The 140,422-nt window shown below is 29.4% G+C and overlaps 30 protein-coding genes and 1 non-coding gene across 47 annotated transcripts in view; 16 read left to right on the top strand and 15 right to left on the bottom strand.

Moving 5' to 3' along the window:
* Nucleotides 1–244, bottom strand: part of LOC124491327 (small subunit ribosomal RNA) — a 1,818-nt gene extending 1,574 nt beyond the window's left edge. Inside the window, exon 1 of the ribosomal RNA XR_006958943.2 lies at nt 1–244. This exon is cut by the window's left edge and continues 1,574 nt beyond it. This is a non-coding gene — a ribosomal RNA (small subunit ribosomal RNA).
* Nucleotides 245–1,861: 1,617 nt separating this feature from the next.
* Nucleotides 1,862–2,951, bottom strand: LOC124500343 (uncharacterized). Its single transcript, XM_047064403.2, is given in 4 exon segments — nt 1,862–2,109; nt 2,111–2,503; nt 2,594–2,834; nt 2,906–2,951. Coding segments are annotated over 4 exon segments (867 nt in total). The 3' UTR covers nt 1,862–1,922.
* Nucleotides 2,952–3,281: 330 nt separating this feature from the next.
* LOC124500335 (MAM and LDL-receptor class A domain-containing protein 2) lies at nt 3,282–13,751 on the bottom strand. The gene is given in 7 exon segments (XM_075730436.1): nt 3,282–3,538; nt 3,607–4,097; nt 4,177–4,991; nt 4,993–5,996; nt 5,999–10,361; nt 10,429–13,385; nt 13,448–13,751. Coding segments are annotated over 7 exon segments (10,026 nt in total). The 5' UTR covers nt 13,683–13,751; the 3' UTR covers nt 3,282–3,377.
* Nucleotides 13,752–15,340: 1,589 nt separating this feature from the next.
* LOC124500564 (uncharacterized) lies at nt 15,341–16,909 on the bottom strand. Of its 2 annotated transcripts, none has more exons than XM_075730435.1 (4): nt 16,831–16,909; nt 16,674–16,769; nt 16,364–16,599; nt 15,341–16,294 (listed from the first exon to the last, which is right to left on the bottom strand). In XM_075730435.1, the coding sequence occupies exons 2-4, from the start codon at nt 16,680–16,682 to the stop codon at nt 15,427–15,429; spliced, it is 1,113 nt and encodes a 370-aa protein (XP_075586550.1). In that variant the 5' UTR covers nt 16,683–16,769; nt 16,831–16,909; the 3' UTR covers nt 15,341–15,426. The 2 variants fall into 2 exon arrangements, with proteins under 2 accessions (XP_075586550.1, XP_046920604.2); XM_047064648.2 differs by having other exon boundaries at nt 16,674–16,746; nt 16,831–16,887.
* A 2,579-nt stretch (nt 16,910–19,488) lies between these two features.
* On the bottom strand, nt 19,489–26,541 carry LOC124489762 (potassium voltage-gated channel subfamily KQT member 1). Of its 5 annotated transcripts, XM_075730430.1 has the most exons (5): nt 26,341–26,541; nt 25,572–26,217; nt 22,827–23,571; nt 20,811–22,400; nt 19,489–20,746 (listed from the first exon to the last, which is right to left on the bottom strand). In XM_075730430.1, the coding sequence occupies exons 3-5, from the start codon at nt 23,499–23,501 to the stop codon at nt 19,739–19,741; spliced, it is 3,273 nt and encodes a 1,090-aa protein (XP_075586545.1). In that variant the 5' UTR covers nt 23,502–23,571; nt 25,572–26,217; nt 26,341–26,541; the 3' UTR covers nt 19,489–19,738. The 5 variants fall into 5 exon arrangements, with proteins under 5 accessions (XP_075586545.1, XP_075586548.1, XP_075586549.1 ...); XM_075730433.1 differs by lacking the exon at nt 22,827–23,571 and having other exon boundaries at nt 26,341–26,481; XM_075730434.1 differs by lacking the exon at nt 22,827–23,571 and having other exon boundaries at nt 20,811–22,397; nt 26,341–26,481.
* Nucleotides 26,542–26,710: 169 nt separating this feature from the next.
* Nucleotides 26,711–31,219, top strand: LOC124500662 (uncharacterized). Of its 6 annotated transcripts, XM_075730425.1 has the most exons (9): nt 26,711–26,887; nt 26,951–27,112; nt 27,326–27,470; nt 28,273–28,361; nt 28,416–28,565; nt 29,498–29,719; nt 29,807–29,995; nt 30,223–30,525; nt 30,935–31,219. In XM_075730425.1, the coding sequence occupies exons 6-9, from the start codon at nt 29,505–29,507 to the stop codon at nt 31,146–31,148; spliced, it is 921 nt and encodes a 306-aa protein (XP_075586540.1). In that variant the 5' UTR covers nt 26,711–26,887; nt 26,951–27,112; nt 27,326–27,470; nt 28,273–28,361; nt 28,416–28,565; nt 29,498–29,504; the 3' UTR covers nt 31,149–31,219. The 6 variants fall into 6 exon arrangements, with proteins under 6 accessions (XP_075586540.1, XP_075586541.1, XP_075586542.1 ...); XM_075730426.1 differs by lacking the exons at nt 28,273–28,361; nt 28,416–28,565 and having other exon boundaries at nt 26,753–26,887; XM_047052145.2 differs by lacking the exons at nt 26,711–26,887; nt 26,951–27,112; nt 27,326–27,470 and adding an exon at nt 27,521–27,611 and having other exon boundaries at nt 28,444–28,565.
* Nucleotides 31,220–33,906: 2,687 nt separating this feature from the next.
* Nup107 (nuclear pore complex protein Nup107) lies at nt 33,907–37,750 on the top strand. The gene is made up of 3 exons (XM_047053308.2): nt 33,907–34,171; nt 34,240–36,781; nt 36,855–37,750. The coding sequence occupies exons 1-3, from the start codon at nt 34,054–34,056 to the stop codon at nt 37,636–37,638; spliced, it is 3,444 nt and encodes a 1,147-aa protein (XP_046909264.1). The 5' UTR covers nt 33,907–34,053; the 3' UTR covers nt 37,639–37,750.
* Nucleotides 37,751–37,787: 37 nt separating this feature from the next.
* LOC124490372 (serpin B8) lies at nt 37,788–38,762 on the top strand. Its single transcript, XM_047052849.2, has one exon. The coding sequence runs from the start codon at nt 37,791–37,793 to the stop codon at nt 38,742–38,744; it is 954 nt and encodes a 317-aa protein (XP_046908805.2). The 5' UTR covers nt 37,788–37,790; the 3' UTR covers nt 38,745–38,762.
* LOC142597476 (intracellular coagulation inhibitor 1-like) lies at nt 38,762–39,377 on the top strand. Its single transcript, XM_075730424.1, has one exon. It carries the CDS (start codon nt 38,782–38,784, stop codon nt 39,139–39,141), a length of 360 nt encoding a protein of 119 aa, XP_075586539.1. The 5' UTR covers nt 38,762–38,781; the 3' UTR covers nt 39,142–39,377.
* A 1,518-nt stretch (nt 39,378–40,895) lies between these two features.
* LOC124500327 (iripin-1) lies at nt 40,896–42,416 on the top strand. The gene has a single exon (XM_047064388.2). It carries the CDS (start codon nt 41,000–41,002, stop codon nt 42,281–42,283), a length of 1,284 nt encoding a protein of 427 aa, XP_046920344.2. The 5' UTR covers nt 40,896–40,999; the 3' UTR covers nt 42,284–42,416.
* A 235-nt stretch (nt 42,417–42,651) lies between these two features.
* On the top strand, nt 42,652–44,267 carry LOC142597475 (leukocyte elastase inhibitor C-like). Its single transcript, XM_075730423.1, has one exon. The coding sequence runs from the start codon at nt 42,887–42,889 to the stop codon at nt 44,120–44,122; it is 1,236 nt and encodes a 411-aa protein (XP_075586538.1). The 5' UTR covers nt 42,652–42,886; the 3' UTR covers nt 44,123–44,267.
* A 550-nt stretch (nt 44,268–44,817) lies between these two features.
* On the top strand, nt 44,818–48,122 carry LOC124490370 (intracellular coagulation inhibitor 1). 2 transcript variants are annotated; one of them, XM_075730422.1, is made up of 2 exons: nt 44,818–45,008; nt 45,514–48,122. In XM_075730422.1, exon 2 carries the CDS (start codon nt 46,719–46,721, stop codon nt 47,940–47,942), a length of 1,224 nt encoding a protein of 407 aa, XP_075586537.1. In that variant the 5' UTR covers nt 44,818–45,008; nt 45,514–46,718; the 3' UTR covers nt 47,943–48,122. The 2 variants fall into 2 exon arrangements, with proteins under 2 accessions (XP_075586537.1, XP_075586536.1); XM_075730421.1 differs by having other exon boundaries at nt 44,972–45,411.
* Nucleotides 48,123–48,320: 198 nt separating this feature from the next.
* On the bottom strand, nt 48,321–52,271 carry ric8a (ric8 guanine nucleotide exchange factor A). Of its 2 annotated transcripts, XM_075730419.1 has the most exons (10): nt 52,003–52,271; nt 51,837–51,923; nt 51,663–51,784; nt 50,781–51,500; nt 50,302–50,703; nt 49,823–50,245; nt 49,500–49,760; nt 49,028–49,422; nt 48,847–48,969; nt 48,321–48,766 (listed from the first exon to the last, which is right to left on the bottom strand). In XM_075730419.1, exons 4-10 carry the CDS (start codon nt 50,856–50,858, stop codon nt 48,619–48,621), a joined length of 1,830 nt encoding a protein of 609 aa, XP_075586534.1. In that variant the 5' UTR covers nt 50,859–51,500; nt 51,663–51,784; nt 51,837–51,923; nt 52,003–52,271; the 3' UTR covers nt 48,321–48,618. The 2 variants fall into 2 exon arrangements, with proteins under 2 accessions (XP_075586534.1, XP_075586533.1); XM_075730418.1 differs by having other exon boundaries at nt 50,781–51,784; nt 51,837–52,271.
* Nucleotides 52,272–52,334: 63 nt separating this feature from the next.
* LOC124500326 (carboxypeptidase D) lies at nt 52,335–55,366 on the bottom strand. The gene is made up of 4 exons (XM_047064387.2): nt 55,017–55,366; nt 53,795–54,926; nt 53,142–53,737; nt 52,335–53,069 (listed from the first exon to the last, which is right to left on the bottom strand). The coding sequence occupies exons 2-4, from the start codon at nt 54,376–54,378 to the stop codon at nt 52,426–52,428; spliced, it is 1,824 nt and encodes a 607-aa protein (XP_046920343.2). The 5' UTR covers nt 54,379–54,926; nt 55,017–55,366; the 3' UTR covers nt 52,335–52,425.
* A 460-nt stretch (nt 55,367–55,826) lies between these two features.
* Nucleotides 55,827–57,992, bottom strand: LOC142597474 (uncharacterized). The gene is made up of 2 exons (XM_075730417.1): nt 56,473–57,992; nt 55,827–56,385 (listed from the first exon to the last, which is right to left on the bottom strand). The coding sequence occupies exons 1-2, from the start codon at nt 57,295–57,297 to the stop codon at nt 55,864–55,866; spliced, it is 1,347 nt and encodes a 448-aa protein (XP_075586532.1). The 5' UTR covers nt 57,298–57,992; the 3' UTR covers nt 55,827–55,863.
* A 1,706-nt stretch (nt 57,993–59,698) lies between these two features.
* AsnS (asparagine synthetase) lies at nt 59,699–62,237 on the top strand. Its single transcript, XM_047053803.2, has 4 exons — nt 59,699–60,126; nt 60,240–61,090; nt 61,156–61,630; nt 61,696–62,237. The coding sequence occupies exons 1-4, from the start codon at nt 60,047–60,049 to the stop codon at nt 62,138–62,140; spliced, it is 1,851 nt and encodes a 616-aa protein (XP_046909759.2). The 5' UTR covers nt 59,699–60,046; the 3' UTR covers nt 62,141–62,237.
* A 114-nt stretch (nt 62,238–62,351) lies between these two features.
* On the bottom strand, nt 62,352–74,177 carry Rab3-GEF (Rab3 GDP-GTP exchange factor). Its single transcript, XM_075730416.1, is given in 13 exon segments — nt 62,352–63,331; nt 63,414–63,486; nt 67,118–67,224; nt 67,294–67,707; nt 67,775–68,189; nt 68,354–69,080; nt 69,150–69,199; nt 69,201–70,273; nt 70,336–70,696; nt 70,753–71,292; nt 71,351–72,495; nt 72,573–73,435; nt 73,537–74,177. Coding segments are annotated over 11 exon segments (5,139 nt in total). The 5' UTR covers nt 72,374–72,495; nt 72,573–73,435; nt 73,537–74,177; the 3' UTR covers nt 62,352–62,975.
* A 685-nt stretch (nt 74,178–74,862) lies between these two features.
* LOC124500320 (uncharacterized) lies at nt 74,863–75,843 on the bottom strand. Its single transcript, XM_047064378.2, has 2 exons — nt 75,449–75,843; nt 74,863–75,362 (listed from the first exon to the last, which is right to left on the bottom strand). The coding sequence occupies exons 1-2, from the start codon at nt 75,666–75,668 to the stop codon at nt 74,863–74,865; spliced, it is 720 nt and encodes a 239-aa protein (XP_046920334.1). The 5' UTR covers nt 75,669–75,843.
* A 3,281-nt stretch (nt 75,844–79,124) lies between these two features.
* Nucleotides 79,125–82,162, top strand: LOC124500318 (uncharacterized). The gene has a single exon (XM_075730415.1). The coding sequence runs from the start codon at nt 79,309–79,311 to the stop codon at nt 80,449–80,451; it is 1,143 nt and encodes a 380-aa protein (XP_075586530.1). The 5' UTR covers nt 79,125–79,308; the 3' UTR covers nt 80,452–82,162.
* A 1,622-nt stretch (nt 82,163–83,784) lies between these two features.
* On the top strand, nt 83,785–85,492 carry LOC124500464 (4-formylbenzenesulfonate dehydrogenase TsaC1/TsaC2). Of its 2 annotated transcripts, XM_075730414.1 has the most exons (4): nt 83,785–84,138; nt 84,308–84,450; nt 84,537–84,961; nt 85,037–85,492. In XM_075730414.1, exons 2-4 carry the CDS (start codon nt 84,405–84,407, stop codon nt 85,388–85,390), a joined length of 825 nt encoding a protein of 274 aa, XP_075586529.1. In that variant the 5' UTR covers nt 83,785–84,138; nt 84,308–84,404; the 3' UTR covers nt 85,391–85,492. The 2 variants fall into 2 exon arrangements, with proteins under 2 accessions (XP_075586529.1, XP_046920494.1); XM_047064538.2 differs by lacking the exon at nt 83,785–84,138 and having other exon boundaries at nt 84,183–84,450.
* A 1,430-nt stretch (nt 85,493–86,922) lies between these two features.
* On the top strand, nt 86,923–91,047 carry LOC124500316 (uncharacterized). The gene is made up of 5 exons (XM_047064375.2): nt 86,923–87,031; nt 87,203–87,793; nt 87,884–88,053; nt 89,929–89,995; nt 90,989–91,047. Exons 1-5 carry the CDS (start codon nt 86,923–86,925, stop codon nt 91,045–91,047), a joined length of 996 nt encoding a protein of 331 aa, XP_046920331.2.
* Nucleotides 91,048–101,123: 10,076 nt separating this feature from the next.
* LOC124490868 (uncharacterized) lies at nt 101,124–105,651 on the bottom strand. The gene is made up of 6 exons (XM_075729953.1): nt 105,492–105,651; nt 105,302–105,430; nt 105,091–105,214; nt 104,582–105,052; nt 103,727–104,508; nt 101,124–101,250 (listed from the first exon to the last, which is right to left on the bottom strand). The coding sequence occupies exons 1-5, from the start codon at nt 105,649–105,651 to the stop codon at nt 104,124–104,126; spliced, it is 1,269 nt and encodes a 422-aa protein (XP_075586068.1). The 3' UTR covers nt 101,124–101,250; nt 103,727–104,123.
* A 1,392-nt stretch (nt 105,652–107,043) lies between these two features.
* dbe (KRR1 small subunit processome component homolog dbe) lies at nt 107,044–108,381 on the bottom strand. Its single transcript, XM_047053434.2, has 2 exons — nt 108,197–108,381; nt 107,044–108,112 (listed from the first exon to the last, which is right to left on the bottom strand). The coding sequence occupies exons 1-2, from the start codon at nt 108,219–108,221 to the stop codon at nt 107,232–107,234; spliced, it is 906 nt and encodes a 301-aa protein (XP_046909390.1). The 5' UTR covers nt 108,222–108,381; the 3' UTR covers nt 107,044–107,231.
* A 43-nt stretch (nt 108,382–108,424) lies between these two features.
* Zyx (lipoma-preferred partner zyxin) lies at nt 108,425–114,815 on the top strand. The gene is made up of 9 exons (XM_075730413.1): nt 108,425–108,878; nt 108,940–109,616; nt 111,510–111,786; nt 111,861–112,037; nt 113,707–113,808; nt 113,876–113,943; nt 114,007–114,185; nt 114,262–114,382; nt 114,444–114,815. The coding sequence occupies exons 1-9, from the start codon at nt 108,734–108,736 to the stop codon at nt 114,555–114,557; spliced, it is 1,860 nt and encodes a 619-aa protein (XP_075586528.1). The 5' UTR covers nt 108,425–108,733; the 3' UTR covers nt 114,558–114,815.
* Nucleotides 114,776–116,505, bottom strand: LOC124489812 (uncharacterized). The gene has a single exon (XM_047052204.2). The coding sequence runs from the start codon at nt 116,376–116,378 to the stop codon at nt 114,918–114,920; it is 1,461 nt and encodes a 486-aa protein (XP_046908160.1). The 5' UTR covers nt 116,379–116,505; the 3' UTR covers nt 114,776–114,917.
* Nucleotides 116,506–116,676: 171 nt separating this feature from the next.
* Nucleotides 116,677–118,078, top strand: LOC124489813 (progestin and adipoQ receptor-like protein 1). The gene is made up of 2 exons (XM_047052205.2): nt 116,677–117,417; nt 117,486–118,078. Exons 1-2 carry the CDS (start codon nt 117,111–117,113, stop codon nt 118,076–118,078), a joined length of 900 nt encoding a protein of 299 aa, XP_046908161.2. The 5' UTR covers nt 116,677–117,110.
* A 126-nt stretch (nt 118,079–118,204) lies between these two features.
* LOC124489834 (uncharacterized) lies at nt 118,205–119,428 on the top strand. Its single transcript, XM_047052229.2, has 2 exons — nt 118,205–119,238; nt 119,327–119,428. Exon 1 carries the CDS (start codon nt 118,277–118,279, stop codon nt 119,234–119,236), a length of 960 nt encoding a protein of 319 aa, XP_046908185.2. The 5' UTR covers nt 118,205–118,276; the 3' UTR covers nt 119,237–119,238; nt 119,327–119,428.
* Mocs2B (Molybdenum cofactor synthesis 2B) lies at nt 119,170–119,955 on the bottom strand. The gene is made up of 2 exons (XM_047064369.2): nt 119,742–119,955; nt 119,170–119,666 (listed from the first exon to the last, which is right to left on the bottom strand). The coding sequence occupies exons 1-2, from the start codon at nt 119,876–119,878 to the stop codon at nt 119,315–119,317; spliced, it is 489 nt and encodes a 162-aa protein (XP_046920325.2). The 5' UTR covers nt 119,879–119,955; the 3' UTR covers nt 119,170–119,314.
* Nucleotides 119,956–119,980: 25 nt separating this feature from the next.
* On the top strand, nt 119,981–122,045 carry Miga (mitoguardin). 2 transcript variants are annotated; one of them, XM_047052230.2, is made up of 2 exons: nt 119,981–121,202; nt 121,338–122,045. In XM_047052230.2, exons 1-2 carry the CDS (start codon nt 120,189–120,191, stop codon nt 121,896–121,898), a joined length of 1,575 nt encoding a protein of 524 aa, XP_046908186.2. In that variant the 5' UTR covers nt 119,981–120,188; the 3' UTR covers nt 121,899–122,045. The 2 variants fall into 2 exon arrangements, with proteins under 2 accessions (XP_046908186.2, XP_075586527.1); XM_075730412.1 differs by having other exon boundaries at nt 119,981–121,214.
* A 2,370-nt stretch (nt 122,046–124,415) lies between these two features.
* Nucleotides 124,416–136,143, top strand: LOC124491269 (uncharacterized). Its single transcript, XM_075730411.1, has 6 exons — nt 124,416–126,138; nt 132,825–133,572; nt 133,644–134,360; nt 134,502–135,068; nt 135,135–135,330; nt 135,402–136,143. The coding sequence occupies exons 2-6, from the start codon at nt 132,912–132,914 to the stop codon at nt 135,583–135,585; spliced, it is 2,325 nt and encodes a 774-aa protein (XP_075586526.1). The 5' UTR covers nt 124,416–126,138; nt 132,825–132,911; the 3' UTR covers nt 135,586–136,143.
* A 267-nt stretch (nt 136,144–136,410) lies between these two features.
* LOC124500307 (uncharacterized) lies at nt 136,411–140,399 on the bottom strand. 3 transcript variants are annotated; one of them, XM_075730407.1, is made up of 7 exons: nt 140,222–140,399; nt 139,502–140,152; nt 138,455–139,297; nt 137,763–138,365; nt 137,490–137,691; nt 137,220–137,422; nt 136,411–137,137 (listed from the first exon to the last, which is right to left on the bottom strand). In XM_075730407.1, exons 4-7 carry the CDS (start codon nt 138,108–138,110, stop codon nt 136,502–136,504), a joined length of 1,389 nt encoding a protein of 462 aa, XP_075586522.1. In that variant the 5' UTR covers nt 138,111–138,365; nt 138,455–139,297; nt 139,502–140,152; nt 140,222–140,399; the 3' UTR covers nt 136,411–136,501. The 3 variants fall into 3 exon arrangements, with proteins under 3 accessions (XP_075586522.1, XP_075586520.1, XP_075586521.1); XM_075730405.1 differs by having other exon boundaries at nt 137,763–139,297; XM_075730406.1 differs by having other exon boundaries at nt 137,763–138,530; nt 139,829–140,152.
* Between the last annotated feature and the right edge of the window lie 23 nt (nt 140,400–140,422).

Here is a 140,422-nt window from a genome sequence, read left to right as displayed (position 1 = left end):
CCACCGTAAGGTGTTGCCACCTTTGGTCTTGGTCTAATAAATGCACTCCACCACGAGGATGAAGCTTTTCGGCATGTATTAGCTCTAGAATTACCACAGTTATCCATGTAATTGGTCAACATCCAATGAATCATAACTGATTTAATGAGCCATTCGCGGTTTCACCTTAATACGGTATGTACTTAGACATGCATGGCTTAATCTTTGAGACAAGCATATGACTACTGGCAGGATCAACCAGGTAGCAGCAAATGTTATAGACTTGCTTCATACTCATGTAATTGTTGGTGACAATTAACCAGAATATTCAGCTGTCAAACATTGCTTGTGTTGTTGCAATAACAACACGACATGACGATTGCTTCGCACATCACTGTTTAGGTGGAAAGCTTAGCATACATCGATCATGCCACAAATCGTACAAAGTACGATCAAAACCCGTAATCTTTCGATTTCAGGCATTTTCATCAATCTTCTTCAGCTTGTTGCAATGAACGACTGGCTGTTCCACTATTTAATCCGTACATTTAAGCACGAAAAGCGAAAACAAGCCAAGTTCTGGATCCATCCAAAACGACCACGTAACCACGAATCCAATATGCGACCATCGAGCAGCTCCAAGTTGACGGGTATCTTCAGCAGTTGAGCATTTCAGTCCATACCTTAAAAATTAAGGGGAGACCCAGAAATGCACGGCGCTGATTTGAGATCTAATACCATATTAATGCCATTAGAATATGGGATCAGAACCTCAAACGCCAAGACTCAAGCGAAAAACCGAAGCTTCTCGCTCAAGCCCTACGCATTGAAGCGCGTTAACCATTTGAATGTGAGAGACACCACGATTTCTCCGGTTAAGGGTACTACTGTGATAAGGCAAGCGTCAAAATGGAGAAAGCGCTTCGCCAAGCCGAAAACTCAAATTGCAACTGCAGCACTGACACAGCGCTAACAAGTTACAATCCTCGCTTGTATCAACTTTGTCAAATCGTCGATTTCTTTCGAACGATCGTCTCGCCACAAATATATCAAACCTTGACCACGATTCATAGTATAAGTAAAATGAGCATTGCATCAACTACGAAACACGGGATATTTAGTAGCAGTATATATTTATTCGTAAAAAAGTTGAGAGAAGTAGCAAAATCCAATGATACGAGAAAGATACACACATATAAAAGTAAAAAAAGGCAGGTTACAGTGCCATTCGCGTAAGGATACATGAGTATTATTACATTGTAGACATGCGCGTTCGTTTTCAAGTCAGGAAAATTCTTGTACAGTTTTACGTTCTTTTAACATGAATAAATTGCAGCAAAACTTTTCGGACGCTTGAAGAACTTTGCCATTTTTCGAAATCCATCCATAGTAATCCATAGTAATCATTTTATCATTTCATTTTATTGTATTCAATGGTATTCTCAAACACTTTTCTGCATATTGAATTAGCTTTGAAATTTTTTAGTTTTCCAAACCAAGTTGTTCATGATTTAACCACCATTTACGAAACTTTATTAAATTATTATTCACGTCAACACTACCAATTCAAAGTGAATTAATTCAAAGTACAAAAATCAAAGATTGAAAACCAGGACCATTTGCTACTTGGTTGACAAATTTAATTTAGAAATTCAAAACAATGATGACCAAATTCACAATTTCTTAGCTCAATTTTTATTAATAAAATGAAACAAGCGTCATAATGAATTAGATTGTTTGCCATTTATTGACATGTATCGTGATGGCAATGTGTAGCATTTCAACATTTCATCAATTATTTCGAATCAATGATAGCGCCATCTAAAAACGATTGTATGCAATTATATTTCATATGTTCTCATTGAATCATATGAGAATCAAATTCGAGTTTTCAAAAAATCAATTTTATTAATCAATTAAATTTGAAAAAAGAAATCAATTGTTTAAATTGTTGGTGTATTGACAGAGATATCTTCATTAATCGTTTCAACATATTCATTTGGATTGGGAAATGAATCCATCGAAATATTCAATTCCAATTGACGTTTTTTCGTATGCGGCAGCTTAAAATGTCGAATACGTATGTGTGTGATCAGATTGGATTTCTGTTCGCAAGCATAACTACAATCGGAAACGTTTAAAATTTAAATGTACACGAACATGATTCTTCAAGGAACTATTATCGACAAATGTTTTTCCGCAATCTGGCCACGAACATTGATAGGAACGAATGTTTTGATGTAAACGCAAATGTATTGGGTAATAAGTGAACGATACATAACGATCACAGCCAGTGAATTGACATTTTTTACGCTTATGTTTCGATTGTCTATGTGTGAATAATTCATGGCGATATGTAGTGGAAAAATCACATCCTTCATGATCGCAACGATAATCACCAGTATCATGTAATAGATAGTTGTGTTTCCTTATGGCTTCAGCGTTTCGAAATTTTTTATTGCATGATTTGCATGTCAGATATTCATCTACATGTTCCATCCTCATATGTCGATTCAGTTTATTCCTGTGTGTGTGTGAATGAATGGATGAATAAAAATGAATAAAAATGAAAAAAAAAATGAAAAAAATGTAAAAACAGTCATAATACACATACTCGTCTTGGAATAATAATGCACATTTTTCATTTGAACATTGGAAAATTTTATGAAATTGTTTCAAATGTTTTTGCAAATCAAAGATGAATTGAAATTGTTCAGTACAATTTTTCTGCAAACATTTATGTTGTTTACCATTATGTACAATTTGTTCATGTTTGTTAACTTTATCCTTTGATGTACTACGATATCGACATCCATACGAACAGATGTATTTTAGTGATAAACCGAAATCCACTTCTGAATCATCGGAAAAATAGCAAATTATCGGATATCTTGTAGTAGTTGATCGTAAAGTGAGAAAAAATTACGAAGATAAGTGGGATAAAACAAATTGCAATCCATAGTAACAATCATTTAGTTGCTACATAGTGAAATCTGGATGGCTACAATCGTGTTTAACTTCGAAATATAATATTGCCGCGATACACACACACACATACTTTCCTAACAGACGATATAAGATTTATAAAAGAAATAATACATGTGTAATATATTCATTACAATTCTGTTTGCGTTTTATCGTCAGAAAATTATCAACACATTTTAGCCACAGATAATATGATCAAACCATGTACAAGATTTTCCGAACGATAAAAAAACTTTATCATAAATACGAAAAAAAAAATTCATTCATTCATATTCAATTACTTCTGTACATTTTGAATAAAATGATCATTCAATAAATTTGAAATAAAAACTTGAAAAATATTTAATTTTTAATAATGATGATGATTATAATAATATAATAAAGAGGCAAATCAAAAAAAAAAAAAAAAGAAATTATTCGACCAATTGAACCGAATCTTTTGAGCTTATAAACATTGTGACAAACGTTCGATTTGATTGATCATGTCGATATGAACTTCGATATCTATAATATCCAAACATTATTCCAATCAATAAAAATATCGGTATCATAATGCCTGCCACTATTGAACCAACTATTAAATAAAAAGATTATGAAAAAAAAATTCTAATGATGATGAATGTTTCATGTTTTATTACTTACCACCATGATGATGAGAATTATGAATATATGGTGGATTTTCTGTTGTAATTGGACCCATTGTTGGTGGTGGTCTTGTCGGCATTCTCTGATGAATACATTCAATACCATAGCTTAGGTCATCAATTGCTGTACGTGTTTTTACATAATTCAATATACCACGTATGATAAATTGAAATGGCCGTTTAGATTTATGCAATACAACTTGTTTGTTCCAACGTTGTTGCCGATCATAACGACCACGTATGAATAATTTCGATATTAATGGAGAGGTAACATTTTTCATATTATCATCTAATTCCTGTACATATACTTCTAAACGTTCCATAGAAATGTTATCAATATCAGAGTGCATATACCAAAAGAAACGAAAATGACAATTGGAATTCAAATTTTTGGTTCGAAATATGGGTGTATAAAAATCGGCATGAATCAATGGTTGATCCCAAGCAGGTTTCGGTACTAATAGAAAATAATTTCCATATGCAGTTCGTCTACACATAAGTAAACCAAAAATAATTAATCAGAACATCATCATCATCATTAACATTAATTCAATTTATTTATACTTACACAGTATTATCAATCAATGGTTCATAGCCAATTTGTCGATCAGATCGATGTTCGATTCCATTTGATAATTTCCAGAAAACACGTGTTTGATTATTGTTAGTTGTAGTGAGATCACATTCGATAAATGAATCAAATGAACATAAATGATAACGATAACAATTTCGTTCATCATCCATATCGCCACAATCATTAACATTATCACAGATATCATCCATTGTAATACATATTCGTGTTCGATTACAAAGTATTCCTTGATTAGGACATATATGATTTGCTGGTAATGGTTTTGGCCTTGAACAATTTACAAATTTTATATTATCCAAAGCAAACACAGTGGTCGATGGATTGATTCGTTGTTGATAGGCATCAAATTCAATGAAAAATGGCGTTAAAACTTGACCAACCATCGCTATTGCTCGACGCCAACCACCTTGAGCTTCATTTGTCAATGTATAGAATGTAGCCAATTCGGATGGTTCATGGCTAAAACTTATTTTCAGATAATAATCTGCCAGCGTATGTAGATAAAAATCAAAATGAAGTTCACATGTTTTAAATGATTCTCTCATATATAATCGTGGTGTTTGATAATTGCTGGCCATTTCGGAATGACCTTCCGGTGATTCTAACGGTCCATGTGGTCGCATTATAACAAAATGGCCATCCGTTTTAGCTGAACCATCCATTTTTGGCGCCTGAGAATTAATCAATTGTAATTCATTCACTTTTACACGTTGCCATGGTAGATTTATTCCTTCGATTTTTGCCGTATTCATCCATCCACACATATCGAATTCGAAATTACAATCACCACAATTCCAATTCATCCAAACCGCTTGGACAATCATTGATGAAATTACAGATTCGATCAGCATCGATTGTTATACCATTTTCACAAAGTAATCCTTTGTTATCGCATTGACCTTCACTAATCATAATGTCATCGATAGCAACAGATGACATTTGATTTGAACCTAATGTTCCTTCGATCAATATCTGAATTTCATGTGTGCCGACAAGAATCGATTCATTCAGTGTATATAATATTCGTGTCCAATCAAGTTGTTGAACATTTTTCATTTCAAATGCCAAAATTGTTCGATTTGAATCCATCCATTTTGGTCCATAACGTATGATTGATATAGCAAGTCGAGCATCATAACTATTGATTACTGTCCATATTTGCAAACACCATGGAACATTTTCATGTAGAATTTTTCTTGCACCAGAAACAATTTTTGCATGTAATTGGTCACTATGTTTACCAGCACGATAATCAGTCAGAAATAGATAACCACCACCATTACCTTGAATAGTATGATCATATGTTGGTCCTGGCCATTCAAGATCGATTGCAGGTGTTTGAAATACTTCAAAATGATAATTGACATCTGAATCAGGATATGTTGTATATGTACAATAACGGCCCGAATTAAAATCACAATCAATAGGTGCAGTACATGGATTCGATAGTATGGTAATATCATCCAATGCAATGAAACCATCCTGATGAGATTCTTTAGACATATAGAATATCAATTTCGAAACAAAATCTACACCGACATTAAATTCTTCAATAGTCCAGAATGATTTTGGATATTGTTGATGCCAAATTGGTGGTGAGAATCGCCAATCACCACGTAATGGCATATTATTTGGTAAAAGATAGATTAGAAAATATGGTTCACCACGAGATTGATAAGCAAAACGAACACAAAATTTGTAGCCACCATATTGTTGTGGTAATTGACGCATTTGTAATGTATCAACATAATATTCAGCTGTATTGATATCATTATTTGATGGAGAATTTTTAAAAGAAAATAATAACCATTCGATGTGTATGTTGTATGATCGATAGCAGGTACATCGGTAAAATGGTCCTTTTCATTTGGATAAATACGGCAAGCCATTTTAGTTGAATTCAATGGTTGTAATTGTTCAATTTCTAAATCTTCAATTCCTTTGGTGAATGTATAGACATAATCATGATAATGGCCACAATATTTTGGTCGTACTGTAATATCATCGATAGCAAATATTGAGAAAAATTTCTTTGATGATGGTCGATAAGTAATTTGAATATTCATATTCAATACATGATTTTTCGGAATATATGGTAAATCAATTTTAATCAATTGCCAACGACGTGTTTCCATTGTCGAACCATATCTGCCGGCAAGTTTAAAATGTGTAATTTGACCTAAATTTACCAATTGATAAAAATCAAGATAAAATGGATCTTCACCATCATTGTAATACCATAGTAATAGACAACGATATTTGTCATTTGGGAATGAAGGCGAACGTAATACATATTCCTTATCATTAGTGGCCGATGGATCGATGAAAAAAAGATAATGACCATAGCTTGATGTATAGGTATGATCTTTTTGTGGGGCGTAAACATTACGCATCATTTCATAACGGAATGATGTTATATTCCAAGCATCGGATGAATAGGTCCAACTACAATTACGTTCGAAATTACAATCGGCAATTTTGTCACTATCAGGAATCTGTGTTGTTGGATTTGAAACCGTTGTTATTGTTGATGATGTTGGATTTGGACATGATCCTTGTTGAATGCTAATATCATCGATACCAATATCACTATAAATACGTAGAACATTCGATACGACAATATGGAATGAATAAACATTTGGTACATTATTGAATGTTTGTTCAAATAAAGTCCATTCCAAAGTATATGTTGCATTCAATGGATATTCTGCAATTACTTCACCATTTTCAAGATTCCACATTTGAATTTTTATAGCAATGATACCGAATTTTGCCGATAAACTTGTTGCAAAATAATACAATTGTAAACAAATTGTTGATGATTGTTTTCTTTGCATATATGGACTAATCAATGTGACGGTTTTGTTTATTCGGGAATGCATTTGAACAGGTAATGCAAGATAATTACCAAGACGAGATTGTAATGTATGATCAAAAGACATTCCATCTTTTCGTGCAAAACGATTCGTTGGTTGAATTCGAACCCAGAAAATTGAACTTGTATCATATAATGCCAATTGATTATGCCATCCACACATGTTGTATTCAAAATCACATGAACCTTGTTCCGTGCATCGATCTGGTCTTAGAATGAAATCATCCAAAAGAATTTCCGTTTGTTGATCACCACGTTCAACACGAACAATTAATGAATCTGTTTTAGTGGCCAGAAAATCTATGCTCATCAATGACCATATATTTAATGATTTTTGATTCCAAGCTTCAGTGATTGTTATATTCTTTAATTTTTGAATAAAATTTCCACGAAAAACTTCTACTGAAATTGTACTTTTTTGATCAATTGGTGGTGGAGAGACATGGAAATAATAATAAAGATTGAAACAAAATTCTCTCACATCTTGATTGTTGGTAATGAAAAATGGAACATTTGCCATTCGTTTATAAAGTGAAACTTTTGATCCAACATTTTGTGTTTTATCCGTAAGATAATGTCCATACAATGTTTCGGTGGTATGATCACGTATTATGCTGCCACCAGTACGTTTTAGTTGATCTTTTGGGCTTACATCCCAATCACAATCATTTGTTTCAAAATCACAATATTCATAATTTAAAATTGGACATTCTTTATCCAACAATTGTATATCATCAATACCGACAATTGTTGTCAATGATACATCGGCTTCTAAAAATATTAGAAATTCTGAATCTATTTCAAATTCAACATTTGCCTGTTGCCAGTATCGAATTTTAGGTAATGTTCGCTTCCAAATTGTTAGATTCCAACGTTCTTGAATATTGTGAATAAATATACGAAATGTTGATTGTTGTATGCCAAAAAAATAATACCAAAATATCAGACAAAATTTTTCTTTACCATTCGTTTTAATTGGTCCTGAACTACGTATTTGATTTTTAGATATTTTTTCACTTGTTGAATGTGTACTAAGCCAATTACCATAATTATGTGGTCGTGGTACAATCAATTCTGTATGATCATTACCAGGTTCATTTAATGGAGAATTGGTTCGTATCCATGTATCATGAGCATTCGATCCAGGAACAATCCAACCACACCAATCATTTTCAAAATCACAATCTAAATCTTCAACGTGTATAGGTTTGGTATCGTTATTATTATCATGATGACAATCAATCATTCGTATATTATCGATGAGCATATAATAATCACCAATAGTAAATAAATGATTGGACAGAATGTTTTCTGATGAATAGAATGTTTTCGTATTGATAAAAATATTAATTGGTGGTGGTAATTGTCCAATGTCTGTATGGAATGTCACCCAATCGTTGTGTGTACCTGTTATTGAACGTAATAAACGATTATTAGCAGAAATAACTATCGTTGTACACATATTGGATCGATATGAAAATTCTATAGAACATCTGGCCGATGTTTGGCCATTAATTTGTGGACTTGTTATGCTTGATTGAATTGAAAATCTTGATGTCATTACTGCACGTCTCATTGCGCCCACATATCCACCATCGGCAGTATTGTTGGCATCTTTTTTTGGCATATTTCCAGGTGAATTTTTGGCCATAAATAATTTATATGGAAAATTATCACCAGCCATATTACCAACTTTCCATCCACACATTGTTTGATTATTAAAATCACAATCACCACATTGTTGTTCATCTTCACCATTTTTACATTGTTCAATATAATCACAAATATTATGTTCAGGTAAACATATTTTTTGGCCATGTTTATCGATACAAAGCAATCCAATGCACGGTTTTTCCGTTGTTACATTGTTGAATGAATGGTCTATTAATGTACAGCCTTCATGGAATATAATATCATCAATGGCGATGTATGGATCAACAAAATTATCATCAGTACGATTTAATGATGCTTCAATCAATAATTTATATGTTGAATTTGAAGATTCAGAACGTAAGATAACCCATTGTGACCAAAATGCAAGATCTCGATAATTAACATATTCACTCAATGTTTTTATCTGACCAGTTTGCATATTCCATGATTTAAACCAAATGGTAGAATTACGTGAATTTTTCATAATAAAAATTCGTAACACACAACCACCATAACCATGAGTCACTTGAAATGCTGGACTATCGATTATTGCATGAGAAACTGGTATATATTTTGTAGATTGTGTGAACAGATAAGAACCACCAACAAAACCGGTAGTATGATCGAATGTAGGACCATTACGTAAATCACCCAAATTATCTGCTTTTTGTAATGTCCAATTATTTGTATGTGGTAGATATAATTCGGCCCAATTTTGATAACCATTTTCAAAACTGAAACGTAAATTTGGATCACACATATTTTCATCCGAATTATCACCACAATCATCTTCAAAATCACAAATAAATTGTTTGTATATACAGACACCATTTTGACAACGAAATCGATCTTCACATTCTTCGTCATCTTCAGCTGGTCTTGGTGGTCCACAATAATCATTGCGAATATCACTTAATGAATGATAACCATATGTTGCCATTGGATGTGCTTGAAATTCCAAATAAAATGGGTGTCTAATTCGATTCAATTGTATAACGATTCCATTCCATTCATTTTCCGACAATGATTCTATGGCTGAACTTTGCCATATTTTAGTACGTATACCTGTTTCATCTAGATAGATGTAAATATTGAACACGGATGGTTGATGATGACCTCGGTTGAAATTTGTAAGATTCGAAAAAAATCGATAATAGAATTGTAATTCACAAGCAGTATATGCTTGATGAATAAGTGGTGAAATGATTTTTGTTTCTTGATAGTTATTCTGAGCAATACCACTTGCTGTTATCGATGATCTGAAATAATCATCATTTGGACCATAAGGTGCTTGATCAGTGAAACGAAATCGAAACAAACGATTATCATCATTTTTCGGTATAATCGAATATCGACATTGATCATGCATTTCAAACGTACATGCACCACAATATTTTTCATCCATATTATTCGGACAATCTTGATGATAATCACAAACTTTTTTCATTGGTATCAATGATTGCTCTCCATCGGTTTGACAATCAAAATAACCATCTGGTATAGGTGTCGATAATGATGATGGATTTGAATTGGTTGTACTTGTGACAATATTCGATGGATTTGTACAATGATTTTTAATTTCAAAATCATCGATTGCAATATAAGTTTCAGCAATAATTGTTCCAGTTGCAACCTGTAGTTTGAATTATAGATGAAGATGAAATTAATGATTGAAAAAAAATTAATTTTCAAAAACTTACAAAATAAAAGAATATGTCTTCGGTTGTTTCATTCAAAGCGTTGACAACAATTTCGAATTCTTCCCATCCATCAGTATTATAAGCGATATCCCATAGTTTCATTCCTTTATCTGGAATAGATGAATCACCTTGATAGATTTCAAGAATTGCCGAATCGATTGAATAAATAGCCATTGTTAAACATAATGATCGTTGTCTGCTGGATAATGAATAACGTTCAGTGACAATAATACCACGCCAACCACGTTCTAAAAAGATGACTAGATATTTTCCATAACGATCACCTTTAGTATGATCAAATGATACTAAATTTGATTTTCTTTGTAATGGTGAATATACATGCCACAATCGATCGACAAATCCATTCAAATAATTGGCATCAAGCAATGAATAATTGGCTCTTTTTGCCAATTCCAATGATTGATCTGGATTAATTTTATCATCAGTAGGTAATATTGCTTCTAATGTACAAGTATCACCATTTTCAAAATCACAACGAATTGATGGAATACATTTACCCGGATAAATGGTAACATCATCTATGAATGCCATACCTGTTTTGTTTATTCCATTATCGTTATTTTTGATTCTAAATTTTAGATAATAATCAGCATTAAACACTGATTCAGGATCCAAATTATGTTGATGTGTAAACCAATTACCATTGGTTGTACCGGATACATGCCAAATGGCAACATCAAAAAATGATGATGTTTGATAATATAATGTCATATTATCGGTAAGATAATATGAAAAACGTATACAATATGGATAATGATGATTTAAATTTTTCGTTCGAACAGATATAGAATGTGATGGCAATGATTTATCATCAGTATGATTATTATAGGTAATAAAACCAAAAAAATGTCCATTCAATGTATGTGTCGTATGATCAATCATTGTTCGTCGTATTGATGATGCTTTAATTATTCGCCAATATTCACCAAATTCATTATAAACCGTTTCAAACATACACATGCTATCCATTTCAAAATCACAAAAATCATGATTATGTGTAAGATAATCACAGCTTGATTCAATGACGGTAATATCATCGATTGCAATAATGCCATATCGAACTTTGCCACTAAATATGAATGAATCATAATCGTCATCTAGTTGATATTCAATCATAATACGACGCCATTTCAATGCATTTGTATCATATCCACGAAATAATGTGTGATTTTTCGAATCATTTTGCAATATTAATTCTAATTGTGATTGAGCACTTGCATCGGCATAGAGATAAAATTGAAAACAAAATTTGTCACCTTTTTCAAATGGATTTTTTACTTTCATCAATGGTATCGGTTCTGATTGATATTGTTGGATCATGTTCAAAGCAGCAAAATGTCCATCAAAATTTTTTGTTGTGTGATCAGCAAAAATTGCGTATTTAGTATCATTAGCTATCGATATACGAAAATATGTTGATACTTGATGCCATAAGCAAAAATTTCCATTTTCAAAATTACAATTTAATGATTCTTTTGGTGGTAGAGTTGGAATCGGTGTTGTCGTCGACGATGTACTAGATGATGTAGGTTCAGTTTTTGTACCACATTGGAAAAATTTTGTTTCGTAATGAATATCATCAACGGTAATATATGTTGATGAATGTGACGATTTTGCTTCTAAAATCAAACGAAATATTTCACCATTGCTGTATGGTATATAAATTTCTACATAATCATTGCCACGATTTTTTGAATTAAATTTCCAAATTTGTTTTGTGCTAGTTGCAGATCTTCCCCAGAATGTTTGATAATAAATGGCAAATATATCTGTATCACTATCAAATGACCATACTTCATAATTCATTCGTATACAAGCACCAGATTTTGGTACACCATTTTCAACAATTTCACTGATTAATTGCATTCGGCCAACTTTACCATTTGATAATGTTGTAAAATCTGTATATAATAATGGCAAATAATGATAGAAGAAATTTTTCGTTGAATTCAAAAATGTTAATTTTGTTACATCATGTACACGTCCCATTCCGTTACTCCACATGAATCGATCATCATCATTTAAATAATTTTTCCAACCACATGTATCCATTATGAAATTACAGGAAATTTCCGGCAAACACCGATATGGTGTCCAACGGAAATCATCAAATTTCAATGAACCATGACCACTATATTTTAAACGAAATTCAATAGTTGAAGATATTGCTTGTGTTAAATCTAATTCAACTTGAAAACGATTCCATTCATAAGCCATTTGTTGTGTAGCATGTAATTTCCAAACTTGTTTTGCCTGATTATTGTATTTAGATTGTTGATATAATGATAAATCTGATACATGATCAACAGCACCATATATCAAAAGCCAAAATTGAAAACATTGTCGTCCCAATGATTTATCTAAAGTTGGACTAGTTATATTGGCTATTGGATCGGATCTAGGATTCGAATTTGCAAATAAAACATAGCCATTAGGTGATAATGTTGTATGATCAATATTTTTTGGTGATTCAGTATTCTTGGCCATTGTTCGTTTGAGTGTAATACCGCCACCACTTGATAATTGCCAATCACAATTATTGGTTTCAAAATCACAAATATTACCACTTTGTGGACATTGTTCATGTGTAAGATGAAAATTTTTTAGGGCAACTAAACCACCATCACTGTATGCAATAAATTTCAATCGAAATGATGATGATGATGATGATGATAGTTGGAAATTAACATAAGAATGATGCCAAAAATCACCATAAAGCATCGATGTTGTCCATATTGGATAACTTGTAGCCAAACTACCCATATCTTCACTAAGATGTAAAACAAAACTATTTTTATCAACATTACGACCATCGTCCATAAAATAATAATCAAAATCAAAACAAAATTGATTTGTCGATGATGATTTATAACTAAAGTCCGGTGAACGTATAAATTCATTTTTGGTTAGATGATTTTCTATTTCATAACCACTATCTTTAATTAAAAAAAAATCATAAATCAATTTACAGTGATTTAAAAATTTCATACAATTTTACCTTGTGAATATGGTGTTGAATTTAATTGTAATGATCGATAATCATGTTGAACAAGTTGCCATTGCCAACCATTTGATAATGTCCAATTACAATCACGTGTTTTAAAATTACATTCACTTAGATCAGAATAATAATAATCACAATTGATTTGTGTTGCATGCAATAACAACAACAACAACAATTGAATGGATAATAAATAAACGAATCGAATGATGATTCGTTGATGTTGATCCATTTTTTTGTGTAGTTGAATCACTTGTTGAAAATTTGATTTTTTTTAATTCAAATTAAACAAAATTAAACAAAATTTTAAATTGATGTGAGCGAGAGAGAGAGAGAAAGAGTGAAAAAACGCCAATAGCTTTTGATTGATCAGTGACGATTTTTTTTGCCATTTAAATAGTATTCATCTGATTATCCAAGTCATGTGTCATCATCGTGTGTGTGTGTGTCAATTATTTGTGGTAATTTTTTTTTTTTTTTTGAACGAAAATAAACACCCATTGATTGACAAATGATTTTGCCAAAAAAAAAACAAAAAAAAAATTTGATTTAAATTTATTCCATGATTTCATGGCCATTGTTTAATTGAAAATAATTATCCCATTATTCTATTCTCATATTTATTGGCTGATAATTTGTTTTTAAAAAACAAACGACAAAAACTCATCATGTGATGTGACGTTTTTTTTTTGTACCCGAAATTTCTTTTTTTTTCTCTCTCATTCCATATATCGAATGAAATTTTTTTTTTCAAACTAAATCTATATACAAGGCATTTTTGACTTCCGACGTTTCACATATATCATCATTGTGGTTATATTATTATTGCCATTCGTCTTTTTCTCACTCTCAGGGTATATGCGGTGTGTGTGGGCGGTTTCTTTCAGGGATTTTTTTGTTTTGTTTATTTGCTTGTTTATAATGTGGTGGATAATAAGATATGGGGTTAATAAATTTCACTGAAAAAAAAGGGTTGTGGGTGAGTTTATAAATAATCCTTGAACTCCATTTTTCGCCCTTGAATTTTTTTTTATTTATTTATTTACAGACGCTTCCTTCGTGGCTGACTAATTGACGGTCATCTATTTGATGTAAAAGCTGCATCAACGCGCGAAGCTAAACAATTTAAATGTTGGATGTATACATACAGACAAAATTTCCTAATAATATGATGATGAGAAAAAGAAATGCAATTTTGTTAAAAATTGAAATAAAAAAAATTCCAGGTTATTATAGTATAAAGGGGGAATGAATGTGTCGGCGTTTATTTAAGAGTTAAAGAGTGAGGATTTGAAACAATGGGTTGATACGTTTTTTCAACCGAATGTTAATCATCTCTACTCTTTAAGATCGTATATAATTTGATATTCTATATGTTAAGAATATACAAATAATTACATACAAAGATCTTCATAAAATCGAATTCATTTACTGCAGCAATGACTTCGATTGTAACTAATGGTCATTAAAACCCAATTTAAACAAAGGATTCGAAGAGAATCGAACCTACATACTGTAAATGGAGATGGGTTTCCATGAAACATCATTATTATCTAAATAAAGCTCGATACTTCAACATCCGTTCGAACTATAATAACCATATAACCTAGAGTAATTTGTTATTTCAATCTTCAACAAAATTGCATTTTATTTTTCTCATCATTATCATATCATATCACCAGCCTGGTAGAGACGCTTCGCGCCTGTCCAGACTGGCCCTGCGGGGCTGAATAATTGACCGTCATCTATTTGATGCAAAAACTGTATCAACGCGCGAAACTAAACAATTAAAAAAAACTACATTCCCTACTGTTGGATATATGAATATATATGATATGATTTGATTTTCATCATTGCAAAAATAATTTATATAATATCGCAACTTGTGAATAAAGTGTTAAAATAGGTTTTTTTTGATAAAAAAAAAGTGAATCGAATCAAATTAAATCAGCATTTAGGTTCAATCATCAGAATCATTAGAATGCATATGAATATTGAAATGCAGCTGGTCCATATTGTTTGAAATTAACCTGTGCACGTGCTTGACCTGTACCAGGAATACTATAACGTGATGAACGTTGTTGTTGTGGTTGTTGTTGTCGATATCCACCTTTAATGGGTGATCCATCTGTATATGCTGCGGACGATGATGATGATGATGCAGAAGCAGAAGAGCCTGATGATGATGCTGATTTATATGCAGATGTTAATGATTTAAATGGTGTTATTATTGTTGGTTGTTGTTGCTCATGTTGAATTTCCGTATAACGAGCTGCTGGACTTTTCAATGCACCAGAATATTGTTGTTGGTTATATGATTTAGTTTGATAATATCTAGCTGCTGCTGTTGGTATGAATGGTGTTGGCTGTATAGCACCAGGTACTTGATGTACTGTCGTGTGTGTATATTGTCGAACTACTGGTAATTGATATTGATTATTAGTTAACACTTGTCGTTGATTATATTGATTGGATAGATAATTCAATGTTTTAACCGGTGAAGGAATCGGTGCAGCTACAATACGTTCACTGTAGATATTTCGGCTTTTAGAATTACCACCTTTAATATTGTATTGTTGATTAATGGAATTATCGGTAACTGTTGTCCAATCTGGTTTTGTGCCACCATAATAACCACCACCGGCTGCTGATGAAGAAGCGGAAGCAGCAGCTGAAGCGGCTGATGATGAGGATGAACCTTGGCCAGCTTGTTGCCATGTTTGTTGTGTTCGTGTGGCTGGATCATTTCCATATAATAACCGTTGTTGTCGAAGTGCTTCTTGATCAACACCTACATCACCTTCAGCATAATAACCATCGGATCCGGCACGATATTTAACGATTCTATTATCATTTTTTTTTACAAATGAATTATTCATCTATAGATCATCATAGATATCTTACTAAACCAACCTTAATTGTCCATATGGATCAACGTAACCATATTTACCATGAACATTACCATATTCATCACGACTTTCTTCTCGAAATGATTGTGCCAAATCAGGTTCATTATGTGTACCGGTTTGATAAGAAAATTGATAGGCACCATTACCGTATTGTTGTTGTGGTTCAGTGTAATAATATGCAGAACAAAATTCAATAGCCAATAATGTCCATATTAATATACAAATGATGGTTGATCGATGCTTGAAATTGAATGGAAAAAAAATGAAAATGAAAATAAATTCAGAATGACTTGATTGAACAAAAAAAAGCTTACCATTTTCATTTGATGATCAAATCGACAAACACACAATTGATGCGAATACTTTTGATTTGATCAAACTTTTTTTCTAAAAAAAATAAAAAAAAATCACTAAAAATAAAAAAAAATATCAAAAAACAGAATTAATCATCATCATCATCATTAAACATACAAAGTTTTTGTGTATTTGCAACAGAGAGATCCGTGTGTGTATTCGATTGAATATTCAATCAAATAACAAAAAAAAAAATGAAAACATTTATAACTTTAGCGCGATTCTTCGATGATCATGAAAAAAAAGAATGGAGGTGGTCATGGATAAATATGATTAAAACTAGACGAATTGTTTGTGTACGAGTGTCCATCCCAATTGAATCCAATTCAACAGGTGATGATAATGATGATGATGATGATGATAGCCATGTTCCAAGATCAGCTATATTTCTATATATATGTGACATTGTAATGGGACGCCTATATAGTTGTCGTCGTCGTTGATGATGGCAGTGAGATGGTAGTGTTAAAAATTGATAATAAGAATGTGGGTGTTATGTTTGTGTGTATGTGAAAAACAGAAATAGCTGATACAGGTGATTTACGATTTGGGAAAAAATAAATTATGATTGAAATTTGAGAATATATGATAAGGTGTGTGTGTGTGTGTGTATTTTGAAGAATAAATGCAAATAACATATTGAGGGAAAAAAATTCAAATTGTTCATCATAAATGAATGAATGATATAATTCGATGATGGTCGATTTTGTTCAAATTTTTCGAATCCTTCACTTACTTTTTCATATATCATGAATAATTTTTTTTTGTTCTTCGTTAATGAAAATTTCCAATTCGAGATATATTTTTTCAGCAATCAGTTTTATTTTTATTTTTATCATTAGAATCGAAAACAAAACAAAACAAACAGCAGCAGCAGCAACACCCGCGCCTTTTTTCCCGTTTATTCATCATGTAAATGAAAATTCATATTTTTTTTTTTGAAAACCTTGAAGGGTTAATTTTTTGTGTTTCGACCATTATCCATGTATTTATGTGTGTGTGTGTGTGTACGTGTGTACATATTTGCCAAAAATGTCTGACGACAAACGACAACGCGATCCATGTTTGTAAATTATGAATTCAAATCGAATCAGTAAAGTAGATTTATTGAGTTATCGTGGCTTCTTAAAAGGATGATGATGATCAGCATTCGTTTGATATAATTGAATTGAAAAACAACAAATCTATGGTTTCAATAACCCTTTTGATCACGTGACAATTGAATCGGATTTTTTGTTCTGTTTTTCTTGTTGTTGACTAAATTTGGTCGGAATAATTGTTGCTTATCAATGAATCTTTTAAAGAAAAAAAAAATTTCAAAGATTTTCTTTTCTCACAATGAAGGCTTCAAATGATTTCTTCATTTTTAATTATTCATTAACCATTTTGGGTTGAATTTAAAATTCATCACATATAATGGAGGGTGTTATGTTTTGAACCAAATATGGGAATACACAATTTTTGTTTCTGTTTTACCAAAAACAAAATCAAATTAAACATTGAAACAACCGAGATGGCTATCATCATTCATCATCGTAAACCAGTCATAATCATAATCGAATGACAATGAAAACAAAATGTTTTCGATTCGAATACTATGATTATCATTCAACGAATTAATTATGGCCAGACGTAGTTTTTCTTCATTAATTATTGTTGAACATCCAATTTTTATGAAATGTTTCAACAAAAATGAATTCACGGAACCTTTAGGATTAATTGATGGATGATTTTAATTATTATGACGATGATGATGATGACTATGTCATCAGTTGCTATTTTTGATTTCAAAGTTATATCATAATTTGACCACATTTGAAAAATGAATGAAAAATAAGCCATGTTGTAGGCGAAATTTTGAAATCATAACGTTCGAAAAAAAGAATGCAGATGTTTGAATTTGTTTCATATTTCATTATTTTTTTGTTGTCTTTCAGATTTCAATGTCATGATTTGGTCATAAGACACAATCCATGTTGGTGATTTGATGATGAAATTCACAAGTTTCATGGAATATCAATTCTTACTAATATACTACACAGGAATGAGAACAGAAAATGAATTTTTTTTATTCGTTTGTTTGACAAGTAAATTTACTTACTATTAAGATCGTTGCATTGTTTTTTTTTGTTTTGTTTTGTTTTCATAAAAAAAAACAAACAAACAAACAAAATAAAAACGATAATGATCAAAACAATGATATCCTTCATGGAACAATATCAGGACACAATTTTTTTTTCACTGTTTACTTGCCATTATCATTACATGTTGAATCTCGTTTTCTTTTTCTTGACGATGAATAGAAATTGATGAAAACCAAAAGAACAAAAAAATTAGTGATGATGATGATGATGATGTTCAAGGTTAGATTTCTACCATACGAATCAAATTGAATAATCGATACTATCGCGATAATGGAACAAAAAAAAGAACTTTATATCAATATCAAATACACCTATATATAATTTAATATTCAAATGCGTTTCCTTTTTCCCAAATAGTATATTTGTCTGTTTCAAATATTAAGCACGTGCACGAGTTTTTCGTTTGTTCCAACAACGCAACACGGCTATAAAGTGAAAAAATCCTGATTTTTTTTAATCAATCAAATCCAAAATCATTTACGCATTGAAAAACATGTTGTTTCGTATTCCAATGGTGGTGGTCATTGTTGTTGGCCAGAAACGATTAATTGATTTCATTGATAAATAATTTAATTTTAATTATAATTATAAATTGAATAAATGATTAAAAATTAAAAATTTTCAATAATAATTTATGGTGAAAAAAAACAAATATTTTTTTTCTTTCATTTTTTTTCTGTTGTTGGTCTATTTATACAAACGTTGAATATGGTGAAAATATTTTTTTTTCACATATGTTCAGTTCCAATTTTTTTTTCAAGGAATAAATAGAAAAAAATCACAAGAATAAATATCGACATTTTTTTTTGTTGATCACATTGATTGGTTTTCTGTTGAAAAACATCATAATCTCTTTTTTTTTATCTTATTCGGTAAAACGACTATTGTTTTTTGGCTTCTCTTGTTGTTTGATCATCATCATTTGATTGACATTGACTTTTGATTGTTGTTGATGAAGATTGTATTGCTTCCGGTGATGATGATGACGATGATGTGGATGGTGATAAGGATCTCATCGATAATAATGATGAGTCATCGGACGATAAACTATCGTTTACAGATAGAAATTTATTTGTTTGTGATGCTGCTGTTGTTGTTGGTGTTTTCATATCCGAGTGATTATCAACCAACAATAATTTCTGATTCAATTCCTGTATAATTCGTTCTAATCGATCCATTTGATGATATTGAATATAGGATAAATCTTGACAAATTTTCGTTACATTTCCCAACGTATTCTGTATGTTATTAATTCGTGAATGCATATTCTTAACACGTGCCACAACATCAGCATGTCCAGCCGCATATTGTTCAATAACATCATTAATATCATATGGACGGAATGCATTTTTGAAATTTTTCTTTGCCACTTCAAATTTAACCAATCGTATGAAACGTATCATTGCTTTTTCGGCTGGATTAAAATATTCACAATAATAATCATAATATTCATCATCATCATTCAATATGATGGGTATTGTTGTTCGTTCTAATAGTCGATGTTTACAATGATTTCTTGGCACCATTAAACTAAGTGATTGTGATGATCGATTCGATAAACTATTATCAATTGTATTGGATCTTGCATAATCAACCAATGATGCCTGTGATTCACTACCAAATCGTTTATGAATTTTATTTCGTAAACATTTTAAATCAACAACACTGCCCAACGTACTACTGGTTTCGATTTGATGTTCCGATAGTTTATCATTTGAATTGGATGCTGATATGTTTTTTAATTTATTACGTTGTTTCATACACGCTTTCCATGTGGCAATGGATCGTGAATTTTTCGATGATGCATAACAACGCCATGCACATTGTATTAAGCGTGCGGCTGGATCACGTCGTTTATTGAAATGTTTTTGCCGTTGTTGTTCTTGTACCTAGTGAATAATTTAGTGAGAAAATTATCAATTCAATTTATTAATTAAATTATTTCATTCATACCTTTAATGCTAGACCAGTTCCAAGAATACCGGCCGGTAATGCGAATGATGAGAAACAAATCAACAATAGTGTACTGGCAACAATTTTACCTGCTGTCGTACTGGGTACCATATCACCATAACCAATGGTTAATAATGAAACAATACCCCACCAAAGTGTTCTAGGTATAGATGTAAAATCAGTATCTGGTTGATTATGTTCAATGAAATATACAGTAAATGTAATGAATATTAATGATAATGTACACATATAGATAGCAACAGCAAGATGATCACGTTGATTCCATATAACCGATGCCATTATACGCCATGGCTTAAAACGATGACTAATACGAAGAATTTGAAATGCTTGAGCAAAACGTAACCAATTAATACGATTAGCAATGGAAGGATCAACTTGATGTACCCAAAGTACGGCAGCAGTAGACATTATAATAAATATATCGATAAGACGAAATGCTGATGTACAGAATCTAAATAAACCAAACCATCCTTGATATTGACTAATACATGATGATGACCAAGCACGTGCCAAGAATTCTAGAACCAATAATGCAAGGATAAATGTGTCGAATATTCGCAAAAATTGAATAGATTGTTCATAATATTGTTCCACTGTGGACATTGCAAACAATATTAAACCAATAACAATGATTGATATGACAAATTGATGATAACAGCTAGCCCAGAATCCTTTTGGCCGTTGTAAAATATTGTAAATAAAAAATCTTTGACGATAATATGATACTTCTTTTCGTGATGGTAACGGTTTACCAAGTATACTGATACGTGTACATATTGGTGATTTTTTAGTCATACTATCCTCCAATGATGATTGCCGTTGATGATTCGTTCCTGTAAACGACCATGGTTGTTGTTGTTGTTGTGAATGTTGATAATCATTTTTTACATTCAATGAGTCGTTATTCAATTGAAATTTATACGACAAATGTAACGTTGGTGTTGATGGTGCTGTTATAAGTGCATTGGATTGTTGATTTTCTTGATGATTCTTGTTGATATTAATTTCAGATTGAGCTGCATCAAAATCGATTGGACTATGATTGATATTCATCGGTGATTGATTTGTTTTGGATGGTACCATAATCGGTGCAATTTTATCATTAGGTGAATCAAAAATATCAAATACTGATTTATCATTTCTTGGCATTTTTTTGCAAATCATTTTGGTTGTTTTAGGTGTCAAAAGCATCGTTTTTGTATCAATCATATTATTCTCATTCAAACTTGAATCAAATATTGGTGATGTTTGTGAATGAGAATGATGATCATTTATTTCAATACATATTGAATCATCATGTTCATCATTGTCGTTTGTTATTAATTTTTTTCGTTTTTGTAATTTTGAAACATTGATCGGAGAACTATTATATGGTTGTTGTTGTTGTTGTTTACGATTTAATTGACCCAATGAATTTTTACCCATTTCTATTGGTTGTTTTAGTGATGATGATAATGAATCAAGCTGAATGAATTGATTATTATTACTGGATAGTTTATGTTTTGAATGTTGATTTTGATTTGGTTGTCCTCGTCGCCGTTGTTGTTTTTGTTGTTGTTGCTGCTGCTGCTATATCATAAAATAGAAAACAAAAACATTGAAAAAATGAAATAAAAATTCCGTAAAAAAAGCTGTTATAGACACATACACACACACATACAAAAATATCGGATTTGATTTGACTGATCAAATCAAATCGATGACGTCATTCGAAGATTTGAAGAGGGGAGGAAAGGAGATGATGATAATAATAATTATTATAAATCAACTAAAAATAAATAGAAAAATTTGAATTTTGTTAAACAAATATTTTTTTCAATTTGACTTTGACTTTGACGAATAGACAATATGTCAAGATGGTGATCATCATCATCATCATCATCATTATTTGACATACGAATCATATGACCATTGACTGGCTTGATCTGATTTTTTTTTATTCATTGTTTGTTTGTGTGTGTGTAAATTTATCTGTGTGTTTGATCATGAACTAACCTGATGATGATAATGATGATGACGATGGTGATGATGTTCATGATGATGTCGTTGTTGTTGTCGATTATCATAATCAACATGATCATCATCATCATCATCACTTGTTGATGTTGTTATTATTTCAATTTTTGTTGTTTTCTTTGTTAAATCATCATCAGTTGTTTTATTTGATTCTTTCTCATGATAATCAGAACCAATGTTTACGATTGTTGCAGATGTTGTTGAATTTTGCATAATCATTGATTCTGTTTCAATTCGATCAAATTTTGTCATCGATGAGGATGTTTGAACATTTGTTGATTCATCATCATTATCATCATCATCATCATCATTGATCGATATGCTTGGAAGGGATTCCATACCTTCCTCTTCTTCTTCTTCTTCTTCACCATCTTCATTAGTTGTTGTTGCTATTTCATCGGCGGAAGTATCATCATCATCTTCTTCATCATTATTATTCAAATCTTCATTATCATCTTCATTACAATCTTCTTCTTCTTCTTCACCAAGATTATCAAATTCATTATCATTACATAATTTCTTTGTCTTTACCAAATCATTTTTGATAATCACCGTTTCATCATCATTATTAATTGATTCAACTACTAATGATTTTCGACGATTTAATCGATTGTTAACGATATAAATATTCTTTTTAATAAAATGTTCGAGCATTTTGTATACATTCAATTAATTGATTGATTGATTGGTAGTTTATTATTGTTCACAATATACGTAAAAACATCTGTTGAATGGGGAAAAAAATTTTTATGCAATGTTTTTTATATGCAAAAAAAAAATACCTATGGGATTTAGACAAACAAAAAAAAAAATAACATGCATCCATCAAATTTAGATGATCATTACGTGTTTGATGAATTAATTTGATTCGATTTACATGAAAAATGATACGGTTGTTGTCATCATCATCATTGTTATCGTTGAATGTGAATGAATTATGGCTTGATCAACTTGGTGATTATAATTAGAATGAAAAAAAAAACAAATTGACTACACTTGACACTTGACAATCCATCACAACAACAACAACAACACAAAAGATCAACAGGTATATCAACTTAAATCATCAAAAAAAAAAAAAAATGATGGGATAAATTTTGTTTTCTCTCCCAAAGTTCAATCTATTTTTAATCACGTACATTAGAGATTAAATTTTTCTAAATTTATCAAAATTCGAGAATAATCTCTAATTAAATGAATGAATGAAGATTATTCACTTGATAAACATGACAATTATTATAGATGACAATGATGACGACGATAATTATAATCATTTAAAACACACAAAGAATAGTTTTAATCAATTGACATACCGTTACGTTGTTGTTGGTGGTGGAAAGAGGGGGAACAATTAAAAATTTTTTCAATGTCAACACCAAAAAAAAACAAAACAAAACAAAACAAACAAACACACAATATTTTTTTGTGATTTTCTAAATATTTCCAATTTGGAAATTCCAACATTTGAAAACGTTGAATTTTTCTGTGTGTTTTTTTTTTATACACTTTCAGGTAGTCTCTTTCTGAACAAAAATAGATTTTTTTTTTAAAAAATTTGACCAAAAAAAAAATGATTGCGGAAAAAAAGAGTTGAGGTAAAAAAAAAATTAAATGACACAAATTCCTTAAATTTTTTCGAAAATTTCAATCTGATCGATCCTAATATCGCTTTTTTCTCTGGATTATGATTCATCATCATCATCAGGGTCATAATGTGATGATGATGGTGAAGATGATGGTTTACTTGGTGGTGGTGGTTGTCATCAACAAATAAAAAAAAAATGATGATTGGAATGTATAACCATAACCGATAACGATGTTTGATATTGAAGGTGTGTGTCTGTTGGTAAATCAGTAAGCCAATAATCATAGAGAAAAATTTTTTCTTCTTTTTTTCGATTGAATAATAATTAAGGTGTTGAACGGGTTATGTTGATAAAAAAATACATTATCTTTGTACAAGATAAAATTATTCATTCATCTGATCATCGTGGATTTGATGAATGAGAAAAAAAATTGAAGAATTTGTTCCATAAATGATGATCAAATCAAGTAATGAATCAAAAAGAAAAACGGAAAAAATCGATGATGATGATGAGATGAACAAATGATGATTGATTGATTGTTATTGATGATGATTAGAATTTTCTCGAATTTCATACACCTGTAAGTGCTTGAATGTCTGTACTGTGTGTTTATATCTTCATTGATGAGGATGATGATAACATCGTTATCAATTTACATAATCTTAATGATTGAAAACTTTTTTTTCTTTTAAATTAAATTGAATTTTTTTTTTGTTCTCTTCACAGGATGGATTATGAAAAGTTGTCATCATCATCATCATCATTATTATCGATGCAATGGTAACAAAGATTGTCTACAAACACACACACACAGACACAAATGAAAATTTGTTTTGTAAATATTGTACATGTGTTTTGAGAAAAAAAAATTGATTGATTCAATGGACACGTATCCACATATGATAATAATAATAATAATAATGATTGATTCGGATTCGAATCAATTAAACATATGTACTCGATTATAAATGTTCATCATTATCATCATCATCATAAAATGAAAGACAAAGAATGAAAAATCGGAAAAAAATAATGTACATAATGATTACGATAATTTCAATCGATGATGATGATGATGATGATGATCAGAAAAAAAACCAGAATAATTAAGAAATATAAACAATGAAAAAACAATTACCTTTTTTTCTATGGTGAAATTCAATTCAAAGGTAACCAATAGAAAAAAAACCCAGTTGACATAAATATTCACATTCAACAGGTTGAACACATTCGGTTTTTTTTTTGTTTTCGGTATTCTTGATTTTTCGTATCGAATTTTCGAAATGGTCATTCCATCCAGGATGATTGATCAATGATGTTTTTACAAATGATGACTGAATAATAAACACATGAAGAATGTCGAACATTCCATTTGAATGGATTTGTTTATTTTTTTGTCTGTTTGTTGTCGCCTCTAAACATTATTATTATTATCATCATCATCATTATTATCTTTGAAATTTGATCTTGATCTTGATTTTTTGGAAATGTTCCCTCTCATTATTGTGACAATGATGGTGATTTACTGCCAGTGAAATTGATGCGCGTACTAAATACACACACATACACACACACACTCACAGACGAAGGGGAATCAGCCACAAAAAAAAAACAAGAAAATTCCATCAAACAAATTCTTCGATCAAAAAGATTGGTTGATTGTCCATGTTTACATCATTAAGATTAATTTAGTTTCTTTATTTCGTAATATATGAAGATTAATAAATTGAGAGATAAAAAGAACTGGTAAGAAAGACAGGAGATTTGATGTGAGTTTCTAATTTCTAAAAAAGCAAAATAAAAAAAAAAAACAAAAAATTAAAAACTTAATTCAAGAGAAGATAAGTAAATGGTTGATTGTTGGTCGTCATGGGCCATTTATTTGTACATCTTCCCCTTTTTTTTACCAGACAGATTCATATGGTTATCAACTATTTTTTTTTCACGTCTCCAAGAATTCAATCAGTCGGTCAGAAATCATCATCATCATTGAAATTAATTATTTTCATCATCGTTTGGAGGACAATTTTTTTTTCTTCTGGCCAATCATCATCATTCATGTTTTAAAAGATTAGTTGATTGACCTTTAATCTTTTCATTTCGATTATGATGATGATGTCCTTCGAATGATGAAAATCAAATGATCGTTTTTTTTATGTTGACGAATATTCAACAAACAGACTCATAGATAGCGCTACTATACGTTTCAAAACGTGGTAAATCAGATTTATTCGAATCCAATCGAATCATTTAGAAATTCACGTGTTTCACGTGATCAATATTTATTCATTTTTTTTCTATTTTAAACTTTGTGATTCATTTTTTTTTTTGGTTTTACCACAAATTTACATTTGTCAAAAAGATTGAAATTAATGAGAAGAGAAAGCCATAAGCATTGAGACAAGAAATTTGAAAATATTTATTCGCGATTTTAATTCCAATGAATTTCCAAAGGTAAAATAAAATTGAATTGAATGAAAATTATTCATTAAAATTTTTGTTTTTTTACAACAAAAGAATTTCCACAGAATATTCATCATTTTGATTTCATCATAAAAGTTACCAATTCTCATCATTATATAATAATGGCTATAATACGTTTTCGAACTCGTTGCTTTATAATAAAAAAATAACAAATGAAAAAAACTTTTCAATTCTATAATCATCATCATTATTCAGGTTCGTTCCAGTTGGCGATTTCAATTTTCATTTTCATAATATAATACCATGTTTTATCTCCGCCTTCAAATATCGATGATGATGATGATGATGGTAAAAAATGACATTTTTTTTATTGATCCCAAATAACAACAACAACAACAACAACCAATATCATTATCAATATCGTTGGATGATCCATATTATAATTGAATTTATTGGGTCAATTTTCAGCAATTTTTTCCTATCTCCACATCTGAATTTTTATTTTCATGCAATAATCAAGATTATCAATCGCACTTGGCTCAATTTCATTTCATCATCATCATCATCATCATCATCATCTTGATTGATGATAATGAAATGAAATTTGTTATAGGTAATAAAAATTTTATCCATAAGTAAACTTTGTGTATATGGTGTGTTGCCGAATAAACAAACACACCACCATGGGATGAAAACATCACCGAAGAAAAAAATTCTTCAATTTCATCATCATCATCATCATCATTCTTGAATGGTATGTGTGTTTGTGTGTGTGTGAGACGTGTTTCTCTTGATTACATCCTGATTCTTTCTATTCTTTTCTTTACTATGAAAAATCAATTCCTCTTTTTATTTTCATTTTCAGTGTTTGTCGTCATCATCATAGAATTCATCAATTGCCATCGTGATTGAATTGCCATCAAATTTGAAATCTGTCCTTATTTTTTTTTATTTATATCGTTGTATATACAGAAGAAACTAACCAAGAAAGAGAGAGAGAGATGAAGCCATAAAACAAAAAAAAAATTTTTGTTCGCACCAAAAAAATGGTTCAATTTCATCTGCACCCGTAAATAATATATATCATAATGATAATTATAGTGTAATAATAACAAGAATAACTTAAATCGAATCGATTGAAATCAATCAATCAAACACACACACACACACACACACACACAGAGAGATTGAATTTAGGCCAAACGATTATTGATAGGTTTTCTTTATTTCAACCATTCACTGGTGTTTCAGATTAATAATTTTTTACAATGGGAATTTTTTTTTTAGAAAAGATTCTTTCAGAATTTGAATTTGAAAAATTCCTTTTTATGCTAACTATTGCACCTTTTTTTTCTTTTTTTTATGATTCTTTTTCTATTTGAAATTTTTTTTAAAATCTAAATTTATTCCAATAGATCGATGATTGAAAAGTTTTAATTTAACGTTTCCAAATGACGATGATGATGATGGCTATGATGACGACAATAAATGAATCAGATCAAGAGTAAGAAAAAAAAATTTTTCAATTTTGTCAAATTGACAAATTTTTTTCTCAAAGATTTTCTCCATTCTTTTCAATTCAACAGATCAACTTTTCTTCCATATACATCGAAGCATATTGCTATTGCAGAATTTCAATCACAAATCGGTTACCGAAATGAAAAAAAACGTCAATAACAGAGCCTAAAATATGGAATAGCACAGCATGGTATTTATTTAACAATTCTGAAATTCTTCGATTTGAATCTCATCATCATCATCATCATCATCATGATCAACAATTCCCAACATAACATGAGCAGATGGTTGTTATTCAGATCATTTATTGATTCAATTTTTAGTTCAAGTTTGATTCATAATTTTGTTGTTATATCGTTATTGTGTGTTTATATCGAAAATGGGTTGCCATAATCAACGCCTCGAACCAACCATTGACGTTATTGGTGATGATGATGATGATGATTATTATTAATTGAATCCACTATTATCATTGTGTATCGTTCAAGATTCTTGACATTGATTATATATTTTATATTGTTAGTGATTGTCGTCGATCATCACTGTTATTCGTCATTATTATTATTATTATTATATTATCACAATCATAATAGTTCATCAATATATTGAAGCAACTTGATTGATTGATTTTCCATCAATATAATATATCACAAGTTTTTTTTTATCATTGTTGTCACGAACGCACACACACACACACACACCGTTCGTCCGGTTATATAACCAGCACCATATAATCATAAAAAATAAGCTAGAAAATTTGCGCATACTCTTGATAATTTTACATCTTTTGATGAATTCTTGTTGAATGATTGGTTAAAGAATATTTCATATGAATTTTGTTTCATTCCTCCTCCTTTCCATCGCTATAATCGTCGTCAATATAAAAACATCAAATTCATTGCCCGATTATTTTCATTAAGAATATTCTTCAAGTGATACAAACATACACACACACAAACAAATCCAAGATTCAAAACAAAACAAAAAAAAATCCCTCATATTGCACCTGGATTTTTTGTTTTGTTTTTTTTTATATAACGATTATTAATTCTCCGGTCATCATCTATCATTATCTTTTTTTAATTATCATCACCTATTTTTTTTGTTTGCAAATCCGATTAGAACAAAAATGTCTATTTATAAATCAAACGGCCGGAAATCTGGTTACCATATGACATTTATATGGACATCTAACGGGATTATTATGGCTATTATGATTGGAACGATTTCCGCTTCATTGTCATCAACATCACAATTATCATCACCATCACCATCGTTATCATCGTTACAATCACCATCATCAGATATGGATGAATTACCACGATCTTTGTATCGTAATTCCAAGTACGTTATTATTATTTGAATTTTTTGTTTTGTTTGGGAATGAAATTTTTATCATTTCGTTTTGGTTTTTTTTTTCGTTCGATATAGCTATCGTTTAAGATTGTTACCATCAACAACAAATTCATTATTTAACATACCAAATCGACAGCAACAATCATCATTATTTGATGATCAATTTTTCTATAAAATCAGAGATCGTTTGTTTATGTTACAACCGATTATGTTGTTCCATAATGGTGTTATGGATGATAGTAATGGCAATGGATATGTTAGCCGGTAAGTTCTTTTCTCTCTATCCTTTTTCTTCTCTTCAATGACCTTTATACAAGGCTTTTTTTTATTATTTTTATTATTTGAAAAATTTATTCATCTATTTTTGTTTTTGGTCCATTTTTATGGACATTTTGTGTTGTATACCACCTTTGTTGTTGTCATTTGTGTTTTATCGACAACAATTGTTGACAATTAATACATCATCGATATGAACATATGATGATGGATAGAAAACGTTCATGTCTGATCAATGCTGGCCTATCAAATAATTGCGATTTTCGGGATTTTATATCAGCATCAAATGCCCGTCGTATTTGGGAATCCCAAGCATCCCCAGGAAAACGTAGTAGTAATAGTTTATCAACGTATCATTCATATCAAGTACCACCAATCAATCGATTGTCTTATTATTCTTCTTCTTATCCATCTTCTTATGATTCATCATCATATAAATCATGGTTATTGGAACAACAACAACAACAACAGCAGAAGCCATCAATTATCGATGATGAATCGATGATTAAAAATATCGAGTAAATATAGGCATGATTTTATTTTTATTGTTGTTTATGATGATGATGATGATGATCGAAATCCAATCACAAATTATAGATGAATGCAACCATAAGCACTAATAAATTTTATCGTAATTTTCGTATGCAATAATTTCACAATGTGATCAGATCATCATGAGAAAAAAAAATTTCAAATTTGATTTATTTTTTATTTTCATAAGGCCTGTGTTTTTTTATGTTTATGTGTCTGCCTATTTTGTCATTTGATTAATTGATTTTTTTTTCTGCTCGTTAATCGATTTTTATATTTGTTGCACATACACACACACACACTACTTGATGATGCATGAATTATTTTTTTGAATTTATCGTTTATTGAAATTTTGATAATTTATTAATCACAATTTTTTCTTTATTTCATCAATAGCATTCCGCATCAAATTACATCATCATCGATAAATGATAATAATGGAAATCGAGCAAAGCAACCAATGGCATTAGCTGCTTACCAACGTTTACTTATTAAACGTATGGAATGTTTAAGTGGTTTACCCGGTGGTGATTGTGAAAATTCATTTCTTGGCGGTGAAAGCTTGGGACAAGATTTTTTACGGCCAGGTGGACGTAATCCAGGACGTTGATAATTATCATTAATCATTTTGTTGATCCATCAATTGGATTCATGAATCTAATCAATGAAACAAAAAAGAAACCTGAACAAATTGAAATCATTATCACACACACACACACACACACACACACATGAGAACCAGAATCAGAAATACAAGAATAAAAAAAAACCAAAATCATCACCATCATTCATCATGGCCGTCGTAGTCGTCGTCATCATTGTTGATAACAACAACAACAACAAAAAAAAATCGAAAAATTTGTTATTGTTACTGTCGTTGTTTGTTTTTCATCATTATTATTCAACTTTGATTTTATTTTATTTTTCTCTTAATTCATTATCTAGTTTCTTTCTTTATTTCTCTCTCTCTCTCTCTATTTTTCTTTGATTTATTGACATTTTATTTTCCATAATAATATTAGTAATTGATGATTATCATTCCATAAAATATGAACGAAAAAAAAATTATCATCATAAAAATGTCAAATTATATATATATAGTGTGTGTCTAGTGTAATTGTCATTTGGATATTTTAACCTAGAATTTTCTCTTTGTGTGTTAGTGGTGTGTGTGTGTGTGTGTGTGTGTTTAGAGAGAATGAAAAAAATATATAAGAAAAGAATACAATAATAATAACCATATAATTCATTTGCAAATTAATTTTTTTTTTCTTCACTATTTGATTCATTTAATATTCTGTTTTCAATCGTTTATCCCTTTCGGGCTTTAGAAGAAATGATGATGAAAAAATGGATCATTTTTCACAGGATGATTTTGAAATTATCATTATTTTTTTTCATATGAAATGATATTTTTTTTTTGTATTGAAAACAAAATTCTTTTATCAGGGAAAATTTTCCAAAACCTGCCTCCATTGGTTGTTGCATTACCACCACCTCCTTAAGGTTTTTATATTATTTTGAATGTTATGAATTTTAAAATTCATCATCATCATCATCATTTTTTCTTTGTGTATTCGTCCATCGTTTATTCGAATGAAAAAATGAATGAATGAACGAACTATAGAAAAAAAAATTCAATTACAATTATGGATCAAACAAATTAATGAAACGGATCAGTGATTTGTTATTGTCTGTTGTCATCGTCATCATACCTTTCGGGCAAACCATAAATTCCATGTAAAGGTATAATTTTTTTGTTTTGTTTTGTTTTCATCTGAATCGATCATTATTCATCATTAACAACAATAACAATTTAACAAGATACACAAACAATATATATATTCAAATTCAAATTATAATTTTTTTTTGTTCTGCTAAAAGTTAACGATGAAAAAAATTGCCTTTTGAAATACATATTTTTGGTATTATATACATGTTTGAAATTCGAACGATACAATTTTTGGTGCTGCTCATCCTTATCTCTCAGTTCATATATATAACATGATTACTAAAGTTCATTTTGACTTTTAAATTCTTCTTTTGGTATTTTTGTTTGTTTGTTTAGAAAATTCAAATTTCACATTTGAAATACACTTATCTGAATATAAATAATATATATGGGTAAACATTACATTTCTGGTTTTTTACATTTTTTCTGTTTTCCTGTTTGGCGACACCACACACACACACACACACACATGTTAGTGGTTTTATGTTTCTTTCGTCAAATATAATCATTTCAAACAAACAAATATGAAGTGGAATAAAAAATTTTTTAACATTGAAATCTGATTCCAATGTTCATTGCTGAAAGAAAAAGAGAATGCAAAGTTCTGGGCTCAAAAAAAAAACACTATGATCATACGATCCCGTATTAAGAGAAAAAAATTCGAAACATTTGACTTATATCATGTGTATCGGGATCTAATTGTTATTACCGAAAAAAAAATTATTCAAAATTGTTTTTTTTTCAATCAGATAAACTTCTTGATTCATCCATTGTTTTTATTTTCGATTTTTTTTTTGTTAATCATTATTCCACGATGAATCAATAATTAATCGATGCACATAATTGATTTATGATGATGATAATGAATTTAAATTCAAATGAATTGGTTGGTTGGTTGATTGTTGGAATAAGCAAACGATTCTTTGCAAAAAAGCAAAATTTTTTTTTTATTAATTCATTCGATGAACTTCAAAATTCAATGATAATGATGATGATGATGAACCACACACAAATAATTCATGTTTCGAATGAATGAAAATGAAATATATTTGAATTATGAATATAAAAAAAATTGAGGCGTAATAATGGAATTTTCTTCCCACTTTTTTTTTTGTTAAGAACATTATTTTCATCGGAATCCTTTTTTTTTGGCCAACAATACAATTCCGCCAATTAGCTTCATCATTGAGTTAATAGTTTTTTTTTACGTTGATTAATTCGTTCCGAAGAATTTATAGTTCGTGCATCATTTAGATTTCTTTTGTAATTTCTTGAGAAATAATCAGGATTATTTATCATTTTTTTTCTTTGATGTTAATGATCATTATTATTGCTCTTCGTTGATGAAAATGGAATAGTAACGTTCGTGCAACGGTTGAGAAGAAGAACTTTATTAGTCAACTAATCAAAGGTTAAACAACAAGTGTGTGTCCAGTGTTTGTGTCATGACTTATATACATGTCGTGTCCTTTGTGTGTGTGTGACATTAGTGGTAGTGGTGGTGTTGTGTAGTGTGAGTGGTATGTGTGTGTGTGGAGGCCGCATACTGAATCGAATTATTTTTCAGAAGAAAAAAAATTCCAAAATTTCGCTATCAGATGGCGTTAATCATCGTCGTTAGCTCATTATCCCGCTCAATTGTGATCATCATCCGAATTGATTGATCACATGTGTTCGTCAGAGACGGTATTTTTTTTTTTTTTTTGGTCTCATTTTCAATTATTTGAATTTTGTCAATTCTTTGTGTCGATAATCAATCATTAGTGACGGAGTAGGAAAAAAAATGTCACAATCATCAAGTTTTAATAGTTCCCAATTAATGGGCGGTTATGATTCATCATTTGCCATGGATTCACCCGTTGCATATCAACGGAATTTTTCAAAATTTTCAAAGCTTGCCGGTAAATTTAATTTAATCTAAATTTTAAAAAATGATCATTATTCTATTTATTCGATTCATATTCTATAGATCGATCTCGTACTTTGTTCAATGATGATAATTTTTCATCATCATTGGCTGCTATCAATGAAACACCAACATTAAATCAATCAAATAAATCGACCGATTTTCATCATCAATCTATGAATATAACATCACAATCACCAATATCTACAAATAAATTGATGAATATATCGACAACAAATGCAACTATACAATATTCAAGGAATAATTTAGATGATCAACATATTACTGAAGATGAAATGGCTCGTTTAGCAATATTTGAATCATTTTTTGAATTGAATCAAAAATTTCTACCACCATTAGATTTACAACATTCACCAACACAACATTCTTCGATCACTAATGTATTTTCAATGATGGATCAATTTCAACAAACATGTGAAGATAATCTATTAGTTACACAACGATTGTTGGAAAATAAGAATCAACATTCAGAATATCAACTAAATTATCTAAATAAATTCTGCCAATTAATACGATTAGAACGTAATATTTGGTGCCTTTTAAAAGTATTACTTGGTGATCGTTTCACGGCTACAATGGTAATAAATGGTGATCATCAACGAAATCTTTTGGCTGCTGCTGCTGGTGGTGGTGGTGGTGGTGAACAGAATAATCAATCAATAATGGATATGGAAATTGAAGAAGATATGCGTCTCCGTTTAAATGATTCAGAATTAGTTGAACGTGCTATGGAAAAGAATTCAATGTTACGTGAAATGCAAATCATAATCGATTGGCTTGAATCAATGTATGAAGATGAAGATGGAAAATCATTGGAAAAAATGGATTTCTATTCCGATGGTCCTGGATATTGGGAGAATACATTACATCAATTGAAAATGTCTAAACAGCGTAGTATGTCTATGTCAACTGGAAAAAATGCCCGAATTTTGTGCACAGAAATGGATCCAGATGCACCGATTCGAAACGGCCAGCCATTACATGATCTAGATAAAGAGGATGAAAATCGTCTTTTTCATCATCTTTTCAAATTAATTCGATCAGGGCGGCTACCCGAAGCAAAAGAAATTGCCGAACGTTTTGGTTATTTTTGGCTATCAGCTGCATTGGAAGGTTGGATTTTTCATAATGATCCAAATTATAATGAAAAAAATGATCAATCAGATGAACAACAAGAACAATCAATGATAATGTCATCATTATCACCGAATAGTCGAATATCGATGGCTACACAATTTTCATCCACCGTAAAACAATTGTCACCAATTGAAGGTAATCCATATCGTGATCTATGGAAACATTCATCATGGAAATGTTCAAAAATGGATGGCACTAATCTTTATGAACGAGCAATATTTGCCATATTCAGTGGAAATCGTTCTGTATTGATGCCATTATGTAATAAATGGATGGATAAATTATGGGCATATTTTAAATGTTCACTTGATGTACATTTTGAAAATTTATTGATTGATACAAATATTTCCAAACCAGATATGCAACCAAGAAGTAATATTGAATTACCCGATTCTTATTGGGATAATCGTCTTACACCGGAAGAAATTTTTCGTGAATTAGAAACACAATTTAGTTTACAAACATCATCATTTATTACAAGATTAGAAGAAGAATGTTATCGTGCCGTTGTTAAAGATGTTATAATGGCCAATATTGATTCACTTGTTGATCATCTGTATGAATGGTCTAAAACAATACAAACAAATCGAGAATCACGAACAAAAATGATTGCCGATCAAATATCACGATCATCATGGAATAAACTGCGAGATATGGAAGAAGAATTAATGGTTAAAATTATTGAACCAAATCTATTACGATTGTTTGCACATATTGTCATCTGTTTGAAAGAATTGAACCTTATCAATGTTGAACGTCATTCAACATTATGTGTAGAAATTCTAGAGATTTATATTGGATTTTTAATCGAATATAAACTAGTAGAATTGATTGCATTCTATACAAGCTTTTTACCTGAAACTAAACAGGTTCGAACATTTGCAACATTATTGGAAACAATTGATGATGAATCTGATCGTCGTTTATGTTTGATAATTGCTAAAAATGCTAAATTGAATATATCGGCTATTCTTACATTGGTTATAGAAAATATTCGATTGAATCGAACGGGATATCAATTGATGAATGCAAGATTAATACCATTCGCTAATTTTGGCCATCTTGCAGCTGATAATAATATGAGAAACAATAATGGTAGTGTGGATGGTACAAAATCAAAAATGGCAACATTATTATCGAACACGGTTACTGAAAATGATATTCGAAAAATTTATGCATTAGATTGGCTATTATTGGATGGTGATAGTCCACAATATCTAGAATTATTATGGCAAGCAAATGCATTGATCAGAAATTTTTTATTGGAACAAAAAATTGATTTAGCATGTGAAACATATAATAAATTACCATCGAATATTGTAAACGAATCATATCAAGAATGGAAATCATCCAATAATTTTGATTGTGGTTTTGATATTGAAAATGTTATACGTGAATATCTTTGTCATTCATCTTATTTTGATGCTAGTGAAGCATTTAAAAAATGGTAAGTTGATTTGTGATTTGTTCATTATATTTTTTTTTTTTTTTTACTAAAATTGATTTTCACCTAAAAAAAGGCATCATTTTCTCTATACAACAAAACCACGTGAACCAACTAAACCGAAAACACCAATTAATCGTATTGCCGATCGTGTACTTTATGAGCAACGGAAAAAACAATATGAACAGGAAATTGAAATATGGCGTAATCAACTTGTGGTTCAAGCTTCAAATACAACGAAAAAATTACTTGCTTTTCTTTGCTTTCCCAATGGTATATGGTTGGATGTTGTTGATTCGAATCTAATGCAAGAGATTGATATGAATCATGATCATTTAGCAATGGGTACAAATGATCGTCATCCAATTTCGATTGCTGAAGCAACTGTTGATGAAGAAGCACCATCAGTTTTATCCACAGAATTTGTTATCGCTGAAAATGATCAACAACAAATGCAACCAGATGCCGATCATGATGACGATGATGTAGATTTATTGATGACACTCAATAGTCATCTTGGTATGGGTATGGATAAAGAACATGAATTAGTCATTCGACAACAATTGGAACGTAAACGAAATGAATGGCAAAATTGTCGACCAGGACAAATGGATGGTATACGACGAATCTATTTACCACAATTCTGTTTTCTATTACATTCAGTATACCGTGATTCAGGTGATCATCAACAATGTTTACGTGTAGCAGATTTAGTTGCTGATGAAAATCAACGTTTACATACGACATTTACACAGGAACAATTATCCGATTTTCTTGCATTGATACGTGAATCAGCCATAAAAATTCTTGATCATAAATCCGATCCATTTGGTTGTGATTCTGATCATCATCATCATTGATTAATTGATTATCGATATTTTTATTAATTGTCAAACAAATTGCTGTTTGATTGAATAATAATTTTGTTTTTCATTTTCAAATATAATCATAAAAATGCGTATCATTTTCAAATAATCACGCGTTAATTTTTTTTTCTTTTTGTTTTTTAATAATGCAACAATTTATTTATTTCCATTGTTCATTTGATATCCAACCATTGATTAGTGAAATGATGAAATACAAAACGACAATAATCTTGACGATAATTTTTATCGGACAATTATGGACGGCCATTGCCATCAATCATGAAGCAATTGCATTAGCATTTACAATTGCATCAAATCAATTTGGTCTTGATCTTTTACAAAGATTATCAATGAAAAATGATGTACAGAATATTTATTTTTCACCATTCATATTGGAAAAATCATTGTCAATGATTTATGCTGCAACTGATGGCAATACAAAATATCAATTAGAAAATGTATTACATTTATATGAATTACCATATATTGATGATGTTGATGGTATTATTGATGCTATTCGAACCATATGTTCCCGTATGAATGAAACAAATGTTTTGTGGAATTTTCTCAATTTAATGGTCATAAATTCTAATACCGATTTCAATCCGAATTACACGACATTGGTTGAAGAAAACTTTCAAGGAAAAATTGTCAAAATTAATGATATGAAAGATTTTACGAATCAATTTGTTGAACAATTTATCCATGATAAGTTATTGCCACAAACATTCAATCTTACGGCTATCAATGATGATGATGATGATGGTGGTGGTGGTGGTAGACAAGCTATTGCTTTGATCAATTTAGCTACGTTTCGGGCAAAATGGCTTGATCCATTTGATAAACGACAGACAAGAATTGGATTTTTTCATGGTTCAAATGGTGAAAAATATTCGAATGTACAATATATGTTTAAAGATGGGCCATTTCCACATCTATATCTACCAGATATGGACGCTGATATGATTATGATTAAATTCTTTGATGATAAACTTGCATTCATTGGTATTGTACCACGATTAATCGAAATGAATTTGAATCGAATACATCGATCATTATCATCGTTATATCTTTACTTATTTGATTGCAAAATTGAATAAAACATCTGCTACAGAATTTGGTCTATTCTTACCACGTATGGACATCGAAGGGACATATGAAAATTTATCCGCAGATCTTCAAACAATGGGCATTGAAGATTTATTCAATCCATATTGTTCGAATCTAACCATTGGCTTGTTTGACAACAAAACTAATAATGATGAATCAACAGCGTCATCTATGTGGATTGATCATGTTTATCATCAATCAAGAATCATATTGGATGAATATGGTGTAGGAAATCAAGAATTTGATTTAAATTCAAAAATTAATCATATTATTGTTGAACAACGACAATCATTACCGATATTAAAATTTGATCATCCATTCATATTTTTTATTAATCATATCGAATCTGGACAAATTCTATTCATTGGTGAAGTACAAAGATTATAATCAATATAATATATAAATAATAAATTTCTACAGAAAATTTAATGATTAGATTTTGGTGTTAGTTTGAAAATTTTTATTCATCATCAATCATCATCATCATCATCATCATCATTTTTTTCTCTTCTTGTTATACATCCGCAAAATACGTATTTTTTAGCGAAAAAAAAAACAAAATGAAGAAATGAAGCTGAATCAGCTTTTTATTCTATCTATCATTATTATTTTTTTTCCATAGATTGTAAAAGATTATTATTCTTTCGAATGTGCATCCTTGAATAAAATTATGTCGAAATTATTTTGTTTTGTTAGCCATCCAAGATGCAATCCAAATATTAAGTTCGAAATCAGCCAAAAATAAAAATGCAAAAAAAAAACTTTTCATTTCTACGGGCGTGTAAAAAAAATACAACAAATTGCATGGCAACCAGAAATAGAACCAGAAATCCGAAATTGAATAGAATAGAATTCGAATTCAAATTATGTCCATAGCAACGAATATTTTGTTGTTTGTCGTTGTTGTTGTTGTTGTTTGTTCTTAACAAACAAACGAATCTGAAAAAAAACCTGTTCAAGGATCAAATATCTATGTCTAAATATATAAATATGATGAATAAAATAGCAAGAATTCTATTATATAATAAAATAGATTCAACAAGTGTAGCCAAAGGAAAAAAATCCTTCAATTCATTCAAGTCAGTCAGTCAGTCAATCGACCGGCCATTTATTATGTAGAAAAGTTGGGAGGATGGGGGGAGGCAGTAGCAGGCCAGGCAACAATTGTTGATCATCTATGATGATGATACTGTGATGTTGTTTTGTTTGAAAATTTGTGGAAAATTATGGAAACTCGTTCTAGCCAAGGACATATTTCATCGTTTGTTTTTTTTTGTTTTATTTTGTTTTGTTTTGTTTTGTTTCATTTCATTCGTTCGAATGTTTGAAAATGAATTCATTATCATCGTCATCGTTGCGATGATGATGATCAACATGATCGTCATTATTATACCTTATGGCCACATTCATACATCTGTTGCTAGACAATAATAAAAAAAAAATTTTCGTTTTTCGTTTTTTTTTTTTGGTCGTCATCATTTTGTCAAGATGCACAAAACAATGGAAATTGCCTCCGCATTTAAAAAGTGTGAATGATCGCAGCATAGAGACATTGATAAGTACAATAATAATCGTGTCCCCCCCCCCACACACACACACACCTACGTTCAAATGATGGAAACCCAAAAAAAAAATTCAATGAAATTTAATTCAATTACCATATACACAGAAACAATTTATCTATCACTTTCTAATGATATTGATGATTATGATGATGATGATAATGATTTTAGGTAACCACCATTCAATCATTCGAATACAGCTGATGAAATATATAGCATAGTAAGCCAGATTTTATTTTTTTTTTGATTCAATTTTTTCTGCTTTGTTTGCGAAAAAAAAACACGATGCAAATTATTTTCCATTCAAACTATTAATCCATCAAATATCAATCAAATAAAATCGGATTTCTTCTTCTATTTGAATGATTGAAACAAAAAGATGGCCAATAAATTACGCTTCGTCATCATAATGGCATACACACACACACACAAACACATAAACACATACGAAAACATTGAGGCCATGATTGATTGGACGATCGATCGATCGATCGATCTCATTGATCAATACAATTGATCGTATGACCATGGCCATCAGCATTACATATGGCAATGATATGATGATGGCAATGTTGATATCAATCAATGTATAAAAACTACCGAACCGATGATTTGGTTTGTTCATTTCCATTCGTAAAAAAAATTGTATGATCTGAGAAAACCTAAACGAAACTACAAAGAAAATGAAATTTTTTCTCTTATCATTTGTGTTGATGGTAGTTGCCGCTACTGCCACTTATGCAGCTCATGTTGGTTCAGGTAGCCGTGATAATAATAACAACAAACCAGTACCAGCTGAAGGATTTGCAAAAGCTTCGAATGAATTTGGTTTCCATTTATTGAAAGAAGTCATTCAACATCGATCATCATCTGGATCACATGGATCATCGGAAAATGTTCTTTTCTCACCATACAGTGTTGCCGTTGCGTTATCAATGGTACATCAAGGTACCCAAGGATCAACTGCCGAACAATTTAAACGTGTATTGTATTATGATCGTGTACAACAATTGAATGGCGGTGAATATCAAACTGTTGCCAATTCAGTGAAACAAATTCAAAATCAAATGAAACAATCGGATCAAAGTAATCAATTTGATTGGGGTAATATGTTGATGGTTGATCAACAAATACCGGTTAAAGATCAATATAAAAAAATTATTGAACAATATTATGATGGTCAAGTAATGTCGGTTGATTTTCGAAAAGAATCCAAAAATGTCATGGAACGAATCAATCAATTTGTATCGAACAAAACACATGGTTTAATTGATCGTATGCTTGAACAACCACCATCGGCAGATACTGGTCTTGCATTGATTAATGCCGTTTATTTCAAAGGTGAATGGCTTAAACCATTTGATTCAATGCGTACAGAACAAAGTGTATTCTATGGTCATCATGGTCAAGAATATAAAAATGTTCAATATATCAATGGACAAGGTCCATATGGATATGTTGAAGTTCCACAATGGAATTCTGATTTGATTCAATTGCCATACAAAGGTGAAGATATTGCTTTCTACGGTGTATTGCCACGTGAACGTAATTATGATCTTGACAAAATTCGTCAATCAATCAATTCAACTTTTGTTGATGAAATTGTTGGACAAATTACCGGTGGTCAGTCATCAACTGTTTATTTCCCGAAAATTGAACTCAGTACATCATATCAATTGCCGGAAATTTTAAAATCAATGGGCCTACAGGATGTTTTCACTGAATCAGCTGATCTTTCCGGCATCACCGATAAGAAACCAATGAAAATTGATGATGCCATTCATAAAGCTAAATTGATTCTCAATGAACAAGGAACTGAAGCCGGTGCCGGCACCTATATACAGATGGCTGTTTTATCTGCATTAGAAACATCACACACTTTCCGTTTTGATCATCCATTCATGTATTTTATTCGACATTTACCAACCGGTCAGATTTTGTTCCTTGGTGAAATTCATGATTTTTAAAAAAAAACAACAACAACAAACTACCACCAACTTTGGAAAAAACAAAACAAAACAAAAAAAAATTCCACCAATTTTTTTTCTTGATTGTAATCTAAATATTGTTAAAGAATAAAAAGAAAAATTCTTTAATCAACAACAGATGTGTTCATTGTCTATTTTCAAAATGATCATTGTATGAATTTTGGATATCCATGACGATGGCTATACTACCACCATCACAACCACCACATAATTTTTATATACTTTATAAAAGTGAATTTCAAGGTAAACTCGTTTTCTTTGATTTTTTTTCGAGATCTTTATTTTTTTTTGCGGTGTATGATGATGATGATGATTTTAATACTAACACATCATAATCATCATCAATGTAATAATAATTTGATGATAATTCAAGGTGGTCAAGTATATACAGTAGTTGTTGTTGTTGGTGAAGATTTTTTTTTTTTTTTTGGAGAAGCCCAAAAAAAATTTTGTTTCGATATAAAAATTCAATGCAAATTTCGTTTCCAATTCAGTATTCAGTGTATTGGTAATAATCATTTTTGTTTTAATGTGAAAAATTAGAAATTATTATTTTGTTCAATCATCAACATAATCATCATTATGAAAAAAATCATTTTAAGTATTATTTTTTGTTCATCATTATGGTCATTGATCAATTGTCAAAATGTAATGTTACCAAAACAACCGGAAAAACCAATTGTTCCATCATCATTTGTTCATGCATCAAATGAATTTGGTATCAATGTACTAGAACAATTGAATCCATCACCACCTGAAGATGCCAATGAAGAAGCAAGATCTCAATATCCTGAACCAAAAAATGTTCTCATCTCTCCATTTGGTTTAGCATCATCAATGGCAATGATGTATGAAGGTGCTAATGGTCAAACAGCTGATCAATTTGCCAAAGTAATGAAATTCGATCAAATGGATAAATCGACGATACCAAAAGCTGTACATGATGGTTATGATTCAATTAAATCATTAACCGGTCTAACATATCGTATGGCTAATGCATTGATCGGTCAAGATGGTATTGGTTTCACTGATGCATATAGTAAAATGATCCAGGATAATTTTCAAGCACAATCATTTGAATCAAATGTTGATTTGAATGATTTGAATAAAATATTTGCCGATAATATGATAGAAAGAATGATTAAAGCTAAACCATCGGATATTAGTATGATGTTGGTGGATGGTACATATTTCCATGGTAAATGGATGTATCCATTCTATGAAGATGAAAGCCATATCGATACATTTTTCGGTCGTAATGATGTTACTTATAATAATGTTACATTTATGCGAAAATTTGGTCGATTTGGTTTCACTTATTTATCGGATGTTGAAGCCGATATGATTGAATTTCCATTCGAAGGTGATCAAATTGCATTCTATGGTATATTGCCAAGAGATCCAAATGATGATCTTTCCGATATTCGTTCATCATTAAATGTTTCCTATATTGAAAAAATGATTAATAAACTTTCATATAAAATGGATTCAACAGTTGAATTACCACGATTAAATGTTGATCATGAAGAAGAACAATTATCAGAAATTTTAATGAAAATGGGTATTACCGATGCATTTGGTAATGATGCAAAATTCGGTTCGATTTCAACACAACCAGCACATCTTACCCGTGTTATGCATCGATCACGAATGATTATTGATGAACATGATGGTAAACGGCCGGCAAATAACGATGATGATGATTCGGCAACCGGTGTTGCACCATTATTCTATAATTTTAATCATCCATTCTATTATTTGATACGTCATAAACAAACCGGACAGATCTATATGATGGGTGAAGTGCATACATTTTAGAAAAAAAGGAGGATGAAATCGAATCTTGAAAACAAAAATTTTTCACATTTCACATTTGACAATTGAATTTTGAAATTTTCATTTTTTTCCATTCAATGTTGACAACAATGAATAAATAATAAAAATAAAAACGATTTTTTCTTCATCGTCTATTTTTTCTTTTATGTTGACAATTCACAACAATTGTAACCAAAAAAAAAAAAAAAAAAAAAAAAAAAACGAACGAACAAACGAAAATAAAAATTTTGATTTGATAAGATTAAATAGTGTGGTTAGGAAATAAAAACAAACAAAAATTCGGTTCCGGTTTTTTTCGGGTTTGTAAAGTGAAAAAAAATGGTTTTAGATCATTTCAAATCTTGATCTGGATCACGATGATGATGATGATGTCCACTGGTTTATCTTATCCACACCATCATTTGGATTTTTGTTGTTGTTTTGTTTTCATTCAATCATCAAAAATGAATGAGTAAATTTTGGCTACTACTGTAAATGTGTATATGTTTTATGTGATTGAAAATAAACAATAGATTAATGATAGATGGTAGAATGATCGGATTGAATTTGAGTTTTTGTTTCGTTTGTTTGTTTGATCTGTCCTTTTTTTCTAATCATTATTTTTGGCTTCTCCTTTTTTTTTCTGATAGTTCGATATATCGATTCGAATGTAATGAACGAAATTTAAAAATTCGTTCATTCATGTGTATAATATCATCATCATTTGATATTATAATGAGATTGAAACATCCTTGGATTGTTTGATTTTTTTTTATTGTTATTGTTTTTTTGTGTGTGTGTGTGTGTGTGTTTTAAAAATGGATGGTTGTATATACAATCATTATTATCATCAGACACGCACAAGTCTAAATGCGATGATATAAATTCCGTAAGTGTTCAATTTTAACATTTTCGATCGGATTGTCAAAAATTGTCATTTATGATGATTGAAATTTTTTTGTGTGTGTGTGTGTGTAAACAATTGATAAAAAAAAAACTTGGATTGTCAACATGAAAATGCATCGAAATGGAATGATTTCATTTTTTTTTTTTTTTTTTTTGAAAAGAAAAAATTTTTTTTTATTCAATTGTCAGTTTTTAAATGGCCGATTATTATTATGATGATGATGGTTGTGTGTGTATGTGCGTGTGTGTGGTTATTATCATCATCGACAATCATCACCATCAACACGTGCACGTTTATAAAGCAATTTTCTCCTACTGGATCATCATCATCATCATCATTATATTAATTTTTTTTTCTATTTGACAAGAAAACAAAAATTCACAAAGTTATTATCAGCTCATATAGAGCTTTTTTTCAGTGTTTGTTTGACACATTCGAATCGAATTTTTTTTACTCTCTAAAAAAAATTTTTTTTCTTTCCCATTAGATTCATTCATTCATTCATTCATTGTCATATATTGGTATAAACTCTTTTGGAATGAATTTTTGTCTTTTTTTTGCGGCCCTTATTGATATGGTGATCAGTCGTCATCGCGTGCTGTCCATTCATCATCATCATTCATCTATCCAGCCAGTGAGCTAGTCGAACATTCTCTTTGATTTCATCATGTAAAATTTTTTATTTTAAAGACTTTTTGGATTTATATGAGAGAGATGGCTGTGTTGGTTGATTGATTCATTATCATCATCATCATCATCATTCATGATCAATTTTTTTTTTGTGTCTTGAATTCACATTTTTTTTGAATGTTTCACCAGGAATTTATTTTTGTTTCAATCTATCAATGGTGAAATAATCGACACATCAACATTGTTCAACTATCATTTTTCTAAAACCAGAAAAGACCTTCATATTTTATTATTCTTATCCTGTTGAAAATCATTTATTGATCATCATCATCATCATAACCATCATCAGTTAAAATCATTATTATCATCATTCCATTCAAAATTGATTCAAAATTCAATTCAATCGAAAACATCAACTGTCATCATTATCGTTATTCATTGGATCGTTTCAAATTTTTTATTTTTTTGAATCCTATATTGGCCACGCATTATTACACGCTATTTCACATATACACACACACACACACACACATTGATCTCAAACATTGATTGATTGATTGGCATCTAATACATATTTGACATTGGAATCTTGAAAAATAACGTAAACAGCTACAACAACAACAACAATAACAACGACGACAAAAAAGAAAACAAAATTATATTTTTTCAATCATAATCATCTATACACAACCAACAGTTTTTTTTCTTCAAATTGGTTATATTTATGTATGTGGCGTGCATGTGTATGCGTTTGTACATGATGTGACGGCTACGGCTACGACGAATACGACGACTATCATCATCATTAAAATTCATTTTTATTTCATCCTGACATCATAACATATCATCATCATCGTCTTTATTGTTGTTGTCGATCCATCGATTTGAGGATGACCATCATCGATTTGTCATTATTATTCAATCAATGTTCGCTAATTCGCAACGAATTTAAAAGTAACGAAATTTTATTCATCAATTGATTTTGTTTTCTGTTTGTTGGCCTAAGAAGCCAATACACAAATAAATCAACTAGAAAATCAATAGAAAAAAAACAACAACAATATGGCTATTTGTTTAATAAAAATCTATCTAATATGCATTATGGCTATAAATGTATTACCGAAACAAATATCATCATATTCAAATCGTCCGATTATAATACCAAGAAAATTTACATTAGTTGCCAATTATTTTGGTTTCAATCTATTGAATCAATTGAATAATGAACAATCGGATGATGAGATACGAAAAAATATTCTAATCGCACCATTAAGTTTAACAGCTACATTAACAATGTTACATCTGGCTACAAATGATGGATCACCAGCAAATCAACAATTAGAATCAATATTAGCATTTTCAATGGCCAATATTAGTCCTGATCGTCATCGTGAACGTGAATCATTACGAAAAATTTTGCTCAAAACAAATGATCTTAAAAATACACGTGCATTTGTTGCTAATCAAACCTTGAAAATTAATCTTGATTATGCACAAATGATACAGGATTATTTTAAAGCTGAAATTATTATCAACCAAAATCCTACGGATTTTATTGTCAATGGTTCTACTTTGATTGAACATATACCAGAATCGAATGAAGCCGTCATGTTATTAGATGCTGCATTTTTTCATGGTATCTGGTTACATCGATTCGATATTACCAATACAAGACCATCAACATTTTATGGTGCAAATTTTATTTCATACGAAAATGTACCATTCATGAGACTAAAAGCAGCGGTCGCTGTTGTTCCATTGGATGAAATTGATGCAGCTATGATTGAATTACCATTCAAAGATCAACGATATGCATTGTATATGATATTACCATCTCGTATTAATGATGATCTTTCATTAATTCGTCGAGCCATTAATCCATGGTATATTGAAACAAGTATACGTCGTATGGATGTCTATGGAAAAATTATGATTGAATTACCTACATTCGGTATTGAAGCCGAATATGATCTCCGTGGTACATTAGAACGAATGGGTATTCGTGATATATTCCATCAGAAAATGGCTAATCTATCGTCAATAATGACAGATCAGGAGAATATTTTTGTCACTGATATTAAACATAAAGTAAGAATGGAATTTGGCGAAAATGGTATCGGACCTGTTGATTCGATGTATACGAAGAAACGAAAATCTAAACAAAAATCTAAATTAAATATTAATTCAAAGAGTGCTGCCCTTGCTTTTGATCATCCATTTTTATATTTTCTACGTCATACACGTACCGGTACAATTTTATTAATTGGTGAGATTCATGGATTCTAATCATAAATCTTTGATTCAGTCGATTCAAAGTACACCCACCACCATCCGAAAACAAATAATACCTGCCATTAGATCTATTGAAAACTTTTTTTTCGTATAATGTTTTTTTTCTGATAAATTTTCAAACAATTTATATTTTTATTGAGAAAAAAGAATCAAATATGTGAGTTACCAAATAAATATTTAGTTTTTTTTCGAAGAACATAAAATCAAAAGAAAAAACAAACATTTCCGTAGGTTGGAAAGCGAAAAGGAAAAGAAAAAAAAAAGAATGAGAAGTATTTATGAATATTCAAAATCATCTTGATTGAATTGCTGATTCAATAGCAGTAGCAGCAAAAGTTAGTGATTAATGAATTAATGGCCAAAAAATATAAATGATTAGTATGTGGTGTTGGATAATGAAAAAATGATGATGGTAAAAACGAAACGACAAAAAACAAACAATCAACATGAAAAAGGAAAAAAAATTCCATCAAATATCGATGGATGATGGTGGATGAATAATGAATTGAGTGGATAATTCGTTCGAATATGATTGAGATGAGATGAAATGAGATGAAAAAAGAAAAATAAATTATCAAAGAATGACAAAAAAAACAACAAAAAAAATTAATGATGACTTGTGAATAATAATGATGATGATGATAAGAATCAGTTGTCACTTTTTTGTAACTTAATCGGAATCAGAATCCGAATGCTGTTGTTGTTTCTTGTTTGATGAATGATTATTTCGTTGATATTCTTCCTGTAATTGTAGTACATGTTCCACTGGTTGTGGCCTACCATCATCACCGATACGACATGGTTGTATGATACCACTCCTTTTGTGGTTGGACATAGAAAGAAATTTAGAATTAGCTATAAGATTAATGAATTGATGAATTGATTGATTGATTAATACCTTTGAAGTTGATCAATAGCATTTACTAAACGATTAGCTTCATATTCTTTTTGTTCTTCAGTCATATTGGATAATGGATTTGGTCCTTCTTCCTCTTGAACACAGCCGACAATTGGATTTATTCTTGAAATTTAATTTCAAAAGAAAATTAGATTGATTCTTTTGACTAAAAAAAACTTACTTATCGACATTGGATGAATATTCTTCTGTTTCACTTTCCTCTGAATCCGAAGAATAATTCAACATTTTGGAATCGGTTTTCATTAGGCCTAGACTGGCCAATAATCCAGCTGCATTACCATAGCCAGTATATTTGATTAGACGGCCAACATTTCCTTTGCAAAGGATGAACAAGAAATGTGCGGATAAATGTTTGAGATTAACATTGGTTGATGTCATCAATCGAACCAATTTGTTTCGCATTGTATTGCCTTGTTCCGGTCGATTTTGTACATCTTTCAATGGTGGCAATATTTGATATCGAACATATTTTCTAATGATTGGATGAGCATCACAAGCTCGAATTAAACATTGTAATATTGGTGCCAAACGTTCAAGGGCATTGGATTTATCCGCCTTTTTAAAAATAAAATAATAATATAAAAAACGTGAATTATTTTTAAGGCAAACGAAAAAAAAAATTCGATACTCACATCATCAAGACGAATTCGAAGAAAATCCAATAATGCAGCTATTACTTCAAGATTCATTTCCATATATTCATGTTCAGGATTTTCTGGTTTACCAAGTTCGGCAATTTTCGATAAAAGCTCTTCATAACTTTGAGGAGGCATATTGGTCAATAGATTAACAATATGGCTTTGTAAATCTTCTTTGCGATCTTCATTTTTTGTATCACAGAGTAGAAGATCATGTAATATTGATACTAGACGAAAAAAGTGAGCTTCTTCAAACTAAACAGAAAAAAAACCAAAATAAACAATGAATGCAAAAAACAATTATAATATGGACAAACCTCATTCATTGTATTAGAATCGATATTCATTGTCAGATTAAACAATACTTTAATGACTTGTATGGAAAGATTAACCTCCCAATCATCTAGGCAATAAGCGACAAGTGTATCATCCAAACGTAAATCGGACATTGTTTCATTAATATCATCTACATTTTTATTGGTTTCAACATTACCACCACCAGTATTCGATGATTGAGCATTACTATTATTATTATTTCGTTTACCACGTCTTGAACCTTTTGAACGACGTTTATTTTTATATGGCATATTTTCAGCCAAATATTCGGCATTATTTTTCAATAATAAATCAATGGCTTCCATCAGATAGATTAAACCATGATAATCATCACGTATTTTTGGTCGCAATTCGGCACAATAAGCAGTTAAAAAGAATAACATTAACATGTCAAAATATTTCACCTGAACAAAAATTGAATTATTATTGATTCATCGTCAACTGATTATTATTGACAAACCTCATATGGTAGATTAGGATCCGGATGCATACGAAGTCTAAGCATTATACCATCAATACAGCAATTATTACTACAAGTACGACGTATTGTTGGTGATAGGGCAATCAAATTCGAAAGACATTTTTGTGCTTCAACAACAATTTTGGCATCAAATGATTGGCTATTTTCAGTCATAAATGCTTCATCTTCACCAACTAACATTGCTAAATGTAATAGTGTTTCAATGCGATCATTTGCAAATAATGTATCCACTGTTGAATTATCTCTGGTCAATATACGTAAAACTTGTAATGTTGTTGCATAAAGTTGTATTTTTTGTAGATCACGTAATACACGGAAGAGATTATCCACTAATTTCTGTTTTAATGGTAATGAATCATGTAGAATGGTTGTGTTTCCATACTGGGGAAAAAAATAGAAAAGAAAAGAAGAAAATTTATCAGAATTCATCTTGAACAAAACAATTGTCTAATTATTACCTGTGTGAAAAAATTGACCAATTCGGTTGAAATTTGTTCATCATTACCAAGTTGTAAGGTCTGTATGAGAAGCTCCATGATGATCGATTGATGATGATTGAAATTTTTCAAAATTTTCTTCACATTTATTTTAGATTAGTATAATGATGACCGGATTGTATGTTTTTGACTAGCATCTGATGAGACCATTAATTCATACAGAATAAAACACGAACGCACACGCTGAAAAAATGAATCAATTATAATGTTGAGATGATACAAAAAAAATATCATCAAAATGGCAGTAAATCGATGGTTGAAAGTGAAAGACTTGATGAATGTAAATCAAACACAAACACAAACACAATTACACAAATATAGTAATCATCATTTTTGATTAATTGAACCAAAAAACGAACAAAAAAAGGATGATTTTTTTTTTAGTTATTAACGGATTGAGATGGACTCGATTTGATAATAATGATGATGATGGTACCGACTATCGAACGAGAAGCAAAAGCATCAACTACAATGCTGCTGTTCCAATTTTTCTTTCATTTTTTTCGAATATATCTGTCAAATGAAATACTGTACCATCACTATCATTTTGGTATATACGCGCATCATCAATCCAACAAACATACAAACACACACACACATACAGTTGGTTCCAATATATATTCAATAACGATACCGATGATGTTTGTGTGTGTGTGTGTATACAATACGGATACGGCTTGACTAGAGCGCCCATCAATCGAAAATGAAGCGAAGAATACAGCGACCAACACCACCACCACCACGATAATCGTTCAACATACAAGCAAATAATTGAATCAAATTATAGTTAGAGAAAAAGGCGTTTCTTGTGATATAATCTATATAGCTAGAGATCCGAATCACCTTGGAAATGGAATTACTACTTAAAATATTGATGTTGATGATGATGGTGATGGTTGGCTTGCTGACTGGTGTGATATAATCGAGAAAAATCCAAAGAAAAAAAATCTAGCCGACAATAAAATCTAAAAAAGACATTGATATATAGTTACTTGTGTGTTTTTGTTGCCCACTTACTTGTGTCACCGACGAATGAACATTAACATCATCATCATAACAATAATAATAATAATAACAATACGGGACAGTCATTTAAGAATGGATCTGAAATTCAAATCATGAACAAAAAACATAAAGAAAAAATTCATTTTCAAATAGAAAAATATATTCTTCACACACACACATATTGACCGAAATGTGCGCAAATATAAGATGATGATGATGTTAATGTAATTTGCGATGTTACATTTGGAATTGTTCCATCCAATGATGATGGTGATAATAGAATGGAATAGAACTACTGCTGTTGGTCCAGAATATTAAATATAACATATGATGATGATTATCGATTGAAATTGTTTGAATGGATTCAGTAATTCAAGAATATGTTTGGTTTTTTTTTCGAATCCAATTTCATCAATCAATATAATATATAAACACAAACAACCGAGTGCATGCACATCAGCATTCAAACGATAGCACCATCTAGGAATAAAATTCTTTATAATTTGAGTATTTTTTTTTTATTTTTTTGTTTTATTCAATTTTCTCTTTGTGATAAAAAAAATCAATCAAATGGATTAATTTATATAATATATTGATAAGCTCATTGATAATGGCCAAAAATGGTTAAAATCAAAATGATTGGCAGATAGATTTTTGTTGTCGATATTGGTACAAATCGATTTGTCGGTGGATTATTATTATCGTTGTTTTTGTTGATTAACATTAATCTTTGTCCAAATGTTGATGATGATTCACTATGAATCGATGGTTGTTGGTCAATTTTTTTCCATCTATAATGATAATTTGTATTTGAATTTGATGATGATGATGAATCAAATTGTTTTGCCAAACGTTTGATTGGTGTTAAATATAATTCCATAACGGTAATTTTATTTGCCATAACTGTAAATTGTTTCTGTAATCGTGAATAACCAGCTGCTCTGACAATGATAACATAATCACCGGGTAATAGAAGACGCCAAAATTGTCCTCGTAGATCACTGTTAAATTGAACATCGCGGCCCAATATTGTTAGATTAGCTTTAGCAATCGGTGTTTCGGTTATATAATCTTTGATTATACCTTTAACACCTTTATTTGCTTCATTTAATAATGCTAACATTGGTATCTTATTTTCATTCCAATGTGTTAACAGGTTTGTTGCATTTGGATATTTACAACAAGAAATTTCAAGTGTCAACTCCATACAGCCAGCATAGATGTAATTATAATCTTGCATGCTTCCTGTAATTTTCAATTTAAGGATTATTCAAACATAACGAAATTAAATGTATCTTATCTTATTATTATACATACCTTGTACTGGATACCATGCATTACCATTGGTAATTCCATTGATAAAATTATCATCTTTTCGACATTTAATTTGTGATTTAAGTTTACGATGACGTTGTGCATATGTTTTTGCCAGATGAATAAATACATCATGATCGGGTGTTTTTTCCAAATGTTCCGATTCCATAACTGGACTACCATCAAATGGATAATTGACGACTAATGCACCACCATGAATATTTGCTGATAATATGAATTGTATTCGATTTAACCATTGCCTAATTGCCACCGTTTCCGGTTGTTCACTTTCAGTACGATTAATGAATATTCGATCAGGAAAATTACGATTTAAATCGATTCCATTTGCATTACGTCTACCTGGACCTTCACAACGCCCTTCATGTGCGATTTCAAATCCATCCGGATTCATTGATGGCATTATATGAATATTTGTATGTCGCAATAATTTTCGTACATTTGCACTACGATTTGAAAAATTGACCAGATATGCGATTAAATGTAGAAGCATTTCACGTCCAACAGCTTCATTGCCATGCATATTTGCAACATATTTTACATTAGGTTTTATTGTTACGGTTTCACCATCATCAGAATCGCTAAATTATAATACAAGATTATGATTATGGGATTACCAAAATTCTAAATTTACTCACTCAGTCAAATGCATTACCCATAATTCACGGCCTTGTTTGGATCGACCAATCGAATATAAACGTGTAAGATTCGAATGTTTTTTAGCCACATGTTTCAATAATCTAGTCATATCATCATAATTATGATATTTATTAAAACGTATGCTAACTTTATTTCCGCTCATTTTTATTGTCGATTGTCCATGATGATGATGATGATGTGCGTTGGTGTTCGTGGTAGATGTCTTATTTTTTGGTCTTTTAACCGATGATTTTGGTGATTTTAATGCTGCTAAAAATTTCGATGATGATTGATTTGTTGTTGATGATGATAATGATGATGATGATGAGGAAGAAGAAATAGAACCAGGTGGTGAATATGATGATAATGAAATGGAAAAACTTCGTAATGGATACAATAATTGTTTATCATGATTATTCGAATTTGAATAATTTAAATCATTTTTATTATTATTCAACATTGAAAATGTAACAATCGATGGTGATGCCTGTAACGATAATGATATTTTACATAATAATAATGAAATGATAATGATCAAATTGATTTTTGATTTTTTATGAATAATCGACATCATCATCATCATTTTATTTATTTACTATTGAATCTTCGGATAATAACAAATGATTATTATTGTTGAATTGATGATGAATTTCATTGCTTGGGGTTTTTATTTGCAGAAAAAAAAACCAACTGAATCAAAATCTATTCGAACACAAACAAACGCATCATACACAATTCAATGGAAACATCATCATATGAAATTACAATTAATTTTTTTTCGTATAAAACGTATACGTTCAAAATGACAACAACAACAACAACAAAAAAAACATATGTTGATCCTCGTTTTTTCCTTTTTTTTTCAAATTTCACTGATCATTCACTTCCTATTAGTGCATGTAATCATCGTAAATTTATGTTCATACTTCTTCCTCATACCGATCACCATCATCATCATCATCATCCGTTTTTTTTTATTGGACCACAATGTTTTTTTTTTTGTTGAAATGAAAATGGCAATGAAATTGTTTTCTTTCTTTCTGGTTATTGTCAAAACAAACTGAAATGAAATAGGATGGATATTGATGATTGTTGATGATGAAGTTGTCGCTTAATTAAGTTGTCATTGAACTATTATTAAATAAAATTTATTTTTAACACGATTATTTTTCATTTAGTTATGTTGAATGAATGAATGAATGAATGAAATTGATTACGAACATTTCGAATGAAAATTACGGAACGAAACCTTTTTATCAATGGTCGGTCGGAAAAACAAATGATTTGATGATAATGGACCAAAATTACAATGAAAAATGAAGATTTAATATTGAAAATTTTCGAAAACAAGAGAAAGAAAAAAAGTTCAACCATTCGAAACAAGAGAAAAAGAGACACGACAAACATATGGAAATATAAAAACATTGATTCAGTTGGCTAACCAATGGCTATAAATAAACATAATATATACAATCATCATCATTGTTCTTCGGACATGTGTTTTTTCTTGAATTCACCAGATTTTTTTTTCTATTGTTTTCAGCCATAATCATCATCATCATCATCATCAACACAAATGTTTAACACTTTTTTTTCGCAGAAAATTTTCTTTCTCAACACACACAACTTGTTTTTTTTTCTCTATGTGAACATTTTTTACTCATCATTAGAAAACATGGTCGAAAACAAATTGTTTTTCCAACAGATATTACCCTCATTGATCGATTGAATCGAATCATTGTATTTTTCTGATCAAAAAAAAAAAAAAAAACAACAACAACAACAACACTGTTACTGTTGTCGTTTGATCGAAATCTTTTGTTCCAATTTATTTGAGGCCATAAATAGAAACAATAACAGAAGGATACCATGGATGATTAATTTTTTGATTGATTGATTGATCGATCGATCGATCGAAAAGGCAAGGTTCAATTAGTGAAAATGTAATTTTTTTTCCATTTTCTAATTAAATTTATTGTATAATCTAATTAATAATGTTTTTGTTGTTGTTTTTTCAGTGTCAGAATTTTTTTTTTGTTTTTTTTCGTTTTGTTTCCGATTCACTCATTCATTCTGTACAATACATTGCCAATGTAGCAATAGCACCTAATGCCGTGGCACAGAAACAAAATACAGTCATACGATCTTTTTTCCATATATCATCTTCGGTAAATATTAATTGATTAATTTCATTATTAATCATCATCGATGATGTTGATGTATTTATATTATGATGATGAATAAATGATGAACGATTATTATTGCCAATTAAATTCATTGTTGATGTTGTTGATGAATCATTCCATGCATTACTAACTGGTAATTTTGTTTGCATCATTTCTGTTGTTAATGATGTTTCCAATTTATGATATTCAAGACTTAATTCCGTTGATTGTATTGATGATAGACGACTTTGATGATGATGATGATTATGATCAGGTAATGAATATCTATCATCATCATCATCATCAATAATATTGTCTATCGATGATGATTCTAATCGATTTCTATTTCTATTAGGTGATTGATGTTTTTGTTTACAATTTTGAAATGATGTTTCCATTAAATTTTTTGTTGGTTGACTAGTTATCTATAGGTTTTTTTTGCAGAAAAAAACATTGAATGAATTTTTGGAACGTTTACACTTTTATTTCAAATCAAAATTGATTTTACTTACAATTGTTTGTCGTGATGATGAAGAGTAATTATCATTATGATCATCATCACCATCACCATCACCATCACCATCACCACCACCACCACCAACATCATCATCGTCATCAACAATAATAATATTACGATTTAATGGTCGTAATGTTGATGATTGTGGTGGTGATTGTACATAATATTCTCTTGATGATGAAATTATAACCAAATTATCTTTATCGTTAACAAAACCATCATTATCACCAACAACATAGACATCACTTTCATGATGATGAATTGAATCAACTTTTGAATAACTTGGTGGACGATCATCATCATCATCGTGATCACCATCTTCAAGATGATATTGATTTTCATAATTAGATAATTTTTGTATATCATCTATTTGATTTTTTGCCAGTTTTTTTTGCTGTTGTCTGTTTGATTTTTCTTTATTATTACCGCTATCCATTATCGATTTTATTGATGATAATGTTTTCAATGATGATGATGATGATTCTATATCGAATGTTGATTGTCGATTCAATTTCTTATTATTTTTCTTATTATTATTCACCTGTATTGGACTATTCGTTAATGATGTTGTTGTTGATGGTACAATTGAACGATTATTATTTCTTGTCGATGTTGTTGATGATGATGATGATGATGGTAATTTCATTATTATTGCAGTAGTAGTAGTGGTAGTAGGAGATTTATCATATCTAGTTGAATAATTTGATTTTGTAGATGGATTATTACCAACGATAGGATTTGAATCTATTGTAGGTGGTGTCAAACGTTTCAGGTTGATTTTATCCAAACTAATGATCGATATATTACTATTGGCCGACATTATTTTTAACGGTCGAAACGGTAACAGAAGTTTTTTGTTTTTTGTTTTGTTTATAAATTTAACTATAGTTGTATTCTTTGTATATATATAGTATATGGTACATATAAAATTTTATCGGTCATTAATATGTTTGAAAAATTTGTTTGCTATTTTGCCGCAATCATTATTTTTTTTACAGTCATTTTCATTGTCACTGTCGTTGTTGTTGTTGTTGTTGTCATGATCACTCTTCAATGATAGTTATGGAAATGTTTTCGTTTTTGTCTATTTCCACACTTAACCTTTATTGTTATGATAATGGCCGTCAATTTTTGGTTTTCAAATCACCTTAGTCGTCGTCGTCGTTGTTGTTGTTGTTGTAGCGACAAATATTATCGAGAATCTCTTCATTCATTTTAAATATTGATCATGACGACTTTGGACATTTAAATTTTTCATATATTCATTACGGATTATGGGAAAAAAAATGGATTAACCATAACCATTAGGACACAATAGAATTTCACATTTCATTACTTAGATAGATTGATGATTCGAACGAGATGAACAAGTTTCAAGTTCATTATTACATACCATAGATATGAGAGAAAAAAAATTCTGGTTTCTAGGGTTGCAGAATGAATCGTTTTCATTTTTGTGTTTGTTCATCTGACTGGTTGGTTGGTTGGTTGGTCGTTTCATTAAAAATTCAAAACATTTTTTCCATTCCATTTCATTTCATTTTTTTCGGTTTCATGTTTCTATACAAATGATATACACAAGGAAACTTTTTATTTTGGCGAAAATAAAAATACGAAAAATCGATACCATCGATTATTTTGCCGCCAAAATCATTGATGATCATTTGTTTTGTTCAGAAAATTCTATTTTATTTGGTTTCCATTGAAAATAATGAAAATGAATTTAAAAAAAAAATTGATTAAATTGAGGTACATGGAGAGAAAATTTGTGATGAATTTTTTCAAATTTAAATCGATATTCGGTGCATACAAGAAAAAAAATTATTTTTTTTTTCAAAAGAAAATCTTGTCATATCCAGTCTTTGAAAACTTATTGATGATGCAGATGATGTTGATTGTGGTTCGCTGACCACAAAAATTATTTGGGATTTTCCTCAACATTTTATCATCGTCATCATAATAATTCTTTAACCAATAATAATTTCAATTCTTTGACCAACATATTTTCAATTTTGAAAATGACGAAGATTGGTGCTTAAAATCATCATCATCAACAACAAATTGTTATTGATCAATCAAACACAATAATAATAATATAATATAATCGACTGGTTCGATCCAGTTTCATTGATTTTTTTTTAGTTGATATATAATAATTTACTTGTTATGTTTATTGAATGATAAACGAAACATTTCTACCATCCTACCATGATGATGGTGATTGATTGTTTTATTTTGAAATACCAACAGCATCATACAAATGGAAAAAAAATGTGATTGACTAATCAAAAAAAAAAAAAAATCCACATCATCCATCTGAAGATGATCTTTTATTTTTTTTTTTTTTTTTTTTGCAAAAAAAAGTGTTGAGGAATTTTTTTTTTCTTTCAATGCACAATTTCTTATTGATTGGATTGATAAACTTGCGGGATATCGAATATTTGTATCTTTCTCTCTCTCTCTCTGTTTCTTTTGGTGTTTTTTTCTTTTTTTTTTTGAAATTTTTCAAATACCAAATCGATCATGTGGTAAAATTGGACATTAACACTACACACATAGTTTTATCCACTTGATCATCATCATGATACTGTGATATAGTTATTTATTTAAATTGTAAATATACAACATTCCAAAACGAAATCAAAAAAAAAAAAAAAAAAAAAAATCTCTGCCTCTTTTTTTTTGTCTGGTTCGAAAAAATTTGTGCAAAGAAAAAAAAACCAGAACGAGAGAAATTCAATAGAATTTGTTTTTTTTCCTGAAAATTTTTTTTTCAAATTTAAAAAAAAAACAACTTGTTGCTAAGCGCAAAATTTATCTGCTTTACAGACATTTAGTTTATACAAATATTTTTTTTTAAAAAAAAACCACAACAGACACACACACACACACACTGAAACAGGATAAGGGAGCACTAGCTAGTATAGCCGGATAATGTAGAAAAAAAAACGAACGAATGAAACAGTCAACCAGCTTAATAATCAAAAAAAAATCGCAACAAAAAAAAACCTCAGCCATGAAAAAAAATTATTAAACTCTGATCAAAATTTTGTGGCCATGAAAATCATTGCGCATACACACACAGACATCCAAAACCGACATTTTTCTTGTCATCATCATCCATTGAATTTTTTTTCCTTCACATTTGGTATGCAAACTGTGAAAAATGAGAAGAACGAAAAAAAAAAATTCGAACATAATTTTCGATATGCCGCTGCTTTTTCGTGTGTGTGTGGTTGACAAATGTCGCGGGTTTAATTCATTGATGAGGATCATAAGACTTACAGACGATTTTCAATGGCTATCATGATGATGATGATGATCCGAAAATAAAAAGCCGTTTCAAATGTACAAAATGTTTCTTTTTGGCTTTAGTTTGTTTTTATGTGTGCATGTGGTGGCGGCTGTTTAAACATCGATAGGCAACCAAATTAATTCCAATTCCATCCATCCATCCATACATACAAATTCATTCCGACATCCATATAGTTACAGGAAAAAAAATTTGATTGATATAAAAAACAAATACTGTTTTCGTTCGTGTGTACAACAACAACAGCAACAGAATCATGTGTGGAATATTTGCCGTACTCAATTATGATGATGATGTAAAAAAATTTCGCCAAAAAGCATTGAATCATTCGAAAAGGTTTGTTTGTTTCTCTTTATTTTGATCTATTTTTGAAATATTGAATTTTCACTAAAGAATATTCATGAATCATTAATTTTGTTTTGTTTTGTTTTGTTTTGTTGCTCAAATAGAATCCGTCATCGTGGCCCTGATTGGTCTGGTTGTATAATATCGGGAAATAATATCTTTTGCCATGAACGTTTAGCTATTATTGGTGTTGATTCTGGTGCCCAACCAATAGTTAGCCACGATAAATCAATGATATTGACTGTAAATGGCGAAATTTATAATTATAAAAAATTGAAAAATAAAATACTAAAAGATTGTCAATTTGTTACCTATTCGGATTGTGAAGTAATCATACATTTATATCGAATGTTTGGTGATGATTTTATACAACAATTGGATGGAATATTTTCGTTTGTACTATTTGATACTACGGATGAATCATATGTGGTGGCAAGAGATGCTATCGGTGTGACAACACTATATTATGGTTATAATGTCGATAAACCAGAAACATTTTATTTTGCATCTGAAATGAAATGTTTGAATGATATATGCGATACAATCATGTCATTTCCACCGGGACATATTTATGATTCAAAACAGAAATGTTTTCGTCAATGGTATCAACCAAAATGGTATAACGAATCATTGGTGCCTACACAGCCAGTCGATTATGATATGATAAGGAAAAAATTAACAAAAGCAGTGAAAAAACGTTTAATGTCTGAAGTACCATATGGTGTACTATTATCGGGTGGATTGGATTCCAGTGTCATTGCTTCGATTGCGGCACGTGAAACACGTCGTATGCTGAAACATGAATTTGTTGCCAATCAATTGTTGAAAAAATCAGGAAATATTGTAAGTAGTGATGATAATAGTGGTGGTGATAACAGTAGTGGTAATAGTAGCAGTGACGAACAAACCGATGTTTATTGGCCAAGATTACATTCATTTTCCATTGGATTACCAGATAAGTCATTTTTCATCTTTAACCATTTCAGAATTTATTTATTTGATTGTTTTTTTTTATTATACGATCTCCCGATTTAGTTGCAGCAAGAGAAGTTGGTGCATTTTTGAAGACTATCCATCATGAATATACGTTTTCCATACAAGAAGGTTTGGATGCTATTTCCGATGTTATATATCATCTTGAAACATATGATGTGACCACTGTACGTGCAAGTACTCCGATGTATTTGTTATCAAGAAAAATCAAAGCCAATAGTGTTAAAATGGTATTAAGTGGTGAAGGTTCGGATGAAATATTTGGTGGTTATCTTTATTTTCATTCCGCACCGAATGATCATGCATTTCAAGAAGAAACGGTTAAACGTGTCAAAAATCTTCATACATCGGATTGTTTACGTGCAAATAAATCAACAATGGCATGGGGTTTGGAAGCACGTGTACCATTTTTGGATAAAGATTTTCTTGATACTATTATGAATATTGTTCCGAAAGAGAAAATGTGTTCGAAAAATCGTATTGAAAAATACATTCTTCGAAAGTAAGTTTTTTCATAGAAAAAAAATTGGCAACTATTAATCATCAATTCTTTCTCTCTCTTTGAAGAGCATTTGATACATCCGATGATCCGGATAAAGAACCATATCTACCGGACAGTATTCTATGGCGACAAAAGGAACAATTTTCTGATGGTGTTGGCTATTCATGGATCGATTCATTAAAAGCTGAAGCTGAACATCGTATAACCGATCAATTGTACGATAAACGTCAGGAACGATGGCCAGTGGATACACCAACAACAAAAGAAGCCTATTTGTATCGTGAATTATTTGAAATTCATTATCCACAAAAAGCTTGTATTAAAAGTATTGTACGATGGATACCACGTACTGATTGGGGCTGTCCAACCGATCCATCTGGTCGTGCACAAAAATCACATAAAGAAGCATATGATAATAATGGTACATCTATGGATAATGGTGATTGTAAAACGATTGTAAATGGACAGAATGGTGGTGGTTCCATACCAAATGGATCAATGGTACATTAAATTTTTTGTATCCGAAAATGATCCAACATTATGTGTGGATGATTATTTTCCTTTAGAAAAATAATTAGAGAAATAAATAAATGAAATTTGAAAAAAACGAACGAATTTTTCTTTTTGCTTTATTCTAATTACGAATAAAAACTTATAATACTAAAGAGCTGCCATCTGTTGGCAGAGAGTTTTTTTTTTGGAAAATTTTACTTTTGAAAAATGAAATTAAATTGATTTATTTAACATACATAAATTCTAAATAAAATTCAAAATAACTGAGTAAAAATTAAAAAAAAGAGTATACAAATGCTCGAAATATATCGATTATTTTTTCTTCTTCTCAAAATACACAAATTACACACACACACAAACAAACAAACAACCAAAAAAACATTCCGTTACATTACTACAAACATTTATGATAATCGTGATGATGATGATAAAATAACAAATAACAATGTTGTTGATAATGATGATGATGATGATGATGATAATGATGACAAGTTATTTTTTTGTTTTGTTTTGTACAATTATTATCATTAAGTTTTTTGTTTAATTTTTTGCTCTAGAATCAATGTCAAGCGGCGGCGGTAAAATGGTGGAGGTGAATGGAAATGAAAATTATGGACGGCTATGGAAGAGTGGTAAAGAAGTTCCAAGAAATGAATCAGAAAAATAGGAAACAACAAATTTGATCAATTGTATCCAGAGACAGACACACACAGACATTGATGATTGAATGTGGGAACACATGATAAATACCGTTATGCATGGATAGAATCATTCTCGGATGTCAATCTAACCATCTAGATTCTATGACAAAACGAAAAAAAAAATTATAGATTTATGAAGAATCTAAATTATGATATTTGTGTTTATTGTTTTGTGAATGCTGCTGTTGTTGTTGTTGTTGTTGTTGTTGAGATGTTGGTACAAGAATTGCACTGATTACTGTTGATGATGATGATGTTGTTGTTGTCGTTGATGATTGTTGATGTTGTAAAAGGTTGGTTGTACCAAGATTTTTTGAATTAATTTTTCCATGTTGCTGTTGCAATTGTTGTTGTTGCTGTTGTTGTTGACGTTTATGTTGTTCAAGACCAGCGGCAATATAACTGAAAACACAAAGAACAGCATAACAAATTTGATCGGCCATTTGTGAACGAAATTTTCTTTGAATAATTTGTCGTGTTTTAGGATCTATATATTGTTGTGGAATAAAAACAAAAAAAAGGCAATGTTAAATAGATTTTATCAAACAAAAAAAAAATCCGATTCTTACTAAATTCTTCGATGACAAATATTCCACCTTTTTGTGTAAAACATTTTCGTATGTTTTCCAAACGAATGAAAAACTATTTAGAAATTTTTTTTCAATTCCCATCATCATCATCATCATAATTCATGATGCGATCATGAACAAGAGGGAGAGGAAATAGAATGGAAGAAAAAAATGGACAAAAATTAGATAAAATCCACAAAGAAACGTGAACAAATATTATCACATAAAATGACTATATGAGTGAGAAAAAGATGAGAAAAAAAATTCTGAAAACTAAAAACAAATAAACAAAAAAAAACAATTGAATTAAGAAAATGAAATTTAAAAATTAAAAAAAAATAGAAAAATCTAAACAGATCAGGATATATATTATTATTATTTAGTTCAACTTTGAATAATCTAATCTAGCTGTTTATCTGCATTTGTGTGTGTGTGTATTCGGGTATGGGCGTGTTTTGTTGAAATTTTTCCTGTGTGTGTGTTTTATTTGTATTTTTTTTTTCTTTTTTTATAAATTAAAATTGATGAGCACACGCACGCACATTACTCACACGTGTATATAATATACATACATGAAAACAAAACGATAAAATTCTAACAACATGCATACACGCACACACACACGCACGCACAAAAATTAATTTACAAAATTGAAAAAAAAATCAAACAAAATAAGTGCAAGCAAAACATAAAACATAAAAAAAACCTGAATTTGGGATATCAAACAGGCAAACAAAATGCACACCAAACAACAAATAAGAATAAGAAAGAAGCAGGTTATTATTATCATCATCATCATAATCGATCGATTGATCAAATACGAAAAATAAATGAAAATTAAAAAAAAAAATAGATCATTATCATCATCATCATCGTCGTCGTCCATTTTCTACAATCGGGCATAATTGGTGGTGGGGATGGTGGTGGTGGCAATGGTGGAAGTGGTTTGGGTTGTTGTTGTTGTTGTTGTTTCAACATGGAAAAAAGCAACAAAGAGAAAAAAATGAAATTAAAAAAAACTACAACTACAACTACAACAACAACAACAACAGCAGCAGCAACTATCATTATTCAACTACGAATGATTCTTTAAAAGAAATTCTAATAATTTATCTAGAATCACTACAACTAATTTATATTCTGTAACAATCTACAAAGGTTCTTTGCTTTGTTGTTTTACAAATTACAAATTTTTTTTCAAATCTAAAAAAAAAATAAACAGAAATCACAACTAACAACAACCAACCAACGACTAATTCAAGACCATTGAAGCATTGCTTCTTGCTAATTTTGAGATGGTTTTTTTTCTCAACTCAACTCAACAAAAAACAAAAACAAAACAGAATGAAAAACAAAAACAAAAAAAACTAAATCAATGGAAATGAAATTAAATGAAATAACAAAAAAATTGAAACACAAAGCAAAAGGAAATGGAAAGTGAATAAGAAAAAATTAAATTATTTTTCTTTTTTATACCTACAATTACTACTATTATCAGTACTACTAAAACGACTATTACTACTACTACTACTACTTTTATCAATTATATTACAGAATTTTGGAATGACAATATTTACACAGTAGTATTGAAAAATGAAAAATGAAAAAAAAAACACAATAAACACACACACACACATACACAGCCACGACAACAATTATTTTTTTTTTTTTTGTAATTCTATAAATGGAAAATTGAAAATGAATAAATATTTTTTTGTGTGTGTATTTGGTAAGTAAGTAAGTGAGTAAATATTGTGTGCTGATAATCGGAAAGTGGTCAATAGCCATTATTATTATTATTATTGTTCATATTAGTGTTAATAATATTAGAGATTAGAGATGATTAAAAAAAAGTTGAAATAGATAAATAATAAAAATATCCCGACCAGCACCATTTTGAATGGTCAATAAAAATAAAGAAATTAAACAACAACAACAACAAAACAAATTGATGAAATAAACAAAAATAAAAAAATGAAAAACAAACTACAAACTAATAGATATAAATAATTCAAAAATTTTTTTATAATCAATCAATCATTAAATATATATATAATCAATTTATATAATGGATAATAATATACCTCAAAATCCTATTCACAATGTGAATTGTATTTTTTTTTTGTTCAATAAAATTTTTTTTCATTTGTTGCAGAAGAAAGGTCGGAAGAATTGAAGAATGAAAAAGAAATAAAAAAGAAAGAGAGAGAGAATATTCAGGTAAGAAATAAATTTCATTTAAATAAAACAATCAACAAATTAGTGTGTGTGTTTGTGTGTATCTGTGTAAAATGTATGTGTTTGAAATTTTTACTAATTACTATTGCCACTACTATTTACTACTATTATTACCATAAAATATAAAATCCACAAAACGGTTGATACCACACACATCTTTTTTAAAAAAATAAAAACAACAACAACTGAAAATTGAAAAAAAAGACTACCACTGAATGGATGAATTTCTTTCTGGCCATATACAAAAAAAAAACAAACAAAATCAAATTACAAAAATTATAAAAAAAGAGAACGGGGACACTAAAAATGGAAAAATTAAGAAAGAGAAAAAAAGGAAAATCGCCTAAACCAAGGACCATCTCAAAAGTCCTGGAATCTTTTTTTTTCTTTTGTTTCAACATGAGGAACAAAGGAGAGAATAGGAAAGTGTCATGGAAAGGATGATTATTATAGAAAATTTTCGAAAAAGAATCGACGAACAATGATCATTGAATGATAATAACATTAATTAATTATATAATTGAATTTAAATAAATTTAAATTGATAATTGGATTAGCAGAATTCAATCCAAGACAAAAAAAATAATGTGTGGTATTTGGATAAATTAATTAAAACAAACAATCAATCAATCAATCAAATCAATCAATTTGATTAAATTAAATTTAAAAAAAAAAATAAATGTGACACACACACACGCAAGCTGTTCGGTTAAATGATTCAAAATAAAAATTTAAAAACATAGGAAAAACGGAGGATTCTGTGTGTGTGTGTGTGTGTGTATGGATCCATGTTGAAGTGGAAAAAAAATGGTGTCAGATGCTATGCTATTCTCTTACACACGCACACGCACACACACACACACAAGCTGTTCAGATCCTATTCTAAAGTCCTAGCTGAAATTGGATTCAAAAAGAAAATTTAGTTTTTCATTATCTTAATCAATCAATCCAACAATCAATTATACACACAAAATTAAAAAAAAAACAAAATAAAAATCAATCATCAATAACCAAGGATAAAATATTACGGATTAAATTAACAAAAATTATGAAAATGAATGTTGTCATGTTATGAACGAAAAAAAAAATCAATCAAATCAGCTTATTATGGTTCCTTGGCAATTGAATTCAATTTTTTTTTGATTAAAAAAAATCAAAATCTCAATCTATATGGTTTGGGAAATTTGAATAGAAGATAATTAGATAAAAGAATTGACAATCAATAACAACAACAACAACAACAACAAAAATCAATAAACAAATTACCAATCACAAATTGAACACCAAATTTTTAAGAAATAGAGAGAAATATATGAAAAAACAAACAGAATTCTGTTCATTTCATTGTGTGTTGTGAATATATTGTCTGTTTTTTTTGTTCTTATTATATATATTCTGTCAACACAACCCCAATAATTATGATAAATAAAAAGAATTGCAATGAGGAACCAATAAAAATTACTTACCTTACTATTGGCAAATAATAATCCAACGCCTTCCATACAGACTTGTAATAGACCACCTTCACTACTTTTCATATCTTGTACAGGAAATTCACCACCGAGTTCAGTACCTTTTAAAATGATTCATTGATTAATAAAAAGAAAACAAATTCAATCCAATCAAAATATTAATTAATTACCTGGCAATGTTCCTGTACCATTTTGTACAGCACGTTCCATTGATTCTTTAATACAATAATAAAGATCTTTACATTTACGTGTATAATATTTATGCAATTGTGTATGGGCACCATTACGGCGCCACAAACACAATACTTTATTCTTGGGCGAATAAGTCATATTGACTAAACGTTCATACCACCAACGTTCAATAATGATACCATTTATTGAACGTAATATGAGGCCATCATCACGAACCTCCATGAACATCATATCGCCCATTGAATCTGTACCCATATGTACAGTAAATGTTTGTCGATGTATTTGTCGTGTTGATAATGGTTTGAGATCAATATCATTACCATGTAGATAATCAATTTGATCCAATACTTCATTAATTTCGGCTGAATAAACAAGACCAATATGACATTTACCTAATTTATCGTATTAGATCGATTTATAGTCATTAAATGGAATTATGTTTTTAAAGATGATACTCACCCAATAAACGACGACATTTACGTTTTATTTCTGTACGATCAATATTAACCATAATCATAAAAGCGGTCATATTATACAGAAATGTAGCCAATAAACGATCCTCTTCATGTTCTAAACGTTTTTTATCAATCTCCGATAATGTATGATATCTACTCATCATTTCACCTGGACCTTGATCCATACCGATAAGGTCACGTTCTTGTGAAACGGCATCCAGAAAAACATCTTCCCAGAATTGCATCTGATCCCAAAGATTTGAACGATTATTACCGATAACACTTTCGAATAGATAATATCTCTGTATTTCCATCGGTATCGATCCGATTAATGCACCACCATGATAACGAAAACCGGCCGAAATGGATGATTTACTACTCCATACACTGGATGTACGTGATTGTCGTCCTTGTAATCCCTGTTCGGAATATAGAAAAAAATAAAATGTAATTTTTTAAGTTGCAAAATCTTTTTGGAATTTGGCTAAAAAAAATTCCTAAAGACAGCTAATAGAGGTATTCCTTGAGTATGTAAAATCCTAGAGATGAAAAGGTTATTAAGCAATAATATGAGGAAAATTACTTCTATGTCAGTGTCAGAACAGGTAGAACGAAAAGAATTGCTGCCGAATAATTTCGTGCCAAAAATAGGATTTACCGTCAATGATCCAGCATCTGAGGCATTGCATGACGGTGATGCATCACTCAATACATCCGATTCGAATGATATCAATTGGTTCAACATTAGATTACGTTTCCAACTAGTTTCATTTGATTTAGGTATCGATCCAAGCGTATCTTTTGATTCGGATTGTAATTCGTGTGATGTTTGATTATCACCGATTGTTTGTTCAACATTTGATAATTTAGAAAGATTTTCATTCGAACCAAAAGGTGTTGATCGTTGTGAACATGTTGCTGTTGTCGCAGCCATCGATGCTTTTTCTTCGGCTGTCATTTCTTTGACCCAGAAATGTGTATGAGCAATTTCCAATATGGCAAATGTACTGGCCATTCCACTACTGCTACTATTACTGCTTGCATGATGGAAATAATTCTGTTCAAGTCCATAGATCATTGCATTTATCACTTTAAGTAATCCTTTCCAAACATTTCTTGGTATTTGTACATCTTCAATATGATCATCTGGTCCAATTTTTCGAGGCATAGCTTTATTTAGCAATTGTATCACTAATGCACGATATTGCTCATCTTCCATTAATTTTTTCAGTCTTGATAATTTCAACCACCCAATACCTTCACCTTCCAATACTGAATTGATTGAATCTTTCAAAAACAATTGATTATCACTGTTTTGCATGGATGTAAATGTAGAAAATGAATAAATTAATCGAATATTAAGACAATTGAATACATACCTATGATTTTGATTTTTCTGGTCTATTGTTTGCTGTTGTTGTTGTTTGTTGATTCTGGGCAGATGTATGACGAATTAGATTGGATTTTTCAATCAAACCTTTTTTGCCTTTGGGAAATGGTCCAAATGGTTGTGTGCGTTCTTTCACTTTGGCCAAATTAGATTTACTGAAAAATCCCGATAACATACCGGCAGTTTTATCGGCAAGCCCATTAAAATCACTAGACATTGATGATATAATCGATGATGATGATGATGATAATGGAAGTCCATAATTATTATCAACATTAGATTGTTGTGTTTGTTGTTGTTGTTGTTGCTGTTGTTCATTTTCTTCTTTTGAATGGCGCCAAAATTCTTTTGCCTGTCCTTTCATTGGTTCACCGAAATCTTGAAGTTTGGCCAAGAATTTTTTCTTTCCAGCTTGAGCTGCTGGTTTAGCAACCACTTCTTTAGCGACAGCTTTTGCTTCTCTAGCCATATCTTTTGCTTCATGTGTTAATCGATCCAGAATAGAATGCCCTGAAATTGAATCACGATGTGTTTGTGATTGTGAACGTGTAAATACAGATGAAATAGAAATGGCTTTGGTTAACGTAGGTGTCGATGTACCGGATGATTTATCCAATGAATTTGATGGTGATATGTTTGGTATGGATGAACTGGAAGTATAGCTTATATTTTCCAATGCTTTTGGTGTTGAACTACGACTAATCTCTGTAATTGGTTCAACCGTTTCCGTACTTTCACTGGTTACTTTATTCAAATTCGATGTTATCTGATTCAAATCGGGCAAAGTGATATTTGTCTTTTCATATAATGATGTTGTCTTAAATTCATGTTGTTGATCATCATCATCCGAATCTGAATTTGAAGATGAACTTGATGATTTATGGATTTCTGGTTGTGGTTGTTGTATGGAAGATTTTCTTCGAATTTTTGTTCGTGCTGTTATGACTGGAGCGACGGTGTTTGCTATATCGACGTCTTCACCACTTGTATTAGTTTTTACAGTATCATTAAAACCATCCGGTATCGATACCAATTGTATTGATTCCGGTGGATGAAATACTGAACTTGTATCACATAATGTAAAACTTGAATTGGAAGGATCTCTTAATGTATCTGTGGTGTATGCAAAATTAAATTTGATTAAAATCAAATTAGAAAAACGAAAAAAAACTTACTTAAATATTCGGAATTAATACGATTTGCATTGCACATTTGTTCAACAAATTCATTTAGCGATGAATATGATGATGATGTACTTGGTTCGTCAACACTATCATCATCATTTTCATCATCATCTTCATCATCATCGTCATCATCACTATCAGCATTCATTTCTTTTTCAATAGATTCTTTAAATATTTTTGTCAATTTACAATTGGCACCACCACTACAAACACGAAAATTTATAGCATCCAATTGATGGCTATACCATTTAGCTTTATCGCCAATAATCGATGGATCATAGACACCATTTTGAACACGAATAAAGGCAACATTATCAGGACATAATGACCATTCGGCGAAAAATTCGACGGCCTAAAACAAGAACAAATTTTATAACAAACAAATGATCAGCTTTTAAATCAGAATACCTGAGTTTGAACAAATTTTGTTAGGAAGACAGATGATTTAGGACGTGAATGTAGAAATGAATTTATTTGAAAGGCAACCACCGGTCGTGGAAATAATCGAATCGTACGAGTATATTCAGAAAAATTCAATAATATACCATTTGAATTGAAAAATTTAACCATTGCTATTCTTGCAGCTATATCGACCGAATCCACATCATTGCCGAATGATAATGGATCGAATGATCGATTTGATCCCTGTTGTTGTTGTTGTTTCTGCTGCTGTTGCTGTTGATGAGTAAAATTATTGCTTTGTTGTTGCATTCTCAATTGAGCCGGATTCGTAATCGACATTGATGCTAGCACTTGTTTGAAATGATTTTTAAGTGTACTACCTTCTGGTTCAGGTAATGGTGGTAGATCATCGGCAGCAGTTGGTTTAATTATTTTATTTGTATCCAGATCGACAAGCCATACATCATCGGGTAATTTGAAATTTTTTTTATATAATAAAAATGATGATGGAACACCAATGATGAATGGTGTTGGTGCTAATAGTAGCTATAAATTATCCAAAAACAGATCATTAATAGATTAAACAAAATTTAATCAACATTACCTGTTCTGCGGAATTCATACAAGTTGGCAACAATGGTATCACAGGAAACATATATTCAAATGGATAGATAATCGTAACAAATGCCATCACTGACATTGATAGGGCATTATAATCTCGTGATTGTATAACAATCTTATGTTCCATCATAATCATCGTAATTACTTTCAAACATGTTTCAACACCCAATAATTCCAATGGTAAATGTAATGGAAAATCAATTAATGAAAATCTTGTATGATCAGGTAAGGCTAATACTAATGGTGGACGAATTTCTGGATCCAGAATTTCCAATTCAACTTTTGTTTTACCAGGAACAGGTACTGGTGAGCTTAACAATCGTAAACACCAGGTTTCAATTTCACAAACATCATTCAATACATTTTCTGGTAGGATTTTTGTGAAATCTGGTTCAAATCTTGTGGTCAACAAAGTCCAGACAAGATCTCTACAAGTTTTATGATGGGAAAAAATGAGATTGAAATTTGTTATTTTCATTTGTTTCAATGTTTACCTTCGATGTTTTTTATCTCTATTTCGTTGGCTAAACATAAAAATCATTTTCCGTAAGGTGGTTAGACATTCACGAAATGTTGAAAAAAATGGATGATGTGAAATAATACATAATGATATGAGTGAAAGGCATCTATGGGAACGACTACCATCACCACTGTTGCTATTTTCATCATCATCACTAGATTTTGTTGAACAATATGGTGTACGTAGATGAAAATTCATACAAATACCATAACGTACACGTGATGTATCTTTTTCAGTCAAAGCAAATACAAATGAATTTGTATCACGTTGTGATAACCGACGAATATCCGTATTGATACATCCTTCTGGTTGACAAAAAAATACAACATCAGGTGATAATGGAAAATCTTTATGATCTTCTGGTGGATAACGACGTAATAATTGTGGCAACTGTACCGATTGTGTGGCGGATGGTGTACGTGTACCAACAATAACGATATAATCAAGTAAACGTGGTGAAAAATATTTTTTCACACAATCAGCCATGATTGATTGATTGATTGATTGATTGATTTTTTTTTATAAAGATAAATGTTGATAATTAATTTTCTTTATAATAATTTGATAATAATAATAATAATAATTCATCCGATAATTAATCAAAAGCTCTAAATGAAATTCAAAAGATGAAAAGAATCAATATAATAGAATCAAAGTGGAATTTGAATGTGAAAAAAAAACTTACCAATAAGTTTAAAATGAAAAAAAAATTTTTATTTAAAAATCGATCGCTGTTGCAGTAGTGGTTGAAAATTGGTTGAGCGAAATTTTATTTTTATTGAATTTGTTTTTTTTTCCTAACCACAATGTTGTTGTTGCCATCGTCATCATCATTGTCGTCGTTGTCGTGATTATTGTTGTTGTCAACAACAAAAAGCTTGATCATTTTTATTATTATTATTATTATTGAGTTGACATGTTTTTTTTCGCCTGGTTTGTATTGTGTGTGTGTGTGTGTGTGTGTGTGTAGGATAAAATTTTCAAATTGAATGAAACAAATTTCAATTATTCACCATTATCGCCATCATCAGCGTCATCATCATCGTCATTATTATCGTCGTCCATCTTGAAACCATGGCAATATTGATTAATTTGAATTTAAATTTTTTTTTCTTTTGTTTATAAGACGAATAGAAAAAAAATCTGGAAGTCAAAATCTAATATGTATGTTGATAATGATTCAATTATCAAAATAATGGATGATGATGATGATGAAAAGTTTGAATTTGAAAATAATGTTCACATTCTATGGATATTGATAGATTGAAATTCGTTTTTTTGGTGTGTGTGTGTTTGTGTTGAAATGTCACTTTTCATTCCATGATTGATGTGCTTTTATATGACGACGAAAAAACATTTGTAATTGACAATGAAATTCGATTATTGAATGACGTCGATAATCTATAATCGATGATAATGTTTGTGTTCAAAAATCAATGGACGAAATTTATTATTATTATTATTATTGCAATCGTTGTTGTATTTTGTGCAGTTCCGGTTGAAAAAAAAGCTCAAATATCTAAATATAAAATTTTTATGTACTGTGGGCTGTGTAATGAATGAAACAACGAAAGTAAAAAAAAAGAAAAAAATTGAATTATAAGGGATTGGTTTGTTCTACTTTTTTTCTGTACGAGGATAATACTCACGAATAATTCTTGTTTTTTTTTTTTGCTTCAATTCGTTGTTATTGTGGGTAGCTCAAGAACACAATTGAGGTTTTGTCTACTTGTTTTATTATACATTTTCTTATCGGTTTCCAATTATTATTATTATTATTATATAGGATTTTCTTCACTTCATAAAATGATTATTATTCTGTCACACACACACACACACGCACATACAAACAAACAAACACAAGGAGAATTGAAAATTCCATTACAAGGTCTTGGATTCGTTGAAGTTAATGTGTGAAAAATTTGTGCACATAAACACATACACACACACACGCTCAGATCGATGAAATTCTAAAAAAAAACAGGAGAAAAATGGCGTTCCAAGATCAAATTGAGAAGAAGCAGAAGCAGCAGCTGAGAATATTAGACTATGAGTGAATGAAGAAAGAATTTGACATTCGACTATATACACTCAAAATGCAAACTACACAAATTGTACATAGTTTCAAATGGAACAAATACACGCAAATTTGGGTGCGAACCTTTTCTGTACACACACACACATAAAACTAACAAAATGTAATTCTCTATATACAAACAGACACACACACAAAAAATGAACAATCAACTAAATTTGTTCGTTCGTACGTTTTTTTTTTTGAACGACAATCTTTGGTTATAATAATATATCGAGACACATTTGTTATTGTTCAATGACAAACGATCAGAAAACAACAACAACAAAAAAAAAAAAAAATCAAAATAAATTAAAACACAACCTATATCATATATACGTCACAAATACCTCTAGCCTTCATCATCATTTTCAGTGAAATATTCTTGTCGATTTTGTTGTTGTTGTTGTTGTTGCTGGTTTCTCAATACAGGAGAATGCTGCTGGATACTATCATGTCCAGCATATAGTCAAAAACAGACAGAGACAGAGAGAAAATCCATTTTGGTATATAGCTTTTTTCTGTAGTCGTTGTCGTCGTTATCGTTGTTTTTTTTTTTTTGCTGATAGATTTCCTATCTCTACTATTTTTTTTTTTTGCCTTTCCTGTACGTCATTCAACATTCAACATTAGATTCGATTCGTTCAATATATCGGATTTTTATATATAAAAAAATAAAACAACACCATGACTATGACGACCTTTTATGCGTGTGGGTGTGCGGGTCGGACAACGCGCTTTTATCAATTATGACCAGAAAAAAAAATAATTTTGGAGATTTCCGGAAAATCTGCCACCATCTAGTGGTCGCCGATCGAATTACAATACAACAAAAAAAAAAAATTTATTTTTCTTGTAATTTTATTTTTATTCAACAAAAAAAAAAATCATCATTAAAATTTCATTTTAATGATTGCCGTTCTTCCGCCTCAGCCTTTTCATCATTATCATTATTATCGATGTCCGGTTTAATACCGGATTCAGGATCTTCCGGTTTTTTATATTCAAATGTTTTTATATTTTTATTATTATTATTCACTGTATGATTATTTAGTTTATCAATAGTTTGAAATGTTCCAAATTTTCGACGACGATTAATGTAAATGAAAATGATTGTAATAAACATAAATATGACAATCATTATTGTTAAAATAATCAATGTTGCTAAATATGGATATCTTGGTATCAAACACATTATTGTTTGATCATGATAAACATTACACCATTTGTGTAGATATGGTACCAATTTAAATGGTAATTGCCATATAATTTCCGTTTGATTTTTAGTACAATAATGGCCACTATGTGAAAGCCAACAATCACGTACTAGCCATATGCCACAACATTTAATTATTTCACCTACGGTTGAATGTTCATTAATCACGGTGAATATATTGTCCGCTTTGATTTTTCGATTAAAAAAAAAACAAACAAGAAAAAATGGTGAATTTGAGAAGAAAAAATAAATAAATTTTTCTTACACATACCTAATGCCGTTATTTCCAGATTACATTTAGCAAATTTTTCACGCCAATTTGATACACAATCAACCAATGTATTGTAGATGTTTAATTCTTCTACTTTATAAAAACGAATCGTTGGATGATCACCATAATCAACGTGTTGATGATTACAATCAATTGGCGATGTTTGTATAATGATGATGATGATCATCAATATTGAGCAATTTTTAATCGTAAAATTCATTTTTCAAATTGTAAATTTGTAGCCACACAACAACGATGAATGAATGGTTCATCAATTTTGAATAATAATAAATTCACGGAAAAAAAACTGGATAAAAAAAAACTCTCATCATCCATTTTGTTGTTGATTTTCATTTTCTTTTGTTGTTATTACGTTTGTCCAAAAAAAATGATCGATTAGATAGAATAAATGAATTTTGAGGAAAATGAAAATCCACATTCACATAGACATATACTATTTCAATGTCACGATCAAGATTTTTTTTTGTGGCTTTTAATCGAAAAAAAAAACAAAAGCAAAAAACATTTTCATTGCTGGCTAAAGAAAGTTCAACATTACCTTGGCCACACATACACACAAATGTTTTAATGTCCATATATTGTCTGTATTATGTGTTTATCTTAATCAACAACAATCATCGATGATTTTGATTATTATCATCGATGATTTGATTATTATTTCAACACATTTGACCCTTTTATATGGACATAGTGTCTAATTCGAACATATATAATTTGTTGTTGTTGTTGTTGTAAATAAGAACCAAACCAAACCAAATCAAAAAAAAGTACCAGAATCAAGGTAGTGATAAGAAAATTCAATATAAAAAAATTAAATTCTTTTTTCTTTTCGATTCTATAGAATCATTCATTTTTCATCATTTTTACCTTGTTTTCCATCAGCTGCCATCATCATCATCATCATCATCATATGGGAAAGAATTCGCTTTCTATTTTGTTTGTATGTTTTTTTATTTCTCGACATTTCGATAGATTCATTTCTTCATCATCACAAAGAATTAATGAAAATTGAAAAGAAAAATCGAACAAAAAGTCTTGATTGGAAAATTTTTTTTTATTTCTTCACCATTGCACTCAAACAATAGTGTGATGATCCTGAAGAAGAAAACAAAAACAAAGGAATTAACCTTTAAGTTTTGTGAATCCTTTTTTGATGAAAATTTTTTTTCATTATTATCATCATCATCATAAACAACAACTGTAATAACATCATCCCAGATTTATATAACGATGATTAATGATAATTGATTATGACAGCATTTGATACACAAACAAATACCATGATGATGATGTCTACACAAGAATCGATCCTAATAATAATGAAATAAAATCCAATCTAAGAGCTTACCTGTGTGAATTTTCAATCATTGCTTGATTATGAAAATAGATTTATCGTTGTTTTTCTTTTTTTTTCAATTAACATTTTTTTTTTCATTTTCTCCAGAATTATTATGATATGATCAAAGTTTAAATTGGAGAAACGAAAGGATTCCATATAACAGAGATTTCGATTTTCCAGCCAAAATCTATGATACATCCGTTTATAATTGTTTTTTTCCGCATAGAATCTATTTTTTTTATAGAATTTAATAATTAATTATGATCATGTACGCATCTGGAATCATCATCATCGTCATCGTCATTATCGTAACTAATTTCGTGCCATTTAAATGATATATGTGTTATATTTAGCATTTTTTTGGGGGGGCGAAAGAAAAACATTTGACAAAAGGTAGGTTGGATTTTTTTTCATTTATTCATTTTTACTCTCGAAAATTCTGTTCCTTTTTTTTTGTTACAAGCATACAAACAATCAAACAAACAAACAAACAAAAAAAGTAAACTAATTGGATGTTTTATGAAACGGAAATGATCGTAAAAAAAACTTACTGAAGGTACAACAACAACAACAACAATTGTCTATTCATTTGAAATTTTCGAAAGTAAAATTTTTCCAATGAATAAATGATAATCAAGAGAATATTTCATCATCATCATCATCATCATCATAATCAGATTGTTCATTTTCATTGAAAAAACAAAACAAAACAAAACAAACGACAAAAAAAACATCAGTCAATAATCAGCCAACAATTTATTTGTTTTTGTTTAAATTATTCAGCTGATTGAAAATGAATTTTTGAATTTCAATGTGTGTGTGTGTGTGTCTTTTTCTGGTTTTTTTTTCTATTTATGAATTCATTCGAGAATGATGATGATGTTGATGATAATAAAAAGTGACATATTGACATATAGACACATGATATAGATTGATTTAAAATAGGGTACCATTTTTCCGGTTAGTATTATATGGGGTTGGTCAGTAATTTTTTAAAAGTTTTGGTCAGTTAAAAACGATCAGTAAATATATCGATTTTGGTCAGTTTTTTATGTGATTGATCAGTTAATTTAAAAATAAATTGTCAGTTTTAAAATGTAAACCGGTCAGTTTTATTTAAAAAAGCGGTCGGTAAAATAAGAAAAATAATCAGTAAAAATAAGAAAAATGATCAGTGAAAATTCAAAATAAGTTAATTTTATTAAATTAAAAATTAATTTAAAATATTTCTCGAATCTAGTCTACTAGCAACGACTTTGTAGCCATTTTCGGTCGGTCTTCATTCATTTCATGATTTGGCCATTTTAAGCATATGATTTATAAATAGATGATCATAAAGCTTGGTGATTTTAAAATGTAGATCATTGATTTTAATACCATCTTCATGGTTTTCAGGAATGAAAATTTTCAATGAAATCATGAATAATCGGACCATTAGTGATAGGATTCGTCTGATCAGCCAACATATGTGAGAAAAAAATGTGTAAGACTCATATGTAAAATATTGAGACGAAGATTTCTTTAAACGTTTCATTGTAGTTTCAAATGTTCGAATAAACAAAATACGCCAGCCAGCCAGCAAACGATCAGCAAGAAAATAAAGTATAGTTGATGACATAAAAACTGACAATTCCTTTTAATTACTGACCCTACATTATTTATTGCTAACTGATCAAAAAAAAACTGACCAACCCCATATAATACTGACCACACTCATAAAAAACTGATCAAAATTAAATTTAAAAAACTGATCATTTCCCTTAAAATACTAACCAATTAAATATATCTCTTTAAAATACCTGCATATGTCATACCTGCATGTGTCCAATGAATGGATGATTTTTTCTTTCTTGTTTATATTTCAAGATTTTGAATAAAACAGAATAAAAAAAATTGCTCATAATAAATTTAAATTGAAACAACAAAATTCTTTTCAAATGGCTAAGTTTGCACTTGATTTTGGGCGAATAAAATCCATGATGATGATGATGATGATGATGATCTAGCCATAACATTGAAAAAAAAATTATCGTTGATTTTTATCACAGACACACACACACACACACATACATACTGAATGGCCAAATTCCGTTGATGCGTATACGCACATGATATATTGTTTCATTTTTTTTTTTTTTTTTTTTTTTTTTGGAAAAAAACCACCCTCTTAGCGCGCGCGATTGCACAAAGTTTAAGCAAGCCATAACCAGCAACAAGAATAACAACGGCAACAGTAGTATGTTTTAGTTTGATTGGCAAAACTATTGAAATACCGAACTTTAGAGACAAATGATTCAGGAATAATTTCATTTGAAAAAAATTTTCATATAAAAACCGTCATTGCAACGGATTTCGGTTGTCTATTACAAACACACACACATCAAACGAACAGACAGACAGACACACACACACACGCAAACATTGTCTATCTGATTTTTAGTTGAAAAATTTCATTCAAATAGTGTAAATTAAATTATCGATAAATCAATTTTATCACAAAATGAAAATGTATTCAACAACAACAACAACAACAGCAACAACGACAACAAAATTGAATATTGACCATAATCATAACCGATTGGCTATCATCAAATTATTATTATTGAAATGTTCATTATTCATTATTTTGGCAATATTGATTGATCCAATATGTGGTCAACAATTATCATCATCATCAGCAGCAACGGCAACGGCAGCGGCAACAATGGCAACAACGACATCCACATCATCGATAAAAAACAAACAAGAAGAAATGATAATGCATACAATAATGAAAAGATCATCATTACAACCATTCGGTTCGGCATCATCATCATTTCGTTGCCTATCAATTTGTCGCCGTGATGCCGAAAGTCTCTGCAAACGTTGCCTATTTCGTGAACCAATGCGTTTTGGTAAACGTAGTGATATTATTAATGTATCACCAAGAGGATCATCATCGTTAACATTTCGTGAACCAATGCGTTTTGGTAAACGTAGTGATATTAATATATCACCAAAAGGATCATCATCGTTATCATTTCGTGAACCAATGCGTTTCGGTAAGAAACGTGCCGATTTTCGTCAACCAATGCGTTTTGGTAAAAAATCATATGCAAAATATAATGGCAATTTTCGTGAAATGATGCGTTTTGGTAGACAAAGTAATGATAAAAATCATGATGATCATGAAGACAACAATGTGGTTGCTGTTGTTAATCAAGATGACGATGATGATAATGAATCAACATTACAACAACAAATTAGACCAATCCTATTGATGATGGCAATGATGAATACACCAAAATTAATGGATAATAATCATCAATATGATGATGATGATTATCAGCAACAATCAACATCAACAACAACAACAACATTATTACCAAATTCAATAAAAAATTCATTCATATTTGATCGTGATCAATTATTAGGCAATTTAATTCTATCCAATCAACAACAACAACAACAACAACAACTACAACAGCGGCAACAATTGAAACGTTCAATAAATGATGATAATCATAATCATAATGAAATAGAGATACCGATCGATAATCAACAAGTTGATGATAATCATAAAGATGGTGAAGAACAAAACAACAACAACAACAACAACAACAATCCTGAACAATCATCATCATCATCATCACAATCAATTTGAAGATATGAAGATATGAATTGAGAAGAAAACAAAAAAAATTTTCTCACCCACGCACACACACACATTATTCCAGCACCAATACAAATTTTCCAAAAGAAAAAACTCAATAATCATCAATATATCTTTATTATCATTCATCAGAATTTCAATCATTTGATGCAAATTCTACATTTCTCTCTCTCTCTCCATCTTCATCTCCATCTGATGATGATTATCATTATTTCCTGAACAATTTCAACATCACAGAATCAGCATCGATCAATTAAAAATAACGACATCAACTTTTAATGTGAAACAACAGCAACCCGTTTTATTCGTTTGTTTTTTTTCGGTTTTGTTTTGAGTGAAAAAAAACAACAAAAAAATGAAAATTCTTCCCATCCATTGTGTGTGTGTTGTTTACGTTACGGGCCATTGAAAAGATAATGATGATCTCTCTCTCTCTCTCTCGATGATTTACAAAAAACAAAAAAAGTTTGTACTTTTAAAAAAGTAAATCATCAAGAAAAAAAAACAAAAAGTAAAGGATAAACCTTAATGATAATGATCAAAGACAACGACCAACTTCATCCTCATAATCATCATTATTATCAGCAAAGTAATCATTGCAAATTCTGGCCATCATCTTATTCTTTACAGACACACACACACACACACATTTTTTTGTATTACCATGAATATTTGTTATTTCTATCTAAAATCACCTAAATTAATATGATTTGTAATTGTAATTTGTAATGGTTGGTAGAAAATGAGCCATGAAAATGAAACAAAATTATTTCTGTGTTTATTATTAACTTTTTACTTGATACAGGCTTAAATACCAGAATATCATGATGATGAAATGAAGAAAAAAAAAACTGGATGATCACGAAAAAAAACAAAACAAAACCACACACACACACAGATAGACAAACGAATACAGATTCTCTTTTTTTTTTGTTGTTTCATTTCCAATTTCACTCACATAGATAATCATCATCATCATCATCAATATGGTGGTGGTTACATCAATAATTTATCATCATTCATCTTCTTTATATTTACAAACATTCGTTTTCATTGCCCTTTGATGTCCCCTTTTTTTTGGCAATGTTGAGAAATATCATCATCATCATCATCATCATCAACAACAACAAGGTATGATGATGATGATGATGGAACGAAACCAAAAAAAAAAAAGAAAAAAGAAAAGAAATGATTATTATAAAAACTTAATGTGTATTTACATTCGGTACCTTTTTTTGTTTTTTTTTTGGTGGAATTTTGTGGAAAATAATAATAATAATAATGATACCCAAAAGGCCGGTCTAAACAAAACAACACACACACACGCACAAATACAGAATACAGAATCCATTTCCATGATGATGAGTGTTTTTTTTGTATTTGTTAATCTTTTTAATTTTTTTTTCACATTTGATTCATTCATTCACTTGAGATTTTTTGTTTTTTTTTGCTTTTGGTTCTTGAAACATAACAAATCTTTATCTGTATCCGTTATTTTTAGCCAAAAAAATGATGATGATGATGAATTTCGATAAAAATTGCAAAAAAAAGTGTCACCATCATTAACCATCACTAACCAACACGACCACAGACCACCACCACCACACCCATTTTAATGACATACATAATCATAATAATGAATTTTAATGGAATAATAAAATGATGAAATGAAATGAAATAAAAAATTGAATTGAAATTTTCATTTTTTTTTCTGTTTTAATGAATATATATAAAAAAAATTGGCACAAATATCGTTGTGTGTGTGTGTAAAAAAAAAATCATTGGACTCAAAAGTATCATAAAATGAATTAATCAGATAATTTGATAATTGACAAAAAAAGACAAAATTCGAATGTTTGTTGTTCATCATCATCATCATCATATCCGAAACATGTTACGTCATTTATGACAGGGTTGATGATGGTGGAAAATTTTCAATTTTAAATCATTCATCACAAACCATGAAAATGATGATTGAAATAAAAAAAAACGGAAATTTTTTTTTTTAAAAAATTGAAATTGAATTGAAATTTTACTCTAGTATTATATCATCATCATCATATATACATGGCAAATTTGATGAAAATTTGAGTTTCACGTGAAAATTCATTAATATTTACGACTATATATCGATGATGATGATGATCATCATTCAATGAACAATAGAGAATCATGTGTGTGTGTGTGTTTGTGTGTTTATTTATGCCAAACAGAAAAAAAAGGCCAGAATCTATAGATTTCATCTATTCTTTTTTTCTGTGGATCAATCTTCATTATTAAATAATTTCCATTTTCTCGTTGTTCTCGTTGTTGTTGTTGTCGATGGGGAAAAAAAAAAATTTCAATATCATTTATTTGTCCACATTTGTTGGTATTATACAACCCAAAATGAATGAAATGATTACTCTTTGCAATGAACAATTGGAAATATAATGCATGGACATTATATCTTTGTGTGTGTGTGTGTGTGTGTTTGCAAAAAGAAAAAAAATTCTGTTGCATAAAAATTCTCTTTTGTCAAAAAAAAAAAAAAAAAAAAAAATAAAAACTTTTTCATAGAATTTTACAAAAGAAAAAAAAATTTCCATTCACCAGACGAACAACAACGAAACGAAAAAGTTTTTTTTTTGTTCTCTTGCACTTTTCAACTGTTTCATCTTTTTTTTTCCCCATTTCCATTTCTTCTATTGTAATCGATCGAGTGACTATTTATATTCATGTAAAAGGAAATGGTTTTTTTTTGTTTGTTGGTTTGTTTCTGTGGTAATCAAATGAATTGATATCAATTTTTCAAATAGTATTAGTGACCGGAAATCCGGAACAATGTTTTCAATGAATCATCATCAAAATTAAATTATAAAATGTCCAAAAAAAAAAGTTTCAAGTATTCAGCCACAATTATAATTTGACACTTGGTTATGGTTATGGTATTTGTGTGTGTGCATCAATTTATTTATCAATATAAATCCATTAATAATAATGATCCAATACACCTGTTGTTGTCGACGATGATGATAATGAATAAATCCAATCATCATTTTCATGCATTTCATTATAAGATGACCTTGGATGGCAGCAATGATTATATTATTTATAATGATTTTCAAGAAATAAAAAAATACAGGCAATTACTGTACGAAAAAAAATTTTTCATTTTAATTTCAATGATGATGATAATAATGACGATGATGATGATGATGATGATGATAGAAAATCCTGTTGTCAGTGGGTGTGGTTTTTTCAACAACAACAACAACTTGATGTTTGTTCACCAAATACAGACACACACACACAAAACAAAACAAAACAAAAATCAGCCAATTCATTCATTCATTTATTCAATCAGTGGTCAAATTGATAACGACGACGACGACGACGACAACAACAACGATTTATATGAGTGGAAATTGAAATATCATCACATCACATCACCAAATGTAACAACAACAACAACAATAAAATCAAAAATCAAAAATCGAAATCGAACGATATTAAATTGTATCATCATCATCTCATATGTTTATATTGTAAAAATCAATAATAATCTTTGTCACCAGATTTTCTATCTATCATTGTGTGTGTGTGTGTGTTTGTGTTTTGGCATAAATTTTTCTTTTGATTCAACACCATTCATTCTACAATAATCTTTATTTTCAACAATATCGATATATTGATCGGGTAAGTTGTAGTTGTTAATGTTTTCATTTCATTTGATTATTTTATTGATTTAATTTTTCTTCGTTTATTTTGACAATATTTCATTGTTGCTGTTGCTGATGATGATGAATACGATTCCACAATCATTACGTTATTCTTCATTGTTGTTATTATTTAAATATCCATGTAGAAATTCTATTAATAATCAAATTTCATTGGCTCATTTTGGTTTGTTTTCCAGTAGTAGTAGTAGTAGTAGTAGAAGAAATTTTAGCCAAAAATCAACAATGTCGATTCGTTATGATTTCAAAGATAAAGTTGTATTGGTTACAGGTACATATTTTTTTTTTGTACAGTCCGTTTGTTGAATAATTTTATTCTTTTTTTTTTGTTTTGTTTTTTGTTTTGTTTATTCATAGGTTCAAGTTCTGGTATTGGTGAAGGAATTGCCATACATTTATCATCACTTGGTGCTAATATAACAATAACTGGACGTAATGTTGAACGTTTAAAACGTGTTGGTGAACGTTGTAGACAATCATCATTATCATCATCATCATCTGCAAAAGTATTGGAAATAATTGGTGATGTTAGTAAAGAAGAAGATGCAGCAAGATTATTGAATAAAACTATTGAAACATTTGGTAAATTAGATGTTTTGGTTAATAATGCCGGTGCATATCAGATTGCATCAATTTGGGATGATAATTATATGCAAAATTATGATATGATGTTCCATATAAATGTACGTAGTGTGGTTCATTTGACCAAATTGGCTATACCATATTTGGCTAAAACACATGGTAATATTGTCAATGTATCAAGTGTTTCTGCACAAAAACCTGTAAGTACAAACTATAGATGGCGTTTGTTATCAATCAATTAATATTGATTTTGTTTTTTTTGAAATTTCTAAAAGGCGGCAAATAATACATTGTATGCAATGTCTAAAGCGGCTATCGATATGTTTACCAAATCGATGGCATTAGAATTGGGTCCTAAACATATTCGTTGTAATGCTATTAATCCGGCTGCCATTCGTACACCGATATTCAATAAAGTAAAAAATAGTGATCTAAACACTGATCGTATGGCTGAAGCGGCTGCATTATCCTATCCAGTTGGACGTATTGGTGAACCATTAGATTGTGCTAATGCTGTTGCATATTTAGCATCTGATGCGGCTAGTTTTATTAATGGTGTCTGTTTATTGGTCGATGGTGGTTCAGTGAATTCAGCATTGATAATGCCAGAAGGAGATTCAAAAAAATAATTTGACCATTCATCTATTCATCTACTGAAGAAGAAGAAGAAGAACAGTCAATTTGACCAAATAAAAGAAAAAGAAAAATAAAAATGAAATTTTAAAAATAAAGCAAATTTTTTTTCTCTTGTCTACTTCTTTATTACATTTTTACTAACGACAACAATCTAATCCTATGAACCATGAAAACCACACGACCACCACCACCATCACCAATCAAATGACAACAACCACTTTAGTGGATATATTTGAATGATCCAGATTTTCAAGTGTTCATGGGTTTCATTTTTTTTTTCTGTTCTGGTTGTTGTCATTATTGAGGTGTAAATGTTTAAAAGTGGGAAATAAAACAAAAAAGTGAACAATATCTATATTGCTATTGCTACTATAGTGAACAAAAATGACAAAAAAAAAAAAAATAGGCAAGGCGTTGATGTGTGAATAACCAAATAACAAAATGAAATGAAAAAACCCAAAATCAAATCAAACACACACACACACACACACACACAGGAATGATGAATGAATGAATGAATGAAAAAAAAAATTCAAACCGACCAAAACCGACTATCTAGATATTAAATGATAAACAGGGACCCTGTACACTACTGTACTACGCTCAAATCGGTATTGATGATGATGATGATGATGAAAAAAAAACGGTAAATCACGGCCTCCATCATCATCATCATGATCATGATGATCATGATAGGGAAAAAAGGTCGCCTATTTTAACCTTCTTCTTATCCATCTATTTTTTACATTATTATACTCCTCCTTCTTTTCGTATTTATAAAGTGAACCAGGGTGGGTTTTTAACACATCATGGATTCTATTATTTGGAAAAAAATTATTATTATTTTATTTATGAATGGGATGGGTTTATTTTCCATTTTTTTTCTGTATTGAAATCACACCAAGAAAACCTTATGGCTAAACTATAGATGATGATGATGATAATGGCGGCAGTTGTCACAGTGTTGACAACAAAAAAAACCTTAAATTGGGCCCCTATGGTCTTATTGTATTTGGTTATTGTGTGTTGTTTATTATTAACACTATCGATGTGGCGGCATAAATGAATAAGTGAGTCGATATTGTTACAGTGCGAACAAAAAAAAAAACTCTGATAATCGGCTATTATTATTGATGGAACAAAACACCATTTCACCCCCACTCCCCCTGTCACTCTCCACCACTCCCACCACCATCATCAACACCAAAGTGTAACTTGGAAATGGAAAAAAAAATTTTGTTTTTCTTACTATTTAAATTCAGAGAGGTGTAAATGGTTTTTGTCCATGTCCACTTGAAAATTAGATTTTGAAACTATTAGAACATTTGACATTTTGGACCTGAACCAGCAGAAAAGAAAAGAAATGAAATGAAATGAAATGAAAAACACTCGAAAAAATGGCCCACAACAATTAGACAATGTAAAGAAAATTTGTCAATTATTCATTCAAGCATTTATTGATTCACAAGATTCACAGAATTCAATAACATAGTGTATTCAAAAAAATTTTTTTTCCGATGAAATAATGAATCCAAATAAATCCATATTTCGACCATGGGATTCTTCATTATCCATGACCGAAACATCAGTAGTAGCAGCATCTTCAACACAATGTTCGAACACAATGATTGAACGTAAAGTTTCTTTGCCGAAATATTCCCCAAAAGATTCGATTCGAATGAAAAAACAACAACAACAACATCCTTCTCAGCAACAAGTATCAACAAGAATTCCACCACCACCACCACCACCACCACCACCGACGGCGATCATTGATCATTATGATTATCGATCAATTCCACAAGAATTTATGGCCAATTTTTTTAATCAACAACAACCACAGCAGCAACAAACGCAATCAACGCAACAATTTCATTATGGACCATTTGGTGCGGAATATTTTTTCGAACAATATTTTCATCATTATCATCATCATCATCATAATCATAATCATCAGAATTCAATGATGAATACTACTGGCCAAATAAAATCATCACAATCATCGACAATGAATTTTCAAAATTTTTTTGAAAATTATTTTTCAGCTACAAATTTTCATTTACAAAACATGAACGATTTCATACCAAAATCAATGTTACCACAATTCACGAGTGGTTTTGATTTTGAAAAAATCAAAAATTCAATGACAAAATTATTGAATAATTCAACAAATGATTGTCTTTCAATATCATCATCGTCGAATCCATTGACGACAGCACAACCACAACAACCGGAAACAACAATAACATCAACGACGACCACGACCAATATTAATAATAATAATAATAATAACGGGATGATGAAAAAACAGCGTCCAAAACGATTTCAATGTCCACATTGTCAAGTGTCCTTTTCCAATAATGGCCAGCTTAAAGGTCATATTCGTATTCATACGGGTAAGTTTTTTTTTATTTTGGAATTTGATTTTGAAAAGCAAAATTTTTGATTCTTATTTTTTTTTGTTGTTGTTGTCTCGGAAAAAAAAGGTGAAAGACCATTCATTTGTGATCATCAAAATTGTGGTAAAACATTCACACGTAATGAAGAATTAACACGTCATAAACGTATACACACTGGATTACGGCCATTTGCATGTAATGTATGTAGTAAACGTTTTGGTCGTAAAGATCATTTGAAAAAACATGTTAAAACACATCAACGACCATCACTACCACCACCATCATCATTATTACCAATACCATCATCATCATCATCATTGCCATTGGCGACATTGGCACATCATTATCATCATTCATTTCCATATCCACATTGGATATAGAAACAAAAAGAGAATTTTTCATCAAAAGAGAAAAAAAAATTATTGTTTTTGTTATTGTTTTGTGTTTTAAAGAATTTTTTTCTTTTTTTTTGAGAGAGAAATAAAATTGAATTTTTCCCAAGTTATGGTGCCAATTTCACCATCATTATAGGATATACAGCAATTGATAATTTTTGTTTTTCTTTTCATTGAAACCTATAAAATTGAAATGAATGAATAATCCGATTGTTTTTTTTTTTGGATCTATTTTTAATCGGATCAACGGTCGATATATATATATATGTGTGTGCATGTGTGAGAGTGTTTTAAATATCTGAAACTTTTCACGTGATTTATGTTGCATAACTAAATAAATGAATGAATTAGTCGAATACAGTTCATTTTCAATCATTACCGTGGTGTTGGTTTTCAGAACCAGAAAGTGTCACGCTTCGATAATAAAATAAAGAGATCTGATCATCAATCAATGAAATATAATCACAAATCCGATTTGAAATTTTTAGTTTTGAAGTTTATAAGAAAAGAAATTCAAAATCGATGATCTAGAGACAACTATTTTTTTCTTGGTTGAATCAATTTTTTTTTGTTGCGGCTTGTTGTCAAGTTTTTTTTTGTACCATTATTGTTCCAACATTTTAAGTACTTTGATATGCATATATAAATTGATTATTAACAAAATTTGTGATTTAGATATCAATGTTTACCATTCAAAAATCGACGGACAACGGATTTGTAAACTATATAGGAGAGATTGGAAATAATATAAAAGAAAAAAAATTCAGAATGAAATGAAATGAATGAAAAAAACCGGCTACTGAATCTTACCTTGCCATTTGGAATTATTAATTTGTTTCTGGATTGAAATAAATCAAAACGAGAAAAAAAAGAGAAGAAAATAAGAAAATTGGTTACGCATTTTTACTCACAACAACAAATCGAATGACGATGACCAATAGAGAGTTGTGTTGATTTTGTTTCCTACTTATATATATTATAAAAAGCAAATATATTTTACATTCAAAAAATTAAACAAGTCAAGTATATATGTGAACATGCCTGGGTACCAGAAAGAGAGAGAGCCGCCAATCACGGTATTTGTAAATTGGTGACAGAGTTAATATAATTCGGACAACATATACACATGTCATGTATTTAGGTATATTTGTTACGGTTAAATTTGTAACGGTTATCATCATCATCATTCAATTCATGAGGACGCACCCAAATATATATATATCCAATATAATATTCAAATGAATTCGATTCGGTTTTTTTTTGTTTGTTGTTGTTGTCCATCATTTGGCTACTGGTGGAATGACAAACTAATTCATTTCTTGGATTTGAATTTGAATTTGATTCGATAATTATCATTTCTGGCGAAAGAATAAGAAAGAGAGAGAGAGAAAATCATCTGTCATTTTATAATGATTAATTGATTGTTAATTACTTTCTTCTTCATAATCAGCAATGATCGATTGATTTTTTTTTCTTATTCTAATATTTTGTTAACAATTCAAAATATTTTGATCATCATCATCATCATCATCATCATCATCATAAAAATGATCGATCCATTTTTGTTTGTTTGTTTCGGAAATATCATATTCTCGAAATCATCATGTGTATACAGAAACAATCGAATCATCTCATCATCAAAGACAGTAAATATAATTGGAATTGGATAAAAACCAAGAAAACGAATAAAAACACTCAAAACTTTAGGCGGCTTTAGTGTGTGGAAATAGTTGTGAATCATCATCATCATCATCATCAACAACAACAACAACGACGACGATGACGACGAAACCAAATGACTTATGTATATTTTTTTTTAAAGTGGATGTCTCAATTGAGTGTTGTTTTTTTTTTTGTAAATCGTTAAGAAAAGTGGCCGAATTATTCGAAAGAAATCTTTTTTATTTCCACTTTTCTTCTCTCTTCTCTCTCTATCGACCAAAATTGAATGAAAACGATCCAAAATTGTGTAAATGAACCGAATATGAAATGAACGAGTGTGAGCAAAAAAAAAAAATGTGAAGATCATTTCATTACAATATTGGACGAACAAACATATATATTATTATTATAAATGAATCTGTTGAAAATTTGAAGAAATCAAATTGAATGAATGAAATGAAATGAACTGGATTGAATTGAATAGAAGAAAAAAAAATCCCGACAACCTCTTTTAGATAGCTAGCGGTAACAAGCAAACAATATTGTGAAATTTACCTTTTTTGACAATTATTGTCGTGATAGTCGTCGTCTGGAATTGTTGAATAAGTTCTAAACACACACACACACACACACACACACATTATGTGGCTATGCTATGGGCAATGAGGCGATCACATTGGCTTTTTTTTTGGATCAAATTTTGGGATCCAAAAAAAAAAAAAAATTTCCTCCTTTTTCTTGTGTGTGTGTGTGTGTGTGTGTGTGTGCGTGTTTGAGCCTCTCGAGTGAGCCTTCAACTCATTTGTAACATTGTCCTTGTTGTTGTTGTTGTTGTTGTCGGTGTTGAAAAAAAGGACGCCCCGCAAGCTAGGTCCAAATTTTATGAAACAAAAAAAAAAAAAAAATGATGGGCCCCAATTTTTTTTTCTTCTTACTCAAAAACGACGACTACAACAACAATCGACCAACCAACCAAGCAAGCAACCACTTGATTTTGATTTTATTGTTACTTCTCTCTCTTCATTTCAATAACAATTCTTTTCAGTAAAAAAAAAAAAATTTTTTCAACACCTTAAAATTTTAACGGCCAATATTCATTTGATCTTTAAAAATTTTTTTGATTGTTTTTTTTCAGTGGAATTTTTTTTGCGCTTTAGTAGTAAAAAGGATCGATCAAACATTTTGTCATCATAAATAATTTTTCATGATGAAAATCATCAAATAATATAATGAAATCGATATACGACCCTCACCATCGATTATTTTCAATGGATAAGTATCGGATTACATTTGTTCATCATTATTATTAGATTGATTTTCGTTTTTATTATCAATCATGATTGTGATTGATTTTAATCTGATTAAGATAAAATTTTCAAAATGAAAACATGACCACATGGATTTATGTTTGATAATCACAGACACATTAAATGTTTCGATATAATCGATACTTTTATATCGATATATGTGTGCATGTGCGTGTAAAATGTTCGAATGTCAAAAACGGCGGTAGCCGCAACCGTATATACTAGCGTAAATAAGTGTCAAAAGCCAACAACAACAACAATAAAATCCTGAAACTAATACTGGAAAAAAAAACATAAAAGCCAACACAGAAACAACAATAGTGAGCAAAAATGAAGGGACCGAGTGAATCGAATACAACACACACACACACACAAAAGCCATAATAATAAGTGATTCGAGAGGTGATAATAATGGAGAATTGAGGTAAGTAGATCCCTCTATTTAATCCACTTGAAGAGTCAAAAAAAAACGAGACATATTGAGTATTTATTTCTTTTTTTTTTGAAGTAGGTATATCTTTTGTTCAAACCAAAAAAAAAAAAAAAACCAATGAACGCGGACGGACGCTAGATCTAATGTGAAATATTCGAATGAGAATGTGCACAGCACACAAAACACCATCTCATCAATTGTATTTTTGTTGGAATGAATGGAAACAAAAAAAAAAAAAAAAATTTAGCCGGGTTTTTATTGTATAAACGTGTGTGTGTGTGTGTGTATTATAATAATTCGGCTCTCAATTTCTCTCACTCACTCACTCACTCAATTGTCATCAAAATGAATAATTTTCTCTATTCAATCGAGAAATATAAACGAACAAAACGAAAAAAAAAGTGAGAAATTTCGCTCGTTCAACACTTATCATCATCATCATCATCATCACCCATAATCATGATATTGTTAAAGGCAAAAAAAAATAGTGAGAAAAAAGGTGATATCTTTTCATCAATGACTTTTGTCAATATATAACTGGTGGTTGGTTTGATGTTGTTGATGATGAAAATTCAACAACAGCTTTTCCATCATCATCATCATTATTTGGTCAATTTTCAATGATTGTTTTCGATGTTCGATTTTTTTTTTTGGTTCAAAGTTTTCGACACATAAATGAATGTGTTTTTTGTTTTGTTCTGTTACACATTCGAAAAGTGTGAAGGGGAAATGAGAGAGAGAGAGAGAGAAAAAAAAAGAGAACGAGACGTATTCACACAACACTAACAAGCACACTATTGTGTGCTGTTTTTATAGTACGCGTAACGAAAATAATCATCAACTTACAACAACAACAACAACAACAATCATTATATTGTCATCGCCAATGGTAAAACCGAAAAATTTATTGATTAGAATTGAATTTGAATAAATGAGTGAAAGAGAGAAAGAGAGAGAGAGAGGTGACAGCAGAAAAAAGGCCAAACCTTTGATTGGATTCTTTACCCACTTTCATCGACATCATCTTGTTTCAATCAACGAAATGTATTCATTTCAGCCTTTAATCGGGCCCTTTTTGTTTTGTTTTGTCAATCATCAAACATCATGATGGCCCATCATTTGTGATTCGGTAATATAAATTTTATGAATTTGTATCGATCGATTTTTGATTCATTTCATTTCATTTCTTTTTTTTTTTAGTTTCTACGATTCGATTTCACATTGTGTCTATCCAAATGATAATAAAATTCTGGAATAAAAATTATGAAGCCATTTTCATAACAATCAAAAAAGCAAAACAAAACAAAACGAAAATTGGCCCATAAAAAATTTGAAATAGAACCATGAGAGAAAGCAACAAAAAAAAACAAATGGGCAAAATGTTTCGAATGTTTGATCTTTACTTTTTCCATAAAAAAAAGTGCACTGTGGTTGTCGTACATTGTTATCGATCGTAATTAATGAAAAAAAAACCCATTGCTATTCATTTGGAAAAATGACTGATTGTCATGGTAAAATTTCAAAGCTTAAAAAAATAGCTTGCACTGGCCTCGTAACCATGACGATCGAAATTTTTTTTTTGAAAATTTTCAAATTTTATTAATTTTTATTGTAATAACTAAATTACATCTACTAAACATATGGTATCGTGAAATAATTACTGGTGAATCAAAAAAATAGTCTTGGTCAATTGAAAATTCATTTTAATTAGCAGCATTATTGATGAATGCTTTAAACATGATCAACATGAGTCCAAAATACGACATCAATATCTAGTGGGTGAAGAAAGAAAAAAGTTTAAATAAAAAATTTCCTCTCTCCAAAATTTACCTGAAAAGAATTTTTATAATCAATAACCGAAATACTGCCACAATACCAACCGAAACCATTACGATTATCGGTTAAACGTTCATAATATTCTAAGATTTGCCATTTAATAATCGGTTGTTTCATACAAATCTGTATGCCTGGCAATTGTCGTTTAAATTGATGTACGGAAAAATTAATCACAGCAGCAATATGTATTACACTTGATAATACAAATATTTGAAATATTAAGAATCCAATATACATTAATTGATCATTCATTAAATTTTGTACGAACATTAATTTATACATAAACATAATATTCATCGGTAGATTAGCCAGAATGCCCATAAAGAATACAATATTCCATGTAATACGTCCACTATTCATGACACAATAGACAATATGACAATGTTGTCGCTGGAATCGTTGCCAATTTATTATATGTTGATAATCTAAACATAATTTAGGGATCTTCAAATATTTTGATTTTTGTTTTTGTTGAAATAATTTTTGAAATTTTTCTTTCCAGTCGTTCATATGCAATGCATAGAATACAACACTGATTAATGCAAAATTAAAATAAAGTGATGCATTCCTGAGTAAAATATGTAAACAATATATATAGGATATGCAATCAAATATGGCCATTGGCCATAAATCAGACATATTTGCCGATATAAATTGATAATATTTCCAACTGCTCATTGTTATTGTTGTCATATAGACCAAAATCATGAGAAAAACATCAATGAAATGTAACAAAATCATTGTAAATACAAGATAAATACGTGTTTCAACGCCACAGTAATTGAATACATTTAATTTGGATTTACGAAACTTCTGTAAATCAACATTCATGATAAGATGATTGAAATATTTATTCAGAAAACTCTGTCGATTATTCATCTTCATCATCATTGCCATTTTGAATTTATCATCATCACTATCAGCATTCATCGGATATTCAGAATTATCAAGGAATATCATTCGAAACACCGAACGGATTGAATCAATTTTTTTCAAATTTATTATTGATTTAAGGTAATTATCATAATTTCTATTGGAAATATCGTATAATAGATGCCAAGTGATTGAATCGTGATCGGTAAAAAATAACATATATTCACTATGTAGAATAAATATTAGATATGTACAAAAGATAATCGCTGTGCTTCGACAATCAACAATATTAATCGACGTTCCGTTTTTCATATGTTCATAATAATGAAATAATGGCGCAGCGGTTGTATCATGTGGACAATATCGATATAAAACGGATTCACCCATGAATGTAATCATTACATAAAACATGAAACGAATTGTATTAAATAAAAGCACCGAAAATTCCAGAATCCGCCATCGATAATTTGTTTGATCTAATAATTGTTCAAATTGATGATAATACTTAAAACGATCAAATATAATCGACATGATGATTGGAAATTTGAATTTCACATTAGTTTTTTTTCTCACTCTAACAGAATAAGTTTGACTATTCACATCAAATTGAATGAATGATTTGAATGATTGCCATTTATGTAGTCACAATTTTACCAGATAATTAAACAAACATATACGAAAAAAAAACAATAATAATTAAGTAGAAAATATAAAAAAAAAATTCCTTCGAAGACAAGACCAATTTTTTTCTACAGAATCATTTGTCATCATTATTATTATTATCGTTTTTTCCAATTAATTTGAAAATGAAAAAAATGAATTTCGTTATATACGAATTCATTCATTATTGTAGAAAAATTTAAAATCGAAATCAACATTTAATACGAAATATATTTGTAATTAAAATCTAAACAATTAAAAAGAGAAATTATAAAATTTTTGAGTAAAAAAATATTCAATCAATGTATAGCTGGAAAAAAAATTTTTGAAAATCAATAATAGCAACAAGATCAAAGTGAAACAAAAAGCAAAAAAAAAAAACAATCAAGTAGAATATAAAACAATAATGCTTTTTTATAGATTTTTTCATCTAGAATCTAGATCATAAGCAAAATTCTTCCGAAAACAAGACCGATTTTTTTTCTACATAATCAATTTCATTTATTATTATTATTATTATTGCTTGTTTCCAAATTTGAAAATCAAAAAAAATGAATTTCACAATACAAATCAATCATCAATTCATTATTGAAGAAAAATGTAAACATTTATTTAGTATACTAAATATATGATGAAATTAAAATCAAATACAATTAGAAGGAGAATTAATTTGTAAATCTATTACATCTACAAGAAATGATATCGTTAAATGATTATTGGTGAATCAAAAAATAGTCTTTTGCTCAATTGAAAATTCATTTTAATTAGCAGCATTATTAATGAATGCTTTAAACATGATCAACATGAGTCCAAAATACGAGATCAATATCTAGTGAGTGAAGAATGAAAAAAAAGTTTAAAAAAAGAAAAATTTTCTCTTTTGAAATTTTACCTGAAAAGAATTTTTATAATCAATAACCGAAATACTGCCACAATACCAACCGAAACCATTACGATTATCGGATAAACGTTCATAATATTCTTGGATTTGCCATTTAATACTCGGATGTTTCATACAAATCTGTATGCCTGGTAATTGTCGTTTAAATTGATGTACGGAAAAATGAATTATAGCAGTCATATGTATTACACTTAATAATACAAATGTTTGAAATATTAAGAATCCAATATACATTAATTGATTATTCATTGAATTTTGTACTAATATTAGTTTATACATGAACAGAATATTCAATGGTATATTAGCTAGAATGCCCATAAAGATTACAATATTCCATGTAATACGTCCACTATTCATGAGACAATAGATAATATGACAATGTTGTCGCTGGAATCGTTGCCAATTTATTGTTTGTTGATAATTTGAACATAATTTAGTAATTGTTTTGATTTTTGATTTTTGTTTTAGTTGAAATAATTTTTGAAATTTTTCTTTCCAGTCGTTCATATGCGATGCATAAAATACGACACTGATGAATGAAAAATTAAAATAAAGTGATGCATTCCTGACTAAAATATGTCCACAATATATATAGGACATGCAATCAAATATGGCCATTGGCCATAAATCAGCCATATTTGCCGATATAAATTGATAATATTTCCAACTACTAATTGTTATTGTCATATAAACCAAAATCATGAGAAAAACATCGATAAAATGTAACAAAATCATTGTAAATACAAGATAGATACGTGTTTCAATGCCACAGTAATTGAATACATTTAATTTGGATTTTTGAAATTTCTGTAAATCAACATTCATGATAAGATGATTGAAATATTTATTTAGAAAATTCTGTCCATTATTCATCTTCATCATCATTGTCATTTTGAATCGTTCATCATCATCATTATCATCAGTATTCATTGGATATTTATGATTATCATGGAATATCATTCGATACACCGAATGGATTGAATCAATTTTTTTCAAATTTATTATTGATTTAAGGTAATTATCATAATTTCTATTGGAAATGTCGTACAATAGACGCCATGATATTGAATCGCGATCAGTTAAAAATAACATATATTCACTATGTAGAATAAATATTAGATATGTACAAAGAATAATAGCTGTGATTCGACAATCAACAATATTAATCGACGTTCCATTTTTCATATGTTCATAATAATGAAATAATGGCGCAGCAGTTGTATCCAGTGGACAATATCGATATACAATGGATTCATCCATGAATGTAAGTATTACATAAAACATAAAACGAATTGTATGAAATGAAAGTAGCAAACATTCCAGAATCCACCAGCGATAATTTGCTAAATTTAATAATTGTTCAAATTGATGATAATATTTTAGACGATCAAATATAATCGACATGATGATTGGAAATTTGAATTTTACACATTGGTTTTATTTTTTACCACATATGACTATACACATCAAAATGATTCGAATGAATCCAATTGAAATGGTTTATATAGTACAAAATTCACAAGAAAATCGAACACACATGCATAGAGAAAGTGAAACAATCAAATAAAGAAAAAACAATAAAGAAAAAACAATAAAGAAAAATATATGTAAATAATTTATAGATTTTTCATTAAGGATCATATGCCAAATTTTCCGCAAAAAAAAAACAAGACCGATTTTTTTTTCTACAGAATCATCAATTACATTTATTATTATTGCTTGTTTACAAATTTAAAATCAAAAAAATGAATTTCACAATACAAATCAATCATCAATTCATTATTGAAGAAAAATGTAAACAAACATTATCAACATTTAGTAGGAAATATATGAAATTAAAATCTAATACAATTAGAAGGAGAATTAATCGTAAATCTATTACATTTACAAGAAATAATATCTTCAAATGATTTTAGACAGTAGCATTATTTTTATTGAATGTTTTAAACATGATCAACATGAGTCCAAAATATGACATTAATATCTAGTGAATGAAGAAGGAAAAAAATTTAAACAAAATTTTTTTTTCTTTCAAAAATTTACCTGAAAAGAATTTTTATAATCAATAACCGAAATACGACCAAAATATAAACCGAAACCATTACGATTATCGGATAAACGTTCATAATATTCTTGGATTTGCCATTTAATACTCGGTTGTTTCGTATAAATCTGTAAACCAGGCAATTGTCGTTTAAATTGATGGACATAAAAATTGATCATAGCAGCAATATGTATTATACTTGATAATACAATCATTTGAAATGTTAAGAATCCAATATATATTAATTGATCATTCATTGAATTTCGTACGAATATTAAATTATACATAAACATGATATTCAATGGTAGATTAGCCAGAATGCCCATAAAGAATACAATATTCCATGTAATACGTCCACTATTCACGAGACAATAGATAATATGACAATGTTGTCGCTGGAATCGTTGCCAATTTATTATATGTTGATAATTTGAACATAATTTAGTCATTTTTAAATATTTGGATTTTTGTTGAAATTTTTCTTTCCACTCGTACATATGTGATGCATAGAATACTACAGTGATTAATGCAAAATTAAAATAAAGTGTTGCATTCCTGAAAATAATATGTGCACAATATATATGTGACATGCAATCAAACATGGCCATTGGCCATAAATCAGGCATATTTGTCGATATAAATTGATAATATTTCCAACTACTAATTGTTATTGTTATGTGAACAAAAATCAAGAAAAAAACATCAATTAAATGTAACATAATCATTGTGAATACAAGATTGATACGTGTTTCAATGCTACAGTAATTGAATACATTTAATTTTGATTTTCTAAATTTCTGTAAATCAACATTTATGATAAGATGATTGAAATATTTATTCAGAAAATTCTGTCGATTTTTCATCTTCATCATCATTGTCATTTTGATTCGTTCATCATCATCATCAGTATTCATTGGATATTCCTGATTATCAAGGAATATCATTCGAAACACCGAACGGATTGAATCAATTTTTTTTAAATTTATTATTGATTTAAGATAATTATCATAATTTCTATTGGAAATGTCGTACACTAGACGCCATGAGATTGAATCGCGATCGGTAAAAAATAACATATACTCGCTATGTAGAATAAATATTAGAAATGTACAAAGAATAATAGCTGTGATTCGACAATCAACAATATGAATCGACGTTCCGTGTTTCATATGTTCATAATAATGAAATAATGGTGCAGCAGTTGTATCCAGTGGACAATATCGATATACAATGGATTCACCGATGAATGTTAGTATTACATAAAACATGAAACGAATTGTATTAAATAAAAGCACCGAAAATTCCAGAATACGCCATCGATAATTTGTTGTATCTAATAATTGTTCAAATTGTTGATAATATTTAAGACGATCAAATAAAATCGACATGATTGGAAATTTGAATTTTGCACTGGTTTTTTTTACCACATATGACATTACTCCACATACACATCAAAATGATTCAAATGAATTATATTGAAATAGTTTATATAGTCAAAAATTTCCAAGAAAATTAAAAACATACGCCCAAAAAAAGAAAGAAATCAAGTAAGAATAAATAATACTTTTTCATTTAGATCATTAAAAAGAAAAAAAAATTCCTCCACAGACAAGACCGTTTTTTTTGCGTAAAAAAATTACATTTATCATTATTATTATGGTGTTTTTTTTTGTTGAAATTTGAAAATTAAAAAAAAATCATTTTCGTAATACAAATTTATTTCATTACTAATTGTATAAAAAAAATTGAAGTCAAAAATCAACATTTATTATGAAATAAATGGAAATCTAAAACATTTTAAATGGAGAAATAAAATCCCTTTTTGTTGATTTTTTTTTCGGTGTATTCAATCAATAATAATATAGTTGAAAAGAATTTTTAGAATCAATACATAAATAGAAGCAACACGACCAGGAAAAAAAAACCAATACCACCACCAATCAACTGGCCAAGTGAAAAGTTGACTTGAAAAAGGTGAGGACTTAATAAAAAGTTTTCATTATTGGCCAAAAATCATTGATAAAATAATCAAAAAAAAAACGCCAAGAAAATAATGATAATGATTCACAGGCGGCAAAAAAAAAATAATAATAATTGATGAAGCGTTGGACGGAAGTGATAAAAATTTATGAAACATCATATACATTGGCAAATGCATCATGAAATGGTTTGTAATTTTTGCCATGAAATGATTCGATTATTTTAGTGATGAAAAAAAAAACTTTAGACATATATCAGTATTCAACAATAAAATCTGAATGTCAAGGGCCAAGCAGTTTAAAATGAAAAAAAATTTTAAATTTACAACGACAATTGCAAAATTCAAGTTGCCAGTTTTGGGAAAGGATTCATTATTTTTATGTTTGATATTAGCCAATTCTTGCATATTCTTGAGACGTTCACTTTTTTAATCGTTTTTAAATGAGGTTCTATAAGCAGCTGATAAATTTTTGATAGTTTCTTTCCAGACAAAAATCAGATCAAAGCTGGGAAAATTGTCGCTTTTTTTGCGCCGTTACTAGAATTTGCTATGACCACACGTTAAAATTCATCTATGAAAGTTTCTATAGATTGCACATTGTGTCCATCCAAATGGTGATAAAATCCAGAAAAAAAAATCAAGAAGCCATTTTTAAAAAAATCAAAAGCTGAATTTTTATTTTTGAAAATTTTCAAACTTTATTCATTTTTATTGTAATAACTAAATTACATCTACAAGAAATGATATCGTGAAATGAATACTGGTGAATCAAAAAATAGTCTTGATCAATTGAAAATTCATTTTAGACAGCAGCATTATTAATTAATGTTTTAAACATGATCAACATGAGTCCAAAATACGATATTAATAACTAGTGAGAGAAAAAAGAAAAAAAAGTTTAAATAAAAAATATCCTCTCTCGAAAATTTACCTGAAAAGAATTATTATAATCAATAACCGAAATACCACCAAAATATAAACCGAAACCATTACGATTATCGGTTAAACGTTCATAGTATTCTAAGATTTGCCATTTAATACGCGGTTGTTTCGTGTAAATCTGTAAGCCTGGCAATTGTCGCTTAAATTGATGCACAGAAGAATTCATCATGGCAGCAATATGTATTATACTTGATAATACAAGCATTTGAAATGTTAAGAATCCGATATACATTAATTGTTCCTTCATTGAATTTCGTACGAATATTAATTTATACATAAACAGAATATTCATTGGTAGATTAGCCGGAATGCCCATAAAGAATATAATATTCCATGTAATACGTCCACTATTCACGAGACAATAGACAATATGACGATGTTGTCGCTGGAATCGTTGCCAATTTATTATATGTTGATAATCTAAATATAATTTAGTCATCTTTGAATAATTTGTTTTTTGTTGAATTAATTTTTGAAATTTTTCTTTCCAGTCGTTCATATGCGATGCATAGAATACAACACTGATTAATGAAAAATTAAAATAAAGTGATGCATTCCTGAAGAAAATATGTCCACAATATATAAATGACATGCAATCAAATATGGCCATTGGCCATAAATCAGCCATATTTGCCGATATAAATTGATAATATTTCCAACTACTAATTGTTATTGTCAAATAAACCAAAATCATAAGGAAAACATCAATTAAATGTAACAAAATCATTGTAAATACAAGATAGATACGTGTTTCAATGCCACAGTAATTGAATACATTTAATTTGGATTTTCGAAATTTTAGTAAATCAACATTCATGATAAGATGATTGAAATATTTATTTAGAAAATTCTGTCGATTATTCATCTTCATCATTATTGTCATTTTAAATTTATCATCATCATCATTACCAGTATTCATTGGATATTTATGATTATCAGGGAATATCATTCGAAACACCGAACGGATTGAATCAATTTTTTTCAAATTTATTATTGATTTAAGATAATTATCATAATTTCTATTGGAAATATCGTATAATAGATGCCAAGTAATTGAATCGTGATTGGTCAAAAATAACATATATTCACTATGTAGAATAAACATTAGAAATGTACAAAGGATAATCGCTGTGCTTCGACAATCAACAATATTAATCGACGTTCCGTTTTTCATATGTTCATAATAATGAAATAATGGTGCAGCGGTTGTATCCTGTGGACAATATCGATATACAATGGATTCACCAATGAATGTAAGTATTACATAAAACATGAAACGAATTGTATTAAATAAAAGCACCGAAAATTCCAGAATACGCCATCGATAATTTGTTTGATCTAATAATTGTTCAAATTGATGATAATACTTAAAACGATCAAATATGTTTGTCATGATTGGAATTTGAATTTTACACATTGGTTTTTTTTATCCACATATGACTATACACATCAAAATGATTCGAATGAATAACATTAAAATAGTTTATAAACTTTTTATAGTCCAAAATTCACAAAAAAAAATCGAACACACATGCATAGAGAAAGTGAAACGATCAAAAAAAAAAAAAAATAAAAAAAAATAAGAATATATGTAAATAATTTATAGATTTTTCATTTAGATCAATATGCCAAATTTTCCACAAAAAAAAGCAATACCGGTTATTGTCATTACAGAATAAATAAATTGCATTTATTATTGCTTTTTTTCAAATTTGAAAATCGAAACCCAAAAAAACGAATTTTATAATACAAAATCGACAACTTTATCGAATCGTTTGAATAATGATTCTGTTCATTTTGAAGAATCCTCATACAATAATCGCATTGAATTGTGATAATTCCACTGCAAGATCAATCTCAGTAGTAATCACATATAGGCAAAATTTTTGATGACATATTTTTTTGTTGTTGTTGTTTCATAACGAATGATATCAAAATGATTCGAATGAATCGCATTGAAATATATATATATATATGTAGTTTATATAGTTCAAAATTTACAAGAAAAATAAACCAAGAAGAAGAAAAAAAAAATTACACATTCATTTCATTTTAATTATTATTGTTGTTTGTTTTTTTTCAAATTTGAAAATGAAAAAAAAAATTGAATTTCGTAATACAATTTCGTTTCATTATTATTGTAGCAAGAATATAAAAAAGTAAAGTAAAAATCAACATTTAACACGAAATATTATATGAAATTAAAAATCTAAACAATTAAAAAGGCCAAAAATGAATGCTGGAAAGAATTTTTTTTTGTTTTTTTTTTTTGTTTAATGACAATAACCAATAAAATAATATGCAACACGACCAATATGAACCCCCCCATTTCCAGAGTATTCGTAACTGTGACAAGATTATATTATATATATTTTTAACACGCACAATAATAACAAAAAAGAAAGAAAAAAGAAATTATATATTCACACGCACTTGAAACTTGATAATTCAAACAATAAAGTAAAGAGAGAAATAAAAAAATAAAAATTAAACACATTGCGGAAACACACACACACACACACACACACACACACACACACACACACTTAAAACTCAAAACCAAATGAACAGCAATGATAACAAAAAAAAAATGAAGCCAAAAATGTAAATTAAGTAAGAAGAATAAAAAGTTGAATGATGATGAATGCTGTAGAGTCATAGTGTTAGATAGTCAATCAATAATTCAGTACAACAAAAGGATCCGATTGCCAATTGACAATTTGCAAATTTTTGATGGCAGATGAGCAACAAAAGAAAAAAAATCAATTGAATGAAACTACTGGTCACACACGGGGACCACACACACACACACACATCGAGTGTGATTGTTGCTTGTCAATTTACTACACACACACACACTCAAACAAAACAAAAAAAAATAGAATAAAAATCTCACCTTAATATACATGACAATTGGTCAACAATTGATCACAATGGAATGATGATAATAATTTATGAATGAATAAAGATGAGAAAAAAAATTGTCATCAATTTCAATTTCACACACACACACACACGCAGACACAGACACCAATAAAAACTGTCAATTCATGAGTCAATTAGTGGCCAATTATTACTTTGTTTGTGTGTGTGTGTGAAACTTGATCGTTGAAATTTTATTTTTATTCATTTGAAATCAAAAAGAAAAAAAAATAGCAAAGTGATCGTGTGTGTGTGTTTGTGTATTTGAATTACAATGGAAAAATTTGACATTTTTCAAGTGTTTTTTTTGTTGTTGTTGTGTGTGATAATAATGAATGTGTATGAAAATGAAATTTTTTTTTCTTCATTATTCAAACAAATTTCAATGCATAACTTGTCAAACGATATAGTTGTATGAATTTTCGTAAAAATATCAAATCATATTGTTGTTGTCTATCTTGATTATTATTATTATTGATGATCAATAATTTAATATTATCATCTAAATCAATTTCATTATTGATAATAAACAATAATGTTTGTTGTCGACAACGATCCAATATGGTTTCCATTCGTTGATTGAAATGAAATTCCGAAATATTTATTTCAAGTAAATCTTTTTTAGGCATTTGTATGAAACTAATCAATTCTTGTCTATTCGATATAGGTATTGCCGTTTTATTTGATGTTGATAAACGTAGTCGTATACGATCTTCAGCATTTTTTACACGAATTTCATATAATTTATTTGTGGCTCTGTAACAAACAAACAAAAAAATTTGAAAAAAGGATTGATTTTTTTTTGAAATTGAAAGAAAAACAGACAAACCGAAAATAATTTGTATAATTATCATCAACATTATCATCGAATGTATTTGCACCAATGATGATGCCATTATTTTTGATTTCCAATTCTTTTCGTCTTGTTGAATGTCGTATTAATTTTATGGCCACATAATTATAATCAAAATTAATAAAACTAGGTGTCTGTCTTAGGAATAAACATTGACGAAATAAAGTGATACGATTCGGTATTAGATTAATGATGAAAATATTTTCATATGGGCCATGATTTTGGCGTTCAATCTCCTGTTTCAATAGTGTTAATAACCAATTATTTGTAATGATATTTGCATATTGCTGTAATTGTAAACGTAATTGTTCATCTTGTGAATCGGATTTTTTCCTTTTTACAATCGGCACAGATTTCAATTCATCCAATAATAATGGATCAGAAATATTACTATTAGCCATTGTTGTTGTTGTTGTTGTTGTTGTATTGTTTTCAAATGGTGATGGACTAGTGATGAAATTATTATTATCATTATTTTTATCGACAGCATTTGTGTTTCATTTGATTGTTGTATGGTAAGTTTCCGGATACGATCATCAATATTATTAATAATTAAATTTTCAACATCAATATAATGATATGAAAAACGAAATCGTTCATAATCAATTTGTATTGTTTGATGATGATTTTTTGTATTATCATCACCAATATCATCAGCAATTTTATCATCACCATCGTTTTCGTCGTTATCATCATCATCATCATTGATCAATAATAATTTGATCAATTTATTATTTTTATTATTATGAAAATTTTCACAACTTTGTTCCATTATTTCCCATATAAATTGTCCTTTATTCGAACCGATACCACCTTTTTTTCGCGAAAAGAGAGAATATCAGAAACAAAAATATTCAACAACATTGTTATAAATGGATACACTTACCGAAAATAAATATACATTTTGGATGTGGATTATTTTCCTGTAGAAAACGATACAGATTATGTGGTGCAACAATCAATGCATTATTTGTATTTTTCGATAAATTTGAACGTTTTGATAAATCAATGAGATGATTATGAAAATTACTGATTGCACAGCCCATTGCATTTTTATTGATCCAATCGATGATGAACATAGAATTCAGAAATTAACAATAACAAACAGTCAAACAAACAAGTAATAAAAAAATAAATAATGGACAAAAATGAAATCACAATGTAAAGAATTTTTCAAGTATAGAAAATTCCACACTGAATTCTGCAGAGAAAGAGAAACAGAAAAAAAAATTCGCATGGAAGACCGATTGAATTGAATATTGAAAATCATCAATGTTTGGAAAGAAAAAAAAACCCGGATCAATTAATTCACTATTATTTAGTTTGTTGGTTGTTTTTTTTTCTAATCGAAGAAAAAAAAATTCTATATAATCAAGGTGGTTCAAGGATCAGAAATAAAAATGGATGATGATAATGATTGAATGAAGAATAAAAAATGATCTGATGATTAAAAGAAGAAAGTGGTGGTTTTTGTTCTAGTTGTGGCAGCAGTATACGTGGTGGTAATGGTAGTAGTTGTTTTCAAGGGGGATTCTTCACACAATCCGATTATAGCCAAGTTGCAATAATTATCGAAAATGTCAAAATTTTTTTTTATTTCTTTCTCATTGGTCGAATAAAACAACGAGAATCGATTCTGATGATCAAAAGAACAAATATTTAAACAATGATGATCGACTGATTGGCCAAAAATGAATTGTATTGGTGAATGAGAAAAAGAAGAAGAAGAAAAAAAACTGTCAACAACCTCAAACAAACAAAACAAAATCGAATTGTGAGGAAATGATGATGATGATGAAATTCTTGTGGAATTCTTGACAACAACCTAAACCATAATCATTTTCTCATTTTTTTTTTCTTTGTTTGAACCTTAAACAAACACACACACACACACACACGGCCATTCATTAAGTTATTATTATCATTAGCAAATCCAAATTTGATAAGATGAACATTATGTGATTGAATATATACAGATGAATGAATGATGATTTTTTTTTGTTGTTGTTGTTGTTGGTGAATGAACCAATGCATGAATTGTGGTGGTGGTGGTGGTGGGGGGAAGAAGGGAAAATGACAAGTCCCAATAAATTTGCGTGACAAATAGCTATCTTAATGACGATGACGACAAACGGTGAATTTTGGTTTTTTCTAGAAAAAATAAAACGTTCGAATTTTTTTTTTTTGTTTTGTTTTTACGTTCTTGAAGTAATGTTGAAGCAATGGACCACACCACTAGCAACAGCGGGTATATACAGTGTAAATAAAAACAAAATTTTTCGTTCAAAATTTATTTTTTCCTAGTAATTCAAGATAATGAATTACCCACATTAAAAAGATATAATAATATATGAGAGATACACATACGTCTAATGGGCCGGATGGTGGGCAATTTATCGAGTTGAACTAAGAAACAAAAAAAAATCAACACAACCACAACAACCATCATTATTACCAGTTTTAATTGCATTCAGATTAATGACAAAGAATACGAAAAAAAAAAACAAACAAAATGAAAAGAACAAAGAATCCAATGAAAATGACCATGATCTTTGTTTTGACATTTTTTTTTTTTGCTATCAAAAAAAAATCCGCTTCCGATAGTAGAATTGTTGGTTGATTCATTTCATTTGAAATCCGGTTCCGATGGAGGAACAAATGCTCGTTCACGTTTTTCTTTTTGTCGACGTTTTGTTTCTTCTGGATTATTTTCTTTACGATTTCGAGGTTTTTTAGATAAATTAAAATATTCACCCGTTGCAAGTTGTTTATCAATTTTACTTTCAGTTTGTGGCGGTGGAAATGGTGTATATTCTTGTTTTTTATTCACAATTTTCGGTCGTTTACGTTTGGATAGATTTTTAGCTTTATATTTCGGTAGAAAACGATCCCAATTTTCATTACGAAGTTTTGGATCTTTAGCCAATTCACGTTTGATCATTAATGCTTTGATATTATAGATTGGATGAATATTTTTCATTGTATCTTCGACGATTCTTCGTACCTGTTGTAGACCTTTATGTGGTCCAATGGCGGAAACTGTATTACCTTGTACAAGTACATAACAATTGGTCAACAATTCGATAGCTTTCAATGTGGAACCATTTGGTCCAAGTAAACGTTGTCTTCGACGTATAAAACTTTCTTTTTTTCGTACTAAATCACCAATTTTAATTATATCCGATGCATTTTCATCGTCAAGTATTTTTATCGCTTGTTCATATGGTACTGAACGTGCCAATAATTTTATCATATCTTTTGCTTTGATTATTATGTATGGATCCCATGTTTTTCTTGTTGTTGCCACTGTCATACTACCTTCTAAAAGATCTAATTCAGCTTTTATAAAATATTCGGCTAATGTTTTCTGCACTAATGGCCAACATTCTTTTAGATATTTTTCACGATATTTTGGAAATAATGTTGCAAATGCACTTTCAACAAGAATGCCATGTGGATTATCTTCTGGATGAAATTTCGGTATCTCCATTCTCCATGGATTATCCACTATTTTTTTTTTTTAAATCAAAATTGGAAAAATAAACAATTATTTTCAAAATTATGAATCATAAATCATCAGTAAATGCTTACCAATCCTTTCATCATCATCAGCCATGTTTATTTAGGATGTGAATGTTGGAAAAAAAAATATTTTGCTCGAATGTTCAGCAAAAAAAAATAAAAATAAAACGGGAAAAATCGAGAAATTTTCAAAACAAAATTTGAAAAAAAAAACATAAAGCACGAATCAACCACGTGACAATCGGCGAGCAGAATTGGGATGGACGTCGAATAATCGATACTATCAACCATCGACCTAACTGAATTCGAGCGAAGAGAAGAAAGATTCTTTCACTTGTGTATTTGGGCTGAATTTTTATTTATTCGTCCATTTCTTGTTTACACAAAAATTATCTTCACAATTTTATTTTTTCGATGCAATCTTGCAAACAAACAAACAAAAAAAAATAAAATAAAATATTTCAACTTTGTTGATTATTTCGAAAATAATAAATTAGCAATAATTGATCGATGTGTGATTGAGTTTTTTTTTCAGTTTATCACATTCATGATTCATATTATGTGATCAACAAGTGCCACATCGAACATTGAACGAATTTCGTAACTATGTCTTATTATTCGATTCCGAATAAAATCCCAAATTCACATGATTATCATCCACAAAATCGTGCCATTAACAATAGGGAAAATCCGACCATCATTTCATCTTCGTCAAATATTATTTACAGTAATTCTATAACCAATGATTCTGGTAAGTTTCCAATTTTTTTTTTGGTTGTCATTTGATATTGAATTGTTTACAAATTTTCTAGGCCGATCATCTTTACCACCGCAACAACCATACCAATCGTCTCCTCATCTTTATTCACGAAATTATGGCAACAACAACAACAATAATAATAATCCAATGATAAATCATGAAATTTTCAATCAAAATAATAATTATGAAGATTTAGACAATTTATCATTGCCACCACCACCGCCTCCTTCATTTCGTTTTAATCATCATCAACAACAACAATCAACGAAAAAAATTCCGTCAAATCATCAAGAATCAAATATTCAAATTGGCAAATTAGCAACAGCAACAACAACAACAACAACAGTAGCCAATCCGGGAAAAAAATTTCCTTTACCACCCGTTGATCTGGAAAATTCCAAAAATTCTGCAACATATGCCAATTTGATAGATACATTTTCCGGATTAAATATTGTGAATATAAATGATGGTAATCATCATTATACTAATCAATTGAATCCGGCAATTGAAAATCAAAATTTACAAAATCAGCAATCCAAATATCAGCCACCGCCACCACCACCACAACAGACAACAACAAAATCATACAATCAATCAATAAATCCGCAATCGATTTCGAATCAATCACCATTATATGGAAATGTTGATGATTATCGAATATTGAAAAACACCACCACCAACAACAACAACAGCAATACAAATGATTCTATTTATGGATCTAAATCAAAAGTAAGGTGTTAATAATCAAAAAAAAAATGCTTGATAATCACCAATAGCAATCATCTATGAGATTTGTCACTCTTTTTTTTTGTTTTGTTTTTATCATTTGACATTTTCAAGTGGGGTTTCATTTTAATCTCCCTACTCAAGTATTGTATTTTTTTTCACCATCAAATTAAATCCGGATTTTTTTTACATATTGTAAAAATCCGTATATAAAAGATTTGATATGTGTTGGTGGTAGCCTGTGTGTGTGTGTGTAGGCGGATGTTTACAACAACCAACAATATCGCATATATCACACACATATACCTTATTGATGATTGACAATCAAAAAAAAAAAAAAAAAATTCTAGAGAAAGAAAAGATTTGTATAATCACGCACACACACACACACAAAAAAATCTCTCGCTTTCTCTCTGGATATAATTGTGATCAGAAAAAATTTTTTTTTTTAGTCGTAAATTTCCTTTTTAGCCGTAAAGTTTGGCTCAAGTGAAACAAAAAAAAAATTGTAAGTACGAATTATATGTAGTGCGTGTGTCTGTGTGTGTTTATGAATAAAAATTTTGGTAATAATTTTTCTACCAAAAGAAAAGAATTGTTAAATGGATGATTGAATGAATGAATGAATAAATGACGATTTGACCTTGATCCATTAAATATTCTCGGTCGTAATAATAGTCAGTCTGTCCTGATTTATTTCTTGATGAATGGTTGTTGTTGTTGGTGATGATGATGATGATAAAATTCATGATGATTTTTTTTTTACTGCTGTTGCCTGGTTGTCTTGAATTTTTTTTTTCGTTTTCGCTTTCTTTCTATTTGTTATTAACTACTGACTAGATTTTCATTTCTTCATTCAGATTCTGGCTGTTTGATCATCACCGTCATCATCATCATCATGATCAGAATTAATATTTGCTAATTTTAAGCCAACAAGATTTATATTTAGCTCCTGTAAATTTGTTTTTTTATTTTGACTTTTTTTTCCTTAAATTCTAAATTCTGTTTTAGATGACGACTTGTGTGTGTGTGTGTGTGTTTGATCTTGATGATGATGAAGATGTGATCTGACTTTTGCTGTTGTTGTTGTTGTTGTTGTTGAAATCTTAATCCATATCAAGCACATCAAGTATGTTAGTGAAAAGTGTAAATTAGTGCGTAGAATTTTGTGAAAATCATTCCCAAAAAAAAAAAAAAATTTTTTTTGTCTAATTTTGATATATCGCGCACACATACACACACACATTTCATACAGCGGTTCTTAACCTTATTGCCTTAATGTTTATGATTGCTTGTGTTTGAGAATCACTGTGTACCATTCATTCATATTTGTCTGTCTGTTTAATTGTTTATGACGAAAAAAAAAAAACAACAACAACAACAAAACTCACGTACACACCCACAAATGAATGAATTGAATCAAAGAATCATAAATTTTTTTTTTTTTTTTTTTTGATAGAGAAAGTGAGAAATTGACGAGTGAATAAAAAAAAATGAAATAGGAATTTTGTTGTTTTGATTTACATTTTCGTTATTATTATTATTATTCTGCTTTTAATTCCTATTTTCTTTCCGTTTTGTTTGTTTATTTGTTTGTTGTTTGAATATATACAAAAATAAAACAATAACAGAATCGTGTGATTGTTTTTCTCTCTCTCTCGGGCTATAAGTGCATCGATTCTGTTATTGTCTTGATGCGTGTGTGTTTGTGTGTCTTTTTTTTAATAACAAAATAATTAGCAAAGAATAACCGGTAATAATTGTGACGATGAATTGAATCAAATAAAAACCGTGAATGAATGTCATTCTCATGAACTACAAAATTGGAAATTTTATATTTTATTCTCGTGATTTAATTTGATTCGTTCATTTCATTTTTTTTTTGTTTTCATTTAGATACAAAATATTTATGATTCAATATTTGAACCATTGATTGTTTCATCGTCAACTACAACATCATCATCATTAGCTGATAATAATAATTTTAAAAATCGATTGTCGATCGATAATCAACAACAACAACGACAAAAACAATATCAGCCAAAAATAAATCAACCAAAATCTGAATCGGCAATATATGTGAATTATAATAATAATAATATAAAAAATTCAAACAACAACAAGAATAGCCAAAACGTATTGAAAAATCAATCATTGCCAAATATTAAAAATTGTAAGTAAGAACAAAATAAAAAAAAGAATGAATCAATGAATGGAATTTTTTTGAATTTTTTTTTTCAAAAATAGATTTTCATCCTACACGATCAAATACAACAACAACAACGACAATATCATCATCATTCATCAATAATAGCAATAATAATAACAAGACAAACATTGTCAAAAATCAAGAAGAACAAGTCGATCATTTAACCGATTTATTAGTGAAAAGTATGGAAAATTCGGGCGAAATTGATTTCTATGGTAATTAATGATTCTGTTATTCTTTTCTCTTTTTTGTTGTTGTTGTTGTTGTTTGTTGCTGATGTAATGACATGATATTGACAATGGTTTGTTCATATGTCATAAATTCTTAATTGACAAGATGCTGGAATTTTCAATTTTCAATAATGTAGGAACCATGGAATCATCATATTATAGAATATTGTGGCCACCCAGTGCCGATGTTTGAAAATCAGGGATTCCCCACCCTGATTTTCAAATGTAGTTGTAGTCTGTTGTTTTGCTTTTTTTTTGTTTTGATCAATTTTTTTCTGTGTATAGGAATATTTCATTCGTTTCATGCAATTTTTTTCCACTCATTTTTGTAAATGTTCTCTCTCTCCTATTTTTACTTGTTGAATATTTTTTGGTTGGTTTAGATTTTTTTTTGTTGTTTTTTTGTTTTTGTTTTCTATAAATAATGAAAAGAAGAAAAATTTAGATTAGTAGAATTCTGTTTTCTTCCCACACATATACACATACATTCATTCATCAAAGTCATATTTATTCGTTTGTAATAATAATAACCGGATTATAAGTCAAAAAAATCGAAAATAATTTTTTTTTATTCCGGAAAATTTCCCAATTTTTTTTTTGAACCAAGGAAGTTTCTCGTTAGATGTTTTTTTCCCACTTTTTCATTAACAATGAAATAGTGTTGAATAATTCTAATTAGATGATGATGATGATGATGATCCTCATCATTCGTCATTATCACCATCATCATCAAAATAATAATCATCACCATGATGATGATGATATGATTATGTACAGGAAATGATACTTTAAAACAATAAGTACAAGATGAGAACAAAAAACAGAAAAAAAATAATGATGCAATTCAAATGATGAAGAATTGTTTTTTTTATTCTCTCTACATACCAAATGATGGGGTGTATGTATAATTGTAAGATTGATAGTGGGCGATAATGATGATAATAATAATAAAAAAAAAATCAGTAAACGAAAGTAAGAAGAAACAAGAAAACAAGAAAATTCTTTAGAATAAAGTACCATAATAGAATTTTATATGATAAAAAAAAGGAAAACACAGGAATATTTGAAAAATTCTTATGATTACGATGATGATGATGATGATGATGTTCTTTTTTTTAAATTTGATATTTTGATTTTCATTCGTCATTATGATTTTTATTTGTTTTTTTCTGTTTTGTTTTAGTTTCATATGATTTTGAATGAATGAATGAATGATTGTTTTAGATTTCATTCATAAAACATGTTGTGATTTATTTATTCAATGCGTTTTTGTTGTTGTTGTTGTGTGTGTGTGTGTGTGTGTGTTGTAAAATGAATGAATGAATCATTGATGTGACATTTGACATTGTTTTGGTTTTGATTTTGATTTGATGATGATGATGGCCATCATTTTTTCTTTGATTTTCATTTAAATTTTTCTTTTGATTTTCATCATCATTTTCATTCTTTATTTTCGCCTTTTTGCTTCCTGGTTTTTCTTCCATTTCATCTGTTGTTGATTAATTTTAATACCAAATGTTTAGCCATATCAGATTTGAAGATAGTGATATACCGGATTATGTTCTTGGTAGTTTTTTTGTTGTTGTTGATGATGATTTCAAAACGATTTTTATTGATTAATTAATTTTTTTGTTTTGTTTTGTTTCCTCCACAGGAATGTGCAATAAATGTGGTGAAAAAGTTGTAGGTGAAGGTAGTGGCTGTACGGCTATGGAAATGGTTTATCATACACAATGTTTCACCTGTCATGGATGTAGTAAGTTCTTCATCATATATAACATCTTCATTTTTTTTTCATTGAATTTTTTTCTATCAAATTGTAGATAGCGAACTTCGTGGTAAATCATTCTATTCAATGGATAATAATCCACATTGTGAACAATGTTATTTGGTATAGTATTTTGAATCTTTTTTTCTCATCATTCAATTAATTTGTCAATTCATATATTTCAAGAATTCATTGGAAAAATGTTCAATATGTGAGAAACCAATTTTGGATCGTATATTACGTGCAACAGGCAAACCGTATCATCCAAGCTGTTTTACATGTGTTGTTTGTGAAAAATCATTGGATGGTATACCATTCACGGTGGATGCTACCAATCAGGTTCATTGTATTGATTGTTTTCATAAGTAAGTGGGGAAAAAAATAACAAAAATTCATCATAATCATGGTTATTAATTAAAAAAAAAATTTTTCTCACCATAGTAAATTTGCTCCACGTTGTTCAGTGTGTGAAAAACCCATCATACCGGAAGCCGGCAAAACTGAAACAGTTCGTGTTGTAGCATTGGAACGAAGTTTTCATGTTAATTGCTACAAATGTGAAGTATGTTTTTCATAACATTTACATGATGATAATTTTTTCTCATTTTTTTTAATTTTTCAAGGATTGTGATTTGTTGCTTTCATCCGAAGTTGAAGGACGTGGCTGTTATCCATTGGATGATCATATTCTTTGCCGTGGTTGTAATGCTAAACGTGTACAAGCAATCACTGGTTAAACACAATTAGCATGGATTCATTCGATATCTTGATTTGCACACAAAACAAAAAAAAAACAAAACAAAGCCAAAACAAAAACATACATTGAACTTATTGATTTGAAACATTACTGGCATCCAAAAAAACTGAAAATATTGGAAAATATTCAAATGCTTTTTTTTCGAATGATCGATATATTCATCGATATATTTTATTATTTTATCGACGATATAATTAATTAATAATAATAATAAAAAAAATTTATTTTATTTTAAAAATTGATTAATTGATTGATTTTAAAACTAGAAAAAAAATCATTTGAATCAGAATGGTTTTTGATGATGAAAATATTCTTTGTTGAATAATAAGTTGTGTTCGTTTTATTGTTGATAATGATAACGATTCGGTGAAAATAGTCGTCGACCGCTATTTTCAATTTTATCATCATCATCATAATCAATAAATATTGTTGGACGATTTGGTCGTAGTTTGTATGGTGAATAATAATTTTGTGGTTCATCATACAAATATTCTTCTACTTCATCATCATCTGGTCGAAATGATTCATCCGTTTCATAATCGGATAATGAAGAATCTGTTGTCGTTGTTGAACAATCACCTGATGATTCATTTTGTAAACTTTTCATAGATGACATTTGTTGTTGAATATTACGTAATATTACGGTATTTGTACAAAGAATTTGATTATTGATTTCAGTCAAATCTTTAAATGTAACTAATCGCCATATAAATATGAATGCCTGTGTCACAAGCATAGATTTACGTAATAGCCAAATTTTTTGATTTATATCCCATTGTAGCTGTATGATTGAATCGGATATATTCGATGATGAATTAACTGGAATCAAATTAAGCCACCAACAAAGATAATCAAGACCTTTTTTTTCGAAAAAGAAACAAACAATCATGATCATATATAACCATGGACGAATGTCGATAGTTCGTTTTGGTGTTGTAATAAAATAAATGACCAACATATTTGCTATGAAAAAAAATATCGATGAACTTGTCGAGAATTCAGTGATAAGAAAATCCTGAAGCATGTTGAATTGTGTGATAATTTTTTCAATCAAATCTTGTTGTTTTCTGGTTTGTTGTTGAAATTGTTCCAGATTTATACGTGCTTGATTCAATTCATGATTAATTGTAATCTGTGCTTCCAATGATGAATGTTGTAAATGTTCAAGATTTTCAATCTGTTCTACAGCTATTGTCAATTCATTGGATACAACATGTGCATCATGAACAAGATTATTGACCAATTTTTCTGTGTTTTGTTGCCATTTTTCTGATTGAAGATAAAAACAAATACTTTGTGTATGTACGAAAAACATTGTATAAGTATTGAATAGATTTGAATCAATCATACTACGTGTACATTCTTTCAACAGATCATGATTGGATAAAATTGTCGGTTTCACCTGATTCTGTGGATCATTACCATCATTCAATTTGATCACTTGTTTACAGGCATCATTTTTTAATTCACTTCCCATATTTTTTAGAAAACAATCGGTAAACACTATTGATAGCCACGATTGTCGTGATTCATCCATTTGATTACATTGTTGTTCTAATCGTTGGATGGCATGGTCCCAACATTCACCATATACAGGTAGATTACGTTTTTCCAATAAAATTTCATATTCTTTTCGTCCATTTTTTATCATTATTTCTGATTGTTTGGCTGGTATTGATGCTATGAAACTGATTGTTGATTTAGATTTTTTTATTTGATCATTTTCACATTGAATTGGAATGATGATCACCACAATAGTAGCAATGACAATTTTATTAAACAATAAGAATTTTGATGTCATTTTTTTGGCGTTCGAAAATTAAACAAACACATGAAGAAGAAGAAAAAATTCTCAGCCACTCAAAAAGCATGTGTGTGTGTGTGGTATGTGTAACGGCATAAAACACGTTTTGATAACGTTTTGTATTTTTTTTTCAAAAATTGAAAAAATTTTTTTGCCCATTTCACATGCACAGTAATGTGTCATCTTTTTTTTGTCGTTTTCTCTCTCTCTCTCTCTCTCTGTGTGTGTATGTGACACTAAAAAAATTGGCAAATGATCAAAAAGTATATTTTTTTCCTGCATTAAAATCGTAAACTTTTTTTTGTTGGTCCAATAATTGCAAAATCAACAAAAAAAATTTTTTTTTTTTGGACCGGAATTTCTAATTAGATAACGTCATATATGAAAGGATTTGGAAATATGAAAAATCATGACAAGCTTTCGATTTGGAATATATTCGATTCAAGATATCATTGTTCGTAATGATGTTGTAAACTCAATGAGAATATTCGTGAATTCATCTTGCATTTACAGACGTCATTTTTTTTTTACTTGGAACCGACATCAAAACATATAAAGAAAAAAAAATGGCGATCAATAATTTCAATTTCAAGTTTTCAACCTTATTTTCGCACAGAATCAATTTTTAATTTAAAAAAAAACTTATTCATGTTACCTCGGATACCAAGAAAAAAAAATTTTCTTTTGTTTCCATTTCCAATGTATATGCTATAAGCATTACACATGTGAATGAGTCAAATTAAACACCCAGGTTTGTATATCATTTTTTTCTTTATGTTAAAAACCATTCATGACGACAGAGAAAAAAATATGCTAAATCAACTTAACACGGCAACCGAATCACCAGTATGGATTGTTGATAATCCATACATAACCAAATGGTTTCGTCCAATCAATTTGAATCATTTTGATTGTATACTATCCATTTTTACCATTCATAATCAAACGATGAATATTTGGACACATTTAATTGGTTTATGCATTAGCCATTATTGTGTTTTGTTTGCATTTCCATTGCATTTAATTGATTCAATTGGTCAGTGTTTTTTTTTGTTTTTGTTTTTGATGAATTTTTCATGTTTTTCATGTTTTTTTTCCGCACAGATATTTTGTTCATGTCCATTACATACACTGGTATAACAATGTCGTATTATTGTTCCATTCTATATCATATATTCAATATTGGTTCATCATACGAACAATCTTGTTTTCTTTCACGTTTAGATTATTTTGGCATAATTTTCCATCTGATTGGCTGTATGTTAACATTAGTCTATTTTGTCTACTATCATCAATCGTTTATTCAATTTGGCTATGTCACAATGTTCATTTGTGTTGGATCAATATGTTTATGGATGAATTATCATTCAATGTTCACATCGATTGCAAACACAAATATGAATAGTTCAAAACGTACAATGATTTTTATATTGGTCGCTACATTATCATTGCCACCACAATTTACAATTGTCGACAATTATCCATGGAAAATTGTCCATAATGTCCTGATGACAGATATTTCATATCTATTGGCTGGATTAATTTATTCATTAAAATATCCGGAACGTTTGTTTACCGGTCATTGTGATTTATTCAATTCACATACAATATTTCATATTATTATCGTTATAGCCGGCATTGGATCAATGCGTTCATTATCAATGATATCATATTATGAAATTAATAGGTTTAATTAATTAATTAATTGATTATGAAAAAAAAAATATTTGAATTAAAAAAATTTTCATTGAAATTTTTTTTTTTGAAATTCTAATTCCACACAAATGGTCTACATACGGTGGAAATAGAATTTTAGTGAATGTTGTTTATATTTTCTGTGCATGCACATTTTTTGAATGTTTTTTTGATTTTCAAATCAAAAATCAAATCAAATCATGACTGAAAATGAATCATTATTCGGTCAATTGATTATTGGACCGGCTGGTAGTGGTAAAACTACCTATTGTCATGTTATTTCACAACATTTGCACAATCATCTTAATCGTGAGGTAATCATTGTTAATTTGGATCCAGATAATGAAACATTTCCATATCAATGTCATCTGAATATTCATGAAATGATTCGTATGACAGAAGTAATGCAGAATGAAAATCTTGGTCCAAATGGTTCATTTCTTTATTGTATGGATTTTCTTTATAAAAATATCGATTGGCTTTATCAACGAATCAATGAAGAATTCAGTAAATGTAAACAACGTATACAATCAACAATGATAAACAATAGTGAAAAAATTGATAGTCAACGGCGGCGGCGGCAACGACGGCCATACATTCTATTTGATTGTCCAGGACAGATTGAATTATATACCAATTATCCTGTGTTTAAAAATCTTATACATCATTTATTGGATACAAATTTGGATCCAGAACAAAGTGAAAAAAGACGTGAAAAATTTCCACTAAATATGAGATTAGTAGCCATAAATGTTGTTGATTCACATTATGCAAACGATCCATCCAAATTCATTACAGTGGTATTGAATTGTCTTATTTCTATGTTGCATATTGAAACACCATTTATTAATGTTCTTTCCAAAATAGATCTAATTGAACGTTATGGTGAAACGGATTTTCGATTAGATTTCTATTGTGAATTAACTGATCTTAATCGATTGGTTGAAAGAATTTCTGATGATCAACGATTGGTTCGTTATAAAAAATTAACTGAAGCTATTGCATCGATTATTGAAAATTATGCCATCGTTTCATTTGTACCATTGAATATTAATGATATGGAAACGATATCGAAAGTGATTACATTAGTAGATCGAGCTAATGGATTTTATATGGCTGATCTATCATCAAATCAAGATGGATTCAATTATCAACTGTAAATGTAATGTAATTAAATTAATTAATTGCCACAGACTGGCTATATATAAACTTAGATGAACGATTTTATAAACAATGATCTATGATTGTAGCCAGAATGCTTCACTTTTATCACTCCATTGGCCATCGTCAGTATTCGTGTCTTGAAATTGGATTTTTTTCCATATTGGTACATTTTGTTTGATTTTATTCAATATTTCCATCACCATTCGATGACTGGTCGTTCGATGTGGTGATGATACCGCTATAATAATCGATGTTTCACCTAACGCTACATGACCAAGTTTATGGTGTACATATACTTTTGTATAGGATTGATCATCATCATTTTGTTTGGATATAATATCTGAAACTATTTCTCGCATCATAGCCAATGCCATTTGATCATAAGCTTCATAATAAAGTGATTTGACAACATGACAATTGTCTTTGCTGTGTTGAATATATAAATGAATTAAAATTAAGTTTGTTTGTTTTTTTTGCGAATGAAAAATTTTATTCACTTACCTCGAATCATTTTCATTGATTCGTGTTGTACCTATGAATATGGATATTGCACCACAATTTGGTGATGATACAAATTTCGTGGCTTCATCAACGCTTAAATTATCGTTAGATAATTCGACCGAAATTTTTTTATTCATTTTTTATTAAATCGAGCGTATACATTTCAACACGTACGACTATTTTAACCGGTACCGGTTTATTGCAGCTGATTTCAATTTCGTTTTCTCTCTCATTTGTGATTGACCGGACAAATTGGCCATGGCATGATATTTGGTCGAGAAATTCATGTTTCAAACGGAATTTTCCAATCAATTTTTTCATACAATGATGATAATACACATCATTCAGCTGTCATCTATCAATTTTACAAATATTCCACTTGATGAAAATCATTTATAGTCATTATTGTTTTTGTATAGAAGAATCACCGAATTAAATAATTCGAAAATGTCATCAACATCGTTATTACGGTCATTTCGATGGCAACAAATTTCATTACCACAAAATACCACTGCCCGGCGATTGATTATATTTGGTCCACCATTAATTCTTGGCAGCCTTTATCTTTGTAAACAGATTTATCTGTACCTGAAATTTGGACGAAAAAAACGATTAAATATTGATAGTGGAAATGTCTATGATACTTTTGATCATTCACAAGTAACAACACCGGGTACAAATACTACTACTGTTACTAATAATTCTATTTCAATAAATCATTCATCATCGGATAATGCTGATGGTTGTGTAATATCAACAACCGGTGATCATCATCATCATTCATCATCCAATCATAATCAAATACGTTCGGCATTACTTTCAAATAAATGTTCATATTGTCGTAGTAATCAAAAATTATCATTTAAAGATTCAGATATATTTGAAACATCATTGAAGAATCTATCAACAACACAATTAATCAAAGTTAGCCTAGATAAATTAAATAATGTAACACGTACATTGGATGAAATGAAAATGAAACAGAATATTCTTAAAAAATATAAACATGATACATCAAATATTGATACAAGAATCGATGATCTATATGAAAAACTTGAATCAATGATTTCAGAATTTGAATCATTACGAAATGAATATATGCCCATAACACATGGACCATCAACTATTAATCAAATTGATGATAATAATGATGATGATTTTGATGATCAATCATCATATATATCATCGGCAACAACAACATCACTTGGTTATTGGGATCCAGAGCCAAATTTACATTTTTTTCAATTATATCAAGATTCATTGCAAATGGTTGATCGAATCAAACCACCAAAAACAGATCGTACAATAACAACTTGTAGTGAAAATTATGATGATTTTCTTGCCAAAGTTCATTGTTTACGACAAGCATTTGCTGCATTATTCACTAATATTGAATTGCGACAACGTTATGCAAAAATTGGTGAAGAAATTCTACGTATTTTGTTGGATCATTCATTGAGGGTAACAATTTGCGTATGCATTCCCGCTAATATCATAACATTAGATTTTAGTTTTTATTGCTTTTTTTATGTTTTGTTTTTGATTCATTACCAATTGACTAATGTTGATTTTTTTTTCTTCTTTGTTGTGTTTCAGGATTCAAACGAATGTATCAAAGCATATTATACGTTTTTAGATTATGCACAAAATGATGATTATGTTGCTACAACTGAAATGGAACTTGAACCAAGAAAAATTGCCATGGTATCATTCTATGATATTGTATTGGATTATATGTTGCTTGAATCATTTGATGATATTGAAAATCCACCATCAGCTGTAAAAAGTATAATTAGTAATAATTGGTTATCGGCATCATTTCGTGAGATTGCAGTACAAACAACCGTATCGACTGTGATGCGTAGAAAACGTTCCAAATTGATTGTTAAAGATGGATTTTTTGAACATTTTTATCGTATATTGGATCATTTATCACCAATATTAGCATGGGGATTTCTCGGTACAGATGATAATCTAAAATTTAAATGTGAATCCGTAAAAGATTCTACACATGCCGTTGTACGTGATTATTTTTCATTCGATCGTTGCCGTTATACATATCTTGATGATCTTTGTGACGATATTAAACGAGTGACTGAAGAACGTTTCTGGGAATTGAATAATAAGCTCAAAATTCTGAATAATTCAGACTTATAATTGATGTAAAAAAAACAAAAAAAAAACAAAAACAAAAAAAAAATTTTTCTTTAGAAATTATCATTCAAAAATTCTTTATTTGTCTGTTTATTTGTACAATTATTGATTGAGAATTTTGTAGAAAAAAAATAAATAGAAATTCCATTTTTAAATCAAAAATCGTCTCGACAATAACTAAACTTATTGCCAAAAAAAAACAAGAAGAAAAAAAAGTGAAAAAAAAACAACAAGAAGAAAAAAATGTGTAATGTAAAATTTTCTCACTGATCATCATCATCATCATCATTTTTAAAAAATATGAATCGATCCAATAAATGTTGATGATGTGAAATAAGAAGAAGAAGAAAAAGTGAGATATTTTTTTTGGTTTTTGGTTTTTGGTTTCATCATGATTTTTTTTTTTGTTTGGTTTGGTTTTTTTTTGTTTGTTTGTTTGACCAACAGTTATCCAAATATTCCACATGTTTGAATGAGTTTGTTTTTTTTCTTGTCTTTTTTTTTCTGTAAAAAAAAATTCATAATTTTTTTTTATTGATTTTTTTTTCTTCTTTTCATTTTTTTTTCCAGACCCACAATGATGATGATGATGATGACGATGATATTGTGATTTAAACAACGGTGTTGGTGTTGACCAAGACATCCAACATTTATATGTTTTACGGCTGGACATATGCGATAGTGTTGGTCAGTTAGTTTTTTTTTCTTTTTCTGAATCAATATTGATTTACCTTCAATAATGATAATGATTATTATCCATCATCATCATCATCATCATTTTTTTTCCACAGTTCATTAACGGATTTTTCTCTTCACTCCTCTCAATTTGGCTTACACTGATGATTTTCAGCCAGAGATGGTCACTATAGGATTTGTGTGAAATTTTTTTTTTCGTTTTTTTGTTTTGTTTTCTCAAAAAAAAAAAACAAACGACGATTGATTTAGTTTTCGTTCACCGTTAACCGTGCGCGTATAGTTCAATAATAATTCAATATATATTCATTGGTTCGTTGCGATTTGTTTCGAATTTTTTTGTTTGTTTGTTTGTTGTTGATGATGATTTTCAAAAAAAAATTTTTTTTTCGAACAAATGCAAATAACGATGACAGCAATGGGCCCAAAAATTACAAGAAAAAAAAACCAATCGACCAAGGATTCTCTCATTCTCATCATTATCACCGCAAAAAAAGATGATGATGATGATGAATATAGATAGAAAAAAAATAGAAAATTGGCGGCCATTTTTTTCTTCGTTTCGTTTCGTTTCGGGGTGATGATGATGATGATGGTGGTTAATTTATTATCATCATCATCATCGTCATGGCGGGACAGTTTTGACAAGTTTTTTTTTCTTCTTGTTGGTGTTGGTGATCAGAAAATTTCTTATCTCTATCTATTTGTGTGTGTGTGTGTGTGTGAGTTTTGTACATACATAATTTGTTTTTTTTTTTTTTTTTTTTGGTGAAAATTTATTATTTATCGGCAAATTTTTTCTTCTTTCTTCCATTTTGAATGTCAAATATTTTTTCTTCATTTTGTTGTCGTTGTTGTAATTGTTGTTGGTGGTGGTGATGATCAGTTGTTTTTTTTTGTATGGATCGTATTGGGTGCAAATTTTAATTGAAACAAAAAAAAAAAAAATTCTTTTCTATTGTTGTCATTAAAAAGGGTTTAAATTCTTGTCTATGTTCGTTTGCTACTGGAATTTCATCGATTATCATTTGATCCAAATTTGAAAGAAAAAAAAAATCTTACCAATACAAAATGAAAAGAGAAAAAAAAGATGCCAAAATTGTGTATGTATGTGTGTGTGTGTGTGTGATTGGGAGGAGAAATAAAATATGGAAAAGTTGATGAAAAAATTAGTTAATTAACCAACGACAACAAAATATATGTTACCGATGATCATCATCATCATCATCAGCGTTTGTTGTTGTTGTTGTTCACCTAGCATAAAAAAGCAATGAAAAAAAAATTCAGGTAAAAAAGTCTAAAATGAACAAATAGCATCCAACGACTAATGATATTTTGGCCATGTCTAACGTGTGTGTGTGTGTGTGTGCTGTATGTAAATTTTTTTTTCTTTTTCATTTTGGATTTCATATGATTCGCTCCCTCTCTCTCTCTCCCTTGTAATATATTCACAAGATGATAAATATGAAAAAAAATGGCCAAAAAACCAGCAGCGGCAGCAGCAGCAGCAGCAGCACTAGCAATGGTTTGTCACACATACACAAACACATAGTGGACATATATAATCGATGATTCTTCTTCTTTATTTTCATTTTTTTTTCAGAAAAAAAATGATGTCGATTTCGATGATGATGATGGTAAAAAAGTGATGTATGATGATGAAACAATACACAGAGTGGCTGAAACAAACAAAAAAAAATGTTAGTTTTGATTGTAATTTTAGTTAAAAACAAAACGAATGAAAAAAAAACGCCAAATTGTTAGCGAAACTACAGCAGCAACAACGAAAACAAAAACAGTAAAAATTCAAATGAAATGAAATATATGGAATTATTGATATCAGTGTGTATGTGTGGTGAAAAATTGAACAAAAAAAAAATTTCAGTTTCACTACATCAATCCAAAATGGTGGCTTGTTGTTGTTGTTGTTGATTTTTTTTTTTTTGGCCGACCCGATGACCGGATGGATGACCGTTATCACCATCATCATCATCATCATTGTTATAACCCGGATGTATTCTTATAAAAACAAAAAAAAACATTGTGACATTGAATCAGAAAACAATTTAAATCTTGATTTCTGGAACATGAAAATTTTCTCGTTTTTTTTAGTGTAATTCCAGATTCTGTATAAATTTTTCATCGATGTTTTTTTTACCAATTCCAATCCAATTCATTTAATCGGTACCTCTCTCTCTCTCTAGCTCTCTCTCACACACACAGACAGAAAGACCAGAGAGAGAGAGAGAGAGAGAGAGAAAAAAAAGAAAGAAAAAAATTACCTGTGCGCGTGAATTTTCTCATCATTCGCGTTTGTTGTTGTTTTTTTTCAACAGCAAAACAAATGAAAATGAAAGACGAAAAAAAAAAATTTTTTTTTTCTTCTTCTTCTTTAACTTTCACTTACCAAACGAACAAAAAAAAAGTTATCTTTCATTTCATTTCATTTCTTCTTCTTCTTCTTAGTTGCTGTTCGTTCCATACACCATTATAGCAGTTTATTCTGTGTGTGTGTGTGTGTTTGGTTCATGTAAATTGTGATATTCGGATGCTCTCTATTGGGCTTTTTTTTAGGTAAATTTTTTTTTTATTATCAATTCAAATTGCAACAAACGACGACAATGATGATGACGATTTTTTTTTGTTGTTTTTTTTTTGACATCATTCAATGATGATCATATATTTATATATACTCTCTTTATTTTATTTTCTCGTTTTCTTCAAATTATTATTGGTTATGGTGATGGCTTTCTCTCTGTCTCTCTCCTTTTTTTTCTGCAATTTTTTTTTTTTTTAGTTCTACCAATCAGATTTTTTTTTCATCATTTTGGGCTATAGTGCGTGTGTGTGTGTGTCGGTAGCGGTGGTTAGTTTCAAACTATAACTAGATTGATGATTTGTGTTATATATTTTTGTTTTTGTTTGTTTCATTCATCAATACATCAAAATATTCAACAATTTATGAATGAAATGGATTTTATCACTTGGTTTTTTTTATTATCATCAACAGAAAAAAAATTGATAATAATTCATCGATTAATTATGTGTGATTAATTATTGTGTAATGGATAAAAATCATTTTCAGAAATTAACATTATCATATTTGATTGATCGATGGATCGATCGATTGATTGATTGATTGATTGAATCGATTTCGTTTTTTTCAACCAAAAAAAAAAAATTCATATAATTTATTGCGTTAACAATTTTTCTGTTCTGTTATGTTCTGTTTTTTTTCACGATGAATTTCGAAGAATTGATTATGGTGAACAACAAGAAAAAAAAATTTTCCAATGAATCTAGTGTCTATTGAAATTCATTTGAAATGAATTCATGTGAAAAAGAATTCATCTTGATAACGCATACACACACACACTTGTTGATTGTTGAAGAAACGAAAAATTTAGCAATCAATTGAGTGATTTATTTGAAAGACAACATCATACGAATAATTTATTTCTCATCTTGTCCATTTTTTTTTTGATTTCATTTTCATCCAGTTATGATTTTCATATTATTACAATTGATCATTGGAACGATTTTAAAAAACGTAAGTTAAATTCTTGATTTTTTTTTCTTTGTTCTCAACTAATTGAATTTAGGGAAAATAAAAATAGTGGAAAAAAAGGTGAGGAGATGAAAGAAAAAACAGAATTGGTTTTTTTATTATTGAAAAACGAGAAATAAAAAAAAACACACACACACACAAACATTGAACAAAAAGGTTGTCATCATTCATTCAACAAAACATAAACAAATATTCAATTTATGTTGATGATGATGATGATTTCAAATGGTGATGATGATGGCTAATTACTCATTGGCTCACACTCTGTGATGGACTTGAACAAGGACATTTAAGAATGAAAAAGATGAAAAGAAAAATTGATTGATCAAATAAACAGAAAATAAAAATATGAAAAAAAGGGGAAATTTTTCTATTTTTTTTCCATCATAATCTCACCAGTATAATCTTTTTAATTCGATCCAATCGAAATTAAATTGATTCGATTGAATTTCATGAATTCGATGACGTCGACTTTTGTTACCACAGATCATCATCATCATCGGTGACGAAAGTAAAAAGATGGAAAAAAATATGACAAAAATAGACATTTCATTCATGGGAGAGAGAGAGAATCATTAATTCTACTCAAAATTCTTTTTTTTTTCACAAAAACAAAAACAACAACAGACAATGTTGAAAAACAATAAGAATGTATAAAAAAAAATATTGAAAACAAAAGTTCGATAGAGAGAGAGAGAGAGAAAAGTTTATTTTCCCTTAATGACTTACCTATCATTTTTGTGTTTATTTCGATGATCGATAATGTGATTTTCGGGTATCAATCTTGTTGATTCCTTGTTGATTTCCGTTGTTCATCTAAATCGGGTAATTGAATAAATTTGATTTTTTTTGTTGTTGTTGTTGCCAAATTAATTGAGCCTTTACATTTGCCAAAAAAAAAAAAAAAAATTCATTTAAAATTGACAAAACTTTTTACTTTTCGAAAATGAAAACGAAATTCACCACTTACCATCCATTGACGATAATTATACAGCCATCAGTATAAAGTTTTTGTTACAATTCTATTTAATAATCAAATCGATTCTTGTGTGTGTGTGTGTGTCTTATTCGACCCAACCAAAAATTGAGAAAAAACGACCATCTTTGAATGGCCATCATCAATGATCATCGGAAATGAAAAATTTTATGAATGAAAATTTTAATGTGTTTTTTAAGTAGAAAAAAAGTCAATAAAAATAATTCACTTACCCGGTGTGTGTGTGTGTGTCACAAAGGTTCGAATATCAAAAAAAACAGGTCTGGTTTGAAGGACTAAATAGCTGGCTATAGCCCGTTTAACTGAAATTTTTTTTTACAATGTTTTTGTTTTGTTTACGATTCTTCATATTCTTTGATTTGAATTTCAATTTTGTTTTTTTTGCCCGCCACACACACACACACACACACAATACTTTGATATTCTGAGTGTATGTATAGAGGTGTTGTCGGGCCGACAATTTTTCATTTTCATTTCTAATGAAAATGAACAAAAAAAAATTTCATCATCATCATCATATACGACTATATCAATCTTAACCGACGACGATATCATCTCCTCACAATAATAATAATGATGATGATGATGTGGAAGTTGAATTTTTTTTCATTCGTTTCTGTTATCAAAAGAATCGCAATATGAATGAAAATTTTCTGTTTTTTTTTTGAAAAGAAAGAAAAAAAAGTAAAATTGTAATTGCTTTTTTATTGCTTCTTTTTACCTTTTTTCTTTTGTTTATTTTTTTTTTTTGCTTCTTCTTATTCTTATATATTCGTTTCAATGTTTTTCTTTACTTTGTCCAAATGTTGATGATGATGATGATGATGATGATGCTGTGTGATATACTGTGTAGCAATATCATATTCACATGGCAAACAAGTAGCCGTGGCCAAATCATTGTGGAGATAAATTAAATGAAAATGAAAAATTGTCAAATGTTTGAATTTTACGAAGATTCTTTTATAGTCAAACAAAACAAAAAATTCTTGTCTTGAAATCATTGAAACCAGGGGAAAAAAAATTCTTGTCCTGAATGGATTCGATGACTTTCATTCGATTTTCTTTTTTTTTTTTTTTTTGTTCGATTCTACTATTTCGACAATGATGATGCACACACATACGCACACAATAGACGAAAAATGATGGCCAATTCCCAGGACAAACTTTTCCGGAAAAAAAATTCAAAAAAAAAAATTCGAATGTCACCCATACACACACACAGGCGACATTGTTTGATAATTTGACATTTTATTCATTTCATTCGATTGATTCAAATTTTTTTTTCTGTCATTTGGGTGCAAGTAAAATAAAACTTTTATTTGTCTAATAATATGAATATAATATATGGATGTATTGATTGAACACAATCAAAAATCAAAAATCAAATTTAACAATTTAACAATCAAATCCAAATCGATTTTAAATCATCATTGTCATGGCCAAATATTATTATGATTATTGATCATGACCACGACCCGATCGATGGATGGATGGATCAATCAGAAAAAAAAATGATATCGATGATATTGATCCGATCAAACTCTGTGTGTATGAATCGCATCTTTTTTGTTGTTGTTGTTGTTGCTGCTTTAATTCGATTGTCAATATCAAAAGTTCATCATTTGTTGTTATGAAAATCGAAATTTAATTTTTTTTTTATTCATCAAAAAAAAAACGATGAAGATAACGTAAGACTACGCGCGACCTTTGTTGTTGTTTGGTCCTGTCATCAATGAATGGATCATCATCATGATGATGATGATCACCCAAGATTAAATATGTGTGTTCGAATTATCGAACAACAAAAAAAAAATCGGTTTATTTACGTACAGCAAGTGCGAGCAGCCATCCGGGACAATGTTAATATATATATATGAATATTAAGCCATCAAAAAGCAACTGAATCATCTTGATGATGATGGCAACAACAACAAAAAAAAACGAACGAAACGAAACGAAAATGAAGAAGCCAAATCTTTCAATTCAAGTGAACAAATAATAAAATGGCCATCATCGATAAAACGGATATTCATTTCATTCATTCATTCAATTCATTCATCGATTGTATTTGAATTTTTCATTTTCATCGTTCCATTTTTCTTTTGACAAAAGTACGTCATTTGTCAATTATATTCAAAGCAACACCGAACAACAACAAATTCAAACCAAAAAACATTTTTTTTTTTTTGTTGACGTAAAACAAAAACAAAACAAAAAACGAGTAAGTAATGCCCAAAACGAAAGAAGAAGAAGAAGAAGAAGAAAATTTTAATGATTATCATGATTTTCAATTTTTTATTCACTTTCTCACACATCATCATGGCTCATCATCTATTCTCATTCAATGAATTTTACGTAGCGCGATTTTTTCACCAAATATGTGTGTGTGTGTGTGTTTGCATGAATTTCTAATCTCAAGAACGTATAAATCATACTGAAAACGAGAGAGAGAGAGAGAGAGAGAGAAAAAAGAAAAATGTCAAATGTACAAAAACCAGTAACAAATGAAAGAAGAAAGAAAATAAATCCATTCCGTTATCCATCGATTGTAACAATCGATGGATTCGCATTCGAAAAGAAAATGAAAATTTTCAAGTTTCAATGGAAGAAAAAAAAAGATCAAATTGCAAAATCAATTGGTGAATAAAACCAAGAAGAAGAATGATTGAATGAATGAATGAAATCTATCAATCCTCATCGGAAATGAAAGAATTGACAAAAAAAAAAAATTTCTCATACATTTTTTTCTTTTTATGGAAAAAAAAACATTTTCAATTTGGGAATTTTACCGGCAAGAAAAAAAAACGAAACTTTTGATTATGTTCACAGTTTTGGCCATGATCATGATAATAATGATCATCATCATCATAATCATCGAAATGATTGTCATTGTGGTTGGAAAAAAAATGACTTTATTGATTAGATCACATGTGATCAACATGTAATATTTCAAAAACAGCAGCAGCAGCAGCAACAAAAATTTGAATTAGAGTCAAATTTTTTTTTGTTTGATCAAATTAAATCCAAAATCATACATCAAACAGTTTTTGTTCCAAATGGAACATTTTCACACACTCGCACATATTCACGCATAAAGCAATTAAATAATCAACCGCCTTTATTTGACCTTTGTTTCTCATTTAGATTCAAATGATATATGTGTAATGAACCTAAACAAAAAAATTTTTTTTTTCGTCTTCATAAATAATAAAATCATCAAGATAGTTCAAGATCAAAATCATTATCAATCGATGATACCAATAATTGCAATAATAATAATTTTGGATCGCTACCGATCCAAATCAAATTTCTCTGTCTCTCTCTCTCTCAATCATTTGAAAATCACAATTGAAATTCATTGATCAAATGAACAAACAAAAAAAATTTAATTATCATTAATAGATCAATTTAAATATGGATCAAAATCATCATCATCATCATCATCACCGATAGGTCAGGGCAAATAACTTCAACAACAAAAAAAATTCGCAAATCTTCATTGTCCCTATAAATATACAAATCACAATCCACATGTGAAAAAACACACACACACACATATTGTTTCATTGATTAATCGATAATCATCATCATCATCATGATCAAAATCAACAACAATTGTTCAATCAATCGAATCCATTTTATTATATTCAAACAAAACAAAAAAAAATTACATGACATTAGATATCGGTTATTATTCATCCATCCATCCAGCAATGATGAAAATGTAACAATAATTTTCTTCATTCATGTCACAAGCCAATTAACCAGATTGTCGATATATCGGTGATATAATTTTTTTTTCCACTAATGTAAACTGATAACTTGTAGACAAACAAAGAAAACAAAAACTTTTTAATCACATATCTCATGTGTTTTTTTTTCTGCATTTCGACAATAATTGTTTTTTTTTTTTGGACATTTTTTTCTGTTGTCGATCGATGAATTTCAAACTTGTTGCATTCACACACACACACAAATACAAATCGATATCACGATCGGAAATGATAATTGGGATTTATAGATTGTTTTCTGTTGTTGTTGTTGTTGTTGTTGTTCATTTATAAACATCAAAATCCATAACAACAACAACAACAACAAAAATGTTCACACTAAATATGTATGCAAATAAAACAAAACAAAACAAAACGAACTGAAAATCGTGTCTTTGTCGCTTCTGTTTTTTTTTTTCGTTTTGTTTTGTTTAATTTGTAACACACACACACATGTTTATGAATCCCGATCAATTTACCTGTCAATTTTTTTTTGTCCATTTGTCTTTTTCTAGTTATCGATATTGTTGTTGTTGTTGTTATTATTATTATTATCATTTGTAAATACTCACCTGGATTTTCTTAAGATTTCGTTTTGTTTTTTTTCCATCATTTTTCATATTTTATCATCACTTTTTGTTGTTGTTTTTTTTTTGTTAATTAGTTGTTTGCTTTTTTGTTGTTGTTGTTGTTGTTGTGTTCACACAAATCATTTACATTTTTTTTCCGTTTCGTTTCAACCTGATGATCAATTTTGTTAGTTGTGATTCTCGGTGAAAAAAAATTGACGAAGTGAAACAAAAAAAAAAAAAAAAATGCAATCAACAACAACAACAACAACAAAATGAATATAAATGAATCGGATGGATGAGGATGAAAATGAAATTTGAAACTTCTTCAAAGTGAAATAATAACAATCGACTTGTGAATGTATGTAAAAATAGATTATATCCGAAAAAAATGATAATAATTTACAAACAGTTTTAACATGTATTTAATTGAAGGGAAATATTTCTGGAAATATTTTTACCGAGAAAGTTTCTTGGATTTTTTTTTGTTCTTCATTTCAATTTCAATTTGAATCAATATCAATATATATCAATGTGAACATCGTGATGTATAATGGGCGGTGATGATCACACATTATTTATATCTCTTTTTACATAGTTTGGTGGGTGGGAGTGGCAAATGATTTGGTATTTTATTTTATTTTTTTTTGAAATCAAAATTTAAATTTTTTTTTTTTTTGATTGACACAAGTAGCAATTTTTTTTGGTTTTTTAAAAAAAAAATCTTACCTGTATTTTTGTCCTCATCATTATTATGGTGATGGACAAAATGGTAAATATGACAAGGACATTGAATCATCGTCATCATCATCATCAATGAAACAAACAAAATCGTGATTTATGATGACCACGATTTTTTTGTTCGATAATGCGTGGGTGTGTATGTGTGATTGATATCGATCTATAAATCGATAGTTTTTATTGAATATCATCATTGAAAGAAAATTGTCATATATCATGTCATGACTGATTACACGATTCAATCACACACACACACACAAATCGATGGAAAATCCAGAAATATTTAACCAGGTTTTTTTTCTGGTCATCAGAATTATAATTACAAAAATCATTGATTCTCAAACTAATAATTTGATGTTCAAAAAAAACACAAGGAATTTAAATTTTTGTAGACAAAACAAAAAAAAAACCTTCGTGGACATTGAAAATTTGAATTTTTTTTCTCTCTTTCTTTCTCGCTTTCTCCCTTGATCGAGAAATAAAATTTCGTTGAACTTTTTTTTGTTTTGTTTTCATTGGCTAACCAGATACTAATTTTTTTTTGTTGTTGTTCTTTTCATCTTCTGATTTGTCATTGATTTCGTCATATAGGAAAAAACGAATTCATTCGAATCATTGATTCATATACGTATAGATCGATTTTGATTTTTGTTTGAACAAAAAAAAAAAAAAAAAATCATGACAATGACAACATTATTGATGCATCAGATTGAACCATTTTTTGGTGGTGGTGGTGGTGGTGGTGTTGTCGTTGGCTCAACGGTAGCACAATCTTCATCATCATCGTCATCGTCATCGTCATCATCATCGAATCCGGTTGATGATCCAATGGATAGTTTTTCACCAACATCCGCTAATTTAACATTTTCCGATCATTATAGTATCATCAACGATGATCATCATCATCATGGATTTACCACCATTATGAATTATGATCATTCAATAGATGATAATGAAAATAATAATAATAATAATAATTATCATCAATTATCGATGGCAACAACAACAACCTCAACGGAAGCAACAGCAGCAACTCCAATAACAAAATCGATTAATATGGAATCAGATCCAATCACCACAACAACCACTACCATCAATTGTCATCAATCATTATCATCATCATCATCATTTTTGTTACCATTTTCGAACATTACTATTAATAATAATCACAATGAGAATGTAAATAATGGCCATTTCGACTTGCTAAAGTCACCTATTCATCAAAATAGCCATAATCAATGTCTTGTTGAAGATCTTATTGGCCATAATAATAATAATAATAATCAAAATGAAGATGATAATAATAATATTGTCAATTGTATACCATGTATTCTTGGTGGTAAGTTTTTTTTTCATCAATTTTAACTTTTTTTTACACTAATTCACTCCATCCATCTCTGAATGAATCAGATTATAATATTTCCAATCAAATCGAACAACAACAACAACATTCACCAACAACAACATCATCATCATCATACATAAATGGTCAATCATGGTCAATAAAATCACCGGAACAATGGCAACCAATTGAAGTAGCCGAATGGATACGATATTGGGCATCAAGAAACAATATTCAAGATATTGAAATTGCACATTTACTTTATAATCAAATGGCTGGAATTGAGCTATGTCAAATGCAACGTGAATATTTCACCACTGTTTGTCCACAATATGGTGATCTTATCTATGATTCATTACAATCATTGATGGAACAATTTCGCCATGTTAATCTAAACGCACAACAACAGCAACAACAACAATTGAATTCGATTGATAGTACCAATTTTTTGGTAACCAATCTAAATTCCGATTATGCTCCACAACAACAACAAAATCATCAACATCATCATCATGAAACGAATGACATATCAAACCATCATCATCATAATCATTTATTACCAATTCATTTAGATCTATATCATATGACAATGAACAATACACATTTAGATTCAACAACAATAGCCACCACCAATACAAACAATGATGATTTATTTGACGATAATAATAATCAACAGCAACAATCAAATCATCATCATCATATTCATCATCATCAATTTAATCATCAACAACAACTTAATCATCATAATAATAATCCATTCAATGATCCAAGTCCAAACTCTTATGGTAAATATCTATCTGAATTTGAATTCGAATGCATTCGAATCGTTCACTATTCTTAGAATCGATTCTTTATCAATTATTTTATCATATATCTTCTTTTTTTTCTTTCCCTCTTTATTTTGATGATGATGATGATGATGATAGCATTCGATTCTGATCGTGAAAGTAATACTAGTAGTACAACTTATAGCGATCATCATCATCATAATCATAATCATAATCAACATGGACATCATCATCATCAATATCGTCATCATGATCAACAACAACAACAATTACAAAAAATTCCCCTTGTTATCGGTTCATATTATTTACCATCAGTACAGCAACCACAACAACAACTGCCATCAGCATCATCATCACCATCATCATTATCATCAAATTTGGCCAATAATAATAATAATAATGGACATCAACAACCAAATGGCCACGAGATTCATGTTATTTTCAAAAGCAATAATAATAATGATCACCACCAATCGTCCAATATCGACATTGACATTGATCAAACATCGAATGATGATGAATTAGCCTTGAAACAACCACATCATCATCATCATAATCATCAACAACAACAACAACAGCAGCAACATTTAAATTCTCACCATCAATATACAATGAGAGGCCATCATCATCAGAATAATAATTGTTCCAATGCAATTAATAATGGAAGGCGAGGACGGCCACCTAAAAAAGAGAATAAATCTCGAAGTAAGTAATTTTTTTTTTGTTTATCAATTATATTCATTTCATTCATTTTTCAAATTTAATTTTAAGGTAAAGGTAATGGAAAATTATGGGAATTTATTCGTGATCTTCTTCTGAATCCGATCACTAATCCAAGTCTCATACGTTGGGAAAGACAAGAAGATGGTATATTTAAATTCATGCAATCTGATAAGGTGGCAAAAATGTGGGGTGAACGTAAACAGAATCCTCGTATGACCTATGAAAAATTAAGCCGTGCAATGAGGTAAAGTGTTCAAGTTTTTTTTTTTTAAATTTTTAAAATTTCAAATATTTCATTTCTCCATCCATATATAGATATTATTATAAATCACAAGTATTACTTCCAGTATTTGGCCGTCGATTAGTATATAAATTTGGACCAAATGCAACTGGTTGGAGGCCAATAGAATCAATTAATGATGATTTAGATTATTCACCATCATCACCATCAACGACAACAATTTGTGACATAACACATTTAGATTTTGATTCTAAATAATCAAAACAATGGAAAAAAACTTTGAAACACACACACACACATAGTTACAAAATAATCGGATTTTTCAATGGAAAAAAAACAAAACAATGACAATAATCAATTCATTGAGAAATCGGATCATTATCATCATTTGACACATTTATATACCAAATTGTTATTATTGTTTTTTTTCTATTCACCCGGTATCTCGTTTCATCATTTTCAAAAATGGAAAATTTTTTCTCACATCATATCATTCATCAATTATTTATTGGATTATTTTATATATTCGTTTATTTATCTTATTAATTTAGCAATCCAATTTTTTTTTATCATCATCATTGCATCTCGGTGGTCATTGGCAATAATTAATTAATTAATTTATTATTTAATTAAATCATCATCATCTGTACTTGTATTTGCATGAAATAATTTAACAAAATTATCAACATTATTCATAATGAAAAACACAGACGCGGTACTCTACTTATGAACAAAAAATTTATAGCTAAAAACGGATTTTAGTTGTCAAAACAAAAACAAACAAACAAATAAATAAATGAATGAATTTCAATTCGAATTGAGAAAAAAGAATCATAGTTTTATTGCCATTCAATAGATGGCAGTTTTTCCATTGAAAAAAATAAAAATTCATAAACGTTCGAAAATAAATATATATTTTTTATTTTCATTTTTTTTTAATTACTTTTAAAAAATTATCATCATGTAAATAATACATTGAAAAAAATCCTACCGGGAAAAGAGGGCAAACTTTGTACAGTAACAGTTATATTGTTTTGAAATATTGGTATAAAAAAGGCGTGGCTTACATAGACTTTTTTCCCCATTTTTTTCAATGTAATTGTTTAATACAATGTTTTTTCTTCATTATATTGATCAAGATCGGCAATACTTTGTACTTTGGCCAAAATATGAATTAGGAAATGTTGATGATGACAATGATGATGAGATATGTGATCATTTGTGTACAAGGTTTCAATTTGGACGTTGATGATGTTGACGATGTTGACGATGATGATGATGATGATGATGATGATGATGATGATGATGATGATGATGATGATGATGATGATGGTGATGGTGCCAGCATTGCCGATGATGATGAACTATCTGTTTGGCGTATATGATTTGATTTTATTTGGGTAAAATCACGAACATCTTCAATTTTTAAACGTCTCAAATGTGTAGTAAAATCATATTGAATTGAATTTGTACGATCCGAATGTTCATCATCATTTTCAATGTTTCTATTATCGTTATAATTTGGCAATTGCTGTTTTAAATTATGAATTGGTTTTCGTGGTAACCAATGTCTTGGAGTTGAAGTAGTAGTCGTCGTCGTCGTCGTTGTTGTTGATAATCGTCGATTCCGTACATCATCATCATCACCATTGAATTCATCATCAGGCACTATATGGTTGGTATGGATATCGAAAGAATTTTTCTTATAATAAGGCTGTGCATATGGCCGTAAATCTTTTTCAGGGAATCCAAAAAAATCACGATTTATTCTCATTGGTAGACTAAGTTTACCATGAAGAAAAGCTCGATCCTGTTGATGATGATAGATATGTCATTTAGATAAAATTAAACAACAAATAATCAAATTCAATTACACATAAACACACACATACCCATGACATTGGTAAACTATTCATATAGGAAACATTCACTGTCCATGTATAATATCGGTTATTATCGAAAAATAAATGATAAACATTTTTACGATAATCATAGAATGCGGCTGTTAATGTATCATTGATGGACATCCATTTCTGTATATCATAAGTGAATCGCAATTTCATTTCATATGGATCGATAGTGATCATTTTTTTGCCTATAAGCAAAAAAAAAGGTAGTGGTTATTTTGTCAAAAATTTTTTTTTTGAAAAACTTTTACAAACCTTGAAAAAATACCCAAAAACCACCATCTTGATTTTTAGTACGATTACGCCATGTAGCCGCATCGATTGGTCGATTGGGATCCAGATCTTTCAATGCTGCCAACCATCGATGATCCACTGGTAAATGACAGAAACTTGAAATATCATTGAATGGTTCATCATCAAATTCTTTGCATACAACACGTAAACCATATTCAGGTGTCTGTGAAACAATTCAAGTGAATCAAATTAAATTTTGAAACCAGAAAAACAGTATACAAAAAAAAACATTACATTGGATACCAGATAAATTTGTGGACTAATATCATTATATGGATCTAACCATATGGTATCAATTTTTTCGAAACCATCATACAATTGTTTAATGTGGCCATTAACATTAAATGGTAATGGCAATGGATTTTGTTGATCAAGTAACCAATAATAATTGTTACTTATAATCAATAATGAATTATTGATAAGATTAGTAATACCATCAATATGGGCAGTGTTGAAACGAAAATCAATTATATCATTGAATGATGATGATGATGATGATGATAATTGTTTCGTAGAATGAACACTCAAAGTGGATTGACCACTTATGATTAATAATAATAAAAAACAAATTATTCGAATCATTACGTCGATGATGATGATTACAACATAGCAATATATATATAGCGGCAATTACACATAAATTTTAAATTTCATTATTATTTTCTTGTATTGAAAATTTGGAATTTTTTTTCTCTTCGTTGCTATTCATGATACAAACAAACAAATACAAAAAAAGAAAAAAACATTTTTTTTTTGATTCTTCTTAAACACACGATATATTCGTTAATTGTCTTGTTAAAGAGGTTGCAATCGTTTCTTTTTTTTTCTCTTCATTGGCTGAATGAATCATAATAATAATAATACATTATATGATGATGATACAATGGAAAAGTAAATAGGATTTTTACCCATTTTTCATTACCCACCGAAAATCGAATGTGATTGTGATAATGATGATCGTAGCAACAAAAAATAATTTGTTATATTATCCAGTACAATGACCTTTTTGTCGTATAGTAAAGTTTAAGTGAAAGTGTAAAAAGAAAAGAAATGAAAATGAAAAATCAATCATTAGTTTGATTGAAATGAACCACCACCATCATCATCATCATTATTCATTATCAATGCCACAAGAATGCAATAATTGACCATGAATAAAACGACACGACAAACTTTTTGACAATGTTTTTTTTTTCATATATATCACTTAATCTTGTCGCTGTTTTCTCAATGTCTTTGTTTCCGTTGCACTAAAACAAAAAAAAAAACTGTCACCGATTCATTTCAAAAAAATTGAAATCATTAAAATCATTCATATGGTGGTCAATGATGAAAAAAAAACTGAAATAAAAATACACACACACACAAAGAGAGAGAGGGAAAAAAACCCACATATTACGAATCCGGGCAATGCGGATAATAATAATAATAAAAAAATTCGCCCAGAATAGCTATAATTCGGTTTCTCTGTTGCTGTTGTGTTGTAGTCGACAACTAAAATCAAATTATAAGCGCCCAGTAAACCATTTTATATATATTATTCTGTTGTGCTCTGTGCTGTGTGTGTGTGTGTGTCATTTTTTCTACTATTTTTGTCGATGCTGATGATAGCGATGTTGTTGATGATGATGGATCCACAGATGACACATTCACGCATATAAATAATTTGGGGGTGGTATGTAGTGTGGCCACAATTGATGATGATGATGATAACGATGATTCAAATTTGGAACAGGCACGCCCAGCTAATAATGTGAATGAGTGTGTGTCTGATGATTTGAAAATAAAAATAAAATGAAATGAAAGAATTAATGATTAGAATACAACAACAGCAACAGAAATATATTGTTGGTTGAGAATTTTCAACCAAAATGGGAATTGTTCGGTTTGATTAAACATTAAATCTAAGCTTAACTATCATGTCTGAATTGAAACTCGATGATTATAAAACGTAAATAAATAAAAAAACATACCATAGATTCTTTGATGCGTTCTTGTATTCGAATCGAATCAATCATTCGATTGGGTGTAATATGAAAAAAAGGAAACAATTCTGTTTATGAAAAAAAAAGACAATTTACATTTGCAAATGTGTTGAAATGAGATGAGTATTCAGGAAGAAAATCGACATCAATTTTGGGATTTGATTTGCCGGGAAAATTTTCATTTCGAGTACAGCTGGCTTGGCTTGGCTGGATTTTGTAGATAATATATTGGTTGATGATAGAAAAAAAAACAAACGTGACTAATACAAACAAACAAACGAAAATAAAATGAAATAAATAAATATAAAAAACTACCAAACATATAAGGAAAAAAGAAGAGAGAAAAACAGATCCAATTTTTTGTTGTTGTTGTTGTTGTTAGAGCTAAACATTAAATTGATAGCTATATTCAAATGATGATGATGATTATTATTATCATAATGGTCGTCGTATAATGGTTTTGAACGATTAAACAAATCGATAAAGTCGTGTCCCTTATGACTATGACATTAGGTTCATCAATATGCTTTGCCTTGCCAACAAATTACTACTAGATGATAATCATTTTCGTCGACGACGACGACGAAGACGGTGACCGACCCTGGATTGTTTGTCCATGATGATGATTCTTATAGTTTTCTATTGGAATGTTTAAAACAAATGAATGACAATAAAAAAATGAAGAAAGTAAAAAAAAAAAATCCTTACCATATGTTTGTCACCAAATTCTTGTCTTGTTTTCTAACAATCAAACAATGAAAGATAATATCTATTATCAATGAACCGAAAAAAATGACATGACATATCATGTATGTATGTCACATTGTCATGTGACATATGTTTTTGATTATAACGAATTAAAACCACCCCACCAACAACAACAACAATGAATCCGTTTGTTCAAATTTC

Source organism: Dermatophagoides farinae, chromosome 4 (assembly GCF_024713945.1).
Source record: "Dermatophagoides farinae isolate YC_2012a chromosome 4, ASM2471394v1, whole genome shotgun sequence".
Lineage (NCBI taxonomy): Eukaryota > Metazoa > Arthropoda > Arachnida > Sarcoptiformes > Pyroglyphidae > Dermatophagoides > Dermatophagoides farinae.
This window is presented reverse-complemented; position numbering and strand designations above follow the sequence as displayed.

Excerpts from the sequence above, each read along its gene's own strand:
- LOC124500564 (XM_075730435.1), bottom strand. Across the intron at positions 16,295-16,363 it reads GATCCATATGGACAATTAAG|AATCGTTAAATATCGTGCCG; the intron begins GTTGGTTTAGTA and ends AAATGATAATAG.
- LOC124489762 (XM_075730430.1), bottom strand. The coding sequence starts at position 23,501 with ATGCTCGAACATTTTATTAAAAAGAATATTTATATCGTTAACAATCGA. Across the intron at positions 22,401-22,826 it reads ATCATCATTATCATCATCAG|CAGCAGCAGCAACAACAACA; the intron begins GTTAGTTCATGA and ends TTTATGATATAG. Across the intron at positions 20,747-20,810 it reads GAACTGGTCTAGCATTAAAG|GTACAAGAACAACAACGGCA; the intron begins GTATGAATGAAA and ends ATTATTCACTAG.
- LOC124500662 (XM_075730425.1), top strand. The coding sequence starts at position 29,505 with ATGTCTATTTATAAATCAAACGGCCGGAAATCTGGTTACCATATGACA. Across the intron at positions 29,996-30,222 it reads GGCAATGGATATGTTAGCCG|AAAACGTTCATGTCTGATCA; the intron begins GTAAGTTCTTTT and ends GATGATGGATAG. Across the intron at positions 30,526-30,934 it reads TCGATGATTAAAAATATCGA|CATTCCGCATCAAATTACAT; the intron begins GTAAATATAGGC and ends TTTCATCAATAG.
- Nup107 (XM_047053308.2), top strand. The coding sequence starts at position 34,054 with ATGTCACAATCATCAAGTTTTAATAGTTCCCAATTAATGGGCGGTTAT. Across the intron at positions 34,172-34,239 it reads AAAATTTTCAAAGCTTGCCG|ATCGATCTCGTACTTTGTTC; the intron begins GTAAATTTAATT and ends CATATTCTATAG. Across the intron at positions 36,782-36,854 it reads AGTGAAGCATTTAAAAAATG|GCATCATTTTCTCTATACAA; the intron begins GTAAGTTGATTT and ends ACCTAAAAAAAG.
- LOC124490372 (XM_047052849.2), top strand. The coding sequence starts at position 37,791 with ATGCAACAATTTATTTATTTCCATTGTTCATTTGATATCCAACCATTG.
- LOC142597476 (XM_075730424.1), top strand. The coding sequence starts at position 38,782 with ATGGACATCGAAGGGACATATGAAAATTTATCCGCAGATCTTCAAACA.
- LOC124500327 (XM_047064388.2), top strand. The coding sequence starts at position 41,000 with ATGAAATTTTTTCTCTTATCATTTGTGTTGATGGTAGTTGCCGCTACT.
- LOC142597475 (XM_075730423.1), top strand. The coding sequence starts at position 42,887 with ATGAAAAAAATCATTTTAAGTATTATTTTTTGTTCATCATTATGGTCA.
- LOC124490370 (XM_075730422.1), top strand. The coding sequence starts at position 46,719 with ATGGCTATTTGTTTAATAAAAATCTATCTAATATGCATTATGGCTATA.
- ric8a (XM_075730418.1), bottom strand. The coding sequence starts at position 50,858 with ATGGAGCTTCTCATACAGACCTTACAACTTGGTAATGATGAACAAATT. Across the intron at positions 50,246-50,301 it reads ATCCTAATCTACCATATGAG|GTGAAATATTTTGACATGTT; the intron begins GTTTGTCAATAA and ends ATTTTTGTTCAG. Across the intron at positions 49,761-49,822 it reads ATTCTAATACAATGAATGAG|TTTGAAGAAGCTCACTTTTT; the intron begins GTTTGTCCATAT and ends TTTTCTGTTTAG.
- LOC124500326 (XM_047064387.2), bottom strand. The coding sequence starts at position 54,378 with ATGATGATGATGATGTCGATTATTCATAAAAAATCAAAAATCAATTTG. Across the intron at positions 53,738-53,794 it reads TGGGTAATGCATTTGACTGA|CGATTCTGATGATGGTGAAA; the intron begins GTGAGTAAATTT and ends ATTATAATTTAG. Across the intron at positions 53,070-53,141 it reads TGCATGGTATCCAGTACAAG|GAAGCATGCAAGATTATAAT; the intron begins GTATGTATAATA and ends TGAAAATTACAG.
- LOC142597474 (XM_075730417.1), bottom strand. The coding sequence starts at position 57,297 with ATGTCGGCCAATAGTAATATATCGATCATTAGTTTGGATAAAATCAAC. Across the intron at positions 56,386-56,472 it reads CATCATCACGACAAACAATT|ATAACTAGTCAACCAACAAA; the intron begins GTAAGTAAAATC and ends AAAAACCTATAG.
- AsnS (XM_047053803.2), top strand. The coding sequence starts at position 60,047 with ATGTGTGGAATATTTGCCGTACTCAATTATGATGATGATGTAAAAAAA. Across the intron at positions 61,091-61,155 it reads ATTTTCCATTGGATTACCAG|GATCTCCCGATTTAGTTGCA; the intron begins ATAAGTCATTTT and ends TTTTTATTATAC. Across the intron at positions 61,631-61,695 it reads GAAAAATACATTCTTCGAAA|AGCATTTGATACATCCGATG; the intron begins GTAAGTTTTTTC and ends CTCTCTTTGAAG.
- LOC124500320 (XM_047064378.2), bottom strand. The coding sequence starts at position 75,668 with ATGAATTTTACGATTAAAAATTGCTCAATATTGATGATCATCATCATC. Across the intron at positions 75,363-75,448 it reads TCTGGAAATAACGGCATTAG|CGGACAATATATTCACCGTG; the intron begins GTATGTGTAAGA and ends GAAAAATCAAAG.
- LOC124500318 (XM_075730415.1), top strand. The coding sequence starts at position 79,309 with ATGAAAATGTATTCAACAACAACAACAACAACAGCAACAACGACAACA.
- LOC124500464 (XM_047064538.2), top strand. The coding sequence starts at position 84,237 with ATGATGATGAATACGATTCCACAATCATTACGTTATTCTTCATTGTTG. Across the intron at positions 84,451-84,536 it reads TAAAGTTGTATTGGTTACAG|GTTCAAGTTCTGGTATTGGT; the intron begins GTACATATTTTT and ends GTTTATTCATAG. Across the intron at positions 84,962-85,036 it reads GTGTTTCTGCACAAAAACCT|GCGGCAAATAATACATTGTA; the intron begins GTAAGTACAAAC and ends AATTTCTAAAAG.
- LOC124500316 (XM_047064375.2), top strand. The coding sequence starts at position 86,923 with ATGAATCCAAATAAATCCATATTTCGACCATGGGATTCTTCATTATCC. Across the intron at positions 87,032-87,202 it reads TTCGAACACAATGATTGAAC|AATTTATGGCCAATTTTTTT; the intron begins GTAAAGTTTCTT and ends CAATTCCACAAG. Across the intron at positions 87,794-87,883 it reads TCATATTCGTATTCATACGG|GTGAAAGACCATTCATTTGT; the intron begins GTAAGTTTTTTT and ends CGGAAAAAAAAG.
- LOC124490868 (XM_075729953.1), bottom strand. The coding sequence starts at position 105,651 with ATGGGCTGTGCAATCAGTAATTTTCATAATCATCTCATTGATTTATCA. Across the intron at positions 105,053-105,090 it reads TCAAATGAAACACAAATGCT|TCCATCACCATTTGAAAACA; the intron begins GTCGATAAAAAT and ends TTTCATCACTAG. Across the intron at positions 104,509-104,581 it reads AATTATACAAATTATTTTCG|AGCCACAAATAAATTATATG; the intron begins GTTTGTCTGTTT and ends TGTTTGTTACAG.
- dbe (XM_047053434.2), bottom strand. The coding sequence starts at position 108,221 with ATGGCTGATGATGATGAAAGGATTG. Across the intron at positions 108,113-108,196 it reads TGATGATGATGAAAGGATTG|TGGATAATCCATGGAGAATG; the intron begins GTAAGCATTTAC and ends AAAAAAAAATAG.
- Zyx (XM_075730413.1), top strand. The coding sequence starts at position 108,734 with ATGTCTTATTATTCGATTCCGAATAAAATCCCAAATTCACATGATTAT. Across the intron at positions 108,879-108,939 it reads TTCTATAACCAATGATTCTG|GCCGATCATCTTTACCACCG; the intron begins GTAAGTTTCCAA and ends CAAATTTTCTAG. Across the intron at positions 111,787-111,860 it reads ATTGCCAAATATTAAAAATT|ATTTTCATCCTACACGATCA; the intron begins GTAAGTAAGAAC and ends TTTCAAAAATAG.
- LOC124489812 (XM_047052204.2), bottom strand. The coding sequence starts at position 116,378 with ATGACATCAAAATTCTTATTGTTTAATAAAATTGTCATTGCTACTATT.
- LOC124489813 (XM_047052205.2), top strand. The coding sequence starts at position 117,111 with ATGAGTCAAATTAAACACCCAGGTTTGTATATCATTTTTTTCTTTATG. Across the intron at positions 117,418-117,485 it reads GCATTTAATTGATTCAATTG|ATATTTTGTTCATGTCCATT; the intron begins GTCAGTGTTTTT and ends TTTTCCGCACAG.
- LOC124489834 (XM_047052229.2), top strand. The coding sequence starts at position 118,277 with ATGACTGAAAATGAATCATTATTCGGTCAATTGATTATTGGACCGGCT.
- Mocs2B (XM_047064369.2), bottom strand. The coding sequence starts at position 119,878 with ATGAATAAAAAAATTTCGGTCGAATTATCTAACGATAATTTAAGCGTT. Across the intron at positions 119,667-119,741 it reads ATCAATGAAAATGATTCGAG|CAAAGACAATTGTCATGTTG; the intron begins GTAAGTGAATAA and ends TATTCAACACAG.
- Miga (XM_075730412.1), top strand. The coding sequence starts at position 120,189 with ATGTCATCAACATCGTTATTACGGTCATTTCGATGGCAACAAATTTCA. Across the intron at positions 121,215-121,337 it reads CATTGAGGGTAACAATTTGC|GATTCAAACGAATGTATCAA; the intron begins GTATGCATTCCC and ends GTTGTGTTTCAG.
- LOC124491269 (XM_075730411.1), top strand. The coding sequence starts at position 132,912 with ATGACAATGACAACATTATTGATGCATCAGATTGAACCATTTTTTGGT. Across the intron at positions 133,573-133,643 it reads TATACCATGTATTCTTGGTG|ATTATAATATTTCCAATCAA; the intron begins GTAAGTTTTTTT and ends TGAATGAATCAG. Across the intron at positions 134,361-134,501 it reads TCCAAGTCCAAACTCTTATG|CATTCGATTCTGATCGTGAA; the intron begins GTAAATATCTAT and ends TGATGATGATAG.
- LOC124500307 (XM_075730405.1), bottom strand. The coding sequence starts at position 138,110 with ATGATTCGAATAATTTGTTTTTTATTATTATTAATCATAAGTGGTCAA. Across the intron at positions 137,692-137,762 it reads AAATTTATCTGGTATCCAAT|ACACCTGAATATGGTTTACG; the intron begins GTAATGTTTTTT and ends ATTGTTTCACAG. Across the intron at positions 137,423-137,489 it reads TTTTTGGGTATTTTTTCAAG|GCAAAAAAATGATCACTATC; the intron begins GTTTGTAAAAGT and ends TTTTGCTTATAG.